The following is a 122,328-nucleotide window of genomic DNA, read 5'->3' on the forward strand; positions in this document are numbered from 1 at the left end:
TGATGGCGTTGCAGTGTCGGCTGTGAGCTGAGACACAGGGACATGTCAGCTCACGGGATGGACGGCCGGGTGGGTGGATGTCAGGTTCTCTCTCCTCGAAGCAGTAGCACTATGAGGAAGCCCTGTAACCCCACAAGTTAACTCTGAGGCACCCCTCCCCGCAGAGCCTCAGTGGCTTCCCCTGTAGATTGGGGTTTGAGTTGCCTTGTCTCCCTCACAGGTTGCTTGGAGGTAGAGCACCTTTGAAAACCGCTTTGAGAACTGTAGTTGAACTCTGCATATGAGCTTTGTATTGTTATTATTTAAATTGAGTCTCAATTTGTGAAGAGTTTGGATTGGAGGGCATACTTTTTAAAAAATTTGCTCTATTCCTTTCGAGTATATGTAGTTACAGGAACTAATTGCTAATAGTATACTTCCATGTTGAAGTCCCACCGGGCCTACTACAATGGATATGAAAAATCACGTAATTAGCAGCCTTGTTTGCATGCAAGCCATGAATGTTCCCGCATCCTCATTGCTGTTTCCGTAAGAGCGGGCCTGCATTCTTGCTTTCTGCTCGGCAGACCCCTTTCTCACTAGGAAGCCTGAAAGTGAACTTGAATCGGGGGCATATCATCAATGTCCAATCATTTCCAATTCCAAGCTAAGGGCGTCTTGGTGATAGGGATTCCAGGTACAGTACATGAAAACACAAAAGGCAGACACACCCATGAAGCGCAGCCATCTTCACTTTCTGGGTACAAACCAAATGTGTGACAGTCCGCTGTTAGTCTTGGTCCAGGTCACCTGCATGCGGTGGCAGCGCCGTCCCCGTGAGGCGGCTTCACCTTTGAGAGGCCGCAGCCTGGAGCCCGGTGCCTCCGAGCCGGGTCCCGATGACAGCAGCTGGGTCGGTGGTGGGGCAGAAGCCAGCAGCCAGACAGCGAGGAGCTCCGCACAGACTTCCTGTCACAGGGTCCACAGGACCCCAGGGCCCCGCTGCTTTCCGAGGCTTTTTTAAAAACCATGAACACCCGGGTCTCTTCCCCAGGATTCTTTTGTTCTTCCTCCAGGTAAAAGAGCATATTTGGCAGCGAAAGCTGTTTTTCAGCCTCTGTTTGATGCTTTCCCTTCCGATTAAAATTATATGGGGCCCCAAGGCATATCTGGTGATCACGAGCACGCTCTTGGCCAGACATGCCGCTTTCCTGTGAATAGCATTATTGTTGTGTGATATGAAATGCAGGGAAAATGGAAGATTGACTGCCTCTCTGACTGAAATTTGGCCTACCAGAGAACCTTTGAAAAATCAAGCATCAGAACGTCTGCTTCCAGCCAAAATGAACTAACAGGGACCAGATTTACCCTCCCACCAAAACAAGTAAAAAATGGAAAAAGTATAAGAAACATGTGTTAGACATTAGACATCAGGCAACAAAGAACAGTGATCGCTGAGAGGGGAAACAAACAAGGTGAGCCCTGTGGCTGCCCCAGCTTACGGCCTGGAGAGGGTTTCCAGGCCCCTGCACAGGGGCGGGTGCCGGGCAGAGCCTGGTGCTGGCCCAGCAGCGTTGAAGAGGAGCTGGGAGCACAGGGCGGCGGAGGCAGCAGGAAGCGTCAGGGTCGTTACTGTGAGAGAGAGCTGCTCCGAGGAGAGCTCAGAGCTCTGCAGAAGGTTCCTCCTGGGTTGTCAGCTGAGTACCAGTAACAAGTGCACGGGGGAGTCCCTTCAAGGCAGGCAAAGAACCACTGGGAAGGGCTGAGGGAGCAGTACTTGGACCTCACGAGAGGCCCACCCAGAGTGGCATCACGTGGTGTCCTCCAAAGGGTTTCCCTTAATCGCGGGAAAAGTTAGTCCAATACTAAATGCTGTGCTGTTTCCACCTAACAAAGCTTAAAACCAAGAAGACCCGAAGGATCAGACACTTTCCAAGAACAACACCCAGGCATGTGTAAGAATACAAAACAAATCCGGCACTGAGTGAGGTAAAACTCATGATGTCCGACATCTGACCGAAATTTAACAGGCGTGCAAAGGAGCAGGAGAAAACGACCCACAATGAGATGGACAATCCATCTAAATCATCCAAAGTTAAATGGGTGATAGAATAGCAAACACGAATATTATTAAAACAGTCATTGTACTTGTCTCCCACACATTCAAGAAGTCAGAGGAAAGACTGGGCACAAGATATTTTCAAGCAATACTGAAACCAAGCCTCTAGAGTAGAAAACTATGGTGTTGGAGTCAACTAGATCAACACTAGATTAACAGCAGATTTCAAGCTGCAGAAAAGAAAAATTACTAAACTTGAATACATAGCACTCGAAGCTATGTAAAATAACACAGAGAGAAACAGTCTGAAATAGCAGAGCGTTAGTGAGCTGTGGGCCAACTTCACACAGCCTAATGTACAGTATGTCTGATTCATGCCACCGGAGAAGGGCAGAAACATGGGAAGAGATCATGGCTGAAAATTTCCACATTTGATGAAAACTATAAACCCACTCATCTGTGAGGCTCAACAAACCCCAAGAGACATGAAGGAAATTACATCAAATTCCATAATCAACTTGCTTACAACAAGTGATAAAGAGAAAGCTCATAAAAGCAGTCGGAAAAAGCACACATTTTCTATGCCAAGAACGTGGTAAGGGTGACAGCAGGATTCTTATCAAAGGCAATGCAAATTGGAAGACGGCGGAACATCTTCAAAGTACCCAAAGGGGGGAAAAATGAACTGAGAATTCTAGAGCCATAAAAATAACTTTCAGAAATGAAAGTGAATGTAAACCAGCATATCAATGGGCTGAAGAAGAAAAATCACATCATATCAACTCATGGGAAAAACATGGACAAAATCTCTCACCTGTATATGGTAAAACCTCTCAGCAAAGTAGGAACAGAGGACAGGACTTCCTCAGCGTGGTGAAGAACAGCCACAGAATCCAACAGCTCATATCACACTTGAATGGGGACAGATTGAGTGCTTTCTCCCTAAGATTGGAACAAGATAAGGATGCCCACTCTCACCACTCTGATTCAACATAGCAACGAAGTTCTCACCAGTGCAATAAAGCAAGAAAAATAAATGAAAGGCATATGTCATGGAAAGGAAGAAATAAAAATGTCCTTATTTGCAGATGCCATTATTGTCTACATAGAAAAATCCCAAAGAATCTACCAAAAAACTAGAACTAATAAGTGAAATCAGCAAGGTCATGGCATAAAGGGTCACATTGCTATATACCAACAATGAACACATGGGAAAATAGATTAAAACATAATATCATTCATAATTGATGCAAAGAGAATTAAGTACAAAGGTGTAAACCTAGTAAAGCTGAAAATAAAAAAATGCAGATGAAAGAAATAGAAAAGACCTTAATAAGGATAAAAAAGAATTTAAAAAGACCTGAAAGACATACCATATTTGTGGATTGGAAGATTCAACATAAAAAACATGTTGAAACTCCCCAAATTGATCTGTAGGCTCAACAGAATTCCTATCAACAGCCCAGCAAGGCTTCCTATAGACATAGACAAGTTTATTCTAAAATTTACATGGAAAGACAAGGCCTAGAACAGCTATACAATTTTGGAAAAGATGCACACACCGAGAAGAGCCAGTAGAGACGATTTCAGGACTTCAGATCCAGCCACGGGGCAGCGTGGGCTGGCAGAGGGACTGAGACAAAGACCGGCGATGAGAATGGAGACGCAGACGGAGACCCCACCTATGTTAGAAGCAGAGACGTGGAGAGGAGCCCTTGGACACACGAGGAGGAAGAGAAGCCAGACCCAAGCTTCACACCTTAGACGATCAATTTATTCAAAATGGATTGTGGCTTAAACGTAAAACACAAACCTAAAGAACATTTGGGAACACACACAAGGAACTCTTCAGGACGAGAGCTAGGTAAAAAGTGTTTAGGCCTGACCCCCAGGGCACACCCGACAAATGTGGCTCCTTCAAAATTAAAGTTTTTCTTTCCTAAAGATCCTTTTAAGAGGCCGAAAAGCTACAGATTGGGAGGAGATGCTTGCAAACCACCCATCTGACAGAGGACTTCAAGAATATATACAGAACTCTCAAAACATGACAGAAGAAGAAGGACAAAGCAATTCCATTGGAAAATGAGCACAAACCAGGAAGAGACCTTTCACCAAAGAGGATCCACCGATGCACACACACGTGAGAATGCCCAGCACTGTTACCTATCAGGGGCCTTTATTCTGGAAAAACGGAAACTTAGGTCCATCAAAACCTAAAATGAAAAGTTATATATACAGTGTTCATGGCAGCTTTATTCACAGCAGACAAGAGACTGGGGGACCCCAGATGCCCTTCAGTGGGTGGAGAGGTAAAGGAACTGGGGGCCATGCTTACTATGGGGCATGACTGAGCAATGACCAGGAATAGCCATGGTGCACTCGACAACCTGGTGACTCTCAGAAGAAACATGCTGTGTAGATAAAGCCCGCCTGGCCACGGGCTATGCTGTTCCATTCATAACAACATTGTAGCTGTGGCGGCCACGTGTTGGGGTGGAAGGGTGTGGTGTGTCCAGAGTGGTGTGCTGGAGCATTTCTGTCTCGATTCTGGTGGTGGTGATGGGCATCTGCACGTGAGGAAACTGAATAGACACACATATGTGCATGTAAAACTCACGAAACCTGAGTAATGCCTGTAAATTGTACTGATGTCCATTTTTTGTTTTTGGGGAAATGTGAAGGTTAAGTGGAACCTCCATGTGCATATTTTGGTAACTTCTTGTGAATCTGTAATTATCCTATATAATAAAGATGTAATATGCAAATGGATCAGCAGGAAGGTGGGGCAGGGAGCTACAAGCAGGGCGGCAGAGAGCTACAGGAGGGGGCAGGGCAGCAAGCTATGAGGGGGGTTGGGGGGAGGTATAGGAGGGTGGGGCAGCGGGCAGAGAGCTACTGAAGGGCGACAGCGAGCTACTGGTGCACAGATTCATGCGCAGGGCTACTAGCTTTTAAATAAAAAGTTAAAAAAAAAAACCCACAGATAAAATAAAGGCTTTTCAAATACACAAAAACTGAAATAACTCCCCACCACCAGACTGGCACTGGGCAAGATGTCGAAGGAAATCCCGACCTGCACAGGGCTGGCTGGTGCTGGGGAGCAGGACCCGGGAAATGTGGGATATTTATAATGTGCATCATTAAAACCTCTCACAAGACGATTCACTCCTGAAAGCAGGAACAGGCGGGGAAGGAAGGTGTTTGACAGAAACAGTGGCGGTGGGAGCAGAGGACGGAAGTGTGTGAGCCAGCAGGCCCTCAGGACCAAATCTAGAGACAACTGTGGACAGTGGTGGACACTGGAGGGAAGAGCAGCCGGGGAACAAGCCATGGGGATAGTCCCCTGCCCCGGTCAGGCCAGGACACAGCAGAAACCTCAGACATGACGGAGGTCATGGCTCAGATCGCCCAGTCCCCTCTTTCCAGATGTGACTTACACTTTCCCCCAGATAGAGTCTCATCAGTACTTTTTCTCCTCCTTTTTGGAAAGAAGAGGAGTGGTTACAGGGGCCAGCAGTGCTCAGACGGTTCCACTCCATACAGGAAGCTGCAGCCGCGTTCGGGCTGTGTGGAAGCTGCGACATTTGGCCATAGACAGAACGGTCAAGGGGAAACGACCACTGTCTGAAGATCACACAGCGTGGCTTTTCGGCTTTCTGTGCAGAAATGTCGGGGCGAGCTGCACCCCGAAGGGAGACGGTGCAAGCCCTGCCGTGGCTCCGTCACCTAACGTCTCGCTGTGCCCACTTCTCACAGCAAGGACGGTCTTCGCCAAGGCTCTTTGCTCCGCTATTTTAATTCGTCTGTGCAAGTAAAATAAAACTGTGTAACCTGGGCTCCGTTGGCACCAGCTGAACGAGTCAGACCCTGCGAGCCGAGGCCCCGCGTCCTGGCAGAGCCCAGGGCAGGCGGGGCCCAGCAGGAGCAGAGCAGGCGTGAGTGAGGGCTGCTTTCTGCTTGGGTGCAAAGGAGCATTTAGTCATCTGATAGCTAAGTTAATTATTTTGGCATAAAGAATTATAAATATGATGTGCTTCACATATGTGATTCCAAATTAGGTTAGCGATCCAGTGTCTGTCTTAGGGATGTATAACTTAAGCACTGAGCAAGGAAAAGCAGTTCTTCAAAAAGTCACACACACAATTACCGTATTCCCCATCAACTCCCTCCTCGGGATGTACCCAGAGAATTGAACACAGGGACTCGAATAAAGATTTGTAACAAATGTTCACAGCAGCACTGCTCACACCAGCCAAACAGGGGACACCCCCCAATGTCCCTGGACAATGAATAGACAAACTGGGTTAACATACAGTGGAAAGGCGTTCAGCCACAAGAAGGCATGAAGCTCTGACAAATGCTATGATGGGGATGAACCTTGAAACCACGAGGCTCAGCGAAAGGAGCCGGTCGCAAAGGCTGCACGTTGTATGATTCCACGAATACAAAGCACCCAGAATGGGCAAATCCACAGAGACACAGTTAACAGTGGTCCCCAGGGACCTGGGGAGCGAGAAGTACAGGGTTTCCTCTGGGGGATGTAAATATTTTGGAACTAGGTAGAGTTAGTGGTTATAAAACATTGTGAATGCACTAAATACCACTGAATTGTCCACTTCGAAATGGTTAATTTCAACTTATGCAAATTTTACCTTAATTTTTGTTGTTGTTAATCCTCACCTGAGGATATTTTTCCCACTGATTTTCAGAGAGTGGAAGGGAGTGGGGGAGGAACATAATGTGAGAGAGACACATTGATTGGTTGCCTCCAAGACATGCCCTGACTGGAGATGGAACCTGCAACCTGGGTCAGCGCCCTTGACCGGAAATGGAACCATGGCCCTTCGGTGCACCGGCTGACGCTCTAACCACTGAGAACACCAGCCAGGGTTCTACCTTAATTAAAACCACCACCACCACCACCGAGCAAGGACTCCTCCCACACAGAGGCCCCTCATCTCAGCTTCAGCCTCTCCCGTCTTTCTTCCTGCTGTGTCTTCTCTCCAAAGACACCAACCAAACGGAACACGTTTCTAAAGAAATGTTTAGTTAGAGGTGCACAGACATCCTCCTGTGACTTCCCTGGTTGGGACACAGAAGGCAGTATCACAGGATTAGCAGAAGCAGCTGGTTTTGATAGGTCCCTCCCTGAAGTGGGGGTGGGGGCTGTGGAAAGTTGTCCAGCCAGCTGGGGACTTCGGCTTCACAGAGGAGGAGACACCCTTGAGACGGAGAAGATGCTCAAACACCCAGACGTTTGCTTAGGTTGCATTTGGTGACAAGAGAAATTTGATGTTTGCCAGGATGTTTTTCATGCCCCATAGTCTCAGACTTGGGAAGAGCTGGAGTTACGGGGCTGAGGGCCGTGAGGGTGAAGCGGGGAGGGGGGCTTCACCAGCTTCCTGGGCATGTGGCTCCAGGCTCTGGGGGAGGTGCCTGTGTTCGGGTTCCCACATGGTCTCCATCCCTGAGGACACCACGAGAGGCAAGTGACCCCAACGCTCCAGAGGGTGGGCCAGCTTTGGCTAAGCTGACATCTGTCTCAGCATCCCAGACAAACACAGTCTTGGTTTGGTCTACAACTGTGGTCGGCAAACTCATTAGTCAACAGAGCCAAATATCAACAGTACAACGACTGAAATTTCTTTTGAGAGACAAATTTTTTAAACTTAAACTTCTTCTAACGTCACTTCTTCAAAATAGACTCGCCCAGGCCATGGTATTTTGTGAAAGAGCCACACTCAAGGGGCCAAAGAGCCGCATGTGCCTCACGAGCCGCAGTTTGCCGACCACTGGTCTACAAGCGTGGGGGCAAAACCTATCAGCTTGCTGCTGGAAATGAGCGCCTAGGTGTATTTCCTTATTACTCAAAACCAACCTCGGAGAAACCACCATCGTTTTAAGATTTATATCTTTATTTCTGGAATATGAAACTGTTTTGTTGGCAATAAGGGGGAAACCAGTTTATACAACTCGCTTTGGAACTAATAGGCTCCAGTGTCTTCTTCAGTGACAAGCCTCATTCTCCAAACCCAGACAGCCTGCTCTCATGAAGGGTGTGGGCGCCCCAATCCCCTCTGTTCTGGGGGCTCTTGGATGCCCTATGGGCCCAGCATTCCAAGTCTGTGCCAGGCCCTGACTGGGGACACCACTGGGTCTCAAGGGCACTTCCTGTTCCGGAAGAGCTGGGTCCTCTTTCTCCCCCAGTGGCCACCAGACCCTCCTCTGGGTCCCCTTCACCCCCATGGAGCTCCCTGTGGGTTGTGTGGCTCCCTTCAAGCACAGCGTGGACACCTGGTGGGATGGATGCTGCGTTTGGGGATGAGGGTCCCCCAGTGCTGGTCTCCATCTGTAACCCTCTCAGCAAAGGAGACAGGAATGCTTGCGTTAGAAATGTCCTAGAAAAAAGTATTGTTTCTGACAATTTAAAACGGTAACTCCTGGAAGCTCCAGGTTTCACACTTGACTTATGAACGACAGAGGCTAGCTTCCTGCCAGAGCTGACGGGGAGATTGGGGGGGCGGGGGCGCGGTAGGTTCAGGAGCAAGGGGAAGGAGACGAGTTTACACACACATCGTCTTGCTGAAACAATGGTCAAAAGGCACGCGGGTATGTGTGTGGCCAAAGCCTCACCCAGGCTATTTCTCTGAGCACAGATATTTGGCAGGAGCGAACGCTCCCTCTCCCACACGGCCTGGATGCCGTGCTCGCAGCAGCTGGCTCCACCGTCCGCCCACGTCCGCAAGGCTCCCTTTAAACACAGAAGGAAGAGAGCGGAGCTGTCGGCAAGACGCACCTCCAGGCTCAGCGATCGTATCAGCGCAGCTTCACGACACAAAGCACCTCTCACAGGTACAAGTCCCTGCAGCAGCGAACATGCTTCCCGACGAGGCAGAATTTCCACTCGGGAATGACTCACTCTCGGCCCGGAGTGTCCAGCGAGAAAGTATTGCTTTATTGGGTCTATTTCCTAACTACAGAGATAGCGGACACAAATATCAAACATTCCCTTTCCACATGACATCCACCAGAAATGTTTCATGCAAGTCTACGATGCCACACGCGAGGTGGGTTCTGGGGTCACAGGCAGGAGAGACGCCTGCGGGGAGCAGGACCGTATGTATGTACATGTAGCCATATATCTTCAGTTCTTCACCGATATGTGCAAATGTGACAGATATGGCTTTCAGATTTTTCGTTTCTTTCGTTGAGTTAAAAAAGTAAGACATCATCATACAGAAGAACATTTTAAAAATAACTTTTTCGGCGGGAGAATCTCCACCGTCACGTTAGGTTCAATGACAACCTACAACCTGCACCCGCGGCTGCAGTTCAGGCAGGTTCCAGGAGGGGGCATACCTTCCTAAGGCACAAGTAGCAGGTTAAAACATGTTTTAATTAAACCATGCTTTTTTTTGGTTATGTGAAACAATAAATTGTGGCTAGGAGCAAGGTGTAAGAAGCTGTTAATGGTACGAAATGCAGCCGTAAAGCTTACACTACCCTATCTGTTAACAGTAACTAGTCTGAAACCTACTACAATCGCTGCATATTAAAACATTGTTTTTGGTAATCGTTTTCTTACAGGAAGCTGAGTTATAAGGCTTCTGTGAAATAATAATCTTATAGCTGAACAAATATATTACACTCCCTTCATAATGTTATTTACAGTTACTTTCCAATTTCGCCACGTGGTAACACAGGGTGTTCTGAGCGCACCTCCCCCGGCTTCTAAAGTGCTTGGTTATCTGCACAAGACGAGAAAAACGCAGGCCTGTCGGGGGTGACGGGCCCAGTGGGAGTAGCTGAAGAGCCAGGTTTGGATACTGGTTATTGCTGGCGCCGAAGCCCCTGCTGGGCGAAGACCGAAGACCACCTATTATTTATTATTTATACATAAATATGTGCCTATCTATGTACATACATGCAAATGCAAGACCTGTCCTGTGACAGATTTCTTTTCTTGTCCAGTAACCTATCTTGTGCTATTCAACCTACTTGTGCTATGTTCAAAGCCAGATTAAAAACAAAATCCTAGATGCTACAATGAACAATCCTATGGTTTTAGTAACACAGGGGAGGGGAGCATGTTATGAAAGAGCTGAGATGAAACACTGGAAGATCCCTAAAATGCACTGAATAAGGCAACAAAATCATATAGTACAGCCGCCCAGGAAAAGTTGAAATAAAGTAGGAAACAAGTGTTAGGTTTTCCTCACAAATGCCTAGCTTGCCAGTATTCTCTTACTTTTTGCAAAGTTTGATAAAGCCTCTTGATGAAATGTTTTTATAGCTTTGCTCAAATAAATACTCTCCTGGTAGCAAGTTTAATGCTTAAGTCTATGATGCCCTGATGCTGTGGTTGGATTAAATAAGGCACTTCCAGTACTGAAATCCAGGGGTGCCTGAGGATGCATTGGGGTCAGGCTCCCACGTGGGGTCATTCCCATGGGGGTGCCGTCACACAGTCTGTTTCCTACACTCACCCCACCACACCTCTTTACTTTCTTCTTGAGATGACTTTTCCTTCAGCAGATGGAGTGGCCCTTCCTTCCTTCCTTCCTTCCTTCCTTCCTTCCTTCCTTCCTTCCTTCCTCCTTCCTTCCTTCCCGTTAGAGAGCTACTTCTTTGTATGTATAATACATCTTCAGTAAGTTGGAAGTTCTGTGTGGTACCAGGTGTGTTCAGTTTGTTTAGTCAGAAGTCTGGATGCTGAACCTCCACTGTCACCCATCGACACCATGGGGCTCCTGAGCGAGTTCCGATGTTGCCAACTATGAATGGGTGCTGGTGCTGGAGAGGTCGTTTCGTATTATTTCATTTACTGTAAGAAAACAGAAACAAGAGAACGCATTAGGAGAACACCACTCTGCATGGAACTGTATGTAAATAACCAGCAATTCCATCAGCCACGCTCTCAGGACATTAAGTGCAGCCTGTGAAAAAGGAACTGGCTCCCTTCCTGCCTCTTGCCATGTCCGCAAAGTGTCCTGCGCCAGCAGTGCGGCTGCCCGGGACCTGGCTGCCGTGACTCAGGCGCGGGTGGCGGTGCCGTTACTGCTCATGGTGCACCAGGGGCTCCCCAGGTCCTGAGTGCACCTTCTCCCGGCAGGAAAGCACCGCTGAGGTGTCCGGGGTCCACAACACCAACAACTGGCACCCACATGGAAGCACCTCTGGAAGTCCACGCTCGTTGACCACCCCTCAACCTCACCATCAAGTTGGAAAGGGGCTGGCACCGCAGCAGGAGCCCCCTCTGTGGGGTCTCTTCCTTCATCTCTGGTTCCTTGTCCACGGCCACTATCAGCCTGTGATTTTTGGCAGCCAGAGAGGAAATGAGCAAAGGCCATCGAGAGGGAGCTGCACAACACCCCTCCCTCCACTGCCGATGGGCGCCCCGATAGGGAAATGTCACCAGGGAGGTGTCACCACGGTCACTTTCCTGACAGAACTGGGAGGTGGGGAACACGCGCTCACGTCACGGAACTGCCAGGTTTCCCTCTGTTGCCCAGATAAACCTCATGTGTTTCTGCAAAGGCCCCGGCCTATCCGAGGGTGGCTTCCTGAGCAATTAGTTGGTGCACATTTCATCTCCCCCACTCCCTTCTCTACATTCCCTTTCAACATACACCCCCCCGCAACTATTTTTAAGAATAACAATAATAAAACACAGTTGGGAGAACCAGGAATTGTGTCATGGGACCTGATAACAGAACTCACTGGCAGGAACTCGAACAGCAAACTTCAAACCCTGGCTCTTCCCAAAGGTATGGCCTGGCAGGGACCCAGGGCCATGGTGTCCACTCTCTGCCCAAGTCCACCTGTGGTCTGGGTGAGGGCTCCAGCTGGCTGCCCGCAGAGGACACACTAGGGCCCCGCCTGAGACAGGGACGTGACATGCAGCAGCTCCTCTGAAGATGGCGAACCAGTGGCTGGGACACATGGGGAGGGACTCACCCTCTCCTAGGGCTCATCACAGCTGCTGCTGGGGCAATAGCGACGCCCAGGGCTCAGAGCAGGTATCAGGACGGCACTTGCTGAGAGCGTGCATGAGGCGGCTCCTTAGCTGCAGGTGGCTTTTCCACCACAGCCCTGGGCCCCGTGGAGAAGGGAGGGCAGCTCTGCCATGTCCGTCAGGCCCAGGCAGCTTTCTCCTCATCCTCCCAGGCATCTGCCCCCAGTGACCTCTGGGCCGAGACGCTTCTGAAGCAGACAGGGGCCCGGGACGTGCAGGTGATGTCCCATTCTCTCCAATTTCACTTGTTACGCTCCTTCTTCTTTAGGACACGTGTCCACTTGTTATTTGGCAGGACACTGCCACATCAAAGAACATTTTGACAAAGAAAAATCACAACTGTTGAGTTTCTACAGGGTGTGTCTGGGTAAGCAGAAGGCTTACTGCAGTGAGGGTGTCTCGCACCAAGAAAGAGCGTGAAACATACTTAGAAAGTCGTTGGTCTTGTGGGCAGAAAGCGAGTCCCCGGTGAGGTGACGGAGACAAGTTACCACAAAATGACACTGCAGCACCACGCCTATTTCTGCAGCACTGGACTGTTCACAGTTGCTTTCAGGGTCATCATCTCATTTATTCCTAAAACAGACCTGAGGCCAAGGGGACAGCAACAGGTTTGGGGCCAACATGGCAAGGTCTGGGCTCCTAGGTCAGCATTCCTCCTCTGGGAAGGTGGAAATGGATGGCAGAGGGTGCCTTAATCCAGGGTGCTGACCAGCCATGACCCACCAGGCAGAGAAAAGGATCCCAACTGAAGAAGCAATGGCCCCTTCAGTTACCCTACAGCAAGAGAAAGGTCTTATTTCCCACCCCATTACCAGGGATAACAAAAGTCCCAGACAACAAATCTGATCTAGTAAGATCGGTGATTCTGTGGTTGAAAAGGTCCGAGGGAAATAATGATGGAGAGGAGGAGGGAGGTCCAGGGGAAATGATGGAGAAGAGGAAGGTGGTCCAGGGGAAATAATGATGGAGAAGAGGAAGGTGGTCCAGGGGAAATAATGATGGAGAGGAGGGAGGTCCAGGAAAAATAATGATGGAGAGGAGGGAGGTCCAGGGGAAATAATGATGGAGAGGAGGAGGGAGGTCTAGGGGAAATAATGATGGAGAGGAGGAAGGAGGTCTAGGGGAAATAATGATGGAGAGGAGGGAGGTCCAGGGGAAATAATGATGGAGAGGAGGGTGGTCCAGGGGAAATAATGATGGAGAGGAGGAGGGAGGTCTAGGGGAAATAATGATGGAGAAGAGGGAGGTCCAGGGGAAATAATGATGGAGAGGAGGGTGGTCCAGGGGAAATAATGATGGAGAGGAGGAGGGAGGTCTAGGGGAAATAATGATGGAGAGGAGGGAGGTCCAGGGGAAATAATGATGGAGAAGAGGAGGGAGGTCCAGGGGAAATAATGATGGAGAAGAGGGAGGTCCAGGGGAAATAATGATGGAGAGGAGGAGGGAGGTCTAGGGGAAATAATGATGGAGAGGAGGAGGGAGGTCTAGGGGAAATAATGGAGAGGAGGAGGGAGGTCTAGGGGAAATAATGATGGAGAGGAGGAGGGAGGTCTAGGGGAAATAATGATGGAGAGGAGGAGGGAGGTCCAGGGGAAATAATGATGGAGAGGAGGAGGGAGGTCCAGGGGAAATAATGATGGAGAAGAGGGAGGTCCAGGGGAAATAATGATGCAGAAGAGGGAGGTCCAGGGGAAATAATGATGGAGAGGAGGAGGGAGGTCTAGGGGAAATAATGATGGAGAGGAGGGTGGTCCAGGGGAAATAATGATGGAGAGGAGGGAGGTCTAGGGGAAATAATGATGGAGAGGAGGAGGGAGGTCCAGGGGAAATAATGATGGAGAGGAGGGAGGTCCAGGGGAAATAATGATGCAGAAGAGGGAGGTCCAGGGGAAATAATGATGGAGAGGAGGAGGGAGGTCTAGGGGAAATAATGATGGAGAGGAGGGTGGTCCAGGGGAAATAATGATGGAGAGGAGGGTGGTCCAGGGGAAATAATGATGCAGAAGAAGAGGGTGGTCCAGGGGAAATAGTGATGGAGAAGAGGGAGGTCCAGGGGAAATAATGATGGAGAGGAGGAGGGAGGTCTAGGGGAAATAATGATGGAGAGGAGGAGGGAGGTCTAGGGGAAATAATGGAGAGGAGGAGGGAGGTCTAGGGGAAATAATGATGGAGAGGAGGAGGGAGGTCTAGGGGAAATAATGGAGAGGAGGAGGGAGGTCTAGGGGAAATAATGATGGAGAGGAGGAGGGAGGTCTAGGGGAAATAATGATGGAGAGGAGGAGGGAGGTCCAGGGGAAATAATGATGGAGAAGAGGGAGGTCCAGGGGAAATAATGATGGAGAGGAGGAGGGAGGTCCAGGGGAAATAATGATGGAGAGGAGGGAGGTCCAGGGGAAATAATGATGGAGAGGAGGGAGGTCCAGGGGAAATAATGATGCAGAAGAGGGAGGTCCAGGGGAAATAATGATGGAGAGGGGGAGGGAGGTCTAGGGGAAATAATGATGGAGAGGAGGGTGGTCCAGGGGAAATAATGATGGAGAGGAGGGTGGTCCAGGGGAAATAATGATGGAGAGGAGGAGGGAGGTCTAGGGGAAATAATGATGGAGAGGAGGGAGGTCCAGGGGAAATAATGATGGAGAAGAGGAGGGAGGTCCAGGGGAAATAATGATGGAGAAGAGGGAGGTCCAGGGGAAATAATGATGGAGAGGAGGAGGGAGGTCTAGGGGAAATAATGATGGAGAGGAGGAGGGAGGTCTAGGGGAAATAATGGAGAGGAGGAGGGAGGTCTAGGGGAAATAATGATGGAGAGGAGGAGGGAGGTCTAGGGGAAATAATGATGGAGAGGAGGAGGGAGGTCCAGGGGAAATAATGATGGAGAAGAGGGAGGTCCAGGGGAAATAATGATGGAGAGGAGGAGGGAGGTCCAGGGGAAATAATGATGGAGAGGAGGGAGGTCCAGGGGAAATAATGATGGAGAGGAGGGAGGTCCAGGGGAAATAATGATGCAGAAGAGGGAGGTCCAGGGGAAATAATGATGGAGAGGAGGAGGGAGGTCTAGGGGAAATAATGATGGAGAGGAGGGTGGTCCAGGGGAAATAATGATGGAGAGGAGGGTGGTCCAGGGGAAATAATGATGCAGAAGAAGAGGGTGGTCCAGGGGAAATAGTGATGGAGAAGAGGGAGGTCCAGGGGAAATAATGATGGAGAGGAGGAGGGAGGTCTAGGGGAAATAATGATGGAGAGGAGGAGGGAGGTCTAGGGGAAATAATGGAGAGGAGGAGGGAGGTCTAGGGGAAATAATGATGGAGAGGAGGAGGGAGGTCTAGGGGAAATAATGGAGAGGAGGAGGGAGGTCTAGGGGAAATAATGATGGAGAGGAGGAGGGAGGTCTAGGGGAAATAATGATGGAGAGGAGGAGGGAGGTCCAGGGGAAATAATGATGGAGAAGAGGGAGGTCCAGGGGAAATAATGATGGAGAGGAGGAGGGAGGTCCAGGGGAAATAATGATGGAGAGGAGGGAGGTCCAGGGGAAATAATGATGGAGAGGAGGGAGGTCCAGGGGAAATAATGATGCAGAAGAGGGAGGTCCAGGGGAAATAATGATGGAGAGGGGGAGGGAGGTCTAGGGGAAATAATGATGGAGAGGAGGGTGGTCCAGGGGAAATAATGATGGAGAGGAGGGTGGTCCAGGGGAAATAATGATGGAGAGGAGGGAGGTCCAGGGGAAATAATGATGCAGAAGAAGAGGGTGGTCCAGGGGAAATAGTGATGGAGAAGAGGAGGGAGGCAATAAGCAAAGCAACTATAATCTGGTTCCTCAAGGTGACACAGACCACAGGAAAATAACACCTGTTTGACAAGATAAAAGGGGAAGAAACTTCAGAAGTGGGCTTCCCCTACTGCCCACGGTCGCACCTGAACCTGGCGGGAGCTCCTGAAGTGGGTGTGAGTGTGGAAACCATTCAGCGTGTCCTGAGCCATCCAAGGCCCTGGTTTCCATGTGGCTACTTTGGTGCTGACCCTATTGGGGGCGTCAGGAGAATGAGGAGGCTGGAAGGGCCCACCCAGAGAGCAAAGCTCTCGACTGTCATCGTGGTCCACTGGTTTCTGATGAGCAAATGGCCCTGCCTCCCTTCCAACAACATGACGCCAGAAGTGCTGGGTCATCAGACCCTGCTTTTCCAAGCCCAGCAACGTCAAGTCGGGATCAAGATCACAATGTTTCAGACATCTTGGGACTCACTCAAGAACCATCATGCATGCGTCAACATCCTCTAGAATCTCCCCTAAGCACTCCATGGGACTGAGGGCATCAGGCAGCAAGCCACGATGGACAACCATACACTGCGGAGTGGATGACGCCCCCCACAATGTTTGACACAGCTGAAGATGGATAACCATGAAATACAGAGTGGGCAAAGTCCCACATAACTGTCTACACAACTGAGGAACAACAAGCATAAAGCAGCCCTCTCTGCCGTACCTACAGCCTGTGTTGTAACTGAGTCAGGAAAGCCACGAGGGTTCCCATTTCACAGATGGATGAAGGACCCATCACAGAAGGGCTGACGGAGGTTAAGTATTTCTTTGATGACCGGGCCGAGGATGAAAACCTGGGACCCTCTTGCCCCGCTCCTCTTCTGGCCGCAACTTCCTATTTCTCTTCCATGAGGTCATAGTTCCGAGTCCGTATCAGTCCACAGCCACCCTGGGCTCTGTGCGGGCTATTTTGGGAGTGGCTTTCTCTCTTTGATATGGTCGGGTCGATGACACCCACGTTTCCCCACAATGTCTTCTTTCTGCTGATAGTTTCCATTTCTTATTCAGCTTTTCCACCTACACCAAGGTTTTTCTTTATAGAAGTATTTTGAACTGCAGGTACCATGTGACCCTCACAGCTCGTCAGAGACCTGAAAGCGGAACCTTTGCCTTGCTTCACGTCAGATGTCCCTCAACAGGATGTGGTGAGCTGTTACACCACAATTTGATTTAATAAGAAGGGTTTTTTCCCTTATATTTAATTTTTCTCTAAAATGCTCCTAAGGTGGAAACTATTGCTTTTTTTCTAAAACTTATGTGGCAGTTTGAACTCTTGTTCTAATCTGGGATGTGTATGCAGGATGTGTGTGTGTGTGTGTGTGTGTGTGTGTGTGTGTCCTACAACCCCAAATCCACCTCTATATACATATCTGAAATTGAGTGAAAGGGAAATTATTATTTTTTTTAAAATACAAAAGCTAAAATGTACAGCTTTTACATGTACTTACATTATCTGTAAATATTACCCAGATTCTTCCTAAGAAGACAATCGCTCAGTTCTTCACCAGTAGTTGTACAAATGAAGGTGAAGTGCCCTTTTTACAGTAAAATGTACTTTCATATCATGAGTTTCTTCTTTTGGATCACGATTTTGAAAAGGTTGACACAAAGCCTCATGTTGCGGTGCAACAGCCAAGGTCCATCTCTCAGGGTCATGCATGGGTTTTGTATGACTACTGACAGCAGCGCAAATAGGGAAGGCATTGTCGGAGTTTGAATATTGTTTAATGTATTTGCCCTTCTCAATGCCTACCTTTTAGGCAAAGTTTCTGAATTCATGGTTTCTGAAAACAACAAAGGATCTGAAATCTCATCTTAAGGACTGAGCAAAGCACTTATTCACCCAGCCCTCTGGGTTCTCAGCACTTGCACAGACACTAATCTGGATATTTGCAGCATCCTACAAGGAAGGAAAGATAGCTATAGTGACTGCGAATTTTGTACATGGAGAGACCATGGCACACTCAGCTGAGAGGCAAGGATGTTGAGACCAGGATCTGGTGACCAGAGGTGACTGCTGCCCCATGCCACCTCAGCCCTTGGTTCTGAGAGCTTCCAGACGGCACTCGCTAGCTGCACAGCAAATCGATGGGTGGATGCAAGTGGCTTTCTAATACTAAGAAGGTCATGAAGGGACCAGGAGCCGTGGACCCCAAGAGCTGATGCTGGGAGGGTGGTGGACACAGGCCTGCTGTTGGCGCCTGTGCCTGCTATCCCTCCCTTCCTAATTCCACCACTGTCCCCTTCGTCTGGTCCTCTCTGGTTTCACCCGTTCAGAGCACAGCCATGGGGTTCCCAAGGGGAGGAAGGAGAGGGCACAGCTATTACCCCCTTTTCTGAGGCAGCTTCTCTCAAGAAAAGCAAAACATCTACACCCACCACCAGCACCACACACATGTGTGCGCGCATACACACACACACACACACACACGCGCACGTGGGTGGTTCTGCTGGAGCTAAAAACAGGTGTTTTTTTTCCAGTCATTTCTCCTGTACCAGCTTTTATGTGCTTTAAACATTTTGTTGTTGTTGTTGTTAAAAAGGAAAAGAGGGACGCTACCAAAGGAACCACGTGGGACCTGTCTGGTCACCTACTTTCCACTGCACTGTAAGAGCACACACAATGGTCAGCATTTTCTTTGCTCTAAAACAAACGGAAGGTGAACCGAGTGCCCCGTGAAGATCTCGGTGCCCAGAGTTTGCCGACACGCACCAAGCCATTCAGAAACCCCAGCCGCTAAGCCCCTAAATCACACTGTTTCACATAAAAAAGGCGGGTGGAGGCCTGACCAGGACAGAGCAGATGTTCCACCACATGGGTGTGCTCCACCTGTTGTGACTTGTTCTTGGGAGTCGGCAAGGGAGTGGAAGCCGCCCACCACCGCTGTGAGGGCCTCCTCCTGGCGGGGACACGGGGCTCCAGGCCCGACTGCTGTCTGGACAGGGTTCCTCACACCTGAGCTCTATCACCCACGTCCTGCTCCCTACTCTCAGTGAAGAGGTGACAGTCATGCTTCTGTGGGGAGGGGCTTTGAGTGAAGGGATAACAGTGTCACTTTAACCTGCAGGAGGAAAGAATGGCCATGGAGGACACCCACGTCCTGGCAGTTAGTGTGGCCTGTAGATCCCAGGAAACGCAGCACGTTATGTGACCAGAGTTCAAACAGAAATAAGCCCTGGAGGAAGAGCAACCCCTAAAAGTGACGGAAACTGCAGAGCCTATCTAGGTGTGTTTGTCTTTAAAGATGGCCTGACGTCCCGCTGTCCAGCGGTGCCTGGGCCATGCGACACTTTCTCGAATGGCAACCAGCCAACGCTGACACCCAAACTCCTGAAAACCCCACTTTCCTCAGACCCACATTCTCCCTGCATTCATGGCACAGCATGCCAGCCATCACACAGAGGCACATGAGCCAGTGGCCCGTGCGGGGGGGCCTGCGGCCGGCCTTTAGAAGGCCTGCCTGAGGCCTCTGCACGCTGAGCACTCGCTGTCAGGAGAAGGGGCGGCTGGAAGACCAGCTCCTGTTCTCACTTCACCTCTGAAGCCCCAAGTGATGTGGCTCCTGGAGGGGCTGGGGCCTGAGGGCCCCACCTGTGGAAACAGGAGGCTCGGCCAAGGTCCCTTTCTGCTTTATGAATCAGAGATTTTCAGTCATCGAAATGGAGACTAGAGTTCCATGTGCTGGGGAATATAAAACGCATGAACCTCATGGCCTCTTTCCCAGCTCTCTGGGAGGCGGGGAGAATTCTTATTAGGGAAACAGGACCAGAGAGGGCAGGAGACGAGCTAGTCCTCGCACAGCAGGTAGACAGAATCAGGAGTGGAATAGGCTGTTGGTGGGATGCGGTGCCGTCAGGATTCCACCAACGTCAGCAGAGAGGGTGGGGCTGCCAGCTGGTGGCTCCCTCGGCCTCTGGCCAGTTTTTTTTAAAATGGCATAATTGCTAAAATGCTCCATCCAAAGCTCAAATCACCTGCTTTTATAAAGAAAAGACGTGTGCACACACTAGTACTTTCTGGTAAATGTTCAGTTTACTGATTGTCAGAAAAAGAAGAAAATTATCGGGCATGTGAGTGAAAGTCACAGTGGTCTGGCGTTAATGCAAAGTCTGAGCTCAACCACAAGGCACACATGTTCTCACAAAGACACAAAAGGTGAACAAGACAAGGCTTATCCTGCTACGCGTTTAGTTTCCACGTTTCTTACAATGTGTGTGTATCCCTTTTATTATCAGGACAAATACCTGTGTAGGCTTTTAGGTTAATGCAAACATTAGCTGTGTCTTTTCGCCTCTCTCATACGGAATCGACGAGGCAAAACCATGGCCCCACACCTAGCCCCACGGTGCTGTGGCCCCTCCAGAGTTGTGGACTCTGGGGAATGGAGAGCCAGGGAGGCAGGCGCTAGAAATTTTTAGATGGGTGTTCACACAGATATTGATTCTAGTTCCCTAGGAACTGGATTTGGGCTTAGAGAATAAGAAATCTGGCTCCTCAATGTTAACCCAGTCATCATTTCATCCTTGTTTTTTACAAAAGGGTAAGGTGGAGAAGAACTATGCTTTGCAAATAGTACTTTTATCAGTTAAACAAACCCATATTTGTTGATATAGGTACATATTAGTTTAATTACAAAAAACTTTTTAAAGCACTTCCCTCTTTTTCAATAGTTATGTTAGTTCCAGTAAGGAAACCATTTGTACTAAGAATTTTAAAAAATTAACAGTATTCATCTACTGCCACTTAGCAAATTAGCCAGCCCAGCAGGGGACACTGTCATTTTTCTGTTCCTGGTTTTGTAACATGCTAAAATGTTGCTCTTCCATGAAAAGAATTATTTCTTCAAAGCCATTATTGTCCTTTAAACAAAAGCAAAATGGGAAACAAAAAGTCTTCATGATTCCACTATGGGGTCCACACAGGATTACTTTCCACGTTGCATTGTGTCCCATGGACTCTTTCAAATCAAACACGGATCATAAATAAGTATACAGCACAAAAGCAGTTCTCACTTCTTACTCCATCATCCTCTGAGGGACAGAAAAATGTACAATCTTTACCGGGGACGAGTCAGAAACACCCTGGGAAAGCCAAAATAGCTTTCTGAGGAGCAAAACAAAACAGGAAGGACGTTCTTTCCCATTCCTATAAGTAGGAGATAATTTTAAAAAGTATTTCCTAACTTTCCCAGAAAATACACCTTTCGCTAAAGTTAGTATTGTAACCTCAGAGCATAACAACTTAGGTGGACACACGGAAACCAGAATATCTCAGGCCAAACCTGTCCTTAAAGAAGTCCCTTTTGGGAAGTCTCTGAATCGTTTGTTGTCCTAAACCTTTACCCTATCTGCTGGTTCTGGGATGGCGAGTCAAATCCTAGGAAGCACGCAGCTGTTCACGGCGGCTGTACCTTTCCCCACAGGGGTGAAGAGCTGCGCTCCCCACGCGCCTACGGATTCGGGGGTCTGCTGAATGCCCAGCACTCATGGCTTCCACTGGTTTTTATTTAAGGAATGAGAGGAGGTGTGAGCTGAGGACATGAAAACACCAGGATTGCGGCCACAACTTAGAGATGAGACAATAGGAAGCGGGGAACACGCTTTTGTTCCACGGCGACAGTGCATCTGCGCCCGGAGAGCACCTGGGTGGGGGCCCTCAGGAGCGCAGTGGTCTCTCTCATGTGGGTTTTGAGTTCTTCAGAAGAGGCAGCCTCTTAGGACGTCTGCCATAAATACCTGCTCCTGCCCAGATGGCGCTGGGTCAGCAGGCGCCTGGGAGCCTGCTGTGTCCACCACGGCCTCACCGGGCCCATTCGGCGGCCGCCCTGGCACCTCCTGAGCCAGGCGCTGCCTTTGCCTGTGGGTTAGAACAGGGCGATTTGGCCATGAGTGTATCACAACCACTGTAATTCTGAAAATGCAGAGTTGCAACATCACTAAACTCATTTTTTTACTTTCTGCTTTTTTTTTTTTCAAAGATGCTTTGTGAAGCAGTGGAAAATAATACAGTTTCTCAAGTTTCATTAAAAAGTAAGTTCTCGGGCTACTTCGGGTGTCTTGGACCTATTTCAGCCTTCACTTATTTTTATCTTTTTCATCCTAATCAACCACTGCCACAGGGCCTGCTATTTTTGGAAGGAGAGAATGGGACAGCGGTGGGACCGACTGACAACAAGTCACAGTTTTAATAAAACATGACCCTCCCAGCTGGATGTGGGGTTGGCTGATCAACACTGTTGTTACACGGGACTGCCAGCCATTAAAACAGAATAATTTTCCTACCTTCGGTGCTGCTTCCTTATTTAGCCTGAATTCTCCAAATAATGCAAACGCCCCGTGTGGAAACTCCAGCACCCGTGGGGACCGGCAGCCACGTGACCAGGCATTTCCACCGGCTCGTCCTCCTCGCCTCTCTCCGCCGTACGGCAGGGCGTGTGCTGGCCACATCACCTGCCCATTATTTTATCTATGCCAAACCCACTCCGCAATCACTCACTGGGATCATTAAACTGCCAACAAACATTTTTCCACGCCTTTCTTTATGTTACTAGAAATATATTCTCCCAAATTGCAAAATTTCTATTCAAACAGAATTAACAGAATTGAAAAAATAAAAATTGTAAAAGCTCCCTTTAATTAAAACAACAAACAAATGGGCCGAGAGAGAGAGAGAGAGAGAGAGAGAGAGAGAGAGAGAGAGAGAGAGACTGCTGCGGGTTAGGGTAGGTTTGCTGTGAGATCAGGAGACTCAGAGTGAAAGGCAAGAACAAAGTGTGGCTTCCGTCTTTGTGGGGCAACGGATGAGCTGGTCAAGGCCAAATGTTGCTGCTCTGAGTCTGGGTGTGAGAGGCCAACATGGCCAATCGGCTCTCGGCACCCACCAGGCGTCCGCTGGCGCCCCGGGACCGCTCACCCGCTGCCGGGTTTGGGTCAGAAGATGCTGCGCAGTAAGGAAGCGATAGTTCCGGTGTTCACGGGAAATGAAACCCACCTTCTTGTCATGAAATGTAACTTTGAACCAAATCCTCACCTTACCGAAGAATTATTAGTATGTTAGGTGCGGTCAACCGCATTGTGACCCTGGAAGGAAATGGCCACTTAAAAGATGTAAGTGGTAAGTGCGTGAGGGACAGAGGGGTGGAAAGGTGTGAGCCCCGGGAGCTGATTTTTGTTATCTCGGCAGCCACAACTAAAGGACATGATGGAGTGAGGGTGTCTGATCGTGCCTGCCCTGGTGATGAATCTGGGTGAGGGGTGTGCAGACCCATCACACTATTCATTCTACCCTTGTGGATGTTGGAAATTTTCATCATTAAAAGCCAACACTATCTTCAGAGAGAAACCGGAACCCAAGCGAAGATGGTGATTGGCTGGTTAGCCTCCCACGTCTGGCCCGCTCTCTGGGCACTCAGGGCAGGCGGAGGACACCAGGGTCTAGCTCAGCCTTGGGCAAACTACGGCCCGCGGGCCGGATCCGGCTGTTCTATCCGGTTCTCTTGCTCTCCCCTCCGCTCCTTTACTTTGAATTTATATTAGTTCACACAAACACTCCATCCATGCTTTTGTTCCGGCCCTCCGGTCCAGTTTAAGAACCCATTGTGGCCCTCGAGTCAAAAAGTTTGTCCACCCCTGGTAGCTGCTACGAGGGACATCCTGGCCCTGGCCCCACACCACACCATACCATGAACGCACCGGGCCTGCCCCTGCTCCTCGTGACACTGGGGACTGGCCGAGTCACCTGGAGCTGGAACGGATGCAGATTCTCAGGCCTCACCAGACCCACTGAACCAAAACATTTGAAGAAGAGCCCAAGATTTGATCCCCCCCCCTCCCCCCCCCCACACACACGGATGTCTGAGACACAGGGGTTAGCTGGGGCAACCAGGAAATGCAAAGAGGCCTTTTTGGTGCCTTGGGAGAATTCTACCTTCATTTACTTCCCTAGTGCTGCTCACCTTCAAATACCCTAACCTCATTCAAATCTTTAAGAAGAAATTCTGTGCTAGTTTTTTCACAAATTGAAAACATAACACTACAAGTGACATTTTGCTTGAGGTTTGAGGACAGCCAAAACATTCCGCGGAATGCAGTGTCGAATAACACACAGGCTTGGGAGTGACGGATGATGCCACGTGGCCGTGGTGCTGAATGGAAAAGCGGGGAGGGATGCAGAGAATAGCTTTGAAAAGCTGGATTCTCACTGGGGTGCAGGAGGTCACCCAGCCCAGATCTCAGGGCCAACATGCAGCTCTGATTCATTCCACAGGACTCAGGCTTGGGGACCAGCACCCCAACCCCAGAGTCACCTGGAGAGAGTCACCTGGAGCCCATCCTCACCTGCAGCCTGTGGCACAGGACAGCCGAGATGGGGTGACAGCTCTGCTCAGCTGCTCTGAGCCAGCGGGCTTCTGCACAGCAGCCCTCTGCACAGCAGCCCAGGGCTTTGAGTGTTGAGAAAGGAATTAAGATGACATGCAGATGTTTTCATTTTCACTGTTAGAATTTGCAAGAGTTTTTAAAGTGCTCTTTAAAGTTATTAATGCCACTCCACACTTCTTAGACTGAATTCCTGCAAGGCCACCTCCATTTCACAGGCACAGAAACTAAGCTGAAGCAGAAAGACAATGTGTGAGAACTGAGATCTGCGATGGGGTGGCCCCTCCATGAGCCTGCACCCACACAGGTGTGTGATGTCAGCGCGGGTCAGCAGCTGCATCCTGGTGGGTCCTTGTAGCACAGGGGTCTCAGCCACAGCCACTGCTGTCTCCCCTTGATGGAGAAGCTGGTGAGTAGTGAGGAATACAGCTCCTATAGTCTGCCCGCCATCGCCAACATTCGCCCTCCACTGCCCTGTCGTTGGCTGCCATCTCCCGCCATCTCCAAGCCATTGCCCCACCATTACCCACCACTGCCCGCCATCACCTGCCATCTTCCGCCATTGCCCCACCACTGCCCGCCATCACCTGCCATCTCCCGCCATCACCCCACCACTGCCCGCCATCACCTGCCATCTCCCGCCATTGCCCACTAGCTGTAGCTCGAGGAATGGCTGCAGCCACAGCCCAGAGGGAGAGAACAGCAACCTCACCTGAGTCACAGCAGAGGACGCAGGGCAGGGTTCTAGTCCTGCAAGCTGTCCCTCTGCCACTGGTGGACCAGCCGAGGCAACACAAGCGCCCTCTGATCTACTGGGCTGTAGCCGCTGTTCTTGGCCACCAGCGGGTGGGCTGTGAGAAGATGGGGTACCCCAAAGGTCAGGGTCTGGGTGTGATGCCTGCAGACCAGGTTGTGCTTTGGTTCTTTGTCTGGTTTGCTGCTGGTGGGAGAAGCCCGGGGGCAGAGAGCACTGGGTTAGCAGCATCCAGTCTTTATTTATTTTCTTTTGTGTTACTCCTCACCCAAGGATATTTTTCCATTGAGTTTTAGAGAGTAGAGGGATGGGGAGAGACAGGGAAACATAGATGTGAGAGAGACACATCGATTGGTTGCCTCCCGCACACACCCCGACCAAGGTACAAGGCCTTGACAGGAATCAAACCCGGGTCCCATCAGTCCGAGGGCTGATGCTCTATCCACTGAGCCAAATGGGCTAGCTCGGGCAAGTCTTTCTCTCTTTCTACCTCATAGCACTGCCTGTAGTTCAATTTCAACACAAATTCCTACCTAGCACCTCAGACTCTTGGGCCATACTTATGTGCTGGCATCTCACATGTGCTGTCCTCAGCTCCACGTCCTCCCCGAGCCATTTCCCAGCTGGCAGCCCCATCGCTCAGGCCGGCCAGAGAGGAATTAGCGGAGGCCCCGAGTGTCTGTCCTCTGCACACCCCACGGTGCGCCTTCCTCCCAGGGACTCAGGCTCAGCCGCTGAGTCTCCAGCAAGGGTCCCACCCAGACCTCTGCGGAGCTCCACGCACAGCTCCCCATCGTTGCTCCCCCACTGCTCGAGGCTGCCTTTGCCTCTCACCACCCACACCCGGCCCGCATCCTGCCTGTCCCCACGTGGGTCCGGAATACGAACACGTCCACCCACTTGTCCTCAAGTCCACCACTTCCACAGCCCACTCGGCCGCCAGCTCTCAGCGGGGTTCCCTCGGCATTTCCCTACCCACAGCCAGAGCGAGCGCTGCCAAGACGAAAATCTGTTTGTAAGGGCCCGGTGTGCACCCCGACACCTCTTCTCGGAGCCCAGCTATGATGTCCGTGCCCCAGGATGCCCACAACCCGCACTTGGCCTCTCCCAGCCACCTGAGGAAGGCCACCTGGTGCCCCGTCCACGCCAGAGGTGTCTGCTGAGTCCACTCTCACTGCACGATTCTTAATGTCTTGTCCACACCCCCACCCCCTTCCAGGCTGAGCCCACTCCAAGGGTAAAAGCTGTCCCTGTGAATGTAGACAAAACTGACCAACATGGAGCCTGTGTTTCCATTCTGTAAAGGTCTGAGCAGAAAAATCACAGAAGGCACGAAGAACAGTGCGCAGCGACCTCGCTGTTCAGTTACCCTTAAAAATTCCCAATGTGGAAAACCAAAGGTAGGAGAGAGAGGCCAAGTCAGAAAAGCACAGGCAAATGAGACAGGTCCCATAATCTTTAGGACATATTGACCCTGGAGTGGAACAAGCACCCGAGATTGAATTTTGGTATTGATTATCCAATTATTAATCTTTACAGAAGCTATTCCAACACTGCATGTAATGAGCAATTCATCAAAGTGTATTAGGTGCCATGGATGTTGCAGTCAGTACAAAGGGCCATTAAGTCCTTGTAATTGCACATTACTGGGCTTTCGTTCTCCTAAATTGAATCAGCGGGACCGGCACGCACGCGCTCTGACTCTCTGGAATGACTCTCTGAGGATGTGCCCCCGCTAATCACCAAGACCAGCAGCCCAACGGAACCCCCTAAGACCACCTCAGCCAGGTAGTGGGACAGCATTACTAAGGACACTGGAAAGAACGGTGAAGAAGTCACCTGCGTTTCCTTCCTAAACACAGACAGGAGGCGTGGGGCCGTGAACTGGGGACCACGGTGCGGCCGGGGACACCTTCCCACTTTCTGGGGGAAATTCTCTCCACCAACCATGCCCAAACTTGACAGCGGTGGGACCCTTCCGTGGAGTCACACTAAGTGCAGCTCCCGTGTGAGCAGAGACACCCGAGCAGATGACCCGTCCGCCTTGGCCCTGGACTGGATTCCGCTCAAAGTCCCTCCTGATGCCACCCGGAGCCCCTCAGGTTCACTGTAACCACGCCTCTGCGATTCCCTGGGCTCTTCACTGGCACCATCTGGTGGCACCACGCTGTCCTCCCACTGGGGTTTCATGGGTTCGGGCATGTGCCCTGCTCTTGTCCTCATGGCCCCTCTGTGCCAGAGCTGAGTGCAGAGCCTGCAGACACTGGCTGCTCCACATCCGCAGTGGAAAGCTGAACGGGTCCCTCCATGCGTTTCTGAGCAGCACCCGGGAAGTCTCCCGCTCAGGGCGCAGTTATTGCTGTGGAAATCTGCGCGCTGTTTGCTGCCGTTTTTTCTTTTCTATGAGCTGTCTGTTTGGAAAATTTAATTTTAATTCTTTCTCTCTTGGTCTAAATTTCGTTTCTGAAGAAGCCTTAAAATATGTCCTCACACCCTGGCCGGTTTGGCTCAGTGGATAGAGTGTTGGCCTGCAGACTGAAGGGTCCCAGGTTCGATTCCGACCAAGGGCACATGCCTGGGTTGTGGGCTAGATCCGCCCCCAGTAGGGGGTGTGCAGGAGGCAACCAATCAATGATTCTCTCTCATCATTGATGTTTCTATCTCTATCCCTTTCTCTCTGAAATCAATAAAAATATATTTAAAACATATGTCCTCAAATAAAACACCGACTAGGTAGACAACAAACTATTTGAAGATACTCGTTCACCGTTGACGTTCTGCAGACCAGTGAGACCACTGTTGCCCCATGGACTGAAGCTGCTGGCGTCTCACTGAGCCTCGGGTCCTGTCTGCAGCCTGTTTCCATAACAACAAGTCACAAAGACCCAGATGATGTGGAGGGGACCCCAAGCACAGTTTAGAAGCTGGGGGGGGGTGTGAGGGGGGGTGTGAGGGGTTCAACGTTCTGCACCTTCACTCTCCACAAGCTGTGGGACATTTAAAATCCGCTCCCTTGTTCAAGAGCAGAAGTACACATTTTACCAAACGCCCTGGAATTCAGCTGGACAAGTGGAGATCACTGACCTAATCAATGTGATCAATACTTCAGAAATCCCATGCGCTCATTAGTGTGAAGACCCTGGTGGGCAGGTTAGTGAGTGACTGTGTGCACTCACGGGTTCCTCTAACCAGCAAGTGGCGCTGAGGGACCTGAAGGAATCATGATTTAAGTCCTCTTCTGCTCACCTTCCTGCCATTTAGGAAGTGCATGGGGCATGGCAAGTGAGCGGGGCCATCTGCTCATACCGGCTCCTCTACAGGCCTCCTCCCCCTGCCCCGCCCCCACGTCTCAGCCACTCTCACCCCCCTCGGGTGGCCTGGGGCTTTGAAGACTTAGCAAGGGGGACAACGTAGGGGAGCTCTGGTCAACAAGGGTGCACGTGGACATCAGCATTTTTATGAGCCAGAGGCCATGAAAGCTGTTGCCAACCTGGCCCTGAAATCAGAGAAACAGGAAGCTGCGCAGAGGAGGAAGCCGCGGGCGAGGGCCTGGTGATGCTGGGGAAAGGCTCCCTCGGAAGCCCAGGTCAAAACTCAGCTCCCAGGAGCCTGCCACCTCCGGAGAGTGCTCTCCAATCCATCAATCACCCACTTTCCATCTGCCGGCTTCTCTGCAATGCTTTATTCTACATTATCACGGCAGGAAACTGCACGCAGGGTGGAAAGCTGGCATTGGATCCAGTGGAAACCACCGTTTCCATCTTAGGGAGTGAGAGAGATTATGAACAGGGCATCAAACATCATGGTTCACGATTCGTGTGGTGATGAAGATAAGGGGTGGGGAGGGGTGCTCAGATGAGTTTGAAGGACAGTCAGAACTATGCTTGAAATGCTCTGTAATCCAGTACAAACACCTAGTTAGCACACAGACATTGACAGTTTTGAGCTTTCTTTCTTTCTTTCTTTCTTTCTTTCTTTCTTTCTTTCTTTCTTTCTTCCTTCCTTCCTTCCTTCCTTCCCTTCCTCCCTCCCTCCCTCCCTTTTTCCCTCCCTCCCTTAAAAACAAAATACTTTTATTGACCTCAGAGAGAGGAAGGGAGAGGGAGAGAAATAGAAACATCAACGATGAGAGAGAACCATTGATCAGCTGCCTCCTGCACGTCTCGTTCTGGGGATTGAGCCCACAACCTGGGCATGTGCCCTTGACCAGAATGGAACCCGGGACCCTTCAGTCCACAGGCCGACGCTCTATCCACTGAGCCAAACCAGCTAGGGCTGAGTTCCTTTCTTAAATTAAAATGCATAAAATACCGACACATGGCTTCTGCCCCCCAACACACGTAGCTGTCCCATAGCTGCCTTTTTAAGTGTGCCGCAGACGCTCCTGCTGAGGCCAGAGCAACTGCTCAGGTGACGGAGGGACGACCCCCTCCGGCTGGCCAGCGGCTGCCACCTCACTCCATCCATCCATCCATCCATCACCTCTTCTCTCCAGCCATCTGCCAGAAGGAAATAACTCTGCTGTGCTGGGAGACTGGAGATCCCAGAAAACAATCTTAAATCCACAGAAATAATTGAAGTTCGCTTCTGCTGAGCTGCTCGGTTCCATTCTGATTTTTATTACAATGTCAACAAGAGTTTAATTTGTTTTAAAGTTTAGGTTCTTAAATCTGAGTGATATACGGTAGTTTACAGCGTGCTGGCAACAGCTACTGTGGAAAAAAAAGGAAAGTGCACATAAAGGCGACTCTGAGTTTGACGCTGTGAAAGCAGGAGCTGCGCCAAAAGCAGCAAACAGCACGGCTCTCCCCTCCCGGGACCACGGCAGCCCCGACACATGACCTCAGCACATTTCCCTCCCTGACCAATCTTGCCTGGGCCATAATTAAGAGGAAATGTCCTAAAATGTAATTTCTCGCACTAAACACTCGCAGATGCTAGCGAGATCGCTGACGGAGCCACTGTCGTATCTGGGCCCCTTGCTAAGCACCGATCCCAGAGCATACGCTCAGGAGCAGGCAGAGGTGGCAGACGCTCGCCCGTGGACAGGGCAACGCGGAGTGTGTCTTTCAGGCAGCTCTGAGCCACCTGGACCCAACTGAGTCTGAGAGGACCTGTCTGCACAGAATTGCTCTGACCTCAAACATGACCTCACAAACGTCAGCCCTGGGTTTTCCAATCTGGCTTCTGCTGGGCCAAAGCTCAACCCTGTTAAAATCATCTGCAGGGACCCACAGGACGAAACTGCAGACCTGCCCCTTTTATGGCAGAGATGGTGGAGGAGACCGTCAAAGAAGGAGACTAAGGGGTGCGCCCATGTGTGGGTCCCGCCCCTCAGGGCAGAGGGAGCTGCCGGCCTCGCCACCTGGAGCACTTGGCCGGCCAGGGCCCCAAGGCGATGGCAAAGCTCCCCCCTTGTCTGCGAAGCCAGACAGCGTCTCTGCTGTACTTTTTCCTTTCCCTCCTGTAGCGGCTGGACTGCAGCCAGGGCCTCGGGTAAATCACAGACATTTCTAGATGTTACTGAGGGCTCGGAGCTCCCACTGTCTTCCAGGGCCCACTTCCTGCCGTATCTGAAATAACAGCAGCTGTGAGGGCCTGATAGGGCCTGGCCGGGCATGCCTTCACCCCAGGGCGGGAGGGAGGATGGGCTGGGGGCCGATAACACCCACCCCTGGCCCACGGAGATGACTGCATCCTGCACTGTCTGCCCCCTTTTTGGGACAAAAGAAAACCAGTCTCTGGGCCCTGGGAGCCATCACTGTGCTCAGAGGGAGGGGCCTGGCTGACTGGCCTATTGTCCCAAGTATCAGGCAGTGATTAGCTGAGGTCCCTGGACGTGATAAGGGCGGATGTTTCAAAGGCTTTCTTTGTTCTTTATATTATAATCTGGAAGGAAGGAAGAACCCAGTTTCACATTCAAACTGAAAAGGTAAAGGGACTCAAAATTCCATGTGCCCAACCTCCATTAACAGGACAGAGACCCTCCATCGCCCACATCAGAGGATGGGACGGCAACCATCCTGCTGGGGCAACTGGTGGAGCTGTTCCCATCACCTCAGTCCAAGCTTTAAAGATAGCCCTTAATTTTACTAAACAGTATGTAACAGAGAGGCACATGTGTTTTATTCCCTAAGAGAAATTCTACCAGCAGCATGGTGTACAGGGCTGAGAGGACCCATCTAACATAGAGTTAGAATTTTCTTCCAACACTCCTTAAAGAAAAGAGTCCTGGGACCACATGTGCTCCCCACACAAACTGAAAACTACGTGACACACACGGGCCCGAGCTTTGCACGCACCGTCTCCTTTGGCCAGAGCATTTTACAGGCTCATTAAGCACATGACAAAACGATGCTTAACCTTAAACACACCTTGCGAGAGAAGTTCCTTGAGCTGTACGAGAGAAGCAGTCCCGGACCCATCCTTGGAAACGTCCCCATGCCAAGCGATTCTCTGCCTCTGCCTTTTCTGGACATTTTTATACAAATGGAACCATATACTGTGGGGTCTCTTGTGTTTGGCCCTTTTGACTCAGCATCATGGTTTCAGGATTCACCCATGTCCTAGCATGAATTAGTACTTCATTCCTTCTTGTGGCTGAATCATATTCCACAGTATGAATATATCTCCCTTTTCCTAGCTGTTCACCAGTTGCTGGATGTTTAGGTTGTTTCAAAGGTTGGGCTACTGTGAATAATACCTCTGAGAACATTTGTGTGCAAGTCTTTGTGCATGTGCACACTCATTTCTCGTGGGTAGACACCTAACAGTGGAATTGATGCGTCTTATGGTAAATTTTTGTTTGACTTTTAAAGACATGGCCAAAGTGACAACTAACGAGTGAGAGTTCCAATTTCTCCACATCCTCTCCAAATTGGCTATTGTCTCCCTTATTATTACAGCCACTACAGTGGGTGAGCAATGCTATCTCATGTGCACTGGCGTCTTTTGCATCCCTGTGACGAACGGTGTCGAGTATCTCTTCATGCACTTAGGAGACACTCCTGTATCATCTCTGGAGAAAAGCCTGTTTAAGTCTTGTGCCCAGGTTTTGACTAAGCTGTTTGTCTTACTGTTGAGATATAACGTTCTTTGTATATTCTGGATACAGGCCCTTCATCAGATATATGTTTTGCAAATATATTCTTCTGGTCTGTTGCTTGTATTTTCATTTTATTTTTTTAGAATATATTTTTAATGATTTCAGAGAGGAAGGGAGAGGGAGAGAGAGATAGAAACATCAATGATGAGAGAGAATCATTGACCAGCTGCCTCCTGTACGCCCCCTACTGGGAGCCCGAAACCTGGGCAAGTGCCCTTGACTGGAATCCAACCCGGGACCCTCAGTCCACAGGCCGACACTCTATCCACTGAGTCAAACCAGCTAGGGTATATTTTCATTTTCTTGATGGTATCTTTTGAAGCACAACATTTTTAATTTTGATGAGGTTGAACTTATCAATTTTTTTTTCTTTTATGGATTGTGTTTCTGGTATTATATCTAAAAAAATCCTTGCCTAATCCATGGATTTTCTCATATATTATCTCCCAAGTTTTATATTTTAGTTCTTATATTTAATTCCATGATCAATTTCTAGTTAATTGTTTAATTTCTTTTTTTTTTCCATGTATTTATCCACTTGTCCCAGCACCATTTGTTTAAAAGGCTATCCTTTGCCCCGATTCAATGGCTTGGCACTTTTGTTAAAAATCAATTTACCAAAAATATAAGGGTTTATTCCTGGGCTCTCTATTGTTGCATTGACTTACATGTCTTGTACGGTATCATATCATTATCACACTGTCTTGATTATTGCCGCTTTGTAGTGAGGTTTGAAATCTAGAAGTGTGACCCTTCCAACTTTGTTCTTTGTTTTAGAAATTGCTCTGGCTATTCTGGATCTTTGAAATTTCATATAAATTTTAGGATCATTTCATCAGTTTCTGAGAAAAAAATTTGCTAGAATTTTGTCAGGGACTGTGTTGATGCTATAGATTACTAGTAATTCCCATGTGATCAAAATTAATCTTGAAAATGTATCCAGGCTTGGTTTATGGCCAAGCAGGAAGTCTGTCCTGGAGAACGGTCCTCACGCATGCACTCTGTGGCGTGTTCTGCAGACGTTATTTAAGTCAAGCTGGTGACAGGACTGTTCAATTGTTTTATTTCCTTGCTGATTTTCTGTCTAGTTGTTCTATCCATTATTGAGGTAGAATATTAAAATCTCCAGCTATTATTTTTAAATTGTCTTTCAATTTATCCCTTCAATTCTGCCAGTTTTTGTTTCATGTATTATGGGTCTCCATTGTTGGGTGCAAATATATTCATAATTGTTTTATCTTTCTACTCAACTTATGTTTTACTCATTATAAATGCCCTCCTTGTCTCCAGTTACATTTTTTTGGTCCTTACTATTTTGTCTGATGTTAGAATAGCTACCCCAGATCTCTTTTGGTCACTATTGGCATGACATATCTTATCCACCCTTGTACTTTCACCTATTTGTGCTTTCAATCTAAAACATGTCTTTTGTAGACAGCATATAGTTGGATCCTGTGGGGTTTTTCCCAGTCTAGTCTCACAAGCTCCACCTTTTTATTGGAGTGTTTAGTCTTTTTATATTTTATGTGATTGGACCGTAGGATTTACATTTACCATTTTATTACTTGTTTTCCACGTCCTGTGGTTTTTCTTTTCTTTTCTTTTTTGTTTGTAGTGGCTTTGTTCCTATGATCTTTCATTACCACCTTCTTTCATGTTAAATATATTTTTCCTGGCATACCATTTAAATGCCTTTTTTGATCTTGTTTTGTTTATTATATATTTTAAAGTTATTTTCTTCGTGGTTCCTCTAGGAATTACAATATGCAGTTTAACATAAAACAATTTCAGATTAATACTTACTTATTTCTAATAATATATAGAAACTTTGTTCTGGAGAAAAGCCTATTTGCCCTCCTTTGTGCTGTTATTGTCACACAAACAATGTACTTATATATTGTAAGCTCATCAGAACATTTTGTAATGATTGTCTTATGTATTTTTAAAAAATTAGTTAGAAGAAAAAAGTTTAAAAATATGCTTGTGTTGTCTTTTTTATTTACCTATGCAATTCTTTTCAGCAGTGCTTTTTATTTCTTTGAGTCGATCTGAGTTACCATCTGCCTGAAGGACACCCTTCAGTTCTTCTTGTAGGTCAGGTCTGCTGGCAACAAATTCTCTGCATCTTTGCTTTTCTGAGAATAGCTTCATGCCTCCTATCCTAAAGCCACTTCTGCTAGATACAGACTTATTGGTCAATAGCTTTTTTCTTTCAGTCCTTTGAATACTACATCCCACTGCCTTATGGCCTCCATGATTGCTCAAGAGGAGTCAGCTGTTAATCTTATTGAGGCATCTATGTACCTGGTGTCTTGTTTTTTTTTGCTGCCTTCAGAATTGTCTCATTTTCTTTGATGTTTGACAGTTTGGTTATGATGTGTCTAGGTGTGAATTTCTGACTTTATCCTACTTAAAATTTGTTAACCCTTTTGGATGTATAGAATAATGTTTTTCATCTAATTGAGAAGATTTTGGCCATTTCTTCAAATATTTTTTTTACCCCATTCTTTCTCCTCTCTTTCTGGATTCCCATTATACATATGCTTGTATGCTTTATGATGTCCCCATGTTCACTTTTCTTTCTATTCCTCAGATTGCATAATCCATTGACCTTCCTTCAAGTTTGTTGGTTTGTTTACTCTGTGAGCTTCAATCTAATGAATTTTTAATTTCAATTATTGTATTTTTACACACTAGTATTTCTTCTTAGCTCTTTTCTAAATAGAATTTCTATATCATTACTGAAATTCTCTCTTTAGTGAGAGTTGTCATACTCACCTTCAAATTCTTTAAACATTGATTCCTTTGGTTCTTTGAACATATACACTGAGTGGCCAGATTATTATGATCTCTGAACGCATAATAATTTGGCCACTCAGTGTGTGTGTGTGTGTGTGTGTACACACACACACACACATATATATATGAGGCCCGGTGCATGAATTTGTGCATGGGTGGGGTCCAGCCAGCCTGGCCAGGGGGAGGGGACATGGGCGGTTGGCCGGCCTGTCTGTTGGTTGAACTCCTAGTCGAGGCGACAATTTGCATATTAGCCTTTTATTATATAGGATATACACTGAGTGGCCAGATTATTATGCGTTCAGAGATCATAATAATCTGGCCACTCAGTGTATATAGTAGCAGATCTGAAGCCTTGGCTACCAAGTTCAACACTAGAGCCCTCTCGGGACATTTTCTGTTGCCTGTGGGTTGTTCCCCCACTGCACCCCCCCCTCCCCACATATAAGACGCATTTTTGTGTTTCTCATAATTTTTTGGTTGAAACTGGACATTATAGATAATATATTATAGCAGAATCAGCCCTTCCCCCATGATGTGTTGTTATCGTGGACTCTTTTTCTCCCTGTTGCTGTTTACTTGATTAGTGACTTTTCTGAACTAATTGTGTGGCCACTAAATTCTCTGTCCTCCTTTTTTTAAAAAAAATCTTTTATGTTTAAACTAGGCTTCTAGGGGTCACCCTCAGTTTAATGGTCAGTGAGTTATCAGGTTTCTTTGAATGCCTTATGCCATTAGGGCATTTGTCAAGGAGATCTGTGTGTTGCAGGGAATTCACAAGTCAGCCTTAGCTTTCACATGTGCTTGTACAGGGTCTCAAGGTCAGCCAGAGGTGAATGACCGGAGCCCTCTCTTTCCCCAGGTCTTCCCTGAGTATGCGCACATCTGTGTGCACATGTGCAGTCTTCTCGGTCCCCAGGAATATGTCAGGGTTTTTCAAACTCCCCACCCCCCGCCACCACCATGGTTATCTAGTTAGGAACATCTAGTTAGGAACATCTAGTTAGGAACATCCCTGTTTGTTCCAATTGAGAACACAGTGTTGGGCAGCTCCAATGAGCATAATTCCAGCATCTATAATTTTTTTTTTTATCCACACACAAGGACACATTCATTGATTTTAGAGATAGGAAGGGAGAGAGAGAGGAACATTGATATGACAGAGAAACATGGATCGTTGCCTCCTGGACGTGCCCTGACTGGGGATGGAACTTGCAACCTAGGAATGTGCCCTGACCAGGAATTGAACCTATAACCCTTTGGTACACAGGATGATGCTCCAACCATTGAGAACCAAACCAGAGCCAGCATCCATTGTTTCTGATGATGCCCGAGGAATGCAGCTTTTCCAGGGAGCTCATGACCAGTCAAAATACTGACTGCACTGTGGGGATGGGGTTCTTAATGGAACCCCCAAAGAGGCCAATCTCCGGCACTATCTGTGAAGTGCTTGCTTTTCATGCCATGCCCCATGGAGCTGGGGGGCAGGCGGGGGTGGACGGCAACAGCCCAGGTTAAAACATCACAGGCCGTCCTCTTCTCACCAAGGCCCAGTTCTGCGTGAATAAATGTTTCTCACTTGTCCTGCCTGTTTGGTAATTTCCAGACTCTGAAATTATTGACTTGAGAGTTTTGTCAGTATTTTTATTGCTCTTGCAGGGAGGGATTCACCAAGGTCCTCTCTCCATCACTTTGGAAGTCCCATCTGTCTTCCAGGCCTTCTTGAGTTACCAAATGCGCCTCAGTTAATAACCAGAAGTTCTCTAATGAAGAAAAATAGACACCCACTCCTCTTTAGCTCCCAAGGCCACTCGCACTTGGAAGCTAGACTTTTGACCAGGAATCTTTGCTGATCACACCTCTAAGTGGGGGGAAATATTCAGCAATATAGCTAAACCTTGGTAGAGCAGCCAGACTGTTCAAATCAGAGCTGGCAGATCGAGGGAGTGTTCCTAGGTCTGTCACTAATTAGCTGTGCTTCTGTGGAGCAAGTCTAATGGCATTTCTGCCTAAACCTCAGTTTCCTTCTCTGCCAGGGGGGCTTGCCATGGGTAGCTTTGCCCCAGAGGATTGCTATAAGGTCGGGTATGAAAACAGAGAGAATATATATAAAAGTCAATTGGGGAAGTACCAAAGGCCATGCATCCAGCACTGACTACTATTAATTGCCGTTTGGGTTTTCTGTGAGTTGGCAACGCCTTGTCACTGAGGATTGGGAATGACTCTCTCAGCTCCGACGGGAAGACAATTGGTACAATTGCAAATGTCTGTGCTCTTCTCTGCCTGGACTTGATGGATATCTGTGAGCCTGTGACCACTGTTCCTCGGGAATCCGTACGTGAGGCCACACTTTTGTATCAGGAAGATCACTTGGAAGTGTCCGTGTTTAGCTGGCTCTCCGCCTGGAGCTGCAGGGCACAGAGCCAAGTGCCTGGCTCACGTTACAGGGCTCTGGCCCCACTTGCGAAAACACAGTTGTCCGACAGATGTAGACAGAGCCCGGCATTGCCCTGGTCACCACTCTCCCCGAAGAGACGCCAAGCCTTGACGGTCTATCAACAGCTGGGCTTTGTGAATGTGGCTATTGTGCTTCTAAATACCCTGCGTTGTGGCTTCACGCTCCGGTGACACAGCACCGTGGTATGCTACTGGCCGGCTCACAGATCTGAGAGTCTGTGCAGAGCACTTGTTCTTAAGTACGAGCATCCGAGAGGGAACACGCAGAGCCCGGGCCAACGCCACACACTGGTCTGAAACGAAGACAAAGCTACCTGAGTGCTTCTGGGACGGCGCCCACCTCTCTGCAGGGGGAAACCCTGGCAACACGACCATGCAGTGCTCACGCAGACACCTTGTTACTGCTCAGAGCTCGCCTGTGACAAAGGACAACCAGTCACGAGCGGGCCCGCCTTGCCCGCCGCAGTCCTACCTGACCATCAGCTCCCGCTCCCTCTTGCTTCTTGGGGACAAGTGTTTTCAGCACCAAACGGCTCTGAATGGTGCTGCCTGTCCAGGCTCCACGAGACCCCTGGCTCCTCCTTTTTGTTTCTTTCTGCTCCACCTCATTTCTTTCCCTCAAATTAATAACCTCAAACAACTCTCCATTTAAAGAAGGGAACGAGCTAAGACCTCTCATTAAAAGAGAAAGAAGAGGGTTGATTCGTTGAAAGCAAACCCACCAAATTCCCCTCCAAGCATATAGAAAATCATCGGGCTGCAGAGTGAGGCTTGTGAGAAAGGCGTGTCACTCACAGCATTCTGTGCTTATAGTTAACGTGTGCGCCAGGCGGCTGAGAAAAGTGCCCAGGACCTCACAGACGCCGGAGCTCCTCACCCCCACCTGGGACGGAACAGAAGACATGCTGCCGTCACAGCCCTATTTATGGACAACCTGACTCAGCGGACACGCAGAGCCGGGCCTGCCTTTCCATTCCTTCCTCACCAAGGGGCAGGTCCCCACCTGCTGCTGCCCGGGAGTTCACGGCAACGGGCTTCCAACACGAACACACACCCCTTCCAAGATACAGCAGAACCCATGCTTGTCGCAGCCTCCACCAGGTTAGCAAGACAGTCCTCACACCAAGCGCCAGCCGCTGGTGGTTGCAGGTGATGGTCGGGTTTATCTAGGCAAACTCTAAGATATTTAAGCCAATGTCTGAGCCCCTGGAAGGCACAGAGCCCCTGGGAGCTCGGCTCCACATCTGTGTGTGGAGACTCTGACGTCCCAGAGAGGCACATACCAAGCACGGAGAGGCTGGCGTGGCACCGGGAAGGGAGCAGCTCGAGGTCCCGCTCCACGGCCTGCAGCTCCGGGCTGGGACCTGGATGAGCTCCCCTCGTAGGGTCTCAAGAGAGCGACTTGTAAAGCTGCTGGGATCCCACGGCGACCCACGGTAGTCCCCATCTCTGTGTGGCACGCGGTCCCGTTTTTATGCCTGGTGACGACCACGCAGACATCCACATCATTCAGGCCGGACCCTAATGAACTACTTGCACAGCTGAGCTCAGTCTCCTCTGCGTCGTGTGGCAGTACGTCCACAATATTAACGTGCACAATATTAACGACGCCGCGTGCCTGCTCACCATAATACAGACTCTTTCAATCATCGTCGGGAACGGGGAAGGCCTCAGACTCGGGCGCCGGGCCAGGTTAGTAAAACTTTCCATGAGGAAAGCCTTTTGTTGTCTCCCAGAGCAGCTTAAGCTCAGGAAAGGAGGGGCGGAGGGGCTCGCGGCCCAGACTCGGGGCAGACACGATCCTGGCCGCCTGGTCCACCTGCTTACTGCTTTAATGACATCGAGACTTCTGGAAACCCTAGAGCTCCTGGAGGAGCTGAAAGGGCCAATTGTGGATTGTGGTGGAGGCGGCAGGGAGGTCGAGGTGACAACAGGGGGCTTGGGCGGCAGACAAGCCAACGCCTTGGGAGCCATCGCTCCAGCTGTAAAGCTCTAAGGAGGGCCTCCGTTTCAGCTAAAAAGGGGTGCAGGTCCCCTTCACATAAATGCTGGAATACACTGTGTGCTTCAGAAATGTTTAGGATATGCTTCCAGCAAATGTATGGAAGTGGGGCACATAAGCAATGATGCAGGTGCGGGTGCGTGGGGGTGAACTGCACGCTCCATGTGAGTAAATCGAGGACATCCCCATCCCAGAGGGGGGTGGTCTCCTTGTGCTACTCTCAACAAGGGCAATCCACAGAAATCCTGTCAGAGACATGGCTCACATGCAGCTTTTATGACACATTTTAAAAATCTACATTTCAAATAACATGAGGTCCGTAAAACCAATCTTTAAAAAATGTACTCTTGTGGTTCTACCATGATCGGGAAATCTAAACTGAGAGCCAAAGTCCTAGGAATATTGTTAAACCAAAGAATAAACTGTAATTGAAATATATTTATGGGCCGAGCACCTTTGAAACAAAACCTGAGAGTAGAAACAACCCCAAACAAAGACATCCTAAAATAAGCTGGGATTCCCTTTGAGCCGAGTTTTCTGGGAAGAATGACGGACTATAACTGGGTGAAGAGGTCAAACCACAATAAGGTGTTGCAACTCCGAAAAGGCTGAGCAATCTGTTCTGGAGATACCGTGAAGTCCTGGGGCAGGTAACATGCTGGCCTGGAGACGTGGTTCAGGTACCCTCCTGGCAAAGGCACACCTGCTGCCCACCCTGCCCGGGGTCAGCCCTGGCCACCCTCCCCTCCCTGCCCGGGGTCAGCCCTGGCCCCTCTCCCCTCCCTGCCCGGCCGGGGTCAGCCCTGGCCCCTCTCCCAGGTGAGGTGTGGCTCCCAACACACTGAGCACACAGGGTGCCCTGGAGCTCTCTGGAAGCTTCCTTCACCCAGAACAAGCAGGAATGTGGACACTGTCCCCGTTGGACAAATTAATTTTAAAAAACCTCAGTTACACAGAACCTCACATGGGGGCCAGCAAAGCATCAGATCACGGAGTTGACGTGCCACACAAGCCTTATGAAAGCAACGTAGTTCTGCCCACACCCACAGTCACTCTCTCCAACCACCACATCAAGGAACCACAGTGCAAACCCACCCCAAATGCCCTCAGAATTTGGGTGGGAGGCTGGAAGCTCAGGTTCCTTGATCATGGTGTGGCCTCGATTTGATGTCATGCCGTCCCAGGTCTGACCTGCATGGACATCGCTGCTGTAACCAGAGGGCGGGTTCCAGGTTCCGAGGAGTCACGCTTGGTACAAAAACCTGGCCTCAAGGTCCTCCCATGATACCCTGTCAGTTTGGCTCAGTGGATGGAGTGTTGGCTTGCAGGCTGAAGGGTCCCAGGTTTGATTTTGGCCAAGGGCACATACCTCGGTTGCAGGCTTGATCCTTGGCCCTGGTTGGGCTGCATGCCGGAGGCAACCAATTGATGTGTCTCTCTCACATCGACATTTCTCTCTCTGTCTCTCGCCTCCCTTCTACTCTCTAAAAATCAATGGGAAAATATCCTAGGGAGAGGATTAATAATAATAATAAAAATAAATAGACAAAGATTTTCCCACGAGCCCTGACTTCTCGGCAGGCGGTTTGCCCAATCTCTGGTGAGACAGGTGCTTTCTCCTCATGGCGGCTGCACAGCAGTAAGTACCCCAAGATTTCCTGGGAGAGCCGGGACCAGCTATATTCCAAATACCTACGGGCCGGGGAGATTTCAGCCACTCAGACAGCAAGAGGCATTGGCTCTGCTTTCTGACGGGGACAAACAAGGTGTGGCTCCCGCTGCCAGAACAGGGCAGGGTCATCATGCTTGCGTGCTTGAACCAATTCCAGCCCCTCGGGCCTGAGAGCCCCATTGAGGGAAGCCAAACACGTGGGAGGCTGCACCCCAGAACCCTCAACCTCCGGGAACGGCTGTTCCATGGCAGAGGCTGGTCAGCCGTGGACACCCACCACCTGCTCTAACGGGCTAAGGGGAATTCGCTCTCCTGTGGGGGGCAGATCAGAGTGTCTGTAAGGGGCCCAAGTCCAGCAGGTACTCTGCAGGGGTTCCAGGCTTTCCCTGTGTGGTTCTGACTGAGAATTAGCAATGAAATGTCACGTATGGGGTGGGGGAAGGGTGCATGAAAAGGGTGCATATTCATAGACATCATTTACTGCTTTCTAGGGAGGCCTCTGGCACAGCTGTCTTAACTACGGTCCCAATCCTGACCCCAAAACGAACATTCCTTTGCTGTCCTGGGCTACACTGAAAAGCTTTGTTTATAACTGGCCTGGGACTATGGAGACTTAGGGGAATGAGGTCCCCAAATGTGGCCTCAAACGGAGCAGACAGAGCCTACGTGCGCAAAGCTGCACTGGGCTGGGCCGCGGGACCTCTCAGGGGGCCCAGGACCACGTGTGTGACCTGGAGACAAGTGGGCAGACCAGGGTCGGTTCATGCATGGCTGAGAGGCAGTGTGTGTGTGGCTGGGGCAGGAGGCTGAGGACAGGGAGCGACTCCTACACTGTTCTACAGATGACCATGATCACAGGGAAAGCAAGCAGAGTATCTGGGGAAAATGAAGAGCAGACGACCTGCTAGAAAGCATACTGACCACGTAGGTGAGCAGCGTGGGGACTCTGATGCAAAGGGCACAGGCATTTGGAAGATGTTTTGAGGCAGGACCTCCAGGACTGGAGCCTGGTGTCAGCTGGGAGTGTGACAGGGGGAGCAGGAGCCCATCGGAGGCACCAGGTGGGCGTCAGAGCCCAGAGGAGTGGGAGGGTGCAGTCTTTGAGCACCTAGAGCGCCATGCCTGCACCCCACCAGGCTGACAGGGCAAGGCAATCAGCAGAGGCTGCACAGTGGGGGCTGGGCCTGTGTGACAACGGCTGTCCCCTGGACCGAGGGATTCAGGGTGACTGTCTCAACTAAGTCTGGCTCCTGACATCAAGTGAACCAAGTCCAGAGGGGCCCAGAGATTGGCCCAGGGCTGTGGTCCAGGCACCCCTCACACGCCAGCACCTCCCATGCTGGCACCTTCTCAAAGGGAAGAACCAGCACCTGTGAGTCCACTGAATGTGAAACATTGCCCCGTCATGAGCACACCTCCTGGGAAAGGCTGCGGCTGCCCATGAGGTGCCAGGGTCATGGGACACAGGCTGGAGGGGCTTGCCAGGCATCTGCCCTCGCCCAGGAGGAATGGAGGCCAGGGCAGCACCCCGAGAGGAGAGGTGTGTGCCCTTGACTGCTCCCCACTAGCCTTCACGACCATCCGTGCCCAGGTCCGGGAAACAACTTACACTTGTGTGGATCGTTTGTGCTCATAGCCCAAGAAAGTGCCAGCGGACCGACACGTAGCGAGCAGATCATGATGATCAAGGTGCAAGTCAGACGGCCCACTGTCCCTCCGCCGCAGCCCCAGCTTGTCCCCAAGGGAACAGCGGCTCTTTATACTAAATACGCTGAGAATACGCAGGCATCTTGTTACTATTTTACAGGAAGACCGTGGCACCGAGATTTTCACACCATCGTCCTGCCTGCCAGGCTCAGCGACACGTCTGCAGGGAGAGCCGCGTGCCGTGCTGGGGTTCAGGAGCCGGGGTGCACTCCTCCGCCAAGCAGCGAGTTCACACACCCCTCCTTCGCGCACTCACACGGTGCAAAGCCAGGCGCCCACTTACCGTCATCCAGGTACAGCTGGTCCAACTCCTGAGGCTCTCGCTTGATTGATACGGGAGTGGGGGCCAGACCCTGATTACTGTCCTCACGCACCTCGGGCAACGGCAGAGGCCGGGCGGCTGCAGGCTCTTTTTCCGGAACCTTCGGCAGTTGGTGCTGCTGGTGGCCCATCCCGGGTGGGCGGGTTGGGCTGCAGGACTGCAAACAGGTCGGCTCTTGGGTACTGGATGGCAGTGCAGTCGAGGGGCTGTGGGGACAGAGTGCTGGCTGGCCACCCGGGGGACGGCTGCTGCTCAGCTGTGGACTCACCTGTGGCTGCAGCAGGGCGGGGGGCGGCTGCTGGGGGGAGCCGGGGTGCACACCCACGGGCCTCGGCATCTCGGGGCCGGCGAGGGCCCCTGCGGCTGGCCGCTGAAGTCCGAGGGGGCCGTGGCCTGGGCTGGCCATGCCCTTGCTGTAGGGGGCGGAGGACAGGTCGTGCAGCTTCGGGCTGGTGCTGGGCGGCGGAGACATCATGGTGCTCCTCTGAAGGCAGGGCGGGAAGCCGGCCACGAGGCAGGACCCCGGGTCGGGCGGCAGGGCCAGCTGTTGGCTGTAGCAGGGCTTCGGGAGCGGGCTCAGGCCCTGGCTCATTGGTCCGCAGGTCAGGGCCGGCTCGTAGTCATCGGTGGGCTCTGTTTTTATGGTTGGAACTGTGAGAAGAAAAAAACGTTAAATAAACACGGCTGCAGAGGGGTGCGATGGGGCGGGCTGCAGCCAGGACACCCTCTGAAGACAAACAGCGTCGTGACTGAGCCCTGTGTCTCCCGCCCGGTTCTCCCACCCAATTAAAAAGGAGGGCGTGAGTCATCGGCTCCGAAAGCCACAGCTGCTTCTAATACCGAGAAACTATTTTCCTTGGAGTCTCCCACAGCACTAATGTGCTATAAAAACCCATTTGCAAACGGCAGTAGAAGCCCTGGACCCGAGGGCCCACGGATTTGTAGCAATCAAAGTGAGAATGTGAACTTGGACACACGGCTGCATCTGTGCGCTACCGCCGCCGTCTGATAAGTGTCTGCACGGGCGGTGAGCGTGAGGACAAGCGTGTGGCGCACACACCCGACAGACAGCTGCGTCAGGAGAGGAGCCGTCAGCGCCGGGCACGGAAAGATCGCCTCTCCTTCCCGCCCCTCGGCTTCCGCTTCTGAAGAACAAGCCGTGACCCGCCACCCTGGCCGGCAGGGGAGGCTGTGAGTTGCTTCGAGTGCACCCCTGTCCCCTCACTAGGAAGCGGCCGAGGCTGAGAACAGGCTGGGATGCAGCTGAAGGCACATGGAAGAGGAGAGTCCTGCAGGCCCGGGTCCTGTAGGGGGTGTCCGGAGAAGGCGCACGGTGCCGTGTGCTGCCTCGGCTCGGCTCCATCTCCAGCCCGGGCCACTGCCCCCCCCACCCCCCCCCCACCCCCGCTCGCCTCCTGTGTCCCGTTTTCTCTTCGGCTTCATTTATGCCCATTTCCAGAGACATCTCGGTGGTCGGGGTTGTTCTGAGTGACAGCGATCGCACACATTCCCAGAAGGTGCCCGTGCGGCTTCAAAGACTGTCGTGTGACCAGGAACTGTCATTTGAGGCCACGCTGCCTCCACCCTGAGGCCTGGGCGCCCTGGCAGCCTGGGGCACGTTGGGTCCAGTACGGCTGACCTGGCAAGTGCTGGGGGGCAGGCGAGCCGGCGGATGAACGGAGCGCGGGCAGACTTCGCACGGCTGCCTGAGGGGGCACTGGCGGGCTGTCAGCGGCCACAGGTATTGTGCACAGCGCCCGGCCCGCCCCGTGTCGCTCCACAGCCCCGCTTGTGGTGGGGGAGGGCTTTCCTTTGTTTCAGGAGAGCACTGCTGGTCAGGGCCCAGGACGGAGGGCTGGAGTCCTGGGCGACCGTTGTCCCGAGGAGCCTGTCAGTGGCTGCAGAAGGGACAAGAAGAGCTGGCCGTCCTCAGGGGTAAACGTTAATTCCGTGTGGATCACATCAGTGACACACCGCAGCCCTGGGCCGGCCAGCAGTTGGGAGTCCTGAGAGGCAGGTGGCTCCTGAGGGCGGGTGTGTGTGTCCGGAGGAGCTGCCACCCCATGACGAGGCCGTGCGTGTCTGTGGCCCGTGTCCCTGAGTGTGTGCGCAAGAGGACTTGTGGCTTGGTCAGGTGGCACCTGGGAAGGCACCCCCTCCCAGGGTCTCCCTTAACTTCCTAATTGGCCCCAGTGACAGGGTCTTGCCGGCGAGCACCCTAGCTGGGGCCTCCTGCCTCTGCTCCCTCCCGCTGTCTGACACAGGCTCCCCGCCACGTGCCCGTGTCCACAGATAGGCAGGGGACGAGCTAGACCCAGGCTGCCAGGACCGCGATGACGTCCTCACAGTTAATAGAAAACAGCTGCAGCCCCTGACTTCACACTGGAGAGTTGAGCGTGCAAAGGCGGCCTCCACTCCTCCACCTTGAGGGGCTGAGCTCCAGGCAGACGGCCCACCCGAGCGGCTGGTCCCCCTAGGCCCGTGCCGGCCAGCGTTTCCCTCGGACAGTCCCTACGGCCGGCTCTGTGGTCCAGGTGCAGGTCCAGGCACTGGCCCAACCAGGAACCTCCCTCCTGTTCCCAGAATGTTGTGAACCCAGAAATGGGCAAGGAGGCAGGTCGATGGCTGCTAAACACGCCCCACGAGCAAATGCGCCCCCAGCGGGACCAGCGTCTCCCATTCCAAAGGCACCTGCGTGAAACCGGGCGTCCAGAGCGGCAAAGGTAAAAGTCCGCACGTGTTTGGTAACTTTCAGAGTTCATGGATGCCTGGCACTTAAATTAAGGGCCTTGTGGGACTGTCCGGCCCTGGAGTCAGCCAGGCACGAGGGCCTGTGTGTCTTTCATGATGTGTCCCCTGAGCTCATTAAACCTCTTACCCATCTGCTCCGCACCACATTGAAGGTGCAGCCCAAAGAAGCGGCCCGGGGAACGCCAGCAGCGTGACCTACTCGCCGTGCTGCCAAGCCTGCATTGTGGGGGCTGGTCCACGGCCGAGTGGGCACCTTCAATGGGCGGGAGCAGGCTGCCGTGCCTGCTCGGCGGCCACAGTGTCACTGACGACCTGTTAAAGCCCCCATGGCACCAGCACTGACTCCCACATTAGCCTGCTCCCAGGGCTCCTTCCGGGAAAATCCCAGAGTACCTGTTGGGGGCCTCTGGGAGTCCCCAGCCGAGCCGGGGCCTGGGGGGCAGACACAGGGAACTGGACACCCCCAATGGCTTTAGAAGGGTGGAGCGTGGACGCAGGGCTGAATTCATCAGGCTGGACCTGCCCACCCAGCTTTCCCGGGACTCCCGGGGACCTGGCCTTCTCCCCTCAGACACCCCTCCCTGTGTCTGCAGCCGCTGCCACTCTACACCCATGAGGTGGTCTGCTCCCCGCTGGCACCGTGCTCCCCGTTTACCCCAAGGCCCGCTCCAGAGGCCCAACATGAGGCCACGAGACAGACTCCCTTGAGGAACAAACTCGTGTTCAGGTAACGGAGATGATCCCTGCCCTGCCTGCTCCGGGGAGTCTGCACAACCCCAGGACAGAGACACCCTGATGATTCAGCACCAGGAAGGGACTCTGGGACACACCGCCTGGCCGCAGGCTGAGACAGACAGGCGCGGATGCCCCTGCCAGCCCGCGGGCTTGTGATAACTCGGGAAATGTAAACACGACCCTCCAGGGACGAAGCCGCAGCCCATGCTCCTGTGGTGTCCACGGAAGCTTAAAGGCAGAACACACTGCGACTCTGCTTGTGCCTAATTGTGTTTCTTGTGTGGTTTTCAAAGGAAATGAACACCTGCCTCCCTGCAAATCAGAGCCACCTAGGAGATGCCTCCTGTTTCCCATTAGTGAGGGAGGAGGACACGTCCACGCAGAGGCCTCAGCAGTGGCGCCTGTCTCGCTGCTGGCGGGCGGGTCTCGTCCACCCGGAAGCAGTTTCCTCCCAGCATGGAGGCTCCCTGTGACACCACATCTGCTGGCCTCCCTGCGTCCACCACCCTTACTCGTCCGGCGGGAGGGCTGGTAGCGGGAGGCCATGCCAGAGATACCAAGGTGACCGGAGGGGCACCTACAACCCAGCCTTGCGACAGACAGCCTACGTGGCAGGGGTCAGCGCTGGTCCTCAGGGCCGCTGGGCTCCCCTCAGCACGGCCCAGCAACTGCCCTCTGAGGAGACGGCGCATGCGGTCTGACCCTAAGGCCCCACCTCCCCCGGAGCTGCACTCTGCTCTGTGCAGGGCGCCGAGGCCCGCCGTGTCTGACGCCAGCGCCTCACTGACAGGGCTCCAAGTTTCCGGTCCCAGGAGTGGTGGCATCAGGCCCACCCCTGCCCAGGGGCGTCCCTCACAGCCTTGAGTCTGTCTCCAGGAGCCAGGCTGCAGGGACTTCTTGCCCCTGCCACATGCACATGACAATTTTGGAGACAACGAGAGTGGGCGAAGCTCTGTCCTAGGACCGCCGCCTCCCCCGGAAAGGCGGTATGTGGGCCAAACAGCATTCCAGAACATTCCTGGCCTCGCTCAGAGAAATCCAAGTCTGGCCACTGGGCTCCTTTCCTCACAGAGCAATGGTGGTGGGAGGTGCCTTCTGAGGCGGGGGCGGAGGGGGGTAGAAGGGGAGGCGGGTATGCTTCCTGCAGCCCCACCTGCCACCTAGGCCCCCCACCTTCCCAGGGTGGGTGCCACGCGCACAGGCTCCGGGCCCGGTCCTCATGGCCCCCAGATGGGTCTGCCGCCGTATCTCACACAGACCATCAGAAGACAACGTGCCCCTCCCCTTCAAGGCTCAGCCACCGTCACCCCATCCACACACCCATCTGAAACCTCTCAGAATTCGCCCCAGAGAGCAGTGGGCCCAGGATGTTGGGTGAACAGCTAATCTCTACCCTGCCTGTCACCCAGGGGTGCATCTGTAAATGACCATCACTGGCTGTTTCTTGTTTTTGTTTGTTTTTCATTTTCTTTTAAAATATGTTTTTATTGATTTTTAGAGAGAGAGGAAGGGAGAGGGATAGAGAGATAGAAACATCATCCATGAGAGAGAAACATCCTCGATCAGCTGCCCCCTCCCTGCATGATCCTTCCTGGGATCAAGTCTGCAACGGGGTATGTGCCCTGACTGGGAATTGAACCAACAACCTCTTGGTTCCTGGGTTGATGCTCAACCACGGAGCAACACCGGCCTGGCCTGGATGTTTTAATCGATGAACAGAACGAAGGCGGCCAGTGGGCTGAGCCAACAGTGACTCAGCCCTGGGCAGTGACAAGATCCAGGTGCAAAATCAAATTTGGTCCCCACTTGGCCTCGACCCCCAGGCTTCCACTTGGATAAAAAGACGGTTGTCGGGGCCACTTCCTGGAGTGTGGGGGCAACATGATATTCCTGCCCGGCAGGGGACAGTCAGGGCCTGTGGGTCCTCACGCAGACACATTTTATCACTTTCGCTGACAAACGCTGAGCACTGACCACCTTCCCTCGGCTACAGGAGCGGTGCGGGGATGCAGCCAGGGGCCATCACACCTGCCCATCTATGGCTCAGCCCAGAACCAAGCACCGGAAGCTGGTGTCCTGCTGGTTCTCTGAGCAGCCCCATCCCTCACTCAAGGGCAACCCAGTAACTCCATCCTGATTCTGGGTTTGGGCCCATCTTCTCTAACCAGTGGGGGCCAAGACCTCGAGGGGCCTAAATATAGGTGTTCTCTCCCTTTGTAATGGAAATGTTTGGGGACCCAGCCCACTGAGTACAGTGCCTCCCGAATCCAACTGTTTTATTCAGAAACTATGATAGAACTTTAAATAGATACGGAATGCAACCCACTGTGTGAATTCCCGGAGTTCAAATTATACTGACACGTGCAGTCCCTTCCCCAGTACAGCCTCCAGCCCCAGGGCAGCCTCCAGTCCCAGTGCAGTCCTGTCACCAGTGCAGCATGACCCCTGTGCAACCTCTGACCCCAGTGCAGTCCTGTCACCAGTGCAGCCTCTGACCCCAGTGCAGCCTCCAGTCCCAGTGCAGTCCTGTCACCAGTGCAGCCTCTGACCCCAGTACAGCCTCCAGCCCCAGGGCAGCCTCCAGTCCCAGTGCAGTCCTGTCACCAGTGCAGCATGACCCCTGTGCAACCTCTGACCCCAGTGCAGTCCTGTCACCAGTGCAGCCTCTGACCCCAGTGCAGCCTCCAGTCCCAGTGCAGTCCTGTCACCAGTGCAGCCTCTGACCCCAGTGCAGCCTCCAGTCCCAGTGCAGTCCTGTCACCAGTGCAGCCTGACCCCCGTGCAACCTCTGACCCCAGTACAGCCTCCAGCCCCAGGGCAGCCTCCAGTCCCAGTGCAGTCCTGTCACCAGTGCAGCCTGACCCCTGTGCAGCCTCCAGTCCCAGTGCAGTTCTGTCACCAGTGCAGCCTCTGACCCCCGTGCAACCTCTGACCCCAGTACAGCCTCCAGCCCCAGGGCAGCCTCCAGTCCCAGTGCAGTCCTGTCACCAGTGCAGCCTCTGACCCCAGTGCAGCCTCCAGTCCCAGTGCAGTCCTGTCACCAGTGCAGCCTGACCCCTGTGCAACCTCTGACCCCAGTACAGCCTCCAGCCCAGGGCAGCCTCCAGTCCCAGTGCAGTCCTGTCACCAATGCAGCCTGACCCCTGTGCAGCCTCCAGTCCCAGTGCAGTCCTGTCACCAGTGCAGCCTCTGACCCCCGTGCAACCTCTGACCCCAGTACAGCCTCCAGCCCCAGGGCAGCCTCCAGTCCCAGTGCAGTCCTGTCACCAGTGCAGCCTCTGACCCCAGTGCAGCCTCCAGTCCCAGTGCAGTCCTGTCACCAGTGCAACCTCTGACCCCAGTGCAGCCCCACCCCTGGTGAAAGGGGAAGCAAATGAAGGCAGGAGAAGCTTCCTGAGAAAGGGCAGACACTTTTATTTGTGTACTTTTATCTGATACACTCCTTCCTAATGAGCAGCCTCACGTGCTTCTCCTGCACATGGACCTGGGAAGGACACACAGTGTCCACACCTCACTCGGAGGGGGAACCACAGTCACAGCGCTGCCTGGTTCCTTTCCCTGAGCTTCCCACGGGGTGAGCCTGGGTTGGAGTGGGAAGTCCTGCCATCATCCACTAGCTATTGGCCCAGTGGTCGGCAAACTCATTAGTCAACAGAGCCAAATGTCAACAGTACAACGATTGAAATTTCTTTTGAGAGCCAAATTTTTTAAACTTAAACTTCTTCTAACGCCACTTCTTCAAAATAGACTCCACCAAAGAGCCGCATGTGGCTCGCGAGCCGCAGTTTGCCGACCACGGGCCTAGAGGATAATCACGAGACGCCCTTGGCCTCAGTTTCCCCGCTATAACACAGATAATGTCTACCTACAAGTTGGTGAGGGACACAGGGCACCGTGAGGAACAAAGCCACAGGCACCGACTCGACACCTGGGGTTACTGCTGGGTCCCCTCCTGCTTCCGATGGCTGCCTCTGGCTGTGGGGCCAGCAGTTGGTGGGGAGCACAGCCCAGTTCTGGGGTTCGGATTGAACTGTGTCCCCAAATCCATGGGTTGAGGCCCTAACACACAGTGTTAACTGTATTTGGAGATGGGCCTTTAGGAGGTAATTGAGGTTAAATGGGTCCTAAGTGGGGGTGGCCCTGGTCTGAGGGGGCTGTGGTCTTAACAGGAAGAGAGATCTCGCTCTGTCCACAGTTGTGTGACCACACAGGGAAGAGGTGGTGTCTGCAGCCTGCAAGGCGGTGCTCACTGGTCCCCACCCTGCCAGCACCTGACCTCTGACCCCGGCCTCCAGGACTGTGGGCAGTGGTGTGTGTGGCCCAGCCTGTGGTGTTGTGTGATGGTGGCCTGATCCCAATAAGACTCCCTTATTCATCTGCAGTAGTATCTGCTCACCAGGCAGTAACGGGACCAAGGGACAGGATGCACGCTAACCACCGGACTGTGGAAGGGCTGGATGCAGGCTGGGGTTTACCCTCTGACCTGTCCCTCCTCACTGTGTGGGCACATTTCCATGACCTCAACCGTCTCAGCCTGAGTGACTCTACCAGGGAGGTCCCTTCTACACCTGGGCAGACAGGTTTTGTTCTAAACCCCAGAAAACAAAGAGCAGACTATCTCCTGTTTGTTGCAAACATTCGAGCCGAGTTTTACCATCAACGTACACACCACAGTGATAACTTCAGGGCATGACTTATTTCAGAGGAAAGAGGAAGCAGATGGGAACCACGTGAATTGCCAGCTCCTGGGGCCAGGAGGGCCACTCTCCAGGTGCAGAGCCGGAGTGACTGCTGAACGTCAGGGGTGGACACCCAGGCACCCCGGCTCCCAGGTGGTCAGCGCATCACTGGCTGGGTGCCGCTTCACGGCCACAGGTGGGCATCAGCCAATTATTTCCAGGGTTGCTGATGTGGGGACCTGTCACCCAGTTAGGCTGATGGCAGATTACAGTCAAAATAGACCACACAAATAAAAAAACACAGACTGATCGAATTTCACCCAATAATTGCCAGAACTGTGTGGGAAGGAACAGGATTCACACTATGCAGTTGCCTCCAAGCAGCTGTGTGCCAGGGGCCTAGAGTAGACTCTGGTCTGAGGCCCAGGGAGCCTCCCTGGGGGGGAGTGTCCTACAGCCGTGACGAGACCCCCTTGTGGAGGTGTCATTGGACAGGCTTCCTGGGAACAGGCCTCCCTCTGGTTCAGATCCCAATGCCTGTCCCACGGCCTGTCCCCGCTTGGATCTCTCCAGGGCTCTCTAGTCCCACTTCCAATGCTCGGCCTGTGATCTGGAACGCCGGGTCAGAGGGCACCTGCGTGGAAAGACAGGCTTCCTGAGCCGCGGGTGGACGGCTTCCCACCCCGGCCCAGATCCCCATCACACGCTGAGCAACACAGCCACCCCCAGACCTGGCCTTGCCCTCATTCCTTTTTATCCTGTGAGCTCCCGCCCCTGTCCTGCCGGTCCCAAGCGGGGAAACAGCGGGTGTGGACCTTCATCCCCAGGTCAGGCCCTGTGGACCCCCATCTGACAACTCTCAGAACTGTGGGGCCTCCTGGCAGCATGTCTGTCCTGTGGCGGTGCCAGGGCCTCAGCCACCGGGGACACACCCCTCCCAGGGCATCCCCTGGGCACCTCTATTCCATCAGGTTAAAAATGTGGAAAGAGAGATTAGGACACTGGTCCCTCCTTTTCTGGCTGGAATAGCATGAGAGCCAGTAAAAACGGGAATTTAATAAGAACAGCCACTTGGTTCTGTGAGCCTTTAATGAGAGGTGACGTCAAAGCCAGTGCACACAGCTGGGGGCTGGCCCCGCTCCCAATACCAACTCACTCCCATGGGAGGAAGGTTCCAGAATGCCTAGGGGACCAGCTATGCTGCAGACCACAGCAGCCTGCCTGCTGAGTGTCCTGGGTCTCGGGGCCCTGCAGGGAGCGGCTACTAGGATGGCGTCTTCTCCTTGCCATTCCCTCCGGCCACCCACCTGACCCCCTCAGCTTCATCTGCCTTTAGGAGGAAGTTCCCAGGATGCACAGCGTGGGTCAGAAATGTTCGCACGATCTGCTTTATCTGAAAGCCCGCAGGTGTTCTGTGATGAGGCACCGGCCTGGGAGCCAGCGTGGACCCTGGCTGAGCCCCGCCTTGCACCTCCCGCTCCTGTCAGACAGAGATGAGAACAGTCACCGGCAGAGGGGGCACGGGCAGCCTTTCTGAAGGTCCACGCAGTGTCCCGCAGGCCTGGAGAGGACTGGCCATGGGGTCAGACACTGCACGCCCCACGGCGGGCCAGCTGAGCAAGCTAGGAGGGCTGTGTGTCCCCTGTGTGTCTGGGGCCAAGGGCTCAAGCAAGCTCCCAGGGGCTCATTTCTTTGTCTATAAAACGAGGCACATTTATGAGTTGAGGCCCGGGCAGGGCCCCAGGGTGGGGGTCAGGGGCTCTGGGCAGGAGATGAGAGGTCCAGGGCCCAGGTCCAGCTAGCACACCTCTCACAGAAGCCAGTGGCCACCTGAAGTCACTGTTAAGATATATACCTCGCACACAATGGTAAGTACTTTGGGGTTAAACTTTAATGCAATGAACTTGGGGGAAAATGAGCCAAAACGTTTGGTGGAAAAGGTGGACCTGGAGCTCACTGTGTGGTTGAGGCTGCTGGGCGGAAGGAAGGATGCATGTCCAGGTCCACCTACGCTCCAGCCGCCCTGAGGGCTGGGGCGGGCCGGCAGGCATCGGACCGAGGAGGGTCCTTGGGGGCTGGAGTTGGGCAGCCACAACTCTGGGATCTGCAGAGACCTGCCTGCCACTCAGGCCCTGCTCTGGCCACGGTAGGGTAATCCATGTGGCACCTGGCTCGGTTCCCGCCCCTACTCACCCCTTCTCACTCTACTCCGATGTCTGGACCGAGTAATGCAAACAAGAACAGAATCTACTCCCTTCTCCCCTTCTTGAGGTGGAGATGTGTTTTCAATCAGGGCTTCCTCAGAGAAGGATGAGCGGCTTAACTGGGGTCCCTCTAGTGACGAGCAGGACGGCTGAGGGGCCCCCCTCTCCGTGGAGGTCCTTCTCCAGCTCCAAACCCCCTCCCCCCAGGCAGGGCCATCCTGGGCACCTCTGTCCCTGGTCGGCGGTCGCTCCCAGGGGTTGAAGTGGTTTCTCCCACAGTCCTGAGAGGTTCCGTTGGGGACAAAAAGCTGCATCGTCATCACCACGTGGCCTTGGTCCAGGACTGTCTGTGAAGGACAAGCGGGTCCCCAGCCGGGGAGTCCTGGCCACCGGACCCGACAAAGGGAAGCTCCAGGCCCCTCACCCGCATGGCCCCGACCTATCACAGGCATTTTTGGGAAACCAACTGAAAACATCTCACGTGAAAAGATGAACTCCCCAAGACCCCCAAAAATGTGTCAGGATTTATTTTTCTCATTTTATGGAATTCTGAGGTCCCAACTTGGAATTCTTTTTATCCTGTGAGCTCCCGCCCCGTCCTGCCGGTCCCAACCGGGGAAACACAGGGTGTGGACCTGCACCCCCAGGACCCGCCTCTGACGTTATGGAACAACTCAGAACCGTGGGGCCTCCTGGCAGCATGTCTGTCCTCAGCCACAGGGCACGACTGGACGGACGGGGCAGCTTCCTATTAGAGGCGGCGTTGGTGCCGTTAAATAAAAGCAGCGACAAGCAAGAACCCTGAGGAAGCTCCCGCTGTGGGTGAGCGCACACGGTTTCTCTAGAATCCCACCAAGTGTTCTGTTCTGCCCCGCGTGCTGCCCCCGGGGCAGCCGGGGGTGAGTGCAGGCGTCTCCCAGGAGCTGTGCATCTGTTCACGGCCCTGCCTTTACCTGGAAGCTTTTCCCCACTAAACACTCATCCCCAGAGAGGGTCAGGGAGCCGACCGCCCTGGGCCCACGCAGACCAGCAGCCAGACAACCCACCTGACCGAGGCCTCTGCACTCGGCTCCTGACAGGGTCGGGGTGGAAGTGGGCGTCACCCCTGGGAGCTGCGGGCAGGAGGGTTAGCTGCTGACATCGAAGGCAACATCAGAGCTGAGACAGGAGGTGGGGAAGGCGACAAGAGGGTGAGACAGGTGTGGGCCCTTCCCAGGCCTCTGCCTCTGCCACCAACACTGTCACCCTTCATTTCCACACCTGAAACGCCTGGGGTCTTGCAGGGAGGAGGCGCTGGCCTGCCCTGGGGGCTCTGTGTGAGAGCAGTGCCTTCCCGAGGTCCCTGTCCCAGAGCCGACAGCAGGAAAGCCACCCGATCCCCTTACTTCCACCCAATCTCAAAGGAAAATCTAAGATGAGGTTTGACCTTACACATTTGCACATGAAAATGAATTTCAGGGGTGGGATTTAAATGGGTTTATGTCCACTGTCTTGTATGTTTCAACAGCACATGTCACGAGCTTGAAGGGAATCTGCCTGTCTCCATAAGCAAAATGGCCACCTGAGGCCGTTTCTGCCGTGGTCAGGTGGACCAGGCCCCCAAACCTGGAGGAGGACGTCACAGCCTCACCACTGAGGTCTAAGAGAGGGACACAGACCAAAGTACCTTAACATCAGGTGACCCTCTCCTGATGAATGCCACGCCCTATCCCCCCCACAGAGCCCAACAGGGCAGGGTGTCTTCGGAACTCAGGGTGGCAATCCGGTCTCAGTAACGAGGGTGCTGGGTGGAGATGCTCTAAGTGACCTCCGGGGGGCAAGGCACAAAGGCAGGCACCTGGTCCAGTGCCCACTCCCACCTGCTCAGTGCGGTGAGTACACTCAGTTCCAAAGCTAAGGAGGCGGCAATGCACGGCGAGAAAAACACCAAAACAAAACTGCTGCTTGAGCTCTAGTATATCATTCGTTCATTTATTTATCTTAAGCACCACATAAGGACAGCCCCACAAGTCAGGCACGGAGTCAGATGCAGGTGGAGGTCCCTGCTCTCAGGGAGCTCACAGGCTAGGGGCGTGTTGAGCGGTCAAAACCCCACAGGGCTTGGTGGACCCAGCCCAGGAAGGCAGGGAAGGCTGGGGCGCTCCCAAGGCAGCGTGGGCACCTGCAGTTTCGTAGATAAGGAGTAAATTTCAGAGACAAGTGGTGAAAGGAGATGAGGGCCTGATGAAAATAGGGCTCACACCACCAGAAAGGCTTGGGAAGTCCAGGCCTTAGGGAGCCTGATGGTCCCTGCTAATGGAATGGACCAGGGCTCTGTAGGTGAAGCTGGGGCACCAGCCAGAGGGAGAGGGGTCCAGGTGAGATGTCATTGAAATCATGGTGATGAAGTTGCTGGAGGACCTGGGCAGATATAGAGCGTGGTGATGGAGGACCTGGGGCAGAAGAAGAGTGTGTTGATGGAGGACCTGGGGCAGATGTAGAGCGTGGTGATGGAGGACCTGGGGCAGATGTAGAGTGTGTTGATGGAGGACCTGGGGCAGATGTAGAGCGTGGTGATGGAGGACCTGGGGCAGATGTAGAGTGTGTTGATGGAGGAGGCAGATGTAGAGCGTGGTGATGGAGGACCTGGGGCAGATGTAGAGCGTGGTGATGGAGGACCTGGGGCAGATGTAGAGCGTGGTGATGGAGGACCTGGGGCAGATGTAGAGTGTGGTGATGGAGGACCTGGGGCCGATGTAGAGCGTGGTGATGGAGGACCTGGGGCAGATGTAGAGTGTGGTGATGGAGGACCTGGGGCAGATGTAGAGCGTGGTGATGGAGGACCTGGGGCAGATGTAGAGCGTGGTGATGGAGGACCTGGGGCAGATGTAGAGTGTGTTGATGGAGGAGGCAGATGTAGAGCGTGGTGATGGAGGACCTGGGGCAGATGTAGAGCGTGGTGATGGAGGACCTGGGCAGATGTAGAGCGTGGTGATGGAGGACCTGGGGCAGATGTAGAGCGTGGTGATGGAGGACCTGGGGCAGATGTAGAGCATGGTGATGGAGGACCTGGGGCCGATGTAGAGTGTGGTGATGGAGGACCTGGGGCAGATGTAGAGCGTGGTGATGGAGGACCTGGGGCAGATGTAGAGCGTGGTGATGGAGGACCTGGGCAGATGTAGAGGGTGGGGTCGTAGTTGTTGGGGCAGAGGGCAGCTTTGAGCTCTGTGGGAGTGAGACCGCAGCACTGAATGGCTATGCAGGTGGGTGACCCTGGATGGCACATGGACAGCCCGGCATCACCCTGGGGTCCCAGTTATGTGTCCTTGGAGGCCTCTGTCCCCCACCTGGAAGAGGGTGTGCATGTCATACATAGGCTCCTTCCCCTCTGACACGGGTCGTGTGTAACCCTCGGCGCTTGTGAACTTGGAGCAGGGACTGTAGAGCTACTTTCTAAACTGCTTTACAAAGAAATTTTTCTTTATAAGGCCTAGGTTTTCTTTAAAACATTCAATATCTGGTCAATCATGCTAGAAGTTTAATTAGAACATAATCATTACATTTTCAAAAAAAAAAAAAAAGTCTGAATGTTTTCTTTTTTAGCGCTCTTGTACCTTATTCCAGAATGGACAGGATTCATGACCTATGTGCAATACAGATCACAAAGCCCAGCAGCCACACGCTCGGGACAAACCCTCTCCTGGAACCGGATCCAGGAGCTGCTGACAGCCGTACCACTGCTCCGTGCACGCACTCACGAGATGGCAATTTTACAACAAGATCTTACTTTTACACCTTCAAAAGCATGGCTCGTATTTGCCTCAAGGACAGTTCATTCCAACTGTTTGGTATCAACACCGATGTTTGAGAGCTTCCCGTGACCTGGTCTATTATAAACGGCATCTTACATTTAGAGAGAACAGAAACCTTCTAAAAAGTCTCCCTTTTACGATACTAAGATAACAACACGGCTGCTCTTGCAATCAGTTTTTGGAGTATAATTTCCCTCTTCACGCTTGTGTTTTTAGAACAAAGGCGACAGCATTAAATGATTGTTTGCATAGCTGGGCTTCCACGGAACACAAACCCAGGACGGCACATGCCATCCTGCGAACACAGGCCGGGGGGACGGGCCACCGCGCAGGGCCTGGGCTCTGCGCACACACCCTCACTTTCTACTAGTGCAGGGCGTGGGAACACAAACGATGCTGTTTTCTTTAATGACGGACCCTAAAAAATGGACCAGTGAACTGATTTTTCAAAAGGTGATAAGAAGCCATCCTCAACATGTGTGGACGGACAATCTGAATGAGAGAATACTTTGTGGCCAAGTAAAAGGTAAAAAGCCTCATGGTCACAGGACGTTGCAATTATTCAAGGAACAAAGTCATGTGGGTTTTAGCAGGAGTGCAAAAACATCAATGTTACTTAATGACCACATCAGGCAGCAGCCTTTAGGCTTAATAGCAAGGGTTTATTTCTAAAGGCACCTGCAAAATAATTATAGCTGTTTGCTCCCCACCTTACACAGCTATAGAATTTAAACGCACAGGAGCCCTCTCAGCTCTGAGTGCAGGAGAGCCGCACTTTCCACCCTCTCCCCCGCCCCAGCTGTTACATACTTGCAAACAGCTGGCAAAATGATCAGCAATTACTCCAATACGCGCCCTCCTCCCTACCCCCAACAGTAATAAAGGAAAATACACCGGAAGGTTCGCTTTTTTTTTTTTTTTTTAAAGAATTGGCAACATGGTCTTGCTAACAGGATAGTAACACAGCTTAAAGGTACAGTGCGACCGTGCTGTTTTGCAGCGACAGCAGCTCATCGTTTCTGCGTCTTTTAGAAAAAGCACCCCACCGGTTCGTTCGCAGCACGTAAGGTTAGAAAGATAGCGTTACCATTGGCAGGCAGGTAGGTGAAGGGCTGGTACTGGCTTCGCTTCCTCTTCCCGTTGCAGACGTAGAAGCTGACTTGGACGGGGCTGGTGATTCTCTGATTGCGAAACGGCGGTATCTCGACCACCAGTGAGTTCTAGTGCGAGAGGGCAGACAGGAGGGACAGTTAGCACCTCTCCCACGCAGAGGCTTTGCACTGAGAGGGTTCGTCCACGTGGAGAACAGCTCCCACTGTGGGGCTGCTAGAAGAAGCCACCCGCCGAGAGCCTGTGTGTGAGCGGGCACATGCGTGTGCAGGCCGGCCTGCTGGTCACACGTGGGCTAGCAGGGAAGAGGGTCCTTGATGTCCTCCACACCCAGAGCTGAGAGGTGGGCTGAGGTGGCGTGTGCAGGGGACGCAGACTGGGGGCTTCACCTAAGATGCCACCGACTTGGCGCAGGAGAGGGACCAGTGCAGATGCTGAGAGGGGACCAGCCACACGACCGCTGACCCCAAACGCTTCCATCTGCCCTACAGCAAAGGGTCAGTGACCTTTGAAAATGAGAACGGAGCCTCCCTTGCGCTGACTCCTGGATGGAGCCAGGGGCACCTGTCCAGGGAACTGGCAATGAAGACCCAGGGCAGGTGCTTCCTGGGGATGTGTCTCTGCGGACAGAGTCTGTGAGGACAATGGCCCAAAGCCCCTCACGAACGCCCAGACTCCCTCAAACTGAAGAAGATGGAGAGCTGGGCGCCTGGCAGTCAGAAGGTGGAGCCCGAGATGCAACAACAGGGCGGTTCATGTGGCTGCTGTTACCTTCCTGTGTATTAAAATAAAAACCAGCAACCGTGTAGCACCATGCTCTTTCAAGTACAGCTATGAAAGCAAGGTGCACTGAGGCAGTGGGGCACCGGGGGAGAGAGATGGCGGGAATGGTACACCCGCTTCCCGGCCACCTGCGCACTCCCTGGGCTGTCCTTGTGTGGCTGTAAGCAGGTCAGCAATACGTGGTCCATGCGCCACATGCTCCGCAGGAGGAGGGGGAGCTGCACTGGATTTTGGGGGGTCGGGTAGGGGAACATTTCACATCCAAAAAGTTCCACCATTTTTTTTTTTGTCATATGATTTCAGTTAACAAGCAGGAAAAATGTACAAGAAAAATCCATTGTATAATTTTTTTTTTGTTAAAGTAATTGTAGCTTGTTCCCCAGAATAATAGCAAAATTGATTGAATTATGTTAGCAATGAAATCTTAAGAATGTTAAAACAGAAAACTAAGGAGAACTTCAGGCCAAGCCTTTTCCTTTTACAGGTAGAGAAACTGAGGCACCGAAGTTGGCTGCTGAGGGCACACGGATGGCAGGGCCAGGGTGGGGGTCTCCGGAGACCACACTGGCTCCTGGCCACATGCTTCTGTTGTTTTAATAACTTTGTGTCATTCAGAAGAAGCAACAAGCACACCGTCTCCTTCTGCCTCAGCCTGACATCCCCTCACCAAAATGTGAGCCCGAAGCCAGAGGGGCAAAGGGGGTGACGTTGGGAATGAGTTGTGCACCTGCAGCCCAGGTGTGGCAGCCTGGCTCCAGGTCACCCAGGTCTGGGTTCAGCCGCAGCGCTGACACGCCAGAGTGTCAGTTTCCCATTTGTACCAGTAAGATAAAGATCAAGTCGCTACCTCTCGGGTCGTCTCCTGAGGACTCGGCTGGAAGGAGACACCGTGGTAATGATGGGCCTGGCACGTGGCTGGCATCATGGAGCCCACAGCAAACAAGTCTAATCTCCACAGAGGAGATTCCGAGAAGAGACAGGAAAAAAGAACTCTTCCTTGGGCTGAGGTTGGAACTAAGAGAGGTGCGAGGAGGCAGGGACGGCTGTGGCCACGGGAGCCCGTGACGTGCCAGGTGGGGCTACGCGCCCTCGGAGCACACTGGATTCTGTGGGGTCGGGGTTTGTAATTCTAAGTGACAGGAGGGCCGGGCTCTGATGTGGGCACAGGCTGATATGCGTCCCACTCTCTAAACAAATTCTGTGACAAATGCTATCCTCCCCGGGACACGGGGCTGAAATGCCCAGCAGGGGACAGGTAAGGAAGAAAGTGCAGGGGCAGAAATAAGGCTAACAAGTGACACTTGCTAGATCAGGGGGCTCACTTTAAGAATACCCACTGTCTAAACTGCTCACCATAGCATATAAGCTGTATACACAGCACAATCCCGCTTTGTTTAAAAATACATACACTATGATGTATATGCATATGTGTGTGTGAAGGTGCAGACAATACACATGCATGCACACCCACACCAATGACCACAATGAATGTGACAGTCTTTTTATAATTAGGAAAAACGTGAAGGTGAACCTCATTTAAGAGATAAGGATGGAATTATGAAAAGGTGTATCCATATCCACATGTACGTTTCTTTTAAAACACACAACTAACTGTCAAGCTTCCTTTAAAAATGCAACTATTCAACATAAAAAAGAAAACTCGGTGACAGAAAATCTGAATATGCAAACTTAGCAGGAATTATTTTGATAGAACAAGATGGCTTGGGGGTGGCTCCACAGCCAGTGGGAAGCAGGGGGAGACCGGCCTGGGGGGCGGTGGGCGCTGGAGCAGGAGTGAGGCCGCCCTGTGGTGTGACAGGATTGGAGGAGACATAGGGAGGCAGGGAGGTGCGCCCTGCAAGGCGGACGGGGCTGTGTCTCCAGCCACCAGATGTCTGTTCAAACAAGCCCTGCGCTGACTGTAGCCCACAGGCCTGCGGGCCAGGAGTCCTGTCTGAAAGCCGAACTGCCTGGGACTGCAGCATGTCCTTGGGCTCCTCAGGAGCCCCGTGAGGCCAGTGTGAGTCCCCCAACCTCCATCAGCACACTTCTAACACAGGTCCGCCCTGGGGTGTGGAGCGTGGACAAGGAAGCCACACCCCAGGCGGAAGATGTTTTGTCCTGGCAGAGCCACTGTGAGCAGCCACCCAGCATCACCCGGAGCCACCCCTGGGGCAGCCATGAGGCCCCGCCCACCCCAGGGCAGGGAGCAGCTACCCATCATCGCTTCAGCCAACCCCATGACCCAGGTGCCCTGCTCACCCGGCTCAACCGTGCAGGACCCACAAGGAGCCCCCCGAATTAAGTACTTGACCTGAACAGTATTTCCCATCCCCTGCACCTCTGGAAGGACCGTTCACATCGCCATCAGCGGAATGTGCTATGGAGATGGAAGAACTGTGAATATCCTCCACAAATCCCTCGCTGGCCACGGCATCTCATGTCAGCCTGCTTCCTGCAGCTTTTCCAGGACTCAGTGGGAAACACACACTCATGGTAGCTACTAATCATCATCGCTTTCAGCACCACGGTCCAAACACACTGCGTCATGAGACACCACCTGGGGAGGGAGGCCCAGCTCCTGCTGTCTACGGGAGGAAGCCCCTTCCAACACAAAGTCAGGTGACAGGGAGAGAGACCCAGGACACACACCAGGCTAACAGTAACCAAAAGAGAGCCGGAGAGCACCGTAACTTCAGACAAAAGGCGTTCTCCAGAAATAACCAACCAAAGAAACAATAACTATTTCTCAGGTACCCAAAAAGCCGTGAAAGGCTGAGTGTGGGTGTGGGCACGTGTACGTGGCCACCTGCAGCCCCCAGACCCAGCTCAGCGGCCCCAACACCGCCGGGCAGGTGTTCCCGGGCCTCCAGTCCCCTGGCTAACCGGCAAAGGGAACCGGCCCGCCCAAGAGGCACAGCTCTACCCGTTTCACGTTCAAAACAAGAGTCTGGTAAGCGGTGAGCGTTCTCGGACGAGGACGGGTAAGAAGTCACTGCCAAGTATGCTGGTGGAACCTGGCCACCTGCGTGCCCACACAGGTCCAGCGCCCTCAGAGGCTCGGGGCAGTGGTCCTCCTGGGGGGCAGTGGTCTGTGTGGGGCCTGGTGGCAATGACAGCCGAGGCCACAGAAAAGCCCCGTGTCCAGGCATGACGCTCACCGTCCTGGCCGTGTGGCAGGAGCTGGCACACAAGCGCTGTGAGGCCTCCAGCCCCTTGGGCCTGTCTCCGTGGCTGCCCTGCACCTTGTCTCGCTGCCTCCCAGGAGCCCTGGACCAGGGAGCGCTGTGCACCCACTTCTCTCGCACTGCCTTGCTGTCATTTCTATGAGTCCTTCCACTTTAACAGACCAGAGGCCACAGGCCTCGGCAGGAACCCGCCCCCGCGTGAGGAGCCCCCTGACACGCCTGGCATCGCGTGGGCACCTCTGAGCAATACTTACTGGCTTGCACAGGTCTCGGTCGGTTTTCGCCTCCATTTCCCAGATGTGGTGGCCGTCTAAAAGAAAGGGCACGGGACATCCGTTACTCGGTGCCTGACTGAGCACATCCCCCGAAAACACACACCGCGGTCCAGGCAGATGGCCCGGGGACAGCAGCCGCCAAGTAGAGGACCCACCCGCCTGGCTTGGCGGTGCTGGCTGCTAACCGGCAAGAACAGAAAGTCATGTCTGTGGGACAGTGGATGGACGCCAGGCCGGGGGGAGACGCTGGGAGACTCACACCCAGACTCAGGTGCAGGGGACCTGGTGGAGCCCGAAGACCTGGCTCTGCAGGGCGCAGCCTGGCTGTGGGGTGGGGGACTCCCCCAGAAATGGCCCTCTTCCCAGTGTCACCCCATCAGTCAGGGAAGGGTTTCCACATGCCCATATCCAAGGGAGCTCGAGCCCAGGAAAAGCGTGGTGACCCCCGTGAGTGCCCTGTCCCCTCTCCCGCCAGCTCAGCCCCAGGGCACAGCGCCCGAGCCTGCAGAGCCCCGTGCCTTCGGGGAGCCAGGTCCACGGGGTAAATGAGAAAGTCCTTTCCTTGACTACTGCTTGCCAGGTCAGGACACAGACATGCAAAGCCCACGGGACTTTCATCCTCACCCCGTGGCTGTTTGCATGTTTAAGAAACGTAAAATGTCTCACAAAGGGGCCTGTGGAGGGGCTTTGTTCCTGGGCCGGGCCCCCACTAACTGGGACCCCCCACAAACTGAACCCTGGTGCTTGCAAGCCCCTGTCTGCAGACACACAGCGTAGGGACTGGCTCTGTAAGAATTCTGAGTTGATAGGTGTCAACACCGCCCCCGCCCCCCCCCCCACACGGCCCAGAGGCCTCTTTCCTTGTTATTGTTTATAAAGTCAGTGCTCCTATAAGCATTAGTTTCTACCTACGCGCTGTTTTCAAAGAAGAAATGTGTGTCACAAATCCTACATTATAACTAAATTAGACAAGCTCCTTTTCCTCCCTCACGCTGACTGCGTGCTGGTGGAGGTGGAGACGGGGAGGAAGCGTGAGTCACGACCTGCTGGGCCACACCAGCCTCTGGGGATGCCGGGCCCACCCACTGGCCAGATGCCGACCTCGGCCCCAGGGGTCAGTGCCCATCCCCTCCAGGAAGAAATGGCAGAACCTGAACGAAGGCTCCCGGCACTCGAAGCATCAGGAGCCTGACAAAGCAGCTCTCAGCCCGGGGCCCTGCGCCTACGCCCGCTAGCCGGCTGGGCCCGTCCCACCGCCGCTTCTGAAAAGTCACAGACTGGCACCAGCACAAACACACACATCTAGATGTCCGAGTTGGTCTTGGAACCCCCAAAGTGTATGCACCTTTCAAAGCCGGGGCCCCGTGCCCACCCCCACCCAGGGCATGCCAAAGTGCCGGTCTCTGGCCCTGCTTCCCCAGGTCTTCCTGTCTGTGGTTGATCCACAGCCCCAGGGCGGGCACTGGCGCGTCTGGTCCACTCAGAGACCCTAAAGGCGCTGATGCCTTTTAAACAGCGTATGCTCACACACGGCCATTGTTCAGGGGAGGCAGGACCGAGGCATGAAAGACGGCCGATGGAGAACTCTTAGGAATGGTCAGCACCGTGGCTCCCACTTCCACAGCCCAGCCCAGCCCGCCTCCTGCAGAGCCTGCCAGGCCTGGGTGTTGTGCTCAACGTCAGCTTTACTGGGAAGGGAAATCGGCCTGAATGGGCCTTTGTGTTCAGCTTATCAGGAGCTCACTGGGCTCTCAGTAGGAAACTGTGCACAAGCCCAGAAGTAAAAATATTCCCAGTCATTAGGGAATTCCCTGCAGCGTGAGTCATCCGAAAGGCTTCCCTGCCACACCCGCCAGGAGGCTCCCGGGCGGCCTGTGGCTGTTGCGCCTCCGCCTGGCTGTCCCAGCTGCGCGGGTCCTCATGAGGGCCCTCCGGGCCTCCACAAGCTGTCCTGGGACACTCGCCTGGCCTTCTTCTGGGGGCGGGAGGGTTCTGAGTCTCGGATTGGCCCCGGACCTGTGAGCCTCAGGCAGCCGGTGGGCAGAAGCAGTGCGGGAATAACAAAGGGCCTGGGTCAAAGAGTCCTTGGTTCAAGGGCGATGACGCCCACTCCTGGGGACCCAGGCTACTCAGGCCCTCGGCCACACACACGTCATCTCCTCCTGGTCATCAGTCGGCCGCAGGAGCGGGCTGCACGCTTACTCACGGTACCTGTGCGACACACCATGTCCAGCCTGCACACGGAACACCTGGGGAGGCTCCGACATCGGGCCTGTGCTGGCATCGGGCTGCTGGCTGTCAGGGAAGGTGTGATGGGTACACCGCCGGTCACCTCCCCACAGAAAGATGCCGAGAGGCTTGTGCAGGGCCTGACGGAGGGGAGGGCCAGGGAGGGGCAGCGGGACGCTGGTCCCAGGGACTCAGGCCAGAATGGCTGAGGTGTGCATCCAGGTCCGACCCATTGCCGCCTCCGTCCTCGGGACCCTCCCAGGCCTCACTTGACAGCGTCCACAGAGCCACTGGGACCAGCCTGCTCGGCACAGAGATGGGAGTGGAGAGGAAATGACCCACGTGTGGTGGGACCCAGCCTGGCGGTCCCTAGAGGGTCCCACGTGCAATTTCCAGCTGCAGTCATGGGACTGTGTCCAGGGAAGGAACATCCTGGTCCATGCGGAACCCGGGCACCGGTGCTCATGCAGCACTGGGCTCAAGAGACAAAACGTGGATGCACCCCGAAGCCCCACCGACGTGGACAAACCACGTGCACCTGGCCATATATGGGCGCGTCCGCCTCCTCGGGCACAGTCCTCACACAGGCTCCCGCAGGGACGAGGCTGGAGCATGCCGCCTGATGAAAATGTTCTGGGGTGCGTGACGGTGGAATGGCTCTGATTTACCAAGACCAGTGGATGTAGGCAGGGGAGCTGTGCGGGCCCGTGAGACAGTCACATCTCAAAGCTGACATAAAGTACGTCTCCCACACAACCACGGTGGTGCTGCTGTGTCTTAGAAGCCGAGGGAGAAGCGGGCGTTGAGGCCGGCACCCAGCCGTGCCCTCTCCCACGCCTTCCCCACCAGGAGCCAGGGCACCTCGAATGATGACTCTCCACCTTGTGCAAGTGGCCTTGGGCAGACCCTGGAGGAAGAGGCCTGTGGTTTGGGCAAGTCAGAGGGAAGGACCAGCCATCTGCCCTGAGAGGCTGCGGTGACAACTCACATGAGGAAGGATGCGAGGCCTGTGTCTGGCTCTCGGAGCCCTGTGGGTGCCTGTGGAGAGGCCCTCCTGCCCACACCCTGCCCCTCCACCATCAGTCACTGTGCCCGGGGGACAGGCTTGTCCTGGGGCCATGAAGGGTCCGGAGGGCACAGAGGTCAAGCTGAGCCCTGCCTCCTGGACCAGCAGCTGCACCACCCACTCCCCTCCCAGGTGCCTCAGAGGCTGACCTCAGAGGTCAGCCTGGGACCCACAGGACAGTCCTGCAGGGAGTGAGGTCCCCTGGGTTGGGCTGAAGCCACAGCCCTCGCTTTGGGGTGAGGACACTTCCTGGGACCTCCCTGAACCTGAGCACGGCGGGCTGGGGAGCAGGGGTCTGGGACCGGCGGACACGGCCCACCGACACTGCCTACCCACCCACCACGCCTCCCAGTGCAGGGCTCTTGGCCGCTCATCTCCTCCCAAGGCTGTTCAGAATGTTGTACGATTTAGCCTGTCGGGTCATCTTTCCATTCTGAGGCCAAAAACATAGGAAAAGGCCTCCTTAGGACACAGGGTGGCCTGGCTCACTGCTGCTCTTCCACTCACTGGACACCAGTGTGACTCCCAGGGCAGTCCAGGAAAGTTTCTGCTGCCCGCCCATCGGCAGGCCTGGGCCCCGTGCGCTCACCCGGGTTGCAGGAGCGGGCACGGTGGAGGTCAGCGCCTGGAGGGCTGACGTGGGTGAGCACAGTGACAGCTGTCGGGTGCACGGACGTCGCCATCCTCTTTCCCATGTCAGCGCCAGGAAAGTCTGGAAGGAGAGGTCTCTTCCTCCACGCCAAGTCATGACTTCCGGGTGTGTGCGCCGCACCACACGCCTGCGGTGTCCCATCTGGGGAACTTCCAGACACCGAGGGCACAGGGCCTCCAGCCCTGCGGCTGGGACACACACCGGGCTCCGCACGGCCACGGCCCTGGGACCAGACCAGGGGAGGAGGTGCAGGCCGCTGGCTGGGGCTGCGCTGCATCGTCACGGAGCGCCAGCTGGATGACCAGGGCGAGCGAAACACGACCCGCATGGGCTCTGGCCCAGCTGCAAATGCGCCACCGAGAGAGCTCTGGGCACCCAGGCCACCAGGTGTCACTCACCGCCCACACAGCACAGCCAGGCCACGGGCTGCAGCCCCTAAGACCACACTCACACTCAATACCCTGACACACCTGTTCACGTTCACATACCCTGAAACAAATACCCGCTCACACGCAAACACCCTCACACACACCAGCTCACACACCCTCACACACATCCACTCACATACCCGCTCCCAGTCACCAAATACGCTCGCTCTTATGCACCCTGACACAAATACCTTCTCACACTCACACACACCCTGCACACACCGTCGTGCACACCCACACACTCACCCTGCACACACTACTCCTGAACTGGCCCTTCAGGCCCCGGCGTCCCGATGACAGGGCCTCGCTTGCCTCTCATAACTGCTCCCCATGGTGAGGTGAGGATGCCCTCTCGATGCCTGAGCCGTGAGACAAAACTGCAAAAGCGTCTCATTCACCCCTGGGTTTGGTGAGCACCATGCTCATTTAAGATCAGTTCCACGGCCAGGCCAGTTTGGTCCAGGGGTTAGAGCGATGGCCTGAGGACTGAAGGGTCTCGGGTTCAATTCCTGGTCAAGGGCACGTACCTGGGCTGCAGGTTCGATCCCCAGGACCGTTGGGGTGAGTGCAATAGGCAACCACTCTTACTATCTCCCCACCGGCCTTCCCTCCACTTTCCCTAAAGTCATTGGGGGAAATACCCGCTGGTGAGAACTAACAACAAAGTCACTTTAGTTCCTTATGTTCCAAGGGCTGTAAACATGCTACCAGCAGCCGGTCACTCCATGGGCTGCCGGGCAGGGCCTGCCGAGACCCCCTGGTAAAGGCCAAACCCCGAAGGTCCCAGACGCAGGAGCACTGCCCCTTGGGCCTTTATGTGACTCAGTAAAAGGCCAGCAGCCGTGTGGCTGCCATCCACCCCTTCGTGACGCTTCTCTCCAGGCCCCGTGGCCCCTCGCTGACCCAGGGCCTGGCCGACTCCTCTGGAGGGGCCTTGTTCCCAATGCCGGTCAGCATCGCAGTCCTCTGTCGGGGTCCCTGCTGTCACCTGGACAGGCACCCCTTCCTCGGAGCAACACGGGCTCGGCCAGCTTTGGAGGGCAGAAGGAACTGCCCCCTGAAACATGTAAAAAGCTGAAAAGCTGTGCGCCTAGGGATTCCTGTGGATTCTGGGAGGCCGTGCCCAAGGCGGGGCGGGGGGGGGGGCAGCCCTGGACGGGTTGACGCCTACGTGAGCCACGCCTACTGCAGCTGCAGAAGCCTTTCTGTGTGAGCCTCTCCTGCTCACACTCGGCCTGGGTGCCACCCGGCAGCGTTTAAAGACAGCTGAAATAGGTCAGGTGACCTCCCTGGAAAACCAGAGACTAACTGTGTTTTTATCTACATTGACTTAGTGGTTTCTCTCCGTGGGGAATGCAGGAGGAGGGGGCGAGCGCCCTTTGCCAGGAAGAAAACGTGTGGAATGCACTCCCTTCTGCAAACACGCAACGTGCACATGCCTGTGTGAACACACCAACAGCCTTACTTAAATTCAAACGTGAAATTACCGGCGTGTCAGAGGTGTGAGGGCCATGTTTGCATTTCGCTGTCACAGGTGCAGGATGTTTATGTCACACCTAGTCACCACCCACTTGTTTGTGTCTCGCCTTCTGCACCAGGTGCCCCAGCTGCTGCAAGAGATGGAGGGGTGAGGACGCCCCCACCACCCCAACCTGAGCCGGTAAGGGACAGCCTGGCACCCAGCCGGGAAGCCCCTGGGGGGCCTGGGTGAGGACGCCTGGGCGTTCCTGAACTAAGCTCCCCACACCTGTGAGGCCACGAAGTGAAGACGCCATGACCGAGCCCACAGTGTGGCCTGGAAGCTGCCTGCAGCAGGGGTCCCGGGTGCCCACGGCAGGCCGAGCGCCTCCAGGAGTCACACCCATTCCCACCCTGGAGGCAAGGGACTCGGTCAAGGAAACAGGGAGAAAAACTGCTCCCACCTCCCCTTTGTGCAAGTTCTGATCACAGTCTCCGCGCGACGACAGAGCCCCGGCGTTCCTGCCTCGGCACTCACCTCACACACACGTTTAAAGCTCAAAAGGTTAAATTATTTCAAGATTAACGTCCTCCAAAGAAGGGTGTTCCAGAAATTCAAATTCTCTCCTTGTCATCACACTTACTTGGTTTTTCTCCATAATTCAAGACATGTTTTCCAATTATGTGCATGATTACATAGGCAGCCTATGCTAAACGAGGAAGACTTTTAAGCCCATTCTGATTGAAGCACTTAATTTGCTTGCAAACTGTACAAAATCAAGACCCATTATGGAGGCTGAATGTTCGCGGATTTCAGTGGTTTGAATGAGTCCAGCCCTGGCGCTCTCAGGAAAATTCCAATTAGGAAATTTGAAAAAGATGAAACAGGCCACCAGCCTGGCCACCTGCAGTCTCCCCTCCTACCACTGCAGAGTGGGGGCTGCTCTGCGGACAGGCTGGCTCCAACCCCAAACTCCGGGAACTCTCACTCTCATACCTTAACCTTGTGAGCGCCCAGCAGCTTCTCCACAGACTCGAGTAGAGCATCCATGGGGCAGGAGTGGTGCCACCCCCACATCTATCCAGAGGAAAGGGACTCTCACCCTCACCCACAGCAGCCTCTGTCCACAGCTCCCTCTTCAAACACCGGCACAGAATTCTACACGCGCCCACAGAGGTCTACACTCGCCAGCATAGGTGAAGTCTATGCTCGCCCACAGAGGTCCCCATTTGCCCAGAGGTCTACACTTGCCCACACAGAGGTCTATATTGCCCACACAGAGGTCTACACTCGCCCACACAGAGGTCTACACTCGCCCCCACAGAGGTCTACACTCACCCCCACAGAGGTCTATATTGCCCACACAGAGGTCTACACTCGCCCACAGAGGTCTATACTCGCCTACAGAGGTCTACACTCTCCCACACAGAGGTCTACACTCGCCCACACAGAGGTCTACACTCTCCCACACAGAGGTCTACACTCACCCACACAGAGATCTACACTCGCCCACACAGAGGTCTACAGTCGCCCACAGTCTACATTTGCCAGCACAGGTGGAATCTACACTCGCCCACACAGATGATGTGTACAGATCTCCCGATAATGAGGTCTGCATGGTTCACAGGGAACAGCTGGGGCCTGGAGGCCACCAGTCATGAAGAGAACAGCAGCTCTGTGTTGGCATCTTGGGGGGCCACCAGCATGGATGGGGGAGCTGGAGGGTGATGGGGGCTGGGAAGGTTTGTGGGCCTCAGTGCAGGTCCCACTAGTGATTGTGGCTGCTTTGCGCCAGGTCACCTGCCTCTAAGAGTCTGTGATTCTGAGAAAGACCTGGTCCACGTGGGAGGCACCTGCCCAGTCCAGGCAGCGGGCCACCATGTGGCCCAGGGGAGAGCATGCCACCCACGCGGCGGCCCCACTGCAGCCCCTCGGACACCAACTGCGTGAGGATGGGCCCTCGGCGACTACAGAAGTAAACCTTCCACTGGCACAAACACTCATGGCTGGACGCAGCCCCAGCGGTTACGGCCCACGCCTGTACACGGGGACCCACACGCAGAGGCCTCTGCCTCCAGGACCCCATCCCCCCAACGCCCACCCGGAAACACTCGATGGTCTGTTTCTAAGGAAGATACCTGGTGCTTTCTCCACGAAGATGACTTTGGAGTCCTGCAGGAAGTTGTGGCCGGACAGGACCATCCTCTTCCCGCCGAGGACGGGACAGCTGGCCACGCTCTGCTTCTCCACCAGAGGCAGCTCCTGGGCCGACCGCTGGGCTGCGGGGTCAGGAGACAGTGAGTGAGGTGCTGCAGGCCCGCCCTCCCCAGCACCCCCCAGATGGTCAGGCCTTTGGGAACTGCTGCCTTCAGACAGCCCCTCCGTGGACTGTGCGAACGGCGTGAGCCATCACGGGACAATGTGCAGCCATCCCTCCCCCCACCGGTGCTGTCCCCAGAGGCAGGCTGGCAGAGTGTTTGAGGGTGTGCCATGCGCCTGGGTTCTCACACAGCCTGGGGGTCCCCCCATCTCAGAGGCGGCCACGTGGCAGAAAAGCCAGGGCGTGGGGCAGGCGTCTGCGAGACAATGTGCAGGGACCAGCAGGAGCACGGAGGCAGGGGACAGCTGGACAGGGCCACCGTCACAGGGCAGGGGCTGGGGCGCATGAGGAGCCCCATCCCTGAGTCGGCCTGACGTTAGCGTGGGCAACAAAGGAACCAAACCAAGGCCCTCCGCTGAAATAGGGGGGCAGGTGAGCGTGAGGCCAGGTGAGTTTCCTGAGAGCCCACACCTGGGGCTGGGTCGGGCCATTCCGAGATGAGGGAAGCAGGAGTGGTTCTGACATGGTTGGTGTGTGGGCCAGGCCCCCCGTGTTTCCTGGGGAGCACCTCCATAGACCCAGCCTGGGGTCCCACTCCTGGGCAGAGAGAAGGCTGTGGGGATGTAGGGCACCCAATTTGCTAACAAAAACTAGTAAAACAATCGCAAGAGGAAGGACCCCAGACCACTCGGAAGCAGGACCACCAGGGGACGCTGGGTTTCACTCGGCTTCCCAACATCCCGTGGGAGGGGTTAGCACAAATTCAACCACAGCAGGGGTCTGTGTTTCAAGACAAACTTCCTTTCACTTTTACCCCCCTCCCCCCAGCTCCCCCGTCGGTGTGGGACCGGTCCAGGCCCCGCGCCGACGCTGCTAACCCGTGCCTGCCGTCACCACATGGGATGGGACTGTCAGACGGAGGGGCGTGTGCTGAGACTGCCCAGGAAAACGTGTTAGCGGATGGAACCCACCGCCCAGGGCTGTACAAAAGGTGAGGATGCGCTGTCGGCATGACGGGATACTCACAGCACTCGATAGGGTTGGAGGCCACCTGCAGCGACAGCGTGCGGCCGCTGGGCTGCGGGATGTGCACCCGGAACACCAGCCTCACACGCGTGTTCTTCCTGCCGATGTCTGTCTCCCCCTTGCGCAGCTCAATGTCCGAGTTCCGGAGCTTCAGGATCCCGGCACAGTCAATGCTGCCCAAAACAAGAGTCCACTGCCTGCTGGTCCCCACCCCACGGGCAGGACACCCGTCCTCGCCGCTCCACCCGCCCGAGCCCACCCGGCAGGACAGACACACACTGGGGACAGGACACACCCTGCCGTCTACCCCGGCAAGGGAGGGGGGCCATGCAGACAGCCAAGTCCCTATCGCCGTGGTCCCCCGTCATCCACCCGCACAGACACGGGCAGGTCCACAGCGTCGGCCAGTGCGTGGCCTGGAGGGACCCGAGCAGGACACAGCCCCAGGAACCCAGAATCAGGACCTGCCGCTCCGTCTCAGAGCTAAGTTCATTTATTTAAGGTTCTGGCAGCAACCCCATTGCTCAGCTCAAGGTCCCGGATTTCCTACAGCTTTATATGATTTTGTTCAGCTTCACTGAGCACTAGACTCCAGCACAACAGTCTGTGTAAGGACTGTCGGGTGGAAACTGATACTTTTCCTCTCAGGAAGATGGAGGAGGCAGATGCTCAGACACTCAGCCGGCGGTGCCCCGGCCCATTGGTGCGGACTGGGGACCAGCAGTGGCTCCAGGTATGTCCCTGCACCTGGACGCCTCTCACCAAAGTCACAGCTGCTGCTGCTGAGGACCCAGGGGCTCTCCGACAACCCGACTGCCTGGTCTGTGGGAAACTGATTCCAGCTCTTGAACTAAACCCAGGGGCTGAGAATGAACTCAGAGGTGTGGGCAAATCTGGGAAAAATCCACAAGAAGAGAAAACTTTCCCTCTGTTTTCAACTTGAACAGTTTCATTACAAAACTTACCAAAATTCCACTCAAAGTCCTAAACACTGTGGCCCAGCCTGCCCCACCTCCCACACTGTCCCCATCAACACCCCAAATTCTGCTGCCCCAGGGCCTTTGCACACGCTGTCTCCCTGCATACCCAGCTTTCTGCCTCAGGGACACTATCCTGACCTCCAGGGGCCACCAAGCTCTGATACACCACCCTGGGTCCAGCAGGATGTAAATCCCGTGGGATGACTGTGGTCTCTTTCTCTGTGGCATCCACAGCTCAGGAGTGATGTGCATAGCCCCCAGCAGTCACTCAATTAGAAGATTCATGAAACCATGAGTACAGGCCCCATTCAGATATGAGGCGTGTAAGCCTCAACTGTAAACTAGTGAGTCAGAGCTGACTACACGTCAAGGACTCCGAGAGACTGGGGCCCACGGACTGCGGCCCACAGACTATGGCCCAGACACGGTGTTCTCTGTAATTGTTCCATGTTTGCAGGTTAACCGTCCCTCCAATTTGGGTCCTGTCTGGGAGCTGAAGGCAGGCACTGGGGGAGGGGGGTTACTCACAGCTGCAGGACTGTTTAACTGGCTGAAACCCCAGAAGGACAAAAATCGTCATTAATCTTTGTGAAGTTTATTTACAAACTGGGCTCCTGAGCTGTGGGATGTGGGAGCTCTGAACGCCAAGGACATGCCAGCCGAGCCCCCGAGCACCCGGACCGTGTGGCAGGCAGTGCTTACATGGCTCTCATGTTGTTTTCTGGCAGAAGTGGAATTTCCAGGACTTTGGTGTTGGAGAGGACGGCCTCATGGCTGGTGGTGGACACGGTCTTCCCCGTGATGCGGTGGACCTGGTAGAAGGCGTGTGGCCGCAGCAGACGGTCGTCCGCCGTCCCAATGAACAGCTGCAGCGTGAGGGGCTCACTCTCCAGGTAGCCGTGGAGCTGGCGAGAGAACAAAACCCTGCTCAGCACCCGCGCACAGGCCACTCAGAAGCAATTAAACTTTCATAAGCAGAGTCGAATTCAAAAGGAAAACGGTGACAGGTGCGCGGGGTTAGTCTCTCCCACGTGGCCCCTTGCTTCTCGGTGACAATGAAACCAGGAGCCTGGAGAGGCCTCCTTACCCCCAGGTCCTGGGGCAGCTGGTGACATGCATGCTTTCAACACGGCTGCCTATGTTCAAGCACACACAGGCACACACGTACCGACTCACACTATGCACACACACGCACATGAGCAGCCACAACCACCGCTGTGACCAGCTTGCCGGATGAGGACAGTGATGATGCCCACAGCCGTGCTGTCTCTCTGCAGGACCGGCAGGTGGGAAGGAGCCCCAGTCCCTCCCAGCACACGGTCCCTCCCAGCACACGGGTCCCTCCGGGCGGCGGCTGCCTGTTCCTCAGACCCACCTGCCTTCCATGTGCGCCACAGCCTGTAAGGACACCCTGTGTCCGCTTGGCCAGGGACACCTATGAGGACCCCATGCAGCTGGGCGGCGCCATCAGAAAGTTGGGCGACACTAAGACTAAGCCATTTGCTTGGTAGAATCAAGCGCCCAACGGGACACGATCCTTCTCCGTCTCAGGCGGCCCCCTCAGCAGGACCAGAGAAAACAGCAGTAGCTCTTTCAGTATCGCCCCTGTGACACCATCCATAGGCTGTCACACGCACAGACCAATTTGCAGCCCCTGAGATGCATGCATTTGCAGCTTCCAGTAACTTCCCAGCGGCTCCGAGACACCCAGCACGGGCTCGCTCAGGGCCTGGTCTGTGCTGTCCCGGCGAGCACTCTGCAGTCGCCCATCAATGCTAACAGACCACACCTGTCCCCTGCTGTGGCCAACGGAGCAGGAGGTTCTGAACGCCCCCGGGGAGAGGTGATGGAGCCAGACGAGGATGGTGCACCGAGGGTGAGTGCAGACATGTCCCCAGTCTGAACCACAGGGGACAGTCCACTCATGCACACTCACCATGCACACACTTTTAGGCATTCACATTCAGACACGCAGGTGCACATACAGGCTCCACACACACACACACACACACACACACACACACACACACACACAGGTTCACATGCACACTCAGCAGCCCCAGCCCCTCTGGAGCCCTGTGTTTGGTGGGGAGACTGCACTCCCGGTTGCAGTGTGCGTGTCCTAGTCTTATCTCTGTCTGTCTGCCTGTGCCTCAGTCCTGAGCATTGCCAACGTGATCGACCTCAAAGTGGTCCTTTCGTATTGAAATAACCGAGTGTCATCCTGATCCTCAGGTCTCTGACACGTTTGGACTAATGACAGTGTGCAAGGCCTGTGCACACACATGGAGCGCGTCTCCCACCTGCAGCTGACACACCTGAGTTTCCACATGGAACCGGAGAGGCTGGCAGGAACAGAGAGCTGTGCTCAGCATGGGGCGTGGGGTTGTCTCTCCCTCGCCTGCTCCGTCCATGTGCTCTCCTCCTGGCCACATGCAGGTGAACACCAAGGCAGACCTCCCCAGTCTCCACAGGGAACCCACCAGCACCTGGCACTCACCTCAGGTGGCTCTTAACCTGCAGGAACAATGTGTGTCCCCTGTGAACTGAAGACCTTTTCCCAGGTGCAGACAGGAGCGTCTGCACGGGAACTGTGGGCAGTCAGTACAGGAGACCGAGCCCACTGTCTGGGCCACGCCTTCCCGCCTCCTTCTGGGAGTGTGACTCCAGTCTTTGCCAGGTTAGTGAACTTACTAAGAAACCTAACTCCACGCTGGACCCAAACCTACATTTTATAATCAGAAAATATTAAATTTAAATCAGAGATTGATTAAGAGACAAATTTTGCCATTCTGTGTTCTATTTGGTAAACTTAATGCAAGAAAATAAGTCTTTGGCCTAAACCTTGTCTCGTGCGGCTCAGGCGAGCTCCACGGAGCCAGGAGGCAGTCCTGCTGGCCTGACATGGCCGGGCTAGGGTCAGACGTTTTGAAAATGACAATGTAAAATCCCCCAGGGACTCCCACTGTGGAGCTTATCAGATGGTATGTGGAATGCAATGGATTGTGGGTATAACTAGCCTTTTAAAAACATGCTATTTCAGTGAAAATGGGAATATATGGGGTTTAACCTGGAAGGTAAACATCTATTATTTAAAACATGACGTTCATTTTAAGAAAAGTAATTTAAATACTTCACATGTTGCACTGCATGGTTTTCAGCCTCTGGCACATTATAGTATCTGTCAGGATAATATTTATAACATTACCTGTCATAACAATGACCTCTCTATGCTAAACAAAATGCATTATTCCATTTCAAGGTGTAAGAGCTACCCAGTTTTCTACAGATAAAAATGTTTGTTTTTAGCTCCTGTGCTTAGCTCAGCACTTACACGGGAGATGACAGGTGAGGGGAGAGATTGAGGTCAAGTTTATTCAATATTGAAATTCAAGCAGTGCTCCCAAGCCCACGCCCCCCAACGCATTCACACACATGCACACATACACAAACACACACACAGGACACGCATGCACACACATGCACATACACACATACAGGGGAAGGCCATATCATGTGAACAAAGAACTAGTTGAGGGGAACTGGTTCCTTTTCAATTAGCCATTCTTAGTTGGTTTACTCACAAGCTAAGCAAGGAAATCTTCATGCAAAGTCTGTTCAAAGGGAAATTATGGCCCCGCCAGTGTGGCTCAGCGATTGAGCGTTGACCCAGGAGCAAAAGGAAATTATGCATTTAACCCAGATTTAAAATTTGTATCTTTACCTGATGCCAAAAGGAACTATGCGGGGAGGGAAAATCCAGTTCAGAAAAGGGTTTCACTTCATTTTACCCAAATGTTCCTGCTATGGATTAACTCAGAGGCTGTTTGTTGTATGAGCATCATCACATTAATTACACTTGCAGTCCCCAGATCAGGGGTCCTCATACTTTTTAAACAGGGGGCCAGTTCACTGTCCCTCAGACCGTTGAAGGGCCGGACTATAGTTTAAAAAAAAAACTAAGGAAAAAAAAAAAAAAAAACTATGAACAAATTCCTATGCGCACTGCGGGCCCGGGACGAGTCGGCTGCTAAGCAGGACAGGCAGCGGCACCCGGTGGGCCGGATAAATGTCCTCGGCGGGCTGCATGTGGCCTGCGGGCCGTAGTTTGAGGACCCCTGCCCCAGATCCTTGCTGCCAATTGCACAGGAGGCCGGGCCTCGCGGCGAAGGCGGTGGCGAGGAATAGGTCGTGGGAACGCTCCGTGAGCAGCGTTCTTACATCCCACCATGTCTCTGCCAGATAATGAAGAGGGAAATCACAGTCTCTAGCACCCATTCTGGGACTGTGAGTGACGGGGGTGGCCATGAGCTCCTCTGGGGCTGGTGTCCATCGGGGGAGGGGCCTGCTGTTGTGACATGTCAAAGCATAGCTGACAGTTGTAAAGACACCGATTTCTTGCCTCCTTATTAAGGAAAGAGGAAAACTAGAAATGAGAAATAGAACGTGGCAACAAAATGGAGCCAAAAGTCACAGGAAAAGCCCCCAAACTGTGTGAGAACACGCATGAGCCCAGGCACCGTACCCCACCCTCTGGGCCACGCCTCCCCAGGCACCTGCTAAACGCGGCGCAGGCAGAACCTTAACTGCAGGACATGAGCTCTGCATTTGTAAAAGTGAGTTGCAGGGGCCACAGCTGCCTGGTTCATGATGACCTGCAGGTTAAAGCCACCAGATGAAGGGCCCTCGATACCCACTTCCTTACAAGGCTGGTTGGTATGTGTGCAGGTGTGATGTGTGTACATGTGTGTGTGCATGTGCCTAGGCACCAGGGTGCGCAGATGTGCAGGGATGAGGATGCAGGCACTGGCTCTGGGCCCAGTCAGCCCAGGGGAACCGTCCTACAGTGACAGCGAGTGACAGAACGATGCGGAACTCCCCGTGGGATAGGCGGGAACAGCTGGCTGTGCATCTGCAGCTCCAGCCAGGACTCACCTGCAGAGCTGGTCTCAGTGACTCAGGTCTCGGCAGGCCACTCTTCCCAGCTCCCACGGTGTTGTGCATGTGCATGTGCATGTGCATAGGTGTGCACCGTGTACGTGTGTATGCATGTGCAAACGTGTGTTGCATGTGTGTACGTGTGCACATGTGTGCAATGACCCAATGTCCACACTGAGTTTACACCACAAAGTGTCACCTTACTTCTGAGAGCGGCCCTGTGGATGACGTTGCTTTAGTACTGAGTCAGACCACGCATGTTCTCTCAGACAAAACCAGGTTTATGCCATAAAACGAAATGGTGTAAATCGCCAGAACATGAAAGCCTTCCAGCCACAGTTTTTAAACTGCACACAAGTCACAGACTGGGTTCCGGCAACAAAAAGGCTCCAAGAGGCCACGCGATGTTCCTTGCAGGGAAAAGAGTTCATTCCTAGAGTTTCCTGGGTTTTGTGTGTGACATTTTTCTACCTTTCTGAAAAGGCAGAAAATAAGTGAGGACCATATTCAGGGAGTTTATCTGCATAAATATTTGAAAAGCCGAAATGCCAGAGACGTGGCACGCGAGCCTCTGTCCACAGGCTGGGCCACCCCAGCTGTCTTCCAAAGCACACACCTGCCTGGTTCCGACTCCTCCCCCAACACGCGGCTCCATTCCACAGTGAGTGACGCTTGCAAGGCCTCTCCTCGCCAACCGTGCACTCAAAACTGCCTGTACTTCTTCTCATTCCACAGTGGGCGCGGGTCGTGACGTGTGAGGACACCCAGGCGCGTGGCCACGCCCTCGATGCAGGGGAGGCACCGTCCCCCCTACGGTGGCCTCTCTTCTGCCTGCTGGGATGCCCCGGAATCCACGTCTCAGGGCGTCCCGTCTCACTCCAGCCCCTCCGCCTCCACCCCGGTGTCCCAGGATGGGACATGGCTTCCACATGGAAGGTCGTGACGGGATTTTTGAGAGGAAATGTCCGGCCGGGCTCTATGGCTCGGGCCCCGGCCACACTGTCGCCACCAGGGCCCCGGGCATCTAATTCCTGTTCCGGGCTGTCCGCGGGCAGCGTGGGTTCGTTCCGATGTCTGGTGTTTCCTCAGACCCCACTTTCCAGAGCTTTCCCTGAGGCATATGGAAATTTCTAGACACAAAAATAAAGGAACGAGAAACCACAGGTCTCCAGCAGGCAGGATGGCCCTGGGCAACTGAACCAGACGAGGTGCTCGGGACACACAGGGGCCTCTGTGGCGGAGTGAGGCCAGGCGGTGCCTCCTGACAAGGCCACTCCCCCCGATGCCATGGCTGCCCGGCTCACACGCGGGCCTGAACACAACGGCCATGCAGGGCGGGAGGGTGCAGGCGTGGCTGGATCAGACCTGGCAGGGGCGGAGCCCAGGAGCCCTGAGAGGCAAAGCTCGTGCAGTCAGAGGTCATGACAGCTGTGCCCCTGGAGTCGTCGGAGGGCGAGACTGTAAATTAACTGCCCCAGGATGAGGGCGGCCGGCCACAGGGGCTCAGGAACAGTTATGTAACAGCAACTCAGGAGGTGACGTCCCCCCACCCGGGGCCCCTCCCTCACACACAGAACAGCCTTTGAATGCAGCAGACAAAGGTGAAAGCCGAGGCTCTGGGTGAAGGTCACGGCCCACCGGCCCTCGCCCCACTCCTCATTATCGTCACGGGCCTCCACCTCGCCACTCACAGCCACGCGGCTTTGCAGGAGGGAGGAAAGAACACGCCAAGTCCTCACCAGCGCCTGACAGCAACAACGGAGGCCCCACACGGGGGCGCAATCCTCGGGCTCGTGGGCGAGGTAGCCCGGAAGGAGCCGACCACCTGCCTGGACACTGTGAAAGAGTAGAGGGCAGATGCCCAGCGGCTGAGGCCGACCCATGAAAAATTAATCCACGCCCCAGGCAGGTCAGCAGCATGTGGCTGCAGGGGGGGGGGAGGGGGGAAGCACGGGTGTCTGGTTGGGTTCAGACCTGCATTTTAAAGCCACAGCCCGCCTTCGGCCCCCATGCCGGGCCCCGAGCAGACCTGCAGCTTGGCTCCAAGGTGGACCTAGGGTTTGCCATGAAATAGTGATTCACTTCAGTGATACTGACGTCCCTGGCTTTTGTGAACCCCTGGCTTCCCAGGTTAACAGTCCTGCCTCGGCTGTGGACAAATGGGTGAAAGTGGAACGAAGCTGTGGGTAAATACACACGCTGTGGACAGTGGATAACAGGGAGTCACAGTTTGTCCCAGGATTCGAGCCCCCCAGGGCCTGAGCCTCACAGTGTTGAGCACTCAGCCGCCCCTACGAGCCCGGGGGGTGGGGGTGGGGCTGGGAGAGGAAGGTGGGACTTTATAAAATGAAAACTGTGAGAGCCTGACTCTAGATGCTGACTTGAACCGTCAGACAAGAAGCAATCGCATTCCTTCTGTGGTTTCAGCTCTCACACGTCAGTACGACAGAAAGGTCTCCGCCATGGTCTACGGGGCAACACTAAACCTAAACGCCAAGCGCCCTAATTAAAGGGAGTCCCTTGGAACCACGCAGGGCACAGCCGCCCTGTCTGAGCCCAAGCCTGAGGCTGGGGGTCCCCTGGGCCAGGGTGGGGCCCGAGACCAGCAGGCCTCACCTGGCCCCCAGCTCTGGGTCCGGTTCCTTCCTCGGCCGGACAGGGGTTACGTGGTCCCTCATAACGGACCACAAACCTAAAATGCTGTTCAGGAATCGACAAAGCCTTCGCGGTGTTTCATGTTTCCACGCCTGATTCATTATTCATACACCGGCCTCCTGCGTGATGGGCTAGATGCTATCGAGAAAGTTATTTTGGTGGCTTGGTAAACAGAGCTTCACCCTTTGACCCCTGGGTCAGAGTAGTGGCCTCCCCGGGAGGCTCGTTGAGCCCTGACAGAAGCAGGGACACAGGACCCCCCGGACGGGCTCTCTGGATGCTCACCCACCACGCGCTCACGTGAGCAGCGTTCTGGGGATGGGGACATGGACGGCAGAGAAGAAGGACGAAGAAGGCCTGGATGGAGGTTGGAGGATGACAGGAGGCGGGGCTTCAGGCAAACAGGGCAGAGAAGAGATGAACGGCGGGGGCTCGGCGACCCTGGAGCCTCTGTGTTCTCGTCTGAAGACGGTGGCGGCACCAGGTCCAGGTTCCTTAGGGATGTAACTTCTGCTTTATTAGTAAAAACACCGGGAGAGGCCCAGCCTGCCCGTCTCCCTGGAGAGGCATCTTCCCGCCGTCCACCCAGGCAACGACCCCTCTGCTTTCCTGTCCCCGAGAAGGTGGCGGAACTGCCCCTTCCCAGAGCCACTGCTGTCTCCAGAGAGCCGTGCCGCGTGCCGTGGTCATGAGGCGGGGGTGCGGAGTGAGCAGCCCTCGGACTCCCCAAGATGCCTCCTAGTGCTGTCGGTGACTGGAGAGTCTAGGAAGAGTCCTGAGCGTGGAAAGCGTCCTGCACACTCCTCGACCCCACCCCACTGGACGATGCTGGGTGAGCCACGTGGCACCTGTGTCCCCTCACCCGTCTGTCGTGGATGCAGAGCAGAGGGGCTGTGGGACAGCTCCCCCCATCACTGACACTGGAGAAGCGGCCATGTCCTTGCTCAGCGTCCCCTCCTGCAGAAGATCGTGGGCTCACTCCCCGGACAAGCTCTGGGAGATGTGGAAGACCTGACAGCTGGAGGTTCCCGGGACAGCGCGTTTATCCAGCAAGAGCTCCTGGGTTCGCTGGGTGGCTCTCCCTCGATCCGTGGTGACAACGGTTTGATCAGAACAGCGACCGGTCACGTCGGGCTAAGGCCCTGTGATGTCAGCCATTTCTGAAGGAGGCGAGGGTGTGGGTGTGGGTCCTGGTGTCGGAGGACATGCAATATGGTGCCCGTGCAGGGCAGGGCTATGGGCACCGAGCCATCACAGCCATGAAGTGAGCCTTATCTCCATTTGTTTAATAACTGTGTGCAAACTCAGTTTTTATCCGACTTGTGGTCCACCAACCGAAAAAGACCCCCCCCCCCGGCCCCCAAAATCCCTTCTTTTTCATGCTTGCCTCACACCTGCACAGATGCAAACTCATGCTGGCACCGAGGGGTCCGAAAATCCTCAATGACCAGCTCCTCACGAAGAGATGCTGGCAGACGTCCTGACCCTTGTGCTCGGGCACCGATGGGGGGTGGGGCTGTCCATTCTGTTTAAACACAGAGCCAGGCCCTCCCACTTTGCTGTCCTTTAATTTGAACTAATTTCTGAGGCTATTTTAAATTTTTATAATTCCCCCAAAAGGTGTCAGTGCTCCGAGCTGTCACACTGATGGTGACACCCCAATCGCCCACTTAAGGGGTGAAAGTGGACACCGACTTTCTGCACACCCTCCCCTGGGACAGTCCTCAGCCACCGGTGAGGGACAGCACCACGGCCGCACCCACATCGCCCACATCCCCCGCCGGCATTCACAGGCAGCAGGAGGGCTTTTAGTTCTTGCTGCTTTATCCTTGTTTCTCGCGGCTGGAACGTCTCTCCCATTCATCCACAACCACAATCGTCCATGGAAACTATGGCCAGAAAGGGAGTTAAATGCCTGTAGCCGTGGAGCTCGGCTGGACGCAGGCGTGACTGACCTTTCTCCCCCAGGAGGCGGCAATTCAAAATGTCACCGGCTGCGCTGAGTCGAGCAGCTAACCAGGCAGGTGTTAACCGGTGCCAAGTGCATGGCCACAAGGGCCACCTACTGTCCCCGCGGGGCTGAGTGCCGCCCCAGCGCCTGCCTGATGGCGCTGATTGCTGTGCTGGCCGACGCGTTGGCCTGCGTGCCCTCCTCCCTCCCAAGCTCTCATTTATTTCAGTGGAATAAAGCCTAACACGGGCGCCTGCTGGCATCATCCCCGATAGTGGGGCCGGGCACGGCAGTGGTGGGCACAGACTCGGGGAAACGTTCTTGTCATTGCTGCATGGCCTGGAGCTCTGGGGCGAGGCCCACCCACCCCCAACGTGATGGTCACACTAGGAGCCCGGGGGAGGGGAGGGGCGGGGATTACAGCTTCTTAGGTGACGTGTGACCAAGGGAAACACCGACGCCTGCCCACAGCCCCCAGGGCCTTCCGATCCACTGACCCACTGCCGGGGGGAACAGGGGGACAAGGTTAGGGTGGCAGACGACCCCTGTCCCTGTCACGGTGCCCAAGGTGCTCCCTGGACACCAGCTCTAACCCTAAATCCTATTTCCTCCAAAGTGCTGTGAGGGGGTGGCACCGGCCCTGCCGCAGAGCCCGCCCCACCAGGACTGCGGCTGACCCATCAGCGGCAGCAAACGGAGCTGCACGGTGTCCCTCAGCCCCTAAGGGACGGGGGGAAACCAGGTCTTCACCAGACACAAGCATTTCGCGAGACCAGTGGGGAGGGGATGGCTTATTTTCAAAGTGAGAAAAGGAAGAGACGCTAGCGGTCGCCACAAAGTTGCCTAGGGACCCGAGAAGCCCAGGTGAGCACGCCGGTACCTGCACGCTGGGGTGTCCCCCCGCCGACGCCTTCACGGCCCCCCGGCTGCCCTCCGTCTCGTAGTGGGCTCTGTGGTGGGACTTGGGCTGCACCTCGATCCTCAGCTCGTAGGGCCCCGAGTGCGACGGCAGCTGCCAGTCGAGGGCAGGGAGAGACGGGCTGGAAGAGAACAGCACAGCGTTAGACCCGGGCGCACGGCTCCCTCGCCCCGTCAGTGAGGTCACGTCCTGACACAGGCAGCTCATTCGACTGGGGCACGTGGCCAGGGCCTGGCGGGTCTTCGCAATGAGGCTCCCGGATAAGATGGAAACATTTCCCACGGAGGACCTCCCAGCACCTTCCTCCCGCGCCACAGGCCCGCTGAACGGCGGAACCTCCCTAGTAGCTCGGCTCCAGGGCTAACGGGACATCTTTCCAGCCACAGAGGGACGTTTCTCCCTCAGCACCACCTCAGTCACCTCTGGAGACATTCCACCTGTAACTTGACCAACAAAAGTGGGATAAATACGCGTGAGCGGGAGAATGAGAGAAATGCCAGTCATGGGGCCGGGCATGGGCGCCACCACCATCGAACCAGGCTCACCTCTGAGTGACACTAAACAGCAACCGCGGGAGAGCTCCCCGGTGGGCATTTCCTGGGTGACTTCCCACATCACCTGCTCCGTGTCCCGCACCACGGCCAGGAGCCACCCGAGCACCAGGCTTCCACATGAGGGACCAAGGCCTCCAGGGGCCCGGGGAGGGGACGCAGTCGTGACTGTTTACAGTGTGCGCCTCCCCCCAACTCCCAGACAGACACTGGGCAGAGGTCAGGGCCACCGAGACCCCAAGACAGCACCTCCGTCTAGAGCAGCCGTGGGCAAACTACGGCCCGTGGGCCGGATCCGGCTGTTCTATCCGGTTCTCTTGCTCTCCCCTCCGCTCCTTTACTTTGAATTTATATTAGTTCACACAAACACTCCATCCATGCTTTTGTTCCGGCCCTCCGGTCCAGTTTAAGAACCCATTGTGGCCCTCGAGTCAAAAAGTTTGCCCACCCCTGGTCTAGAGTATCAACGTGCTGTTTCTATGTTGCATTATTGTGTATAAACTGCTGACCTAGGTAACAAGACTACTATCTTTTACTATAAATAGAAAAAGAAGAAATAAAAAGTTAGGTCCATCTGATTTCCAGAAAATTAAAAAAAAAAAAAAAAGAGTGTGAGAGACGGTGAGGGGGCGGGAGGAACGGAGGAGGAAAGTTAACTCCTCACTCGTGGGTGAAGGGCAACGTGCCTTCTAGGCGGCTTTGCACTTGCATGTTACAGAATGAATCTGTGTGAAGAATTTGCTCTGGTCTCGCTGAGAGTTCGCCACACACTGGGTGCACAATTTAAAGTTAGAATGGTTCACAAAATAAATACTGTATCGTAGACGATTAAAATTATTGCTTTTGCCTGGAAATGTTCAGCATGAATTTGGCAGCTCCACATAAAGTGCGAGTGTGTCTCTGATTCGGGTGAAACGCGCCAGCCGGCGGCTGGGCGATGTGGTGACTCGCGGCCATCCCTCTTCCCTCCTTGCAGCCCCACCCCAGCTCTGCTATCAGGAACATCAGCCCCAGCCTTGGGCTTTGCTGCCTCAACAGACATGTCCGTGCTTCCAAGTCGCCTTCAGCTTCATTCAATTTTTTAGAAGTCTCATGCGCCCTGGCTGGTGTTGCTCAGTGGTTGGAGCATCGTCCTGCCCATCGAAAAGTCTTGGGCTCGATTCCTGGTCAAGGGCACGTGCCTGGGTTGCAAGTTCAACCCCCGGCTCTCACATCCATGTTTCTCTCCCCCCTCCCTCCTCTCCCCTTTTTTTCTGCACACTCTAAAAATCAAAGAGAAAAATATCCTGGGGTGAGGATTAAAAAAATAAATAAAATAAATAAATTAAAAAAGACAATGAAGGTAAATATTTCCATGCCACCAGCAGAAGCACTGCTGAAAATCTCTAGATTCCACACGTCCTGATTTCTTACCCTGCGTTTTATTAAAGGCAGCGTGGCCCCAGGCCCCTAACTCCAGGCCCGGCCCATCCCGACAGCCTGCTCTCTGGGGTCTGCGAAGACCACTCCGGAGGGACGGTGACTGTCCTACACAGAGTCGCCTGCGGCACACGGTGCTCACCTCTCCAGGCTGCTGTGGTCATCTGTAAGGTAAAACCTAATGATTTCATAAACAGTGGGACGTGGTGCTGTGAGCATCGTGTGAGGAGCAAATTCAAAACCACAACAGGAGTCGTGCACGCGGAGGACCGATCGGGAACGGTCTTGGGCGCAGGGCTGCCTAACGCCGCCTTTGACTTGCAGTCTCGAACACGTTCCTCCGCAAAGGCGCCAGCCGGGCCTGGCCTGGCGCAGGGCCCAGGGGCAGGTCCAAGGCCTTGAAGGCCGACCCTGCAGAGCCCTCGAGGCTGCTCTTCTAGAGAAAGCCTGCTCCGGACCAGCCGGGCGGCTTCCAGAGAATTTCATTTCTCTCCTGACTTCTTGCTCAGGTTTCTCCCTTGTAAAATGGGGGTGATAGTAACACCACCTCGCTCAGCTGCTGGGAGATCGATAAGGTTCTAAGAAAAGCTGGGATACAGCCTGTCCTCCGTACCCTGGTCTCCTCCGCGGCAACACACACACACACACACACACACACACACACACACACACACACACACACGGCGCCCACGGAGGCCCCGCTGTCGACAGTGTCGGTTACAGGGACGCTGGCGGAAGGGGACACGGATCTCTGCCATTTTCTGTGAATCTGGAATTCTTGCAAAACAAAACGTTTTTAAATGCTGATCGTTGGGCCTGTGTGTGAGAATCAGAGCACGTTCTACTAATATCCCCACCCCCAGAGGACTGGCCAGCGGCCCTGGCTCGAGTCCACCCGTCAGTGCCGAGCGCCTGCTGTGGCCATCACGTGGCTGCTGTCACTGACACCCTTGGGGTCATGGGCAGGAGCCAGGTGAAGGGTGGCCCCACTGGCTCCCCGTCTCTGCCAATGATGCGCCAGCCCTGCCCCCTCGCTGGGGACGCCTCCTGTGATAACACAGGGAAGCGAGTCATAGCTCCCCGGAGTCTGCTGAGCGTGGGCGCGGCCTCCCCAGGTGGAAAAGATGCGGGCGCTCCCGGTTTGAATCACCCTGCTCTCGGGGCTGCTGTGACCACCGTTTCCCATGAGAAAAGCCTTTCATTTTTTATTGAGCTTTTGCGTTTCCTTCACATAGAAAAGGTGTGAAGGATTCTTTTAAACACTGTTCACAGTAGCAAGACCACCTACACACTGTGATCCAAAATGGGAGAGCCACTCAGGGTTTTCCTCCATCGGTATCTACTACCGGGGGCCAGGCTTTCCCACCCGGCTGCCCGGCTGCCCACCCCCTCGGCTGCATCTGAGAAGTCGGCCGTGGGGACCCACAGGGAGGGCTTCTTCCCATCCAGCCCCTGCCGCCCACCTGCTCAGAGAGCTGGTCTGTCTACAGTGAGAGGGTTTCATGAACAGCCAGGTACGCAGCAGCACCCACGTGAGGCCCTGCTCCGCTCATGGAGCCCCCGGGGCTCACAGGACACCCTTCTCTGTGCAGACCCATCGCCGACGTCCACGGTCTCCACAGGTGCAGTTCAGCATCCCAGTTCCCTGCGACGGTCCTGCGTCTCCACCCGCACGGGGGACCTGGAGCTCAGATGCACCCCCACCCACGGGAACAAATACGGAGACCTGAAGGTGTACCCCAGAACTCAGAACCAGGTGGCCTGGGGACAATTCACTGCTGACGATGGTGCTTCAGGCTCATGAGCTGTCTCAGCTCTTCTCGGGCCCCTGGACTGGCAGAGCCCCACCCCCTACCCCCTTGAGATCCCAGGACTGAGGGGGCAGAGCAGGCACAAGCCAGACCTTCAAACCGAGCCTCTCAATTTAAAACTGAAAACCACCTTCAGGCCATTTCATCAGTGACCAGGGAGAGAGACACAGGCCTGCCGCCCGAGGGCACTCACCACGTGACCAAACATGAAGCCAGAATCCCAGCAATTCCCCAGATTCAGCACCAATTTGAGAAAAACACACAGAATACGGGACAGACGAGTAGCCAGGTGGCACGTGGCAACCCGAAGAATCTGGGGAAGCGTCAGGCTTCATCCCAGCTGAACTCGGGAAGCAAAGCGTAAAGGTACCGTGTGACTCAGCGGCCGTGAGGAAGGGAGGCCGGGCAGGAGCCCACGGCTCGCTCAACGACCCTAAGGGGTTACTTTTAAGTTACTTGTTGGTATCTAATATGATAGCTACGGGACCATAATTCTAAAAACAAGTCCCGTCTTTTATCTCAGCCTGAATGTTTAGAGAAAAGGCCAAATGACGTCAGGGCATACTAGCGGGGTTGGGGGGAGGGGAGCTGAGACTGGCCGACCCCGAGCTAGTTGCCACGCGTCCGTAATGACCACGGGCTCAACATCCTTCGTAAGACAGAGCGAACGGCCCCAGGCGCGAGAGAAAGACGCCCTGAGCGGCCCCTGCGAGACTCGGTCCTCCATCTCCACCACCTCCGCTCAGAGGGCTTCAGAACCCGGTTGTCTCTTCGCTGATCCACACTCCTCAGAGCTCTCCAGTGCAGAAGGTTCCTTGGATAACCCCACATAATACACTGTTTCAAGAGCCAGCCTCCCCGTGCCCCTCACCAGCCCTGCCGGTCTCAGCTAGGGGCACCCACTTGTACACGGCTGCACCCCCGGGTCTGAGACTCACATTCACGTCAGTTGCCCCACCCGCTGAGCTAAGTGAGAGTCTCAGATCACCCCTGTGGGTGAGGTTTTCCTTCCGTGGTAGGAACCCAGCGGGGAGGCAGTTTCAGCCGTTTGGGTAAAACCTCTCCGTTCTCAGTTTTCTAAGAGGTAAAGCCCACACGTCCTGCCCCTGAGGAAACCGGAGAGCCTTTTCATGGCGCCGACACGGCTAACGTCGCGGAAGCCACACACTCTGGACTTGGCTGGACGCAAATCCACCGCAGGGGAGAGGCAGCGCTGGAGGGAGCCGTGCCGAACCTTCGACGTTTCCTCAGGGCGGCAGCCGGAGGCTCCTCGCTGTCTCTTATTTAGTCTGTTCTCTCTCTTGTTTAAAAAAAGGGATCAGCACAGTTCTGGGGCCGCTGAGGCAGGGTCTCTGGGTCCCCAGAGGCAGCCGTGGGCAGAGCTGCACCCGAACCACCCAGCTCAGCCGCCCCTTCTGACTCACAAAGGCAGGCTCTTCCCACCGAAAGTGATGCCTCTAATATAACCTGGGACGTTCCCTACACCTGGGGGTGGGGTGGCTCCCAGAGGCAGAATCTGGGGAAACTAACTGCTGACCTGCTGGGCTCCTGCCCTGCGACAGGAGAGCTCTGACTCACGCTGGCTCCTCCTCGCCGGTGTCCTCTGACCCCCGACCACACGTTACGACAGGCAGAGCCCTGAGCTCCGGGAAATGGCATTGGCACAGGTGCCCACCCCACACCTCCTACTCACCCGTGGAAAGCGACTTTTGGGGGATGTCGGGCATTTCCACGCTGCGCAGGGCCTCCTAGGGCACGACCACCCCGCGTGCCACCCAGGGCCTGAGATGCAACCTCAGATTCTGGAGATCCTATGGTGAGGGCTGCAGGCGCCTGGGCACCCAGGAGAGAACTGAGCTGTCCACCCCACAGGCCTTCAACAATGCGTCCGGAAAGATAACGGAGCCACACACGCTAAACCCCGGGATGCTGCCCTGCCACTGCCTCTGACCCCGAGTGTGTGACCGTCTCCCTCTGCACAGACCAGAGCCTGCTCCTCACGGGCCGGCGGGGCCGTGTCTACAGAGGCAAGCTTGTAGGTGCCACAGCTTAGAGACGCCCGACATCTGCGTCCTCGTGGTGCTCGGCCGACGTAGCCGTGTCGGCCCTTCCCCGTTCTCTGCGTGTTGTCCTCACCACGGACGTGGGTCTGCCCCACACCCCACACCCTACATGTAGGTCATATCGGATCACCGAGCAGCCTGGACTCGACAGGAAATCTCATCGCTTTCTTTACTGAAAGCCAACTTGTACCTGGGTCAGCCCAGCTTCTAGAGGCATTTTAGATGCACTGATAAAACAGCAAACCACACTGTGACATAGAAAAACACTTCGGCCCTGGCTGGCGTGGCTCCGTGGTTAGAGCGTTGGCCTGCCCAACAAGGGTCACGGGTTCTATTCCCAGTCACAGGCATGTCCCTGGGGTGCAGGTTTGACCCCAGCCCCATTCAGGGTGGGTGTGGGAGGCAACCAATCAATGTGACATATCAATGTTTCTCTCTCTCCCCTCCCCCCCTTCCACTCCCTCTCAAAATCAGCCGAAAAAATATCCTATGGTGAGGATTAGCAAACAACAACAACAACAACAACAACAAAACCACTTTGGCTCAGGAACCCAAGAACACAGGCAAACAAGTCCCATTAATTACACGGAAGGTCTAGTTTTAAGGGGAGACAACCGCCGTCTCCCGATTAAACTTTAATCTCCCAGGCAGGGTGCTATCTGGTTTCCCCAGGGCGCTGGTGCACGTCGGCCACAGGGCTCGCTGCAGGCTCCACGGTAAACCAGGAGCCCTTCCCACCACTCTGCTCAGAGGAAAAGGTCGGCACAGAACCCGCTCTGCTTTGCCTGTGGTCAGTGACACACGTCCTCACTGGACACACCTTTCCTACCTCTGGGCAGGGTGGGAAATGTCGACACTGGACACCAGAGGCGCCCAGGTCGGGCACGTGAGACCCAAGCGCAGCCTCCACCCGGCACGCACTCAGGGACACGAGCAGAGCAGACCAGGCACTGGTCAGTCGCACGGCTGTAACTCGTCTGGCATTTGGATTATTCTCTGATATTAGGCAGCATTTCAGATCTCAACAGCTCGACTTAAAAATCTGAGTGCAAAGCCACAAGGATCCGAATTATTTTATCCTGTCCAGGACACAGAAGTGCCGCGGTCCCTCTTTCTCCTAATAATCGACACTCACAGAATCCCCGCAGCAGGGAAACCAGGGCCCACATCCTGCACGCACACCTGACGAGGGCTGTGCAGGTGAAGCAAGCCCTGCCCCCGGCCCTCCCTCAGCCGCTCACTCACAGTCCCAGGTGTGACCTGACTCAGATTGGCAGTCAGGACGGCAACACCTCCCAGGTGTCAGCTGTGAACTCTGTGGGACCAGAAGAAACGACACGAGAAGCGAGGGTATTTGGACCCGATCACAGCTGCCGGGAAGAAAGCTGTGGCTGCCTGAACGCTACAGAGCAGGCTCAGAGAGACGGGGCTTAGCTCCGTCCCCCGCAACCTGACACGTGCTCGTGCACAAGTGGGCACCATCATCTCCCACGTCCCCAATAACAGCACACAGCCCCCGGTCCCTGCTCCTCCAACACCAAGTTCGCCCTCTAGAAAGTGCTGTGGCTGGGCTGAGTCTCTGGGCCTCCTGGGGACTTCCGTCTCTGGGGTCCCACCTGCCCCAGAGGCTGCTCCTGGGAGATGGAAACCTAGCCGGGTCTCTGGCTGCAGGGACTCGGTGAGGGGCGGCTCTGAGCCAGATGACCGCAGGCTGTAGTGCGGGCGAACCGGGGTCTGAGCAAGTGGCCCGGACTCTGAGCTCCGTCCTGTCGGCCCTCGGAGCTGTGCCGACTCCAACTGTGTCCCCGCGGCATCTCCCCAAAGACCGTCAGGGAGCTTCCTCTCATGGCGTGCAGGTGCTGTGCCCCTTCCGCGGGGTCAGGAAAAGAAAAAAAACCCAGAAGCAACATCCTGCTGCCCGGGGTGGGTTGGCTGACACTGACCACCGAGGCACACGGCCCGGCCAGCGTGGGGACCTCTGTGGAAGGACCTGCCAGCTGGAGTGGTGACTCGCCTACGGGTTTATTTAATCTCACTCCGACTTCAGAACATGTGCTTCCGAAGGGATAACCCTGAAAACAGTCAGGTAACGTATAAATCAACAGGCCTCAGCAGTTTTATCCGAGCGTGGGAGCCAACACTTCTGCCTCGCACAGAAGTTAGGAATATTCCTGAAATCATCGATATCACAGCCCAAAACCTAAAGGCACATCTGAAATTCATGGACTTGGACACAGCCCCCAGGCCACCGACCCCTGCGGCTCCGAGCAAACACTGCGCGTCAAGCTAACTGCAGCCCTTCGTGTGTTGTGAGCATGAAAGTCAAAACGCCAGCTGCTCGCCCAGGAACCTCCTCAGACAAGACGCACGGGACACGCCCCGCCTTCCAAAGCCAGCGTTATGTCTCCGCCCTCACGTGGCTCTGCCTCGCTCCAGGCAGATTCAGAGGTGGTCCCGGCGCTACAGACATTAACCCCCGAAGCTGGAACTTTTCATGACCTGGATCGGAAAGAAACTAAACGTTCTCATGCAGAGACAACCCCTGGGCACAGACGCCGCCCAGCGCCCGTGGCAGACGCTCAGCCCCTTTAGGTTAATAGGAAACCGGCTAAAGGCACATCTGCAAATACCACCTAGAAAACATCAAATGCAGTCACAGGCCCCAGACGCTCCCGCCACCCTGGCCCCTGCACCCTCGGGGCCCCTGCACCGGGCAGCCTCTCACGCCCATGGGCGGCCTCGCCTTGTAACAAGGTGGGCCTGGGGACGCCGCCATTAGCAGCAGCACCATCACCGCAGAAAGAAGTGGGGCGGGAAGAATCCCCGTGCCTTCCCAAGAGGCTCAGGGCCTGACCTGGACACTAAAACTCTGACTTTTTATGGGGAACTCGGGAGTCAGCGGTAATCTCCGTGCACCGCCTGAGCTCGAAGAACAGAAGCGTCATTCCACTGAACTCTAAGCAAGTCTGAACTCTAGCACTATGAAATTCTATCAAATCCGACTGAAGCAGGAAGTCAGCATCGTCGTGACCCCATGGGCCTGCGCAGAGGAGACCCACCCAGCAGGGAAACGACGCCACAGCGCCCTCGGGCTCGCCCGGCACTGATGCCCCTTTTCCTGGGGGGAGACGAGTAACGGGGTACAGAGGCCCTGAACGGAGGGTGGGGGCTGGAGGCGGCAGGTTCCCCGCCCAGACTGCACCATCATGGGAGCAGCGTCCGCTGCGTGGCTGACCTCTGATGTCTGGTGCTGGCTGCACTTTCTCGGGAAGGAAGTCTGGCCGCCCTCCCTCTGGCTTCCATAGGGCCTCGCTGCCCCCAAGCACCAGCGGACAGGTCGCAGGGAAACAGGCGGCTGGGACCAGGAAACATATTGGCTGTGGGGCCCCAACGGTGGGAAAGGTTAGCCTCACACCGCGGGGGCAGCTCGAGCCTGCCTCGCTCGGGCTTTGTGAGCGCACAGGAATGTCAGGCGTGGCACACTCGACTCGACTCGGCTCTGCAACCAGGAGATAAAGAGCAGTCGGGCGGCCAAGGCATGACAGGGACGAAGGGCACCTGCTTTCCGACCACGAATTAAATACACACGGGCTGGTCGTGCAGGCGGCCGCCCGCCGGGAACACGCCAGTGCACCTAGAAGGAGAGGCCGCCTCACCCCAAATTCACAGGTCGTGGAGTCCATGCCCCGGGACCTCGGAGTGGGCTGCGTGTGGACTCGGGGTCCTTACAGGAGATCAAGTTACAAAGTGAGGTCCTTGGGTGGGCCCTGACCCAAGTGTCTATGTCTTCCTCGGTGGGAGAAATTCGGACACAGAGACAGACAGAGAAGGAGGACAAAGGAGAGACAGGTTGTTGACAAGTGTCCGCACGCCCAGGAGGGAGGTCTCGAGGGAGCCAGTCTGGTATTTGGTCCCAGCCCCCTGACCAACTAGCACGCAGCGTTTCCCTGAATTCTTACAACTTCTTAACACCCGCTTGCTACGGTCATCTTCCTGCCCAGTTACAGTGATCTGCTGCCGACGGCACTCTGCCTTTGATGTCCAGATTGGAGTGAAGCCCCATGGCACTGCCTATGACCTTCGTGGTCCAGGAACACGCAGAAGGTCATACACTGTGACACGTGGGCGGCTCCGGACGGGAGGCGGTTAGCTTCTGAATAGTCTCATTCTTCTTTACATAAAAGTCATAAAGTAGCATCAGGCACAACCAGCCTTAAATTTATAAAAATGCCTCCAAATGGGTTTTAAGTTCCCATGTTTATTCCTTAATCCCAGGTTCTGAGATACGTTTGTTCGATGACACCTTTGAAAAAACCAGTCTTTTAAACTTTATACGTTGGAAGCAGATGTGGGGATAAAAGTGGGGACGCGCCCTAATGCACGTCAAGGACAGTCAGTGCTCGTGTTTGCTTTCTCTCTGAATCCTGACTCCTACCATCAGCACCAACTGCTTGACAGCCTGTCGGGTCTCCTCTGGAGGGTCCCGCAGCACCCAGCCCTCCTGCTCACCCTCCGCGCCCGGGGCGCCCTGCGGGAAGCTAGGGCCCTTCGCCCATCTCGCTTCCAGAATCCCTCCAGTCAAACACTGAGCTCACCTCCCCCCCCCCCCCCCCGAAACCACACGCAGGGCCTCTTCCTGGAGGTCACAGGGGCTTCTTCCTGAGGCGGCCGCCGCCCCTGTCAAACGGTGCCACGCACGGGAGGCACGGGCGGACGCTTCACGCCCGTCACAATGCTGCAGGGGCTGCACGCACCAGGGGTCGTTAGCGGCCCACCTGTTGGGAAAGCTGTTCAGTTAAAAATAAAGACCCGGGCTGCGTGAGCGGACCCAGCTGAGCCCCAGCGGCCCCACACGCCGTTAAAGAGAAAAATCAACAACCCAAGACGTGAGGCTGGGAACATGCTTGAGCTCCCTGTCACCAGCCTGCAGGGACTGGTGCGTCTCTGGGGAGGAGGCGGCTGTGTTGTTCTCCAAACAGCGTGGGCACGTGGGCACGGCAGGGAGCGGCTGCCACTAGCTCGCTCACTCGGGAGTGCTGCGCTGAGGCCCATCTGCACCCAGCGCTGACAGCAATAAGGTGGAGACGGGAAGTGGGCGACTGGAGGCGAAAACAAACAGGACAGGGATCTTGGTTTCGCAAAACAAACGCCAAGTGCATGTGTCTGTAAACTCTGTGTGCCCAGACTCTGTGTGCAGGGGCCCTAACCCCACTCCCTAGAATGTGAACTTATTTGCAGGTGGGCCTGTCAGGGGGTGAGTGATGTCTGGAGGCTGGGCTGCAGCCACTATGACTGTCCTTATAAAGACGTCAATTTGGACACTGAGACACCAGGGAGAGAGCCACGTGACATGGAGGGCTGAGCTGGGTGATGCTGCTAAAGACGAGACTCCTCAAAGTGGCAGCAAACCCCGGTGCTGGGGAGGTGATTCTGGTTCGGAGATGCAGGAGTTCGAGCCCTGCGGCCCCTGCATGCAGACCTCCAGCCTTGGGCCCACCCCACCCGCTCACCTGGCGTAGGACGTGGGGGACCTGGGCCGGGCCCATGGGTACGGGTGCTGTGGCACCGACAGGTACTGGTCGCAGAAGGTGCCCTTCCGGATGTGCTGGAAGGGGGGGAACTCTTCCGGCGGGAAGTCAGACGTGGGTGGCGTGGTGCCCAGGTCCTCGCCCGCCGGCTCCACCTTGAGCGCCACCGAGGGAGAGTGGTCCAGGGCGGTCTTGCGGGCCTTGATGGGGACGCCGTCACCCAGGTCCAGGCTGCTGTCGGTGCTCAGGGCGTTGATGGCGGCGACGATGGCCGAGCTGGTGTACTGCGTGGTGTTGCCCAGCCACGTGTCGTCTGTGACGCTGACCCGCGGCGAGCTGTGCGGGGACGGCGTGGGTGAGTGGTGCGGGGAGCAGGACAGCTGCCGGCCATTGAGGCCGTACTTCCTCTTGTTGCTCGGGGACGAGGGCCTGGAGGTGCGTGCCCCCAGCCAGCTCTCCTCTGTGACACTCGTGCGGGGTGAGGTGGAAGGGGAGTGTCTCGGGGAGCCCAGCAGGCTGCAGGCCCCCAGGCCTCGGGGAAAGCCCTCCTCAGGGTCTGTGGTCTTGGGGGACACGCAAGGGGACTGCCAAGGGGACGTCTGTGGGGACGCGTACGGGTACGAGTAGTTGGACTCGTAGGACGAGGCCTCGGAGTTGCAGCTGCGTGACGACAGGCTGCTGGCCGGGCTCAGGCAGGAGGGGTCCCGGTAGGCCTCCAGGTTGGGCAGGTTCAGGGTGGCGGTGGAAGGGGGGCGTTTGGAGTTGGGAAGGACATCCTCCACCTCCACGTCGTGGAAAAACTGGTTGTTGTTTTGGTGCAGCCCCAGGTAGGACGTTATCTCAATGCGGGGGCTCTCCAGGGCCGGGGCTCCGTTGGGCCTGACGTGGCCGGAAGACAGAAAGTAGCCTGAGGGCCCGCCGTCCACAGCGGCTCCGTACCCCGAGGGGTGGCTCGCGGCCGCCATGGCTGAGAGGCCGGGGGCTGACGTCTGCATGTCGTGGCACTGCACTGGCAGTGAGGGGTGCACCGTGGGCAGGGGCAGACCCGGACTGATATTGGAGGACACATAGCTGTAATGCTCTGGAAGGAAAAGTGAAAAGGGAAAGATGACATGAGGGGGCCAGTCATCGAACATGCAAACCCATAGCCCAGTGAGAACCCTCAGAGTTGGGTCCCACATCTCCGCACAGCTCCAGGCCGCACCCCCAGCAGTGCGGTGCTCAGGCTGCTCCGATGGCCTCCCTGGGGGAACCTGTCCAGGCAATGTGGTTGCTGGGACCCTTCCCGGCCTCCCCCGTCTCCACTCCAGCACACAGCCCCTCACGCGGCTGCCCTCAGCCCAACATCCTTCCTCCCAGAGCAGCACCAATGGCCTCCCTGCTTTTTTCTGCTCTTTGCTCAAAAGTTGCCTCCCCAACAGCTCTGTCAGAATTCTGAATGAGCCCTTCCCCAGTTCATTTCCTGTCCTTAGTACTCATCATCATCTTGTGCCTCATCTCTTTCACCAGCAGAAAACCAAGTTCCCTGAAGGCAGGAGCCTTTGCCTGCCTCAGTCTACTGTGGTTCGCTGTCTTCAGAGCCTAGGACTGTGCCTGGCACAGAAAAGGTGCTCAATTCGTTTGACAGATGGATGGGTGGATGGATAGTTGAATAACAGATGGGTAGGTAGGTGAGTGGGTGGATGGATAGATGAATTGATGAATGGATGTAATGAACAGGGGGGTGGATAAGTGGATGGATGGATGGATAGATGGATGGATGAAGGGATAGATGGGAGGGTGAATGGATGGATGAATAGGTGGATGGATAGGTAGATGAATGGGTGAGTGGGTGGATGAATGGAGAGGTGGGTGGGTGGATGGATGGATGATGGATGGATGGATGGATGGGTGGATAAGTGGATGGATAGATGATGAATGCGTCGGTGGATGAATGGATGGATAAGGATAGGTGGGTGGGTTGAGTAGGTGGGTTTAGATAGATAGAAGGACCTGTGCATGTAAAGAGCGTTGTAATAGACTAGTCACTGTTGAGCTGCTCTAATCACCAGCTACAAAGAAAACACCCCAAGAGTTGGATGGAAGCAGATTCTGGGGTTTCTCTCATATAAGCTGTGATGGTGGCTCATGACCTAGAAAATCCCTCCTTTAATAAAAACAAAGCAGATAATATTGGCACACAGCTGGATTTAAGAATCATTATATGCTAATTATAACCTCAACAAGATATTTTTAAAAATCATTACTAGTGTAATTAGTAATTTTTATCAGAAAAGCAACTCTGAATTTCCCGTTTGTAAAGACTTGTTGTAACATCTTTGTTCTGTATTACTGTGTGCAGTAGAGCGGATATCCAGGTCGCTAAATAATGGAAACACCCACAAGGAAATTCTATCCTGGCTCCCGCCGCAGTGACCCACCGAAGACGTCTTATTTGATGGCTGTGCTGTGTCAGACACCAGCATGCTGGATCTCAGGGTGCTGGTCCACACGCCATGGCTCTTGCTAACAGGAATGGGTGCAGACACCAAACAGGCTGGACCCACTTGTTTCCAAAAGCAGCCATCCACCACCCTCGATAATCCAGTCTTGTAATCCTTGCAATCAAGAGGCTCTTGCTTTGATGGTGCTAAATCCCCCTGGTGAAAACACTGGCTGTTCCCAAGACTGCAGGCCCGGCCCCTCCAGGCAGCCTGGGGAGAACCCACAGCCGCTTCAACCCTGTGTTGCGAGCGGCCCTTTGGAGAGAGAGCAAGTGTTCCAGATGCTCAAAACTGGTGCCAGGTTCCAAAGAGCCCCCAGGGGACACAGAGGCGTGACAAGGAAGAGAAAACAAAGCTACGGTTGAGAAAGTTAGAGGCTGGAGCAGCAGGGATGCCTCATGCTCGGGGTGTGCCTGTCAGGCCCTGCAGCTACACGTCCACAGTGCAATGTCCTGAACGTGCTGGTCCTCGCCATCCCGTGCCCCGTGTGTTCCCAGGCACCAGCGGGACACTGGGGACAGTCACATGAAAAAAGGATGAGCCTCATGTCCACAGGGTGAGAGGACCAGGGGAGGCCTGACTCCAATGCCAGTGCCCAGCTCTGCTGCCAGTCCTGGAGGGCCACGCCCACGCCACCAGCATGCACAGTGACCCCGGCACACACCAGCACCCTCACATGCTCACTACCACTTTTTGCTTGTTTGTTAATCCTCCGTGGAGGATATTTTTTTCCATTGATTTTTAGCGAGAGTGGGAGGGAAGGAGAGGGAGAGAGAGAAACATCAGTGTGAGATACACATCAATTGGTTGCCTCCTGCACGTGCCCCAACCGAGGCACAGATCAAATCTGCAACTTAGGTACATGCCCTTGACCGGGAATCGAACCCTTGACCCTTCAGTGCACGGGCCAATGCTCTAACCCACTCACTGACACTTGCAAGACAATAACCGAAAGCAGATGTTAAAACTTGGTTATGATGTTTATAAAACGCCAACAAGAAGCTAATAACCCTGGAAAGGCACTTCCTGGCAGAGGTCAGGTTCCTCAGGAGGTGGCAGTGGGCTGCAGCTGCCGAGGCCCCAGGCACCGGGGTCATGGTGACCTCTCAGTGGGGATGTCCCTGAATCCCGTGTGCAGGCGCCAGGCAGGGACCCAGAGGCTGTCCCCCCTCCCCGCCGCCGGGGCCATGACAAACACCACAGAGAGCACCTGAGCTGGACAGGAAGAGGCCAGACCTGGGCGCTGTCCAGAGGGACCAGGCCAGGGCAGGCAAGCCCCACAGAAGGAAATCTTACTCCTTCAGTCACTGGGAGACAACACGCTACCTGTATTCCTTCCAAAGGGAGTCTAAAGATGGCCTTCTTTACAGCCACGTGCAACTTAGCGCACACTCTCCCACGTGTTCATAGACACGTCCACACGTTCCCATCCCACGTCCCCTCCATGGCAGCCCAACACGCCCCAGTGTCCCCCCAGATCTGCCAGTTCAATAAAAGGACATCAGCGTTCCCGTGGCCGGCAGGTGTCGACAAGTCCATGCACCTGGAGGTAAAGTCCGACATCAGCCAGTCCAACCAAGAGCAAAGCCCCATCCCGTCACTGTGTGATTGCGGTTATTATCGTTAAATGATCAGTAAGTAGGATATTAGCAAAGCAAGTGTGAAGCGGAATTGTATACCTATAGGGCAGGACGTTTAGTAATTAGACTTCAACAAACAGCTCTATTCTGTTTGACTTGTCCCAACATTAAGTGTAGGTCAGAGAGAGGCTTGCCTGCCTTCGCTCTGGCATTCTTCACTACAGACCAGGTGACTGCGTCTTGGTCCCAAACGGGTGCTAAACTGCCCGGAGCGTGCGTTTCCTCTACAGCTACAGGTGCCGGCAGTACACCCCTTCCAGGATCCTTCTTCAGGAGTGGGGGTCCCCCGATGTCCCACCAGCCCCCTGCAGTTCACCCACAGGGAACTTGCTGGCCTTTTCCTAGCCTAGACACGCACTTTCCTGGCACAAGGAGACAGAGCTGGGGGTCACTTCCTGTGGTCTCTGCACCCCTCCTGCTTTGGGGGCAGATGAAATGCCCCTGGGAGCCCCCCACGATCCCCCAGGCTGCAGGAACCAGGCAGCAGCTACAATCCGTACGGCCTGCCTGCACCGGTCAGACTTTGCTCCCTGGGGACCAGAGCTTTCCTGACGTTTGGTCCTTGAGGTGGCAACGTCCCTGTGACAGAAACAAGCCCCCCTCCCCCCCCCCCCCCCCCCGCCACACACACACAGAAGGAAGCAGCCCCTCCAGTCAGGGCTGCCCATGAGAACGAGCCCCACGCTCACAACCACGCTGGGTCCACTGTTTGGTTACAGCCTTTGTATCTGCGAAGCAGCAGATGCTCTAACGTCCATAGAAAATGAATGTTCACGTCAAAGAGAAATCGCCGTCTCCAGAGACACAGCATGAGGCACGTGGAACTATGACGTGTGGCTGTGGATATGAAGTTGCCTCCCAGCACTGCTGGGTCCTGCCCCTAAGGAGCCCTGGGTTTCCTTTCCACGGGGCCTGGCACCAGCTCCTCCTGGGCCTTGGAGGAGGTTTTGGACAGATCCCTACACTTCCTGCCCAGCAAAAAAAATATTATGCATATCTATAACATATTTTAAGAGATATAGCCAGCCCAGCCAGTGTGGCTCAGTGGTTGAGCATTGACCTATGAGCCACAAGGTCATAGTTCAATTCCCAGTCAGGGCAGGGCACATGCCCGGGTTATTAGTTTGATCCCCAGTGTAGGGTGTGCAGCTGACCAATGATTTCTCTTATCAGTGATGTTTCTCTCTCTCTCCCCCCCTCTCCCTTCCTCTCTGAAATCAATAAAAATATATTTTAAAAAATTAAAACAAAGAGATATAGCCAATCCCACAGTTGAACCATTTGTTGGCAGTAATTCTGAGAATTAAAAAAAAAATTCTAGCCATTAGCAGAGCAAGTCTGGGGGCTCCCCAACAGCTGCCCACAGGGCTTAGCCCCTTGGAAGGTTGGGGATAAACTGGCAGGTGGGGGGAGGCAGAGTGAGGGGCAGTTCTGTGTGAGCATGGGGTCCACTGACAACCACAATATTCCAGGAAGCGGCCTTCATTTAAATAAACCTAAGTCTGCCGATGAGGAGGAGAAAAAACACAAAGCCTTTACTTAAAAACAAGACTCACCTAAGCATGAGTTCTCCGTGATTAGACAAATTTTGAAATGAAGGCCCTGGAAGGGTGAACCTCGTCATGAACACTCCACGGAGCTGATGACGACGACGTTCTCTCTTTAGAACAAAACCACAAGGAGGTAGAGTCCCGGCCTGCCGGGGCCAAGCACCCCTCCCTTCCCGCTTCACTTCATTTGGTTTTATTACTAACGAAACTCGTTCAAGTCTGAATTATTTAATTATTCCAAGGGACCCCATTTACATGGAATGAAAATATTTCCAGTAACTTTCTTAACAGTCCTGCGATGTTCAGGCCGATTCATGTCGTGTCAGGAGCCCCCGGGGAGCTCAGCACCCATTGGAGTTATTTTCTGCTGGCACTCTCAGGCCCTGGCCCCCTGCCGAGGAGGGTTCATTAAATTACAGTGCAGGTGAGTACAAAGCCGCAGCAGGAGCTTAAGCAAACATGGGGAGCTTATTCAAAGTAGTTTACTATCATAAAAGCAATAAAACCGTGGCTCATCCTGGGAAGACAGGAACTGCCCGCCCCTTACGTCCTCGTTCTCTGGCGCCGACACCCTCCTGGCAGAGCACCGTACCAGGCGCTCTGGGGCTGGATGATGGACAGGGTGTGAGCAGGCGGGGCCTGGCGGCTGGCAGGGGTTTGTTTGGCTCCTAGGCTGGTCCAGCGCCCACTGCAAATTCAATGCTCAGCAAATTTAGAAAGCCAGAGTTGTCAGAATGATCTCGTCTCATTCTGAGAAGTAATTTATTTCAGAACCCTACTGTTTTATTCTTTCTAAGCCACCACCCCAAAATGTTATCCACGTGCTTTCTGTTAAGGCCAACAGCGCCTGGCGTCATGCGGTCACCCACGACCACCCTGTGGGAGCTGCCCTTCCGCAGCTGTGACAGCGGGACGGGGGGTGGGCCCAGCACCTACTGCGCTGATGTTCGGCACATGCGGGGCCACGTGTCCACTGAGCAGACATTTCCAACAGGAATCTCCACTCTGGCCCCTGTGCATCCTGCGGTCTTTTGCAAACTCTGAGAGACACACTGACTTTTACTTTTCTTTCGTGTTTGCTGGGGTTGAGCCACAGAACATGAGGCTAGAAATAGAACTGACATGAGTGGCTGCCAGGCCCCATCCTCCCAAACGCCTGACCGGACCCCCATCCACTGGGCAATGGGGCTGGTACCCATGCAGCAAGATTATAATTTTGCAGGTAATGGAAATAAAACAAAATAAAACCAAAACATGCTCAATGCCCAGACCAGCACTGAAACCTGTTTACTGAGCAAGCGCGAAGCACTACCTAAGGGTGGGGACTGGGCGGGCCCCGCAGATGACAGACAGAGACAGCTTCCAAGGGCACCACTGGCCCAGCAACTTGCCTGGAGAAGCTCCACAAAGGCCAACAGAACGCCTCGCATAGCGGCAGGCAAACATCCCCAGAATGTCCCGTGAGCAAGCCCCGCTGGCCCTTCTGAGGGCCCTCGGCCTGAGCGCCTTAGGTCCTTCCCTCTCATTCTGTTTTCAAGGAGCTAAAACCAGCACGTTGTTCCTTACTAGCCGTGGTCGGCCTTGGACGAACATAACACAGAATTAAAGTGCCCTCCACACAAACAACTGTCTCTGAGGGCGCATGAAAGATACAGGGGCCTGTCCGGAAACGGTGAAGGCCCCGCCCCACCTCGCATGCCCCCTGCTTCCAGGGCCTCGCTGCTGGGGGACGGAGTTCCCAGGGCGGGATCCCACCCGGTGTCTGTGGCAGGGCTGACCTGCACGTGAGCAGGGCTCCGGCTCTTCACGGCACCCTCACCACTGCTGAGAATGGACTTGAGGATAAAAATGCCTCCAGAGACATCCATTCCGCACGGGAGCGACGAAATGCCGCCCACCAAGCATGCGGAGGGGCACAGACTGGCTGCACTGAGCTGGAGGTGGCCCGACTGCTGAGGAGACTCCAGCCAGACCCAGAGGCCTGGCCAAGTTCCTCCGGAGTTGCCAGGGTGACAGTATTGGCAGTGGTGGGCCGGCCAAAATAACGAAGCAAACAGGAGCCCTGGCGGCAAGCTGGGCCACGCCCGCCTTCCAACTGACAGCAAGCAGCTCTTTCCTAAGACCCAGAGGTGAGCAGGAGACCCACTGCCAGCCTTCTGCCCCCAGGAGGGGGTTGGTGCCAATGGGCAGGAAGACAGATGGGTGCAAACAGCTCACCTACCCAGCGCAGAGCACATTGTTTTTAAAATTCTCTTTTCTTTCTCCCAAGAAATGGTTGCTGACTGTCTATTTGCACCTGCTAGGCTCTCTGGGAATATAGAACCCCAAGACCCAGTCATTCCTTTAAGGAACAGGGAAGACAGAAGCCCATCAGTGCCACACAGCCAAACTGAGCGTGAGGTGGCCTAAGTGACGGGGGGACGAGGGCTAACCCGTCCCTGTCCCCTGGAGGACAGGACACCGAGGGTTCCGCTCTCAAGTCAGAAGGAATCGTGACCCAGGCGAGCCGGGGCTGACCTGTCCTTCTGATGAAGTGCCTGCTTTTGTGCTCAGCATGTGTTAATAAAGCTGTGTTACCAAGCTTACCACTGATCTCGGTATTAGTCACTCATTCATTTATTTATATCCAGGCCCAGCCTGGAGATCATGTGAAGCCATTGCTATCACCCATTCAGAGCTGGAGAATTGAATGTAACAATTTAATATAATAATGTAATAATTTACTGATTAATAAATATAACATAGAGCTAATAAGAACAAGAAGAAAAGACTTTATTCATAATTGCCAAAACTGGGAAGGAACAAAACATCCTTCAGAGTGATGGGTGAAGGAGCTGGGGCCCATCCGGACAGTGGAACATTATTCACCACTAAAGAGAAACGAGCTGTCGAGCCATGAAAAGACCTGGAAGAACCTTCCATGCATATTGCCAAGTGCAAGGAACTGCTCTGAAAAAGCTTATTGTGTGACCCCAACTATGTGACATTCTGGCCTTTCACACCATAAAGAGGCCAGGAGTGCGGTCCATACTTGCACCTGTCATTTGCCATCTTTGCTAAATGAACTGAAAAGTGGTTGAACACTCAGGGAGAGTGTCTTCCCATGGAGAGCTGCACACAGAGCCACAGGCAGCCAGACCCGGGGGGGTGGGGGGGGTCAAGGCCTCAGATCTCTCCCACTGGGTCTGCTTGGGCGCCCATGCCTCCGAGGCCTGGAAACCCATAGCCAAGGAAGACACGGGGAGGCGGCTAGAGAGCGCGGATAAGGAAGATCAGGCAGCCTCGGCCTGGTCAGAACATTTATTTTTTTATTAAAAAACGACCAGGGTGTTAGTCTTTAAAAGAAGAGCAGTGAACGGTATGGAAAATATTAAATAATTGTTGCAGAAATGGCAACAGTGCCAAGAGTACTGTATGCAGCCTCATCGTCTCACCGCCACGTGGGCACTGACAGAGAGTAGACCCTGAAGTCGCCACAGATAAAGAGGGTTGAGAAGGGGCTCCTGGCTTTCCCCAAGCCACGACCTGGCAGACAGGCTGGGATTTCTCAGCAGCTCTTATTCAAGAGCTCCCATTCTGGGGGGCAGCGGGTCCCTTTAGACAGACAAGAGAAAATGAAAGAAAGAAAAGGACACCCCCCCCCCCAGGGTTGGACTACTTCCACTTTAACTTCCTTCTGGGAGGGGCTAGGAGCCCAACAGATGGGGGGCTCCATGGCCCCCCTGCCCTCTGGCAGTGACCACTTACCACCTGTCCCCAGGCACTGTCCAAGTTGGGCCTTGGACGCTCCTGTGCCCTAGCCTGAGTGGTGCAGCGGCCGCCTGGAGCCAGCGGCCCCTCCACAGGAAGGCTCTAGAGACCAGTACAAGTGACCCACAGGCAGGGCCCGATGCTCCCTGACACCTGAGCTGTGGCACCAAGCGGCTTCACAGCGTTTCCCTCAGCCCACCCGCCACTCTCCATTAAACTTGACCTGTTTTCCTCCTACTCCACAGGGGCCCAGGCACCCGACACAGGAGTGGGGGCACTATGATGCTACCCTGACCTGGGCAGGGGTTGAGGTCAGGGACCAAAGGACACAGGAGCAGAGAGACTGCGAGGGGCTGCTCTGGCCCCAGACTGTGTCCCCAGCCGGGCTCTTTCAGACCTCACCCTGCCTGACTCCCGTACCCCAAGAACCTCCACCCACGACCCCTGCATCACAAGGACCTGCACCCCTGGACCCTCTACATCCAACTCTTGCACTCCCCGGTCTGCACCCCATCCCTGTACACCCTGGACAATGCACTCCAGACCCACAACCCCTGCCCTGTACACCCAGACCCTGCACCCCGTATCCCCTGCACCTCTAACCCGCGCGGACCCACCTGGGGCGACCCCGGCGCCCTCGTCGCTCTGGTTAAATTCGAAAAGGAAATCAAAGTCGAACTCCTGGTCCTCCTCCAGACCCGTCATGTCGGGAAGGCCCGTCCGGAGTGGGAGTCAGAGTCCAGGGTCTGGGGTTCAGGGTCAGGGCCGGGGTCGGAGGTCGGAGTCCAGGATCGGAGTCAGGGTCCGGGATCAGGGGTCACTGCCAGGGTCCGAAGTCCAGGGTCGGGGTTGGGGTCCAGGGCCAGGGTCCAGGGTCGGGGCCGGGACCCAGGGAAGTCGGGGTCGGGTTTGCGGCCAGAATCGGGTTTGGGGCTGGGGTGCGGGCCGGGTCGGGTCGGTCCCCGGCCGGCCGCGGGCACCTGTGGTCGCCGCCCCGCTCGGCTGCGCCCTGCGCCCAGCCGTCCCGGTAACGTGACTCCGGCCGCCCCTCCCCCGCCCGCGCTCCGGCCCCTCCCCCGCGTTTCCGGGTTCACACAAACAGCTCCGCGGCGGCGGCGTCCCGAGTTTTAAATAAACTCCGGGAGCCTCGCGCACGCCCGCTACACTCGTGTCCCGCCCTAGCGCCCCACCCGCGGGCGAGACCCCAGAGGGTCCCAGGTCTCGAGGGTCCACGTGCGCGGGGGGGAGCGGTCCTGTCCGGGACCCCCCACGTCCCGCCGACTCCTCCGTGACCCCAAGTGGCGCAAAGAGCAGCGCCTGCTCCCCAGAGCGGTGGCGACACTGGCCGGGCCCACGGACTTTGTCTGCAACTTTGTTTCTTTTAAAGCTTGCGCGCTGCCCGTCCTCTCCGAGAGGAAGGAGGCGGCGCTTCCCGCCAAGGCCCCAACATCCCGGCTGGACCCCACGTGCCACCGCCAGCCACGCGGCTCAGGAAAGTGCAGGGGGGACAGGGGGCTCCGGTTCGGCTGCCGCCACACCGCGTTCCTGCCCTAGCCCTTAGGCCTTTCTTGCCTCCGGCGTCTGACTCCCAAGCCCGTGCCCCTAAGGCAACCCTTCTTTGCCGTCACACCTCCCTCCTCCAGTCCCCAACCTCCTGAAACGCACCGCACACTCCTGTGCGTGGGGAATGCCCCCCCGCCCCCCGCCCCCCGCCAACGCATGGCATCTCCGAGCCCCGCAGGGCTGAGCGGAGGAGGGCCGGGGTGAGAACCCCAGGGGGGCCCAGAGTAGCGCACCCACCGCCCTTTGTCTTTCTCCCAGCTGTGTGTGCTAACTGTCCCCAGGGTCCGGGCACCCCCTCAAGCCAGCATCTGCAGCGGGAAGAGGGGCGAGTGAAGGCCACGGTGCCGAGAAGCACACACTGGGGCATTCCAGTCCGAAGGGGGTGAGGGCAGTGGTACCAGATCCGCCATGGCAACCCTGCTGCTAACCTGCCCTCCTTTCTGCCTCACAGGCCCTTTGCCCCGGGGGCATGGGTTTTTCCAGAAGCAGGGACCCCCGCTAGTCACGTGACCCCCACCTGCACCCCAGAGCCTCTCTCCCGTGACCCTTTGCCAAGGGCTGGTTTTCTCCAGTGATAAACTATAGTTCACTTTGGCCTGATTTAGTTTCTAATAATAGTTCTCACTTTGAGATGTATGTTGGAGGGTTGTTTTGTTTTAGTTTGCTTTTTTTTGCTGACCTTCAGGCAAATGGAAGTTCTGTTTTCTGTTGAGAAGCCACAACATCTCATTTTCTCCGTGTTTTTTTTTTTTTTTTTTAACTTCAGCCACCTTCTCACCTCTGCGAAAAATTGACACACAAATATTAGCCCTCCTCATCTGCTTGGAGGAAAACCTTTCGCTCCACTGTGCCGGAGAGGTGGGTGGGCACTCCGCGGCCGTGCCCATCTGGTCCCTGGGCCCTGCGGGATTCAGGACTCAGGGCTGCTCTTCCCAAGGTTGAGCTGGTCCCTACTTAGTTCCAGATCCCCAACCAAGGTCACTAGCTGGGGTGGCCCTTTTAAAAACATGCTCCTCTTACCAGCACCCCAGGATTCTCATCTTAAAAGTGGTCAGAGCTATTTGCCAACTCAGCAGACACTCCTGTCTTGATGGAAATGTTTAGCTTGGCGCTTCCTCGGAGGCTGCGGGTGTTCCCTGGTGCATGTTCCAGCCCTGAGTGTGATACAGTGGGGCGCCAGCGCCCTTCTAATCTGGATTAGGAAACATGGCTGAGAAGTTAAATGGCGGGAGCAGGAGAACAGGGGTGCTTTGTTCTGTTCTGGGAGCCTGGGGGCAGGCAGTGTGAAGCAACCTCGGAATGGGTGGGTGGGTGGCTACCTACAGGCCTGCATTTCTCTGCACTCTGCTCAGGGAAAACAAGCTCGGGGACATCAGAAGCAACAGCACCTAATGAGCTGCAGCCCAGATGCTCATTAGCCTGGGGGAGGCCGGCAGCCTCAGACTCTGAGATGGCACCTAATGCCTCCCTCGGAGGGCCTGCCTGGGGACAGGTCGTCCCCCCAGCCCTGCAGGGCGACCTGCCGCAGATGGAGGGCCTGTCTTTATGAAGGATTAGATCACACATTCTGGTTAGCCTAATTTAGTCCTTATAAAATTCACCATTATTTGTTTAGTCAAAGGGCACGCTGCACCTGGCCCTCCGCCGGTCCGCAGAGGCATTCTGAAATACATGTTGTTTAGTGGGAAACAGGAAAACTCGGCACCCAGGGATGGTTTGTCCTCTTGTTAGAGTAAAAAGGTTCTTTGCTGCAGGACGGACCCCTGACTGTTCAAGTAAAAAGACACCCTGAACTTTTTAAGCAGTGATAAGAAATACGTGGGGGAAACTTTGAAATAAGTGTCCAAGGGTTTCAATCAAAACCTCAAGAATTTTTAAAAAAATTTTTAGTAGCAAGGCTGGTCCCGTAAACATTTCCTGATGTTTGCATTTTGACAATTTCTAAATTGAGGTGAAAGGGTAAGGACCATACGGTATGTCTTCCTGCCTTGATTCAGAATATGTGGAAAGCCATGTGAGACCCCAGGGCCACTGTGGCGCGGAGCCTGCCCCGGGCCTGTGGTCGTGAGCCCTCTGCCAGAGGTAACCCGCCCGTGGCTGGCAGTCTTCCGAAACTGCACTCTAAGGCCTGGCGCTCGCTGGAGGGAGCAGGAAGCAGCAGGGCGTACTTGCTAGCGCTCCGCGGAAGGATGCCCGCCTTTATAAAATATGAGGACTCATTACCCACCGGCAGGTTTGCCAGCTTTCTTAAAGTAATTTAAACAAACCATTTCAGCACCGATAAGGCATTTGGAAAGATGTCGCCCAGCTTCCCTTGTGCGCTTGCCATCCTAGTTCCTCCCTGGGGTGCTAGTCACCCCTCTCCCCAGGGTTTCCAGACACCTGAGGGGCTCCCTCAAGAGGTCCCGGCTGCTCTGCTCACTGATGGTTCTTACAAGGTTGTGACAAAGGGGGCTGTGACTGAGACTGCCCCGCGGAGAGTGGCGAGTTCACTGTCCGCCGCGGCGACAGCGCAGACATGCCATCCTGTGACTCTGAACAAGCAGCTGGAAACTTGGCGGCCCCCTTTCAAAGTGTCCTGAAACGTGTTCTGTGGTTGGCACTCTGGTGTCCATGGGACGGAAAACCGCCAGAATCAGGGGCTGCATTCGGACAGCGCATTTGATCGTTTTCAAATCCTACATCCGGCCTCCAGCCCGAGGGCTCAGAGTCGGCTCAGGAACGCGGAGGCGGATTTGGAGGATGAACCTTGGAGAGAGCGCTCGCGGAGGGGCAAGGCCCCCACACCTCACGTTTGACTGGTCTTTGAAGCCAGAGGGTGGCCTCCCCCCACAGGGCAAGGAAACAGACCATCCTTCGTCCTCCCCTAGACATCGCTTCATCCCGAAGTGTCCTTCGTGGATCTGACGGTCCTAACCTCACCCCGTCCTCAAACCGCCCGCTTTGAACCGAGTTTCTACCGCCGGGATTCAAAGCCAGGCTGCACCAGCAAAGGCCGAAAGCGCGCACTCAGAGCTGGAGAAGAGGAGACACCTATTGGCAAGAAGGCGCGCTCGAAATCAGGGCTCCTCCGGGGAAACACCAGGGGGACACCGCTTCCCAATCTGTGCTGCGCGCCCGCCAGCGCGCCGGGGACCTGCGCCCCTCCGCGCGCGCAGATGCCAGCCGGCCCCTCCCCGGGTCGGACCCCGGGGGCTCGCGCCCGCGGCACAGGCGCGGGGGCGGTGGGCGCAGGGCTGGGGGCGTCAGGGCCAGGGCTGGGGGGCCGTGTGGGGGGCGGCAGCCTCACGGGCTTACCTTCCTCCGCCGACTTCATGGTGCCGCCGGCGGGCGGCGCGGGCCCCAAAGTTTCTCCTCTCCCGCAGCCGGCAGCCGGAGAGCCGAGTGGAAACTTGGAAGGGACTGGAAAACTGGTGCTTGGCATCCACGCGGCCGCGGCGGCGCGGAACAGGAGGAGGAGCGGGCACCGCCGGGGTCGGGCTCCCGGGAAGCTGACTCCCCGGCGGACGCGCGCTGCCTGGGCTCAGCGTCGCGCGCCCCGGAGAAATGTCATCCAGGGGCGTGTGCGCGTGTGGCGGAGCGGCTGCGGCCCGGGACCCAAGCGGCGTGGCAGTGGCAGGGCTAGGAGGGGTGCGCCCGTGCCCGGTCCCCACGCTTGGCAGCCGGATCCCTCGCAGCGACTGTGCCTGCGAGTCCGGAGTCTCAAAGTCTCGCTCTGACGCAGGGCCGTGCTCTGCCTCCTGCCTTTTTAAAGCTGGAAAACACCTCCCCCGCCTCCCGCCGCCCGGTGCTCCCTCGCCCCCTCCCTGCCATGACATCACGCCCCGCCCGCCCGAGCCGGCGCGGACCCGGGGGACCAGTGCTGAGCGCGGGGCCCCTCCCCGTACCGGGCTGCCCCTCTTTCGGCTTAGGACGCAAGTGAGGCGGGCAGGGGCTCGCGTGGGGGGACTGTGCACGGACCAGCCTTGACCGGGTCCAGCGGGGGTTGAGAGAGTCGCTCCCTGCCCTAGAGCGGGGCGGCGGGGTAGCAGGGACGAGGGGCGCCAGAGCGCGGCATGCTGAAGTCATTATGTAAAATCGCAGGCTTCCCCGCGGTGGAAATTTGGAAAAGCGCTCCCACTGGCAGGCCCGAGAAAGGAAATTCCCACCCCGCCAAATCACTAACAGATTGCACGGCAGTCCCAGTACCTCGACTTACTGTCGTTTCACTGTGTAAATGCCCGAGCCATCCCATCTCCGGTTGCAGGAGCTGGGGTGGGCAGGGGAGCCGCGGGGCCCCTCCCCCGGCTCTGGGCCCCCGGTTCCGGCCCTCGGCTCGGGATCGGCCAGCGGGGCTGCTCTGGGCCCCGTAGCGCCGACGCCGCCGTTCAAGTAACACTTTCCTCTTTCAAATTCTCGGCCTCTGCGCAGCAGCTCGGCTGCCAAACGGGACCATATTTTCTCGTTGGCCGCGGATGGAAGGGACTGGAGTGTTAGGGCGGTAAAAATGTCTGGTGTACAAAACCCATAAATCTATGGCACGCCACCCTTATGTGGTTTAAAATAAACCCAAAAGCAAGAGACGTGTCTGCTGCGGGGATCCAGGAGGCCTGCGGGGTGCCGATGGGTCCCCCAAATGAATCCAGGCCCAGGACCCACGGAAATGGGGAACCCAGGGAAAGGGGGTCTAGACAGCTAATCGGGTGGGACAGTAAGTGATAGCAAACTGCCCAGCGACGTCCACTGGACAGAACCGAAATCTCTCCGTGCCAGGTCTCCCACTAAACCCCTCACCCCTGGGGTGTCGGTGTGGGTGTCACACTTTTCAGGAGTCACTACCTGTACACATGCTCTCACGCTGATAACTGGTGCCCAGGCGCAGGGAGAGGGGGGCCCCGCGAGGACACCGAGGCTGGGGAAAACCCCCGCGAGGACGCTGAGGGTGTGGGGGACTGGGCGAGGATGCCGGATGCTGTGAGAAGCTCGAATCCGGCGGGGGAGGCCGCCAGGGGGCGCCAGGACCGCGCCGTCCTCGCACCACCCCCTTCCCCTCCCTCCCCCCGCCCCCCCGCGCCACCTCCCTTCACAAGATCTTTTTGCAATGGTGTACCCAGACTTGGGTGCAGGATTTTGCCTGGAGAGTTTCCGTTTCCCGTTCGCCACTCCCGCCCCCGGCCAAGGATTTTGCCTGGAGAGTTTCCGTCCACTGATCTCCGCCCCCCGCGCCCCCTCCCCCCCCGAATGCGCCGGAGGAGGAGGTTGAGTTGTTGCGGGGGAAGCGAAGGGAGGTCCCGCATGTCGTATTAAAGTCAACTCTGACCCCCACCTCTGCCCCTCCAGCACTTTCACACGCGTGGGCGCCCCCCCTCCCCGGCCCAGAGCCCGCGGGACCCACATGGGCGGGTGCGCCCTTGGACGGGGAAGAGCCGGAGCCGGGGCTGTTGGCCAAGGTGGCTGGTCCTCCCCTCCCCCTCGGTAAATAATTTTCACTCCATCCAGAAAAGCTCTTTCCTGTCTGCTCTCAATGCCCTCCTTATTCCCCCGCCCGGTGACGGAATCCCCGTCTGTTTCCCTCTGTTTAATGCCGTTGCCGGGACCACGGTGGCCGCGCGCCAAGGCGTAGGGAGTTCCGGAGGCGGCGGCACAGCTCTGCGGCCAGCGCGCCCCCGGGTCCGCGGCGGGTCCTGCGGCCACCGCGCGGCCCCCGAGCTCCGTGCTGCGGCCGCGGCCCCTGCGCGCCCCTCCCGCCGGCCGGGCCTCCCGCTTCCTCTTGAGGTGTGTTTATAGCCGCTACCAGGAGAGACGTTACACGGATTTTATTTTAAGAATGGGTGATGACTAACGAAGTTAAAAGGAGCTTAGGGCAGAAAACAAGACTATTTTTAGATTACTGCTGTTTCTGTGGATTATTGGGGCAAATACACCGAGAAGCTTACCATTTTCAAAGTCCCCTTGGATGCCAAGCCCGTTCTCCTGGCGCGCACTCGGGATGTTCCACCCGGTCCGGGATTTTCTAGGGACCCGGGCAGTCACGTTGGTTGGGTTTTGTGTTTAAGCACAACTGCTATGGAGACGCGGTCTTTGGCGATGTGGGCGGTCCAGCCGGGTCAGGAGGACCTGAGAAAGCTCTGGCCTCCTGCCCTGGGAGCCCCGCGGGACCTCGGCGCACCTGGCCTGGGGCTGCCCAGCCTCTCCGGGAGGGGAGGGGGCTCCTGCTCAGGCGCCTGGCCAGGCCCACCCTTTCCTCCTGTAACTCAGTCGCGCGCACCCAGGTATCACTTGTTGCTCAGGAACATCACGCAAACATCTGCGGGTTAAACGTGGATGCTTGTTCTAGCTCGGTCCACATCTGAGCCGCGGTGGTGGCCGCTTTAATACTTTCCATTTAGGAACACTGCGCTGACTCCTTTCCCCTACAGGGGTGGATGCTACCTGACAGCACCCTTTACCCAGCGGGAGGGAGCGCACCGGCGGGCAGAGATGCCTGGAAGCAGGCTTGAGGGCCTGGCACTGAGCCAGAGTGTGGAGCTTGGAAGTAAGCTAAGAAATCAGAATTATGGAGAGGTCAATTCCTTTTAAGTAAACTGCTGGGATTTTTTTTTTTTTTAAAGCCAAAGGAAGTAAATTTCACAGCTATGACTGGAGTTGAGAAAGAAAGTGTTCCCTTTTATTATACTTCTGTGTCAGCACATTCAGACTTTCCTTTTAAGTTTGGGGTGCTCTTAGAGATCTGCAAATTTGGGGTTCAGATATCCAACACTGTGCTTTTACTTGTGCACTATCTCATCTATGCAACCCCCATCCAAAGGCCTTCTTCATTGGCCTCCCTGCCTAGCCTCAGCCTGACCACCAGATCTGAAACCTCAGTCAATCAATCAACCAATCAATCATCAATCAGTCAACTTCCCGCCCTGGGGCACATGCCTAGGGCGTCAGGAAACCCCACAAACCGCTCAGCATTGCACCTGGTTCCTCACCCTCCACACTTGGAGCAGCCACTCAGGGACCTCCTCACTGGGAGACCTCGCCCATCACTGTTACCCCTCACCCCCCCACAGGCATGATCTCCCCATACCTCTGAGCCTTCTTCCCACCCACCTCCCACCCTCTTTCCCGGGTCCTTATGGTCTGTCTGCTAAGTCTCCTCCCACCTCCCTAGCCCCCAGTCCCGGCCTGAGGCAGCTTGTGTGTTTCCTAACCTAGTACAGGATGGGGCAAAAGGAGGTGTACAGTTGTGAGTATGCGAAACAGAGTTTATTCTTGTATTGTTATTTATTAATTATTTTAGTATTTTTCATGTGAACAGCTGTACACCTGCCTCTGCCCTGCCCTGTGTGTGGTCTGTCTGGCAGCGTTCCATGTGCACTTGAGAGGAATCTGTATTCTGCTGTTGGTTGAGTGTTCTACAGATGTCTGGAATGCCTGGTTGGTCTCAGGTGTTGTTCAAGTCTTCCGGTTTCTGTTGATCGCCAGTCTGGTTGTTACATCCATTATGGAAAGTGTGGTATTGCCCTGGCCAGTGGCTCAGTGGTTAAAGCATCAGCATGAGCCCCAAAGGGTCACAGGTTTGATTCCCGGTCAAGAGCATGACCCTGGGTTCCAGGTTCATTCCCCAGCCCTGGTCAGGCTGATGTGGGAGGCAACTAGTTGCTGTGTCTCTCTCACATCAATGTTTCTCTCTCTCTCCCCTCCACCCTCCCTTCCACTCTCTCCAAAAATCAATGGAACAAATACCCTTGGATGAAGATTAACAACAACAAAAAAAAGAAAGTGGGGTAGTGAAGTCTCTGGTGGGGTATTTCTGTAGCACAATCAGTTTTTCCCTTCATTCCTTCCGGTTTTGCTTTATACACAGGGTGTCCCAAAAATGTATACACACTGAATAATTATAAGAGCAGTGTTTATTAAAATACATCTCATTTTCAAAATGTAATAGAATCTACATTGTGTGTATACATTTTGTGGGACACCCTATATTTTGGAACTCTGTTGTTAGGGGCACATGTGTTTATACTTGCTGTTGTCTTACTGATAGATTGGCCTTTAATTATCATGAAATTCATGAAATATCCCTCTTTATCTTTAACAAAACTTTTGTGTTAAAATCTGCTTTGCATAATTGTCTTTTTCCACCTTTGAGTCTAAAGTGTGTCTCCTATAACCAGCTTAAAGTTGGATTGTGTTTCATTGTTCAATTTGACAATCTCTGTCTTTGATTGACTTAATCATATCAATATTGTTACTTGGATTCACACCTGCCATTTTACTTGTTTTGTTTTCTGTTTTTCTCGTGTCTTTTTTGTTCCTCTATTCCTTCTTTATTGCTTTCTCTTATGTTGAGTGGTAGTTTTCTAAATGGAGCATTTTAATTACTTAATGATTTTTTACTTTTTATAAGTTATTTTCTTATTGGTTGTTCTAGGGTTTACCACACACATTAACATCACAAGCAGCTTGCCATTGTTTCTCAGTGGTTAGAGTATTGGCTCGAACACCAAAGGGTCCCGGGTTTGATTCCTGGTCAAGGGCAGGAACCTGGGTTTCAGGTTTGGTCTCTCTCACATCGATGTTTCTCTCTCTCTCTCCCTCTTCCTACATCCCTCCCTTCCACTCTCTGAAAAGCAATGGAAAAAATATCCTCAGGTGAGAATTAACAACAACAACAAAAACACATCACAAGCAGCTTAATGCTAGTGACACATATACATAGTAACCCTACAGCGGCCTACCTGTTCTCTCCCTTCTATGTTGGACATATTACAAATAGTGATGCTACAAACCCCACAATACATTGTAGCAATTATTACTTTACCACCTGCAGCCACTTCCTTAACCAAAACAGCTTTGCTCCACCCACTTCTTTTGTGTTGTTATTGGCAGATATATTGCAGCCTATTACATTTCTATTACTTATAGTCCCAACATCACATTATATGCACATTATTCTATACAGTTGCTTTTTCCATCAGCTATGAGAAGAAAGAAGACTATACATCTGTCCTGTATAAAATCATACAATTCCCTTTACTGGAATAGTTCTTCTCATGTGGATTCCATTTCTGTCTGGGGTCACTTGCTTTCAACCTGAAGAAATTCCTTTAGTGTTTATTGTAGGGTGTGTCTGTGAGCAGCAAATTATCAGTTTGTGTTGATCTGGGGACATCTACATTTCATCTTCATTTTTGAAAGATAGTTTTGCTAAGTGTAGGATTCTGGGGTACTCACAGCCTTCAGGCCTGCATTGCCTCTGTTGGGAAGTCACTGTTGCTATTATGGGGGTTCCCTTGTAAGTGACACATAATTTTACTCTTGCTGCTTTTGAGATATCTCCTTGTCTTCGAATTTTGGCATTTTTACTGAGATGTGTCAGTGAATGGGTCTCCGCATTAGTCATTCACTGGATGTGTAGGTTATGGTTTTTCCATAAATTTGTGACATTTTCAGCCATTATTTCTTTGAATGTTTTTCTCCCTCTTTCTCTCTCTCCTGTCCTTCTGGTGGCCCCACTATGCATAGGTTGGCCCACATTTTTCTGAGGCCATCTTCATTCTCTTTTTAAAATATATATATATATTTTTTATTGATTTCAGAGAGGAAGGGAGAGGGAGAGAGAGCTAGAAACATCAATGACGAGAGAATCATTGATGGGCTGCTGCCTGCACCCCCCCTACTGGGGATTGAGCCCACAACCCGGCATGTGCCCTGTCTGGGAATCGAACCATGACCTTCTGGTTCATAGGTCAACCCTCAACCACGGAGACACACCGGCCGGGCCATCCTTGTTTTCCTTCGCTCTTGTTTCTCTCTGCTCTCAGCTTCCAGCATCTCCGCGGATCTGTCCAGGTTCCTGCAGTCCTTCCTCTGCCGCTGCACACCTGCTGCTTGAGCCCCTCTCGTGAGCTGGTGCTTCAGTGGCACCTCCTGACTCCGGAATTTCCATTTGGTCCTTTTTACAGTTTCTGTCTCTTTATGGATCGCACCTGTGTGATGTGACATCATCATCCCATATGCTTTACTTCTTTAATCAAGCTTTTCTCTAGTTCTGTCAACACATTCACAGCGCGAGTGTTTTTAATTACTTTTCTGTTAAATCCAACATCGGGTCCCGCTCGCAGGCAGTTGTGGTTACCTGTTTTGCTTTGCTTTCTAAGTGTGTATGGGTCATGCATTCTTGCCTTTTTTGCCTGCATCGCAATTTCTTTGTTCAAAACTGGATATTTTAGACAATATATTGTGGCAGCGTTTGGTACTGGTACCCCTCGCCTCCCAGTCTGGGTGGTGGCTGTTTGATTGTTTGTTTGCTTAGTGAATGGCTGGGTTATCTGAGTGAAGCTCTCCCCTCCCACAGTGTTCAGACCCTGCCATTGCTCCTAGTTGGGGGGGGCAGCTTGGGTGCCCACTGTCACCCCGGGATGACAGAGGTTTGGTAGGACTCTCTTTTCTTGATCACACCCAGCTAACAGCCCCCATCCTGTGACTGTCCTGCTGTTCTCAACAATGCCTGCAGACAAGCTCCTCTGCAGAAAGGGCCTGATCAGACGTGGCCGGGATGGTGTCTGCGGCCACGTCTGATGCTTGTTCTGCCCAGAGGGGCACGCGCCTCGGTCCTGCTCCCAATTCTCCCCTCAGCCTAGGCCGCATCTTCACTGGACCCAGGACTCTCCACCCATTTTCCTTCACCACCACCTCCAGTGCTCCCCAGCAGCCGGAAGAGGCAGGAAGGACCCCTCCTCCCCCCACAGCTTCCAGAGGGGGCGCAGTCCTGCGGACACCTTAATCTTGGGCTTCTGGCCTCTGGAACCGTGAGAGAATGCATTTCTGCTTCTTCGAGCTCCCAGTTTGTGGTCACTTGTTAATGGGGGCCCCAGGGAACCAGCACAAATGCCAAGTGGTTTCATTTCCTTCCAGAACCCTTATCACACGTTGTTGTCTCAGTGTGGGTGGCCCGGAAGTGACCCCCGCCCAGGACATCCTGGGGGAGCCTGGCTGGCAGCCAGCAGTGGCACCTCTGCACTGGACTGGGCTCTTATTTCAGGCCAACGTGTGGGCACCACTGCGTCTCATCTCAGCCTTTGTCTACGGACCCCACTCCATGGGGGGTCAGGTGCCGCCCCCCACTCCCCACAGGGGGGCAAGCCTGCAGCTGCTGGGCAGAGGCACTCCCCTGCTGTGGGGGTGGGGAGCTTGTGGAGGAGAGCAAGTCCAGAGGCAGATCCATGAGCTATTTGAGCATCTGCTCCCGTGGGACCTGAACGCCCTCCGGAGTTCCCCCCTGGTGAGGGACTGCTCCCCTTGTTTGCTCGGTCTGGTTGGAGTTGGGATTCTGTCACAACTATGGGAATCTCAGATCATCCAAGAGCCATAGCTCAGGGACCTGGCCAAAGGGCCCCTGTTGATCTGTGAGGACGGGAGAGATGGGTTTCGTAGGCAGATGAAAAATACACAATTCTGTGAAGAGGGAGGAGGAAGAAGGCATTGAAGCTGCGTAAACCTGCCCCCAGGATGTGCCTGCCACCGGGGCCTGGCCAGGCTCCTCACATTTACCTTGACACTCTTGGAAGCACAAGTAGGCTGAGTGGTCATGTGGTTCGGGCGGGTTTGGCCGCATCAGCTACCGCACACGTTTGGAGATGCATCACCTGCCCTGATCCCTTGAGGCCCAGCTCCCTGGGCCCTTCCCGGTCAGCCTTCAGCTACCGCAGGCAAGTCCCCAGGAAGGCCGGGCATCTGCTCTGTGGGCCTCTGCCTCCTCTGTTCCACACTGGCAGGACGAGAGGGCCTCTGGGGAAGTCTCCATGTCCAGGGCAAGGTGGGGGGAAAGGTGGGGGGAGGGAGGGGGGAGGGTGGCAGAGGCTCAGGGGCCACTTTCTAAGCCTGGGGCATCTGTTCCTCAACACCTCCCCATGGAAAAATGTTACTTTTGCTTCTGATGAGATGTGGGGCTTGCACCTGTGAATTCACAACGCTTTCCTCTTGCAACAAAAAAGCAGCTACTGTTTCTAATGGCAATATTGTAACCTTTTTCTTAAATTACCGGGGTGCTTCTGGGTTCCTTTCTCCATCTGAACCGGGTCCATTGGTGCCCCGGTTGCAGTGCTCAGGGAGACTGACCCAGGGATGGGATGGAGTTGCCCGGGACTAGGTTCCATGGCTCCCCAAACTATTTTAAACGTGTGTTTGGTTCAATAAAGCTCTCAACAAGTTTTGCCAGGCACTTTTTCCATTCATTTTAAACCCGAGTGAATTTCAAGGGGAATTTAGTCCATGTGCTTCTGATTCATTACAAGTAAATCATCAAGAGTCTGTGTCAGAAGCGTTTGATGTCCCCCGACAGCCACTGTTTACAAGCCACTGAGCCTTTTTTCTACTTAGAAACAGGAAGTGGCATCTGGCCAAAGTGTAATGAACGTGAACCCTCAGTGACGATGCTGTTGTAAAGCCCACACCAAAGAGCTCGGGGCCATGGCCCTGGACGAGCTGCCTCGGAAGCTTCGGGTGGTGGGAGGGCAGCCGGTGCTGGGTGGTGGACGCTGGTTGGCACGGCTCTCCTCCACCTGGGCTTGGTTCTCAGACAGCCAGCGTCCCTTGCAGGTATTGTGCCGTCTTAGCCACTCCTGAGTGCACAGCTCAGGGGCATCGGCACACTCACACAGTTGTGCCCCCCTCACCGCCGGCCACCCACAGAATTCTTCCATCTTCCCAAATTGAACTCTGTTCTCCGCCCCAGCCCCTGGCACCGCAGCCTGCTGTTTGTGACTGACCACTCCAGGGACCTCACACAATGGAATCGCACAGCATTGGCCATTGTGACGGGTCAGTTTTCCTGGGTAGGATGTCCTCTGGGTCCATCCACCTTGGAGCCCTTGCCCGAATTCCCTTCCTTTTAGGGTGAGTAACCCCATTGCTTGTCCACACCACGTGCTCTCATCCCCTCATCCGTGCATGGGCATTTGGGAAGTTTCCACATTTGGCCACTGAATAATGCTGCCTCCAGCCCTCCAGGAGACGACCCCGGTGGGCTGCTGGGTCAGGCGGTCACTCCGCTCTTTGAGGGCCCGCATGCTGTTCCCCATGGCGGCTTCTGCTGGGTTGGCAGGTCTCCTTGTCTCAGCGGCCCTGGGGCAGGTTCTCAGGAATGCTCCCTTCTGGAGGACATGAGCTCTGGGTGAGACAGGAGCAGCGGCCTAGCCTCCGGCCCAGGACACGGTGGGGCAGGGCTTTGGGGGCTGGAGGCCACTCCCCTGGGTGGCACTTCCCACGCCCGAGGCAGCACAGGCTGAGAGAATCAGGTCCCATGAGGCCGCCATGGCTAAGGTTACATCCCCACCTGCGATGCTCAAAGGCTCGGTGCAGCTAGGAAATCACGGGCCTCGCTGTCCCCTCACTGGGCCCACAGCAGGGGCCCCTCCCTGCTTCTGAGGGATCGACTGACCCCATGTGCTGCCCTCACAGGTTGGGCAGAGGTGTCCTCCGAGTTGATAGCTGGTCAGGCCGGTGGGGCTGGGACAGGCCTTGGGGAAGGCCTCGCGGGGGGGGGGGGAGGGGGAGTCACAGGGCAGCAGGGGGCTGTGCTGAGTGGGACATCATTGCTGAAATGGCTGCTAACCAGCTGGACATCCACTGACCCATGTACCTTCTCCCCCATCACTGCCACTCCCAGCTTCCTCCAAGGACTCAGGGGACCCCACCCAGGCTGAGGACACATCCTGCAGAGCCCATGTGTTGGGTGTCAGAGCTGAGGGGTGTCCTGGAGCCCACCATGGCCTGTGGTCGGGGTTGGGGTCCAAGGGAGGGCCCTGCAGACAAGTGGGTGAGGGTGGGAGTGGTCTGGGGAGCAGACTGGTCCGGCCGAGGCTGCCAGGCAGCCTCCGGGGAGGGTTTTGAATGCTGGCTGCCCCAGGGGACCCTCTCACCTCGAGGACCTCTCACTCCTCCTGATGTGCATCCAAGTGGTTTCTCTCCTCCCAGGCTCACCCACAGCTCCTGGGCCAGCACTTTCTGGGCTGGTCCACCGCGCCTCAGCTCCCCGTCTCATCAGCTTCGAGCCCATGCTTTTGCCTCCTAAATTCACAGCCCTGTCCTCCCATCTTGCTTTCGCCTTCATCCTGAGACCCTGGGTCTCCATAAACCAGCGATTTCATCAGAGGTGACCAGGACAACAGCTGCCCGCTCAGCTCACCCACTGTCATCTCGCTGATGTTCTGGTTTCTCCCCGTTTTGTCACACATGGGGGTGTTACGAGAGCGCCCACTGAGCATGCACGGAGTTTGCCCTGGTCATGGTGCTGCGTGCAGGACACAGACGTGGGCCGTGACTACCTCCCCGAAGGCGCTCCTGGCCGAGGGGATGGGGGCTCCTGGCCTGTGTCCTCCATGTAGCGATGAGGATGGACTCGAAGAGCATCTCGTGGCTCTGGTCCAGCTGATGTTAGCGCTGCCCCCTCTGTTAATGAGCGGGACAGATGCTAAGCTCCAGCTCTGGCACAAGAGTGTGGGCATTTTGTCTTCAGGGTGGGGTTTGGTACCAAAGACAGGGTGCCCATGGGTGTGTCTCTGCCCAGGGTCCTAACAACGGGCCGGTTGGAAGTGCTAGGATTTTCTGGTTCTCTGGTTCTCAAGCCGCATGGTGATTGATGAGACTTAGAAAGTTCTGGAATTAGTAATGAGTTTTTAGGACTTTGGAAAATGGATTTGAGGCCTCAGCTATCCGAGGTCCCCGTGGCTCTGCTCAGTGTCCTCTCCAATGCCCCCCAGAACCTTTTGGCCTTCTAGGAGGTGTCCCCTAGGAAGGGGCTGCTGGCAGGAGCCGGCAGGAGGTAGCAGCACCCATGGGGGCAGGTTTCCCTGGAGAGCTGAGAACTCAGCATGGCTTTTGTCATGACCACGGACCATGGTTCCCGTTCAGGCAGACAGACCCTGTGGCTGTCCACACCTGAGGAAGGTGGGGCTCCTTCGAGGGTGGTGGTGGTGGTGGGGTCCATTGGGCTCTGGGCCTGGTTGTTCCAGCTCAGGGAGAGACTAGGCTCTGTACACCTTAGGCCCCAAACCAGTCTGGACCACAGGTGACCGGTGCACATTTCTTAGCTTCCAGTGCCACCTGCTGGAACTTTGGGGAATTACACCCAGCGGCACCCAGGGGTTTCCTGTTCCTTCAGCTACAGCACTGGGGGCTCAACCCTCCCAGCAGGGCACTGGGTTCTCAGGACATATGCCCTGGGCCCTTCCCAGTGTCACCCCCACACCTCCCACGTTGGATGGAGGGACATGAGGGGACACCGTAGACCTGAAGGCCAGGTTCCTGGGATCCTGGGGTAAGAACAGATCCGTTGGAATCGGGAGTTGCCAGTCCTCCTGGTGGGGACACCATGTGGCTTCCCAGGGCCACGGGACTAGGACCTCGGCCCTGGAGTTCTGTGCTGTCTGTGCAACTTCCCCCAAAGCCCACAGTCACTTCAGGACACCAGGCTGGGAGGGGGACAGGCAGGAAAGTCCACTCATGGTGGACCTGCCCAGACGGGTGCTGGCATCTTCCCTGGCACCCCAAGATTTGTGTGGGGGCACAGGGACCCCCAAACTCTGCTGGAAAATCGAGGAGCCTCTGCTGACTCTCTGACCCCAGTGACCTTTACTGTGAAGCCCAGGTGGAGTCGCTGAAGGACCCTTCCCACCTGAGACCAAGGTCCCAGGATCCATGATGCTCCAGGCCTGTTCTCACATCCCCACACACCCTTCTCCCCGCATTTCCCGCCCCCTCCTTTCCCCATCCTCATCCCCGATGTGTTCCTCACCACAGTCTGGGACATGGCCAAACTCCAGGCGCCTGTGCACCTCAGATTTGGGTAAAATTCCGAGGAGGAGCTGAGAGCCTCTGGTCACACTCTGGGCTCTGGGGAAAGTCACTTCTAACATCCCTGTGCCTCTAATGTCCGCCCTCACTGTTTATCAAGTGGCAGGTGACCACCACCCTGACGTGGGACAAGGCCAGCCCATCCTCCCGCCCCCGTCATCCATCCACCCGCCTGCTCCTCCGTCTGTCCATCCAGCCATCCAGTCCACTCCATACATGACTGAGTGCCACTGAGGTCAGGGGCTCTGGGCCATGTCCTTACCTCCTCACCCCGCCCGCAGTCACTTCCCTCCAACTAGTCTCGGTCCCTAACTCACACCCTTGTCCCTATGCCTCCATCACAATTGCTCCAAAATCCCATGATCTGAACACGCTGACACACTGGAGATCACCACTGATCCGTGTAAATTCCACAGAACCCCCAAAGCAGCTGCTCTCTGCCCTGCAGCGCTCTCTCCCAATCTCTGTGTCTCTCTCCTCATCTCTCATATCTCCCACTGTCTCTCTCTTCTCTGCGGCTCTGTTCCCCAACGCCGCTCACCCTGGCCCCACAGGTGAGCACCCACCACCAGTCGTGAACACATGCCAGACGCTCCCACACACGCCTGGGCTCCCTTGACTTTGGGTTGTTCCTCTTGCTGGTCACACTTCTGGAGGGTGGTCCCCATGCGGTTTCCTCCTCTGACCTCTCAGGCGCGTGGGCAGCACAGCCTGTAAGCTGGCCTCCCCTGCCTGCCCTGGTGCTCCAAGGCCCACCGCTGGGTCTGTGCAGATGCTCTGTCCTTCTGTATCCTCAGCTTCCCTCGCACCTGCTCACAGAAGCCGTTACCTGACCCGATTCCTGGCACCCCCTCGGTCTCACCCGGCTCCCTCCCCAGGACAGCTGCCATGCTGACCCGTAAGCTCGGCATCTGCACAAGGTACACAGTGGACTCCC

At 54.7% G+C, this 122,328-nt stretch overlaps 1 protein-coding gene across 3 annotated transcripts; it reads right to left on the bottom strand.

Annotated features, from left to right (window-relative positions):
• Nucleotides 1–8,973: 8,973 nt before the first annotated feature.
• NFATC1 (nuclear factor of activated T cells 1) lies at nt 8,974–109,288 on the bottom strand. 3 transcript variants are annotated; one of them, XM_080683474.1, is made up of 10 exons: nt 108,864–109,288; nt 94,563–95,661; nt 83,170–83,329; nt 73,448–73,650; nt 71,766–71,938; nt 70,558–70,698; nt 62,565–62,620; nt 58,317–58,449; nt 43,031–43,720; nt 8,974–10,862 (listed from the first exon to the last, which is right to left on the bottom strand). In XM_080683474.1, exons 1-10 carry the CDS (start codon nt 108,988–108,990, stop codon nt 10,813–10,815), a joined length of 2,832 nt encoding a protein of 943 aa, XP_080539600.1. In that variant the 5' UTR covers nt 108,991–109,288; the 3' UTR covers nt 8,974–10,812. The 3 variants fall into 3 exon arrangements, with proteins under 3 accessions (XP_080539600.1, XP_080539601.1, XP_080539599.1); XM_080683475.1 differs by lacking the exon at nt 108,864–109,288 and adding an exon at nt 104,621–105,042 and having other exon boundaries at nt 43,338–43,720; XM_080683473.1 differs by lacking the exon at nt 108,864–109,288 and adding an exon at nt 104,621–105,042 and having other exon boundaries at nt 8,980–10,862.
• Nucleotides 109,289–122,328: the final 13,040 nt, after the last annotated feature.

The sequence above is a fragment of the Plecotus auritus genome (genome assembly GCF_963455305.1).
Source record: "Plecotus auritus genome assembly, chromosome: 8".
NCBI lineage: Eukaryota > Metazoa > Chordata > Mammalia > Chiroptera > Vespertilionidae > Plecotus > Plecotus auritus.

Coding starts and splice junctions, on each gene's coding strand:
- NFATC1 (XM_080683474.1), bottom strand. CDS start 108,990: ATGCCAAGCACCAGTTTTCCAGTCCCTTCCAAGTTTCCACTCGGCTCT. Junction 95,662..108,863: donor CATGAAGTCGGCGGAGGAAG/GTAAGCCCGTGA, acceptor TTTTCCTTCCAG/AGCATTACAGCTATGTGTCC. Junction 62,621..70,557: donor CTTCGTGGAGAAAGCACCAG/GTATCTTCCTTA, acceptor CCTTTCTTTTAG/ACGGCCACCACATCTGGGAA.